Here is a 121,896-nt window from a genome sequence, read left to right on the forward strand (position 1 = left end):
TCCCTCAATTGCACAGGCCCCTTTGGACGGGCCTAGCAATGTGCTCACATTTTTGTAAGTCTTGAAAAATTAAGCTACTTCACCGCAAATGGTTCAGACCACTCTCCCTGCACCATTTCCACCAACACCCTCCTCCTCCTGTTGGAGAGCTACACTTGGTTTGGGTTCCTGGGTGGGGCGGATGTGATTGGGTCTCTTCTCTGTGCAGTCAGCTGTCACTAGCTTGTCCAGCGAGTCAACGGTGCAGGACCAGCGGTTTCAAGGACATGGGAAGTTACCCTACGGTGCCTGGCAATGGAAGCGCGTGCCAAATGGGAGAGAAGCAAGGTTTGAAATGCATGAAGCCAGGACTCAGCTGGTGAAAATTCTTACAGTTACCAGAGGTGTGAGATGTAAAAGGAGGGTTCAGCGCCTGGTCAGAACAGAGGTCTCTTCTGTTAGGGATATACTCTGGAACGCCGTGGACATGATTATAAACACATCACACATTTTTTTTCTGTTTTGATAAGAAATACATGAAATAGACTTGATCCAAAATCCTGTGTCCTCTCCAAGAACCAGTAGCAATACCTCAAATAGCCAAGTACACCCATGTGTGACGTCATGTGTTTTCTACATCCCAGTCAATTGGAATGCAAATTGGCATATTTGATGCATCGTATCCTAGTGAAGTTTGGCACGCGAAACTGTCCCAGAAGCAGCAACACAGCGCAGAAACCAGTGTCCCTGTGACAAGGCTCCCACACATTTTCATCAATAAGTCAACGTATGAAGTATAAGAACCTTTGATTATGACAATGGGGGGCCATACGACACAGAAGTGGAAGCCCATTTGAACTTTTATTCGTATGTGTTAATGTCAGATGAATTTTATATATTCTTTCCGAATTATTGATCACACCAAAATTCAGATATGATGAGAAAGAGGTAACCTAGTGGACGTGAAACACACAATGAAAGAAGATGAACAGAAAGTTTGAAACGTTAAAAACTGTCATTATGTCACAACAACTAAAATTTCTTATGGTCAAAATCATGAAGATAAAGAGAAGAATCATGACAGCCAAGATAAATAGATAATGAACCTTAATGCAGTAGAGATGAGGAAGATTATGAGAATCAGGACATTCCCAGATAGGAAATAAAAAAGCAGAAGGAAGATGGACTAGTAAAGAAAACATTTGCACGTTCGATTGAAGATCAGCAGCAGCTTTCTTTAGATGAATTTGTTGACTTCAACAAATACCGTAACCTTTCATTATGGTCTATTACAATGAGCAACCACACTTGTTAATTTGGCAATTATACTTCTTAATTTTCAAAAGCTCTTTTTTTACAACTAGTGTTTTGTTTGTTTGTTTGTTTTTGCTTTTTTTTTTGCGGTACGCGGGCCTCTCACTGTTGTGGCCTCTCCCGTTGCGGAGCACAGGCTCTGGACGCGCAGGCTCAGCGGCCATGGCTCACGGGCCCAGCCGCTCCGCGGCATGTGGGATCTTCCCGGACCGGGGCACGAACCCCTGTCCCCTGAATCGGCAGGCGGACTCTCAACCACTGCGCCACCAGGGAAGCCCTACACCTAGTGTTTTTAAAAATTTTTTTATTTTATTATTATTTTTTATACAGCAGGTTCTTACTAGTTACTTATTTTGTACATATTAGTGTATATATGTCAATCCCAATCTCCCAATTCATCCCACCATCACCCCTGCCCTGCTTTCCCCGCTTGGTGTCCATACATTTGTTCTCTACATCTGTGTCTCTATTCCTGCCTTGCAAACGGGTTCATCTATACCATTTTTCTAGATTCCACATATATGCATTAATATATGATATTTGTTTTTCTCTTTCTGACTTACTTCACTCTGTATGACAGACTCTAGGTCCATCCACGTCTCTACAAATGACCCAATTTCATTCCTTTTTATAGCTGAGTAATATTCCATTGTATGTATGTGCCACATCTCCTTTATCCATTCATCTGTTGATGGACACTTAGGATGTACCACATCTTCTTTATCCGTTTGTCTGATGGGCATTTAGGTTGCTTCCATGACCTGGCTATTGTAAATAGAGCTGCAATGAACATTGTGGTACATGACTCTTTTTGAATTATGGTTTTCTCAGGGAATATGCCCAGTAGTGGGATTGCTGGGTCATATGGTAGTTCTATTTTTAGTTTTTTAAGGAAGCTCCATACTGTTCTCCATAGTGGCTGTATCAATTTACATTCCCACCAACAGTGCAAGAGGGTTCCTTTTTCTCCGCACCCTCTCCAGCATTTTTTGTTTGTAGATTTTCTGATGATGCCCATTCTAACCGGTGTGAGGTGATACCTCACTGTAGTTTTGATTTGCATTTCTCTAATAATTGATGTTTTAGAGCTTTAGAGTGATGTTGAGCAGCTTTTTTTTTTTTTTTTTTTTTTTTGCGGTATGCGGGCCTCTCACTGTTGTGGCCTCTCCCGTTGCGGAGCACAGGCTCCGGATGCGCAGGCCCAGCGGCCATGGCTCACGGGCCCAGCCGCTCCGCGGCATATGGGATCCTCCCAGACCGGGGCACGAACCCGTATCCCCTGCATCGGCAGGTGGACTCTCAACCACTGCGCCACCAGGGAGGCCCTGTTGAGCAGCTTTTCATGTGCTTCTTGGCCATCTGTATGTCTTCTTTGGAGAAATGTCTATTTAGGTCTTCTGCCCTTTTTTTTTTTTTTTTTTTTTTTGCGGTACGCGGACCTCTCACTGTTGTGGCCTCTCCCGTTGCGGAGCACAGGCTCCGGACGCGCAGGCTCAGCGGCCATGGCTCACGGGCCCAGCCGCTCCGCGGCATGTGGGATCCTCCCAGACCGGGGCACAAACCCGTGTCCCCTGCATCGGCAGGCGGACTCTCAACCACTGCGCCACCAGGGAAGCCCTTCTGCCCATTTTTTGATTGGGTTTTTAAAAATATTGAGCTGCATGAACTGTTTATATATTTTGTAGATTAATCCTTTGTCTGTTGCTTTGTTTGCAAATATTTTCTCCCATTCTGAGGGTTGTCTTTTCGTTACACCTAGGTTTCTGACCTGAGCGATTGTGTGGGTGGTTGTGCTGCTGTTTATGGAGATGCAAAAGACCGGGGAAGAGTAAGTTTAGGGGTAAAGTCCAGAGTTCTGTACTGTTCGACATCTGGAAAAGGGACAGGTAGCACTACTGAATGACAGGCCTACCACTACTAGGTTGTCAACTAGCGCACTAGTTCTCTGTGGCTCTCATGATCTTTTATGCTCCTCCTGTCTTTTTTTTTTTCTTTTCCTTTTGGGTCACGCCACACGGGATCTTTAGTTCCCTGACCAGGGATCGAACAAGTACCCACTGCAGTGGAAGCATGGAGTCTTAACCACTGGACCACCAGGGAAGTCCGATGCTCCTCCTGTCTTAAAGCTACCTCTGGAAGGCATGGCCATGTGCAGCTCAGATCCCCCTTCAAGAAAGGACTAGCTGCCCAGTTGCAAGGAGTGTGCTTAGCTGACCAGCTCCAGCTTTTTCTCCTTCAGGGTCCATCTCAGCTTTCCAGCTGAGGTCATGCTCTCTTCAGGGCATCTCCCAGCCAATGACTGACCAGGGCTCTCTCTTTCCTGGGCACTCCCATGTCAATGACTGGGCCGGGGGCAGCACGAGGGCCTAGCCATTTCCCCTGGCGCAGGACTTCTTTACGAAGCAGTCTTTGCTCTGGAGCTCCCTGCTGGGCCAGCAGAGATTTTGCCAGGTCTGCACTTCTGCCCTGTTGTCTGATGGCTCCCTCCTCACATGTGTTATTCTTTTTTAAAAAAAATATTTTATTTATGTATTTATTTATTTGGTTGCGCCAGGTCTTAGTTGAGGCCAGCGGGCTCCTTAGTTGTGGCATGTGAACTCTGAGTTGCGGCATGCATGTGGGATTAGCCCCTGACCAGGGATTGAACCCCAGTGCCCTGCATTGGGAGCTGAGTCTTAACCACTGCACCACCAGGGAAGAACCCCTCACCGGTGTTATTCTTCAGTAAATCAGTACTCCTAACTCTGTCTTAGCATCTGCTTGTTGGAGAACCCAACCTGTAACACTATTTGAGACTAAAATACAGTCTCAGTTTTCAGCTCTGTGCCGTGTATTAGGAAGATCACGTGAAAGGTTAACTTGGAGTATGTATTAGTCAGATATTGACACAATAATGCTGTGTAACAAATAGCCACAGAAGCTTGGAAGTATAAACAACAAGCATTTATTTCTTGCCTACACATGTGAGAGTTAGCTAGGGCAGCTCTGTTTCACGTGTCTCATTCTGAGATCTGGGCTGAAATTATAACAGGGAAGCTCTTTTCATGGCAGAATACCAGAATGTAAGAGAACAATCCCAAATGCCCATGCACAAGCACATTTCATGCCTTTGCTCACATCACGTTCACTAGCGTTGACCAAAGCTAGGTCACGTGGCCAAATCCAAAATGAAGGGGTAAAGAAAAACTTGACCACCCCGAGGTCACGGCAGAGGGTTTGGATGTATACTCCTCCTCCTCCAGAAGACCAATAATCCACCTACTGCCAATGATAGTCATATCAAGTCAGTATAAGACTTGACATAACCATACATAGTCAGCTCATACTTCCAGGTTACACACACTTTCTGTAAGACTGTTAGTGTTCACTTGCAGGGTTTTCTTGGCTTTAAGGATAACTGAGGATTTCTGGGGGAGTCCTGAAGATTATTCAGATTAAAATGGCTTTCTGAATGTGCAAAGGCAAAATCTAATGCTTCTTTATTACCAATGTCATATAAAGATTGAGAATGCTTCTTGGTTCACTGAACTCTGATTAACATGCTTGGTGGAATATATACTGTGAATCTGTCTTGCTGTTAAGTAGCTCTTTCAGAAATATATATGTACAGGCAGACCTCAGAGATATTGTGGGTTTGGTTCCAGACCACTGCAATAAAGCAACTATTGAAATAAAGCTAGTCACACAATTTTTTTTATTTCCTAGTGCATATAAAAGTTATATTTACACTATCTTATACTCTATTAAGTGTCCAATAAATAGCATTATGTCTAAGAAATGTACATACCTAATTTAAAAATACTTTATTTCTAAAAAACGCTAACCATCATCTGAGCCTTTAAGGAGTCATGGTGTTGATCACAGGTCACCAAAACAAATAATAATGAAAAAGTTTGAAATATTGTGAGGATTAGCAAAATGTGACACAGAGACACAAAGTGAGCAAATGTTGTTGGAAAAATGGCATGGATAGACTTGCTGGATGCAGGGTTGCCACAAACCTTCGATTTGTAAAAAAAAATGCTGTATCTGTGAAGTACAATAAAGCAAAGCTCAATAAAATAAGGGTGTGTGTGTGTGTGTACTTAAACCACTTTACTGAGGTATGTTTGACGTAGAGAATGCTGTACTTATTGAACGGGTACAACTTGATGCTTGTTTCAGGATGTTGACGGTAGGCTTGATCTACTGTCAGTATGAAAATGTAGACCTCTAAGCTCTCATCTTCTGACGTTCCTGAATCTGATCTCCTGCACAGATCACAAACACCTATCTTGAATCCTGGATTTCCAACTTTATGGAATAGGGTTATTAGAATATAGCAGAAGTCTCAGAACTTGTTTCATAGTTCTTATTACAACCTAAAATTATTTTTAATTTTTCCAAAGTAATATATAGTTTAAAAATAAAATTGTGGGGATGTCCCTGGTGGCACAGTGGTTAAGAATCCGCCTGCCAATGCAGGGGACACAGGTTCGAGGGCTGGTCCGGGAAGATCCCACGTGCTGTGGAGCAACTAAGCCTGTGCGCCACAACTACTGAGCCTATGCTCTAGAGCCCGTGAGCCACAACTACTGAGCCCGCGTGCCACAACTACTGAAGCCCGTGTGCTCTAGAGCCCGTGAGCCACAACTACTGAGCCCACGCACCACAACTAGTGAAGCCTGTGCACCTAGAGCCCGTGCTCTGCAACAAGAGAAGCCACCATAATGAGAAGCCTGTGCACCACAACAAAGAGTAGCCCCTGCTCGCCGCAACTAGAGAGCGCCCTCGCATAGCAACGAAGACCCAATGCAGCCAAAAACAAATAAATAAATAAAAATAAATAAAATTGTGAACTTATTTACAAAACAGAAGCAGATTTATAGATATTGAAAACAAACTTATGGTTACCAAAGGGGAAACGTCGGGGGGAGGGATAAATCAGGAGCTTGGGATGAACACACGCACACTACTATATATAAGCTATATGACCAACGGGGAACTACTGCATAGCACAGAGAACTCTACCCAATATTCTGTGATAACCTATATGAGAAAAGACTCTAAAAAAGAATGAATATATGTATATGTATAACTGAATCACTTCGCTGTACACCTGAAACTAACACAACATTGTAAATCAACTATACTCCAATAACATTAAAATATTTTTTAAAATAAGGTAAAATTGTTCTAGAAAGCTCATAATGAAAAAGAGCAGCCCCCTGTTCTACCACTCCTCTTTCCTCTACCCTGCTACACACAGGCAACCACTTTCAACTCTTTTAGCAGTTTCCAAATAGTCCTATTGCAGCTATTTAAAAAATTACCAATAGATACTACTGACCTTCTGTTACGATAGATGAAGATTTACCTCTTTCACTACCAGTAACCCTTGCTTCTGCTTCCCCATCTTCTCATGATAGTTTATGATAAATTTTGGTTAAATCAATAATCAGTGTTTATATTTTTAAGGATATGTATAAATAGTTCAACGATGAGCCAAAAGGGTATCATTACATGCCTCCCTCCACCTCCCCCTTTTTTATTTGGCCACGCCATGCAGCATGCAGGATCTTGGTCCCCCACCAGGAATCGAACGTGTGCCCCCTGCACTGAGAGTGTGGAGCCTTAACTACCACCAGGGAAGTCCCCTCCCTCCCCTTTTTGATAACTTCTAGTTATTCTGCTAATGATTGCCTTGTATTTACATTTACACTGTTTTGGTTTTTTAAAAAAAATTTTTCCTAAATTCTCCAACAGATCCTTCAAATACCTATCAATATAATGTTTTCAAACCACTTAAATGCAGTGGGTCAACGATTAATTTCCTGGCATCCTCCTTCCCACAGCCTCGTATCCTTCTGCTCCAACCTAGCCCTGCCACACATTCTGGGAATTCCTTTCCCACTTTCCTGGGCTAGAATCCTTGCTTCCTAGATCACGTGTCTTCCTCTTTCTTGGTGTAGCCCCTAGTTTTGCAGAAGCACATTCTCCAGGGACGTGGCAAACACCAGTGAGGATGCTGGTGGGTGTGTCAGCTGGTGCAGCTGTTCTGGACGCCATCTGGAAGTGTCAATCAAAGGAAGAATATGTGAACCCTGTGACCCAGCAATCTTGCTCCCGAGCACTCCTCCAAGGGAAATGGTCACGTGGGCCCATAAGAGGATACACGTGAGGATGCTCACTGTAATGCTTTTGTGTATTTGTGCGTATGGAGTTTTCTGACTTCTGTAGATAATTTATACCCTATCACTTCACTGAATTCACTTAATAGCAGTTTTTTAGCTGATTCTCTTGGGTTTTCTAAGTATTTGATCATATTATCAACAAAGAGTAAAAGTTTTACTTCCTCTTTTCTCATTTTTTTTTTGTGTGTGTGCGGTACGTGGGCCTCTCACTGTTGTGGCCTCTCCCGTTGCAGAGCGCAGGTTCCGGACGCGCAGGCTCAGCGGCCGTGGCTCACAGGCCCAGCCGCTCCACGGCACATGGGATCTTCCTGGACCAGGGCACGAACCCGTGTCCCCTGCATCGGCAGGCGGACTCTCAACCACTGCACCACCAGGGAAGCCCCCTCTTTTCTAATTTTTATACATCTGATTTCTTCCTCTTGTCTGATTGCTTTTGTTAATACCTTTAGTACAATGGTAAATGGTAGTAGAGTCGATGGCCATTCTTATCTTGTCCTGACTTTAATATGTTTTATTTATTTTATTTTTATTAGACAATTGGATTTCTTTACTGTTTTTTTATTAAAGTAAACTTACATAAAGTGCTCAAATCCTAAGTGTAGAGCTTGATAAAGTTTTTCAAATGTACACACCCAAATAAAAACATAGAATTTCCAGCACCTCAGAAGGGTCCCTGTATCGTCTCTCAATCATTATCTCCCTCAAAGATAACCACTATTCTGATACCATTGATGAGTTTTGTCTGTTTTGTTTTAAATTTTATCTTATTTGTTTTGGTTGCACCGGCTCTTAGCTGCGGAAGGTAGGCTCCTTAGTTGCGGCTCACTGCCTCCTTTAGTTATGGCATGTGTGCTCCTTAGTTGTGGCACGTGTGCTTCTTCGTTATGGCATGCAAACTCTTAGTTGCAGCATGCACGTGGGATCCAGTTCCCTGACCAGGGATTGAACCCGCATCCCCTGCATTGGAAGGCGGATTCTTAACCACTGTGCCACCAGGGAAGTCCCAAGTTTGGTGTGTTTTTGAACTTCATATAAATGGAATTATATAGTATGTACTCTTATGCCGGGTACTTCCACTCAACATTATGTCTGTGGGATTCACCCATGTTGTGTGTGTAACAGTAGTTATTTTTTCATTTGTGCGTGGTATTCCACAGAAATATATGAATATACCACAACCCATTTAACCATTCTACTGCTGATAGACTTTGGGTTACTTCCAGTTTGGGCTATTATAAATAAAGCTACTTTAAAAATGTTTGTATACATTTTTTTGATGAACATAGTATGCATCTCAATTAGGTCTAAACCCAGGAGAGGAATTGCTAGGTCATAGGACATACGTGTTTTAGCTCATGTTTGCGCTTAGTTTAGTAGATGTTGCAGAACCATCTTCCAAAGTGCTTGTAACCAATTTACACTTCCAGGTGTTCCATTTCCTCACCAACAGTTGGTTTTTCAGTCCTTTTAAGTTTAGCCATTCTGTTGTGAGTGCAAGGGTATTACTGTGCCTTTATTTCGTATTTCCCTGATGAGTGATGACATTTAGCACCTTTTCATGATTATTGGCCATTGGAATATTATCTTTTGTGAAGTGTCTGTTCAAGTCTTTGGCTCATTTAAAAAATTGAGTTGGGGGCTTCCCTGGTGGCACAGTGGTTGAGAGTCCGCCTGCCAATGCAGGGGACACGGGTTCGTGCCCCGGTCCAGGAAGATCCCACATGCCGCAGAGCGGCTGGGCCCATGAGCCATGGCCACTGAGCCTGCGCGTCTGGAGCCTGTGCTTCGCAACGGGAGAGGCCACAACAGTGAGAGGCCCGCGTACTGAAAAAAAAAAAAAAGTATGTAAAAAATTGAGTTGTCTTTCTCTTGTTGATTTGCTCTGTAGATTTAAATTTTTCATAGATAATGTAAAATTATACTCCAAAAAGTTTAGATCAATTTACTTTCCTATCGAAATTTATGAAGATGCTAGTTTTGCCACACACTCTCCAATGTTGGATATTATCAAACTTTTTAATGTTTCCCAATATGGCAAGGGTCAAATGGTATTTCATTATTACTCTATTTTTAACTTTTTTAAATTGTGGAATGATTCATACATGCATATATACATACAAAAGTGTGTGTGTGTATGTTTAAAAGAATAAGAATAAAACCAATCAATACCACTGTACCCATCACTCAGGTTAAAAACCAGAATATTTTTGGATCTTAGAAGCTCCCTGTGTGCCTCTCCCTGAGGTAGCTACCACCTTGTCTTTTGTGTTATCATTTTGTATTAGTTGGGGGATGGAGAGGATAAAGTGCTGAAATAAAGATATTCAACATTGCATTAAGAAATAAAGAAGTTCTGGGGACTTCCCTGGTGGTGCAGTGGGTAAGACTCCGTGCTCCCAATGCAGGGGGCCCAGGTTCGATCCCTGGTTGGGGAACTAGATCCTCCATGCAGGCCGCAACTAAGAATCCGCAACTAAAAAAAAAAAAAAGAAAAAGAAAGATTCCACATGCCGCAATGAAGATTCCGCATCCCGCAACTAAGACCTGGCGCAGCCTAAATAAATAAATAAATAAATATTAAAAAAAAAAAGTTTTTCCCATGCCAGTCCGATGTGAACAGTTCAGGTTGGCGGGGCAGCTCTTGTTTTATGTGGTCATTCTGGGAACCTGATTCCTTACATCTTTGTTTTCCGCTGTCACTAGGGCATTTCACCATCTGTATCGTTGAAGCTGTCACTGGCACTTGTAGGTGCCAGCGGCAGGAATGGTAAAAAAGATGGGGGGGGGTGCCCAAAAGTCTTAGACCCAGACCCAGAAGCAGCAAGTCACTTCTACTAGGTCCCATAAGCAAGACCGTAGTCACATACTTAGCACCTCAGAAATGCAGTCCATCTGGACAGCCCTGTGCCCAATCACAACTCTGTTACCAGGGGAGAAGGGGAGAATACGTTTTGTGATTTTATCACCTTGGTGTATACCTTGCAACAATATCTTTCAGTAAATAAAACAAAGAGAAAACTAAATGACAAGAAGATACCTAGCTGTGTAAAGAAAGGACAGTGTTACCGTGATCCGATGGAAGGTTTCCAGGGAAATATAAACTAAAGAGAGGTTCTAGGTCATAGCCGGCTTCAGCTTCTGGAATTGTTTACAGGAGCCCCTTTTGGGTAAGATCAGTGGGCAATTATGCAGAAAAGAGTTCACAGAGCAGGCCTGAGACTGCTTTCCTTAGAAAGGTTGGCCCTTGCAACGTTGACCCTTGGCTGGCATCTGGCAACTTGGATTTCAGGAGGGTTTCCACCAGTCCCTAAGTGATAAGTGTGGTTCCTTGTGTGTAAACTATTTATGCAAACAATATGGCTTGTGTTGAACACCAGCTTTCCTTCTGGGACTCTGGAAGTCTGGTGTGTGCTAGGTGGAGGGTGACTCCAATCAAAAGTCTGGGTAGGGCTTCCCTGGTGGCACAGTGGTTGAGAGTCCGCCTGCCGATGCAGGGGACGCAGGTTCATGCCCCGGTCTGGGAAGATCCCACATGCCGCAGAGCGGCTGGGCCCGTGAGCCATGGCCGCTGGGCCCGCGCGTCCAGAGCCTGTGCACCGCAACAGGAGAAGTCACAACAGTGAGAGGGCTGCGTACCGCAAAAAAAAAAAAAAGTCTGGGTACTAAGTCTCTGATGAGCTGCCATGGTTGACAGGCTTCACGTGCACTGTCACAATCTGATGCTGGAGGAAGTAAGGTAGCCTGTGTGACTCCACTTGGAGAGGGCTCTCGGCTCATGCCTGGTTTCCTCTAGACTATGCCCGTTCCTTTTTTCTTTTGCTGATTCTGCTTTGTATCCTTTTGCTGTAATAAATCACAGCCTCGAGTACGACACTGTGCTGAGCCCTGTGAGTCCTCCTAGTGAATCCCCAAACACGGGGGTGGGTCTTGGGGAACCTGACGCAGCAGGGTTATGAAAGTGTGCTGGGAAACCCAAGTGTCACCGAGGTTGGAGAATTTGACTGGACTGTAGGGTGGGTCAGGTTCAGGATGTCTCTCGGGACTGATGTCAAGATGAATGGGATTTGCTGTATTTTTCTGCTTCTTAGTTCGTCTTGGCCAACCTCCAACTCTCAGGAGTAGTTCAGAGAAGAGTATTTCTACGGAGTGAAATGAATGCTCTCAGTTCATTCAGGTGGCAGGGGATGGGAGGGAGGGCGGGAATTTCATCAGTGCATGGTCCAGGCAGCTAAGTACAGATAAGAATCTGGGTCAAGATAACCAGAGCACTTTGTTCTCAGGCAAAGTGGGACTACAATGGCGGTGGGCATCTCGGAGGCTGCTCCCATCTGAACTGGCTGTCCTTTACATCTGATGCAGAACTATTCATCCTGGGATCTCTTTTCTCGTCTTCCTGGGGGCTTCCCATGTCTCTCCCCAAGAGTTAGGTCTCCTATTTCCTGTACTATTTGCCTTTCTATGGTTACTCTCTTCTTTTGGTGGACACATCCTCTCATTGCTTCCTGAGAGAGGACACAGGGAGGGTAAATCCCGTGTCCAAACATGTCTTTATTCTGCTCTCATACCTGATTGATGTTTGACATGGGTTTAGTTACAGGCTGGAAGAAGTATTTCCTCAGAATTTTGAAAGTATTTCTCCACTGTTCTCCTTCATTCAACACATTTATTTTCCCAAATATTTATTTATTTATCTAGGCTGCACCGGGTCTTAGTTGAGGCATGCAGGATCTTTTAGTTGTGGCATGCGGACTCTTAGTTGTGGCATGCATGCGCAATCTAGTTCCACGACCAGGGATGAACCCAGGCCCCCTGCCTCGGAGCGTAGAGTCTTAAGCACTGGACCACCACGGAAGTCCCAAAACATTTTTTTTTTAATTTATTTCTTTTATTTTTGGCTGCGTTGGGTCTTCATTTCAGGCTTCACTGCAGGCTTTCTCTAGTTGCAGCGAGCAGGGGCTACTCTTCATTGTGGTACGTGGGCTTCTCATCACGGTGGCTTCTCTTGTTGCGGAGCATGGGCTCTAGGCGCGTGGGCTTCAGTAGTTGTGGCACGAGCATTCAGTAGTTGTGGCTCGCGGGCTCTAGAGCGCAGGCTCAGTCGTTGTGGCGCAAGGGCTTAGTTGCCCCGAGACATATGAGATCTTAGTTCCCTGACCAAGCATCTAACCCTCATGCCCTGCATTGCAATGCAGATTCTTTACCACTGGACCGCCAGGGACGTCCCTTATTTTCTGAAGTTTCTTACAAAAAAAGGTCATCCTGGTCTTGATTCATGGATACAGTGCCTATTTACCTGAGAATACGAGCATTTGTTTTCAAATTTCATCTCTTTGCATGACCTGTTTTCTCCAACAATGCTCCTTTTTGTTCATTTGTTTTGATCTCTAAAACTCACGTTTAGAGGCTTTTCTCGGATGTACGGATAATCCTTGGTGGTCTGCTTATGATTAAGAGACGGAGATTAAAAAGCTGGTAGATCTGAGCACATGGTCTTTAGGACTTTCAGAGTTTGGGGTTCACTGCAGGATAATCGGCATGGGCCATTTCTTGGGGGAAGCTTTCATGCCTGTATCTCGGGAATTGCCAGATTCTCCAGAAAAGAATCTAAAATTTCTGTATTGAGAGTAAAGGCTTGGTTGTCAATATCCTGGGAGCCTAGTGGGCATATTCAGTAGTCACATGCTCACTTAATCCTCATATTCAAGACACTACTTGTGACCTTAATTTGGCTTAGAATCCCCTGTACAGAAACTCTTTGTTTTGCCTTTTCCAGAGAATAAACTTTCAGATTTCTGCTAGGATGGGGAATCTAGATTTACAAGGGTACATGTTGGATAAACTCCAAGAAGTGGGATTGCTGGATTGAAGAGTACATAAGTTTTAGTATTAGTCATTGCCAAATTATTCTCTATTGAGCTTGTACCAATTTACACCACGACCAGCAAGATATGAGAGTATCTGTTTCTTCAGACCTTGTAAACAGTGAACTTTTTCACTTTGAAAACAGATGGAAAATATTTTATTTTATTTTTTTTTGCGGTATGCGGGCCTCTCACTGTTGTGGCCTCTCCCGTTGTGGAGCACAGGCTCCGGACGCGCAGGCTCAGTGGCCATGGCTCACGGGTCCAGCCGCTCCGCGGCATGTGGGATCTTCCTGGACTGGTGCATGAACCTGTGTCCCCTGCATCGGCAGGTGGACTCTCAACCACTGCGGCACCAGGGAAGCCCTATCTATGCTATTTTAATTTACATTTTTCTTAAGTCTGAGATTGAGTATCTTTTCATGCTTGAGACATACTTCCATTTTGTTTCCTCTTAAATGTTTGATCATATCCTTTTGCCCACTGGATTGTTAGCCTTTCTTTGATTTCTAGGAGCTCTTTACTTTTTCCAGTTTCTTGTTTGTTGATTTTGCTTACAGTGGTTTATCAAAAGGAAAACTTTTTTTTTTAATAAAGCAAACACTTTTCTTTTCTCTGCAAAGGTGATTCAGAGAATTCATATAAAGGCAGGAGAGGGGCCGCTGACCAGGAAGTTTCCAGTGCAGCTTGCGTGACACAGCCATGGGATCAGGCACGCCTGCTGGGCCTTCTGCTTTCCCTGATGGGAGTGGCTGACTGGATGGGCAACCTCAGCCTCCACCGTGCCTGCCCTTCCCTAGGTGCCCAGTTAGCAGGGCTTTGGGCCTAGCCTGAGCTCTATCTATCACATCTGAGTTTGGGGGTGTTAGATACAGGGGGAGCAGAAGAAAACTGCCCGTGCTGAATCATGTCTTTCCTTGTTTTGTTTTTTTCGTTTATTTTGTTTTGGCGGGAAAGGTCCCTGCAAGTCCCCTTCCTGGGCTGGGAAGAGACCAAAATGCCATAATAGCAGTAGGGATGACAGCGTCCACCACAGATGACCTTTAAAGAACAGAGGTCTGAATTGGGCCGGTCCACTTATGAGATTTTTTTTCAATGAATACGTACTACAGTACTACACAATCCGTGGTTGGTTGAATCCAAGGATGCAGATCTGGTAATACAGAGGGACGACTGTAAAGTTATCCTGAAGTTTTGACTGTGCAGAGGGTCAGCAAACCCCTGAGTTGTTTAAGGGTCAACTGTATTGAGGGGAAAAAGCATTTTTTAATGTGGTCGAATTTCTTCTATGGCTTCCAAGTCTTGTGTCATATTGAGAAGGATCTTCTACTTCTGAGATTAAAAATGCCTCCCCTTGGGCTTCCCTGGTGGCGCAGTGGTTTAGAGTCCACCTGCCGATGCAGGGGACACAGGTTCGTGCCCCGGTCCGGGAGGATCCCACATGCCGTGGAGCGACTGGGCCCGTGAGCCATGGCTGCTGGGCCTGCGTGTCCGGAGCCTGTGCTCCGCAGCGGGAGAGGCCACAACAGTGAGAGGCCCGCATACCGCAAAAAAAAAAAAAAAAAAAAAAAGCCTTCCCTCATTGCTTCTATTATTTTTTCTATCTTTTGGCCACACCCCAAGGCATGTGGGATCTTAGTCACCCAACAAGGGATTGACCCTGCGCCCCCTGCATTGGAAGCACAGAGTCTTAATCCCTGGTCCTCCAGGGAAGTCCCTAGTTTTTCTTTTTTATATTTAATTTTTCATCCATTTGGACTTTTTTCTCCCAGATGGCTACCCAGTTGTCCTAATTCTCTTTATCAAACATTCGTCTTTTACTGACAGATTTTCAATATTTTTTTTAAAAACATACAAAATTTTTATGTGTATTTGTGTTTATTTCTGGAATTCTTGTTCTGCTCTGTTGATCATGTGCCTTGCTACATTATTTTATTATAGTTTTATCAAACTTTTAATATTTGATAAGGCTGATTCCCCATTTATTCTTCCTTTTAGAACTTTCATGGGTCTCCTTGTTTGGTTTTTTACTTTTTCCACTTGAACGGTGAAATCATCTTGTCTAGTTTCCAAATATAGTTTGGAATTTTGGAATCACATTAAATTTATAGATTAATTTAGGAAGAACGAATACCTTTATCATGTCGAGTCTTTCTGTTCAAGAACATTGTGTGCCTTTCCACTTGTTCAGTTGTTCTTTGGAGTCCTGTAGCGTTTTAAAGTTTCTACCATAAAGATCTTGCAGTTCTTATTAAGTATATTTCTAGGTGTTTTATCTTATTCATAACTATTGTAAATAAAGCCATTTATATCTCTGCTAACTGGTGTGGCTTGTGTACATGATGACTTCTGTACAGCAATTTTGTACCTAGCTACCTTACTGAAATCGCTTACTGTTTGTAATGGTTTCTCCATTCATTTTCTTGCATTTTCCAAACAAATATCATTTGTAAATAATGATAACTTTACCTTTTTCCCTAATTTGTGAGTTTTTCATATCTGAAATTCACTTGTTTTTAGATATCCTGATTACCTCTAGCATCTGTATTCGTCTCTTAGGGCTGCTGCAACAAAGTACGACAAACTGGGTGACTTAAACCATTTATTGTCTCACAGTTGTGGAAGCTAGAAGTTTCAAATCAAGGTAGAGGCAGGGTCATGCTCTCTCTGAAACTTGCAGGGGAGAATCCTTCCTGCCTCTTCCAACCTTCTGGGGTTTGCTGACAATCCTGGGGTTCCTTGAATTGCAGCTGCAGCACTTTGCTCACTGCCTGTCTCACGCGGTGTTCTCCCCTCCGTCAGTCTGTCTCTTCTTCTCATGAGGACAGCAGTCATTTTGGATCTGGGCCCACCCTAACAGTGTCATCTTAATTTAAGTACATTTGCAAAGGCTGTATTTCCAAGAAAGATCATATCCACAAGCACCGAGGGCTAGAACTTTAACATCTCTTTAGGGAGGACACGAGTCAACCCATAACAGCATCGAAATGTTTTCCTCTTTTTTTTTTTAAAATAAACGTATTTATCTTATTTATTTTTGGCTGCGTTGGGTTTCCTCTAGTTGCGGCGAGCGGGGCTTCTTCTAGTTGAGGTGAGTGGGGGCTACTCTTTGTTGCAGTGCGCCGGCTTCTCATTGTGGTGGTTTCTCTTGTTGCGGAGCATGGGCTCTAGGCATGCGGGCTTCAGTAATGGTGGCACGCGGGCTCAGTAATTGTGATGCAAGGGCTTAGTTACTCTGCAGCACGTGGGATCTTCCCGGACCAGGGCTCGAACCCGTGTCCCCTGAATCGGCAGGCGGATTCTTAACCACTGGGCCACCAGGGAAGTCCTACGTATTTGTTTTTTAACAGCTGCAATGTATGGCATTTACATATTTTATTTATCTAATTCCTTACTGATGGCTATTTAGGGAATTTCCAATTTTTCACTATTATGAACAATGCTTCAGTGAAAATCCTAATATAAACTTTGCACATTTGTGCAGGTAAATTCCTAAAATTGGAGTTGTTGAGTCAAATCACATAACTACAACAGATATTTTGATAGTGATTAACAAACTGTCCTCCAGATAATAGCAATCTACATTCCTACCAACGGGGACTATAAGTGCCTTCCTCTTAATACTTTTGCCAGCACAAAAATCTGTGGCAACACTATTATCAAGTTTTTATTGATAATTTATATTTTCCAATGTGACAGTAAAAAAATTTTTGGTTTTAATTTGCATTTCTTTCATTATTAGAAAAGTTGAGCATCTTGGAGCAGGGAAGTTCTTTCTAGGCATGACAGGAAACTCAGAAGTCATAAACAAAAAGTCTGATAAATGCAACTTTTGTGAATTTCCTACTTACGTCCTTTGCCTATTTTTTAAACTGTGTTATTTTTCCTTTCTCATTGACTTAAAGAAGCATTTTTATTTTTAGGGATATTATCCCCTTGCCATATGTTACAAATATTTTTCCCAAGTTTGTTATCTTTTTAAGTGGTGTTTTGCGTCATGCAAAATATAGAATAAAAATAGACTAAGACTTGTGAGTTTTGGGTTATCTTTAGACAAGACTTCCCTATTTCAAGATTACCAATATATTTATTGAAGTAGTTTCTTTTCGGACTCATGGTTAATTTTTATATTTAAATCTTTGATCCATCTGGAGCTTATTTTGGATTGAGGAAGGAATTAGGAATCCATATTTATTTCATTATAAATGGCTAGTTGGTTGTTCCAGTACCTTTTATTAAATTAACCCTGCCAACTCTATTATACCTCTTCTTTGTTGTTGTTGTTGCGTTGGGTCTGTGTTGGGTCTGTGTTGCTTCATGCGGGCTCTAGTTGCAGGAGTGGGGGCCACTCTTCATTGTGGTGCGCGGGCTTCTCATTGCAGTGGCTTCTCTTGTTGCAGAGCACGGGCTCTAGGTGTGTGGGCTTCAGGAGATGTGGCACATGGGCTCAGTAGTTGTAGCACGCAGGCTCAGTAGCTGTGGCTTGTGGGCTCTAGAGCACAGGCTCAGTATTTGTGGCGCACGGGCTTAGTTGCTCCGCAGCATGTGGGATCTTCCTGGACCAGGGCTCGAACCAGTGTTCCCTGCATTGGCAGGCAGATTCTTAACCACCGCGCCACCAGGGTAAGCCCCGAAACAGATTTTTAACTTAACAAATGCATCTTACTTCCTATCACAGGCCCCCAACCACTACTCTACAGAAGCCTATGGCTAGAAATCACTCAACTTTACTGGCTGCTTCTCAACAGCCCAGTAATGTTATTACTCCAGAGAGTAGCTGAGAAGTTCTTCTAATCACGTATAAGCAGCATGTTAATTTTTTCTTTACATACAGCATACCAACTCTTTTGTTTTCAATTCCCTTCTCTCTCTTTCCTGTTTAAGGTTCTCAGATAGAAAGTTAGAAATTGTTACTGAGGCTATTAAGCTTGAAGGTCCTTGCTCTAATCTCTAAAGAGATAAAAAAGTTCATTGGGCTGCTTGGACAGGCTGTCATTGAATCTGTAACTGGAGGAGGTTCACAATGAAAAACAAAGTTAGCACAAGTTCTAGCCATGAAAAGCGATGTCCTAATTTGGGTGCAGTTCTAAGAATACTCTAAGAAATAATTCAACTGGTTCTGTGTCTGTGAGTGACAGACAGAATGTCACAGCCTTGTGATGACTGATTCTCTCATTCTCTTCCTATATTTTTTCCTTCATTACTGTGGTTTGGAGCCCACATTTCTGTCTTATCTCTAGAGTCTAAGACAATTAAAACAGCACACATGGAATTGTATTTATATGAGGTGGGGGAGACAGCTGTGAGTCTTTTAAGGCTGGGAGTAGAGAGACTGGGTAATAGATAGAGGTGTTTCATTTTTAAGTGGAGAAAAAGAGCGCTTCTGTTGCCTAGTAGTATTCCTTGCTCAGCACATTTGCACTGCATGGAAGGAAGCAGTGGAGCAGCAGTGTGGGAACTTGCCTAGGAGACAGGGAACATCACTGCTGAAGCATGCTGTCCTGGAGCGCACAAGAGGGACTCGCTACCAGAGCATGGGGGAGAAATTTGTTTTGAAAAGAAGAGATGCCTCTTCCTTTGATTCTGGAAGAAAAGAGTAAGAATGGGTTCAGAGAGAGATAAAAATGCAGGTACAACTTGGAAATTGAGGGAGGTTCATGCCTCATGGCAGATTCCCAAACTTTCTTGTTTCTCAGAGCCCTTAGCGTCTCAGTAATTTCTTCACGTCACCCCTAGACCAAAAGAACACCTAACAGTTCTGTTTATTGTTTATTAGGTGAGTCCAAACAACCCAATACGTAAGTATTTATTCCTAATAATTTAGTGGCTGTTCGAAAAATAAACTGGGCCCTGTGTAGTTTGCTCTAGTTTTGATTTAATAGCACATACAACTCACTCATTTAAAGTGTATAGGGACTTCCCTGGTGGTGCAGTGGTTAAGAATCCACCTGCCAATGCAGGGGACACAGGTTCGAGCCCTGGTCCAGGCAGATCCCACATGTCGTGGAGCAACTAAGCCTGTGCACCACAACTACTGAGCCTGCGCTCTAGAGCCCGCGAGCCACAACTACTGAGCCCCTGTGCCACAACTACTGAAGCCCGCGTGCCTAGAGCCTGCGCTCCGCAATGAGAAGCCACTGCAATGAGAAGACTACACGCCACAGCAAAGAGTAGCCCCTGCTCGCTGCAACTAGAGAAAGCCCACGCACAGCAATGAAGATCCAACACAGCCAAAAATAAAATAAATAAAGTGTATAAATTCAGTGGTTTTGGGCTTCCCTGGTGGCACAGTGGTTGAGAGTCCGCCTGCCGATACAGGGGACACAGGTTTGTGCCCCGGTCCAGGAAGATCCCACATGACGCGGAGCGGCTGGGCCCATGAGCCATGGCTGCTGAGCCTGCGCGTCCGGAGCCTGTGCTCCGCGACGGGATAGGCCACAACAGTGAGAGGCCTGCGTACCGCAAAAAAAAAAAAAAAAAAAAAAAAACTCAGTGTTTTTTAGTATATTCAGAATTGTATGGGACTTCCCTGGTGGTGCAGTGGTTAAGAATCCACCTTCCGATGCAGGGGACACAGGTTCGATCTCTGGTCGGGGAACTAAGATCCCACATGCCCTGGGGCAACTAAGCCCATGCACCATAACTAATGAGCCCGTGTGCCACAACTAGAGAGCCCACGCGCTGCAATGAAGATCCCACGTGCAGCAACAAAGACCCGATGCAGCCAAATAAATAATTAAAAAAAAAAAAAGAATCGTGAAACGATTGCAATCAATGTTAGGACATTTCTGTCACTTTAAAAAGAAAGCCTGTACCCATTAACAGTCAGTTCTCCTTCCCCCTCACCCTTCCAGCTCTAGGCAACGACTAACCTATTTTCTGTCTCTATAGATTTGCCTGTTCCTGACATTTCATATAAATGGAATCACATGATATGCGGCCTTTCGTGTCAGCCTTCTTTCACTCAGCATGTTTTCAAGATTTATCCATGTCGTAGTCTGCACTGGTACTTCATTCCTTTTTATGGCTGAATAATATTCAACTGTGTGGCTAGACCACGTTTTGTTTATTCATTTATCAGTCAATGGAAATCTGGGTTGTTTCTACTTTTTGGCTATTATGACTAATGCTGCTATGAACATTCGTGTACAAGTTTTTGTGTGGACATATTTTTACTTCTCTTGGGTATAATATACCTAAGAGTGTAATTGCTAGGTCATTGGTAACTGTTTAAACTTTTGAGGAATACCAGACTATTTTCCAAAGTGGCTGCACTGTTTTACATTCCTACCAGCAGGATATGAGGGTTTGAATTTCTCCACATATTCATCACTTGGTATTACTGTCTTTTTGATTACAGCCATCCTAGTGGGTGTAAAGTGGGATCTTATTGTGGTTTTGATTTGTATTTCTCTGATGACAATGATGCTGAGCATCTTTTCATGTGCTTACTGGCCATTTGTATGTCTTCTTGGAGAAATGTCTATTCAAGTGCCTTGCCCGTTTAAAAGCTAGGTTGTTTTTCGAGTTGTAGGAGTTGTCTATACATTCTACATACAAGTATCTTATCAGATATATGATTTGCAAACATTTTCTCCCATTCTCTGGTTTGTGTTTTCTAGTTTTGAATTTTTTTAAAAAAACTTTGAATTAAAAAAAATGTTTGCTAGAGAACAGACTTGTGGTTGCCAAGGGGGAGGGGGGTGGGGGAGAGATGGAGTGGGAGGTTAGGGTTAGCAGACGTAAGATACTACATATAGAATGGATAAACAACAATGTCCTACTGTATAGCACAGGGAACTGTATTCAGTATCCTGTGATAAACCATAATGGAAAAGAATATGAAAAAGAATGCACAGATGTATAACTGAATCACTTTGCTGTACAGCAGAAATTAACACATTGTAAATCAACTATACTTCAAAAAATTTTTTTTAATTTAAAAATACATGTTTGCTTCATCTGAATTGCTATTCTTCCCCTTTTAGTAACGTATAGTTTAAAAATGAGCATATTGGGACTTCCCTGGTGGCACAGTGGTTAAGAATCCGCCTGCCAATGCAGGGGACATGGGTTTGAGCCCTGATCCGGGAAGATCCCACATGCCGCGGAACAACTAAGCCTATGTGCCACAACTACTGAGCCTGCGCTCTAGAGCCCTCAAGCCACAACTAGTGAGCCTGTGCTCCAGAGCCCACGAGCCACAACTACTGAGACCTCATGCCACAACTACTGAAGCCCTCGCACCTACAGCCCGTGTTCCGCAACAAGAGAAGCCACCGCAATGAGAAGCCCGTGCACCGCAACAAAGAGTAGCCCCTGCTCGCCGCAACTAGAGGATGCCCAGGCACAACAACGAAGACCCAACGCAGCCAAATTAATCAATCAATTAATTAATTAATTAATTTTTAAAAACAGAGTATATATATATATATTTTTTTTGCGGTATGTGGGCCTCTCACTGTTGTGGCCTCTCCCCCTGCGGAGCACAGGCTCCGGACGTGCAGGCTCAGCGGCCATGGCTCACGGGGCCAGCCGCTCCGCGGCATGTGGGATCCTCCCAGACCGGGGCACGAACCCGCGTCCCCCGCATTGGCAGGCGGACTCTCAACCACTGCGCCACCAGGGAAGCCCCAGAGTATATTTTTATTACTTTACTCCAAGAAGTTTCTGAGACCTGAATTCGAATTTTGTTTCTGCTAATAGCTAACTCTAGGGTAGTAACTTGGACAAGTCACTTCATCACTCTCTTTTCTCACGTGTGGACAGGAGATAAGGGTACCTCTTTCACCAGCTTGTGCATGAAGACCAGAGGCTGTGTGAGCTCTCGGCATAATGCCCATATAATAGGCGCTTCCCAAAGGAGCTGTATTGGAAAACCCTAAAAGAGCTCTTTAAAAAGCACTTTTGGGCTTCCCTGGTGGCACAGTGGTTGAGAGTCCGCCTGCCGGTGCAGGGGACACGGGTTCGTGCCCCGGTCCGGGAAGATCCCACATGCCGTGGAGCGGCTGGACCCGAGCCATGGCTGCTGAGCCTGCACGTCCAGAGCCTGTGCTCCACAACGGGAGAGGCCACAACAGTGAGAGGCCTGCGTACTGCAAAAAAAAAAAAAAAAAAAAAAAAAAGCACTTTTATTGCAAGACGTGTGAAATAATAAGTATTGTATCCACTTAATAATGATTATTTAAGAAAGAATAAGATGCTTTATACAAGACCAATTTGTACATATCATAACTGAACAATCCCAGTGGTGTGTCAGTTTAACCATTCTGCAAATCTGAAGCCAAAAGCTGGAGCGCTCTATTAAGGACACTATGTTATGCGATGTTTTCCACATTTGTTTTCAAGCCCCACAGCGGTGTTCTAAGGAAGTACCAAGTCATGGTGTACTAGTAGAATAAACTCATCCAACAAGATAAGTCTGGGAGATTGGTTACTGTACATAGTGAGTCAGTAAGGAAGACGAATGGGGTTCCTAAAGACACCCGTCTATGCCCGTTTCTCTTTATAAGGTCACTGTGGCAAACACCATTTCTCTTCAAGGTTAAAAAAAGATAAAAAGCTTTTCAGCATCTTACTGAATTAATCTCTGAATCAGAAAAACAGTAAGTTTGGTCTAAAGTGAATACTCCATATGTACTAAGCTGCAAAAAAAAGGTATTTTTTCATCAACAAATATTCCTCCTCTTCTCCTCCACCTCCTGGATTGTCCCACTGTTCCCACTCGCTCCCCTGGTGACCAGATCCAGGCTTTAGATACCATCAGCAAAGGACTGCCAAATACATGCCGGCGGGCCAGACTTCTCTCCAGACCTGATTATTCAACTGCCTCCCGGACATTTCCTGTAAATGCCTAATAGACACCCCACATCCAACATGCTCAAAACTGAACTCCTGGTCCTCCTTTCAGGACCTACTCTTCTCCAGCCTTTTCATCTCAGTTCATGGCACTTCCATCCTCCAGCTGCTTATGCGTATTGTAGAGTCATTCTTGACTCCATTTCTCCCACGAGGTCTGCTGAGAAATTCCATTGACTTTGGCTTTACCTTCAGAAAACAACTATGATTCTCTAGCCCTTTTTCTGGGGGCGGTGGGGGGGGGGGCTGCACTGCGTGGCTTGTGGGATTTTAGTTCCCCAACCACGGATCGAACCCGGCAGTGAAGCTCGGAGTCCTAACCACTGGACGGCCAGGGAATTCCTTCTTTAGATTTTCTTAACCTCAACTGCTACCACTCCCTGAGCAAGCCTCCATCGCCCTTGGCCTGGATGAACACCGCTAACCTCTGAAGTGGACTCCCTGTCCACTCTTGCCTCCTTTAGTCTACACTCAAGCCAGCAAACAAATGGATTCTTTTTTTTTTTTTTGGCTTCGTTGGGTCTTCGTTGCTGCACGTGGGCCTTCTCTAGTTGCGGCGAGTGGGGGCTACTCTTCGTTGCGGTGCGCGGGCTTCTCATTGCTGGGGCTTCTCTTGTGGAGCATGGGCTCTAGGTGCGCGGGCCTCAGTAGTTGTGGCACACGGGCTCAGTAGTTGTGGTGCACAGGCTTAGTTGCTCTGCGGCATGTGGGATCTTCCCAGACCAGGGCTCGAACCCGTATTCCCTGGATTGGCAGGCGGATTCTTAACCACTGCGCCACCAGGAAAGTCCACAAATGGATTCTTAAACCCTGCAATGGCTTCCCCGCTCACTCTGCTCCAGCCACACTGGCTGTCTCGCGATTCTTTAACATGCTATGCACACTCCTGCCTTGGAGGCCCTGGGGGGCTTTTTCCTCTGCTTGGTCAGCTCTTTCCCCAGATCTTCCCATGGCCCACTCTGTCACCTCTTTCAAGTCTTTGCTGAAACGTCACCTCTCAAGGAGACTTATCTTGGCCACCACATTTTAAACTGCGAGCTAGTCAGCACACTCCCAACCCCCCTTATCTCGTTCTACTTCTTTTTGCTAGCACAATCACGACATGATTTATTTATTCATGTTGATTGTTTATCTTCTGTCTTCTCCTTACAAGAATATAAACTCCATGAGTGAGGGATTTATGTTTTCTGATGTATCCCAAAGGCTACAACAGAGTGGCATATGTAGGCGCTCAAATACATATTCGAAGAGACAAAGAATTTTAACAAGGTCCCTCATATGTTGGAATGTGCATAACAATCTTGCTGAAAGGCAGCAGTGCATCCTAAAAGATAAACATCAATACAAGACTATTAGCATATGCTGATAAATACCAAAAGAAGATACCATTTTAGTATAGTACACAGGACAAATGAAAGCTCAGAGAAGTGCCAAAGAAGTTTAGAGTGGTAATTTTTAAATTTGGGGGGAAGGTGGTCACACCTCTTTGAAAATCTGATGAAAGCTATAGACTCCGATGATATAATGAACATGTACACAAAATTTTGAATGCTATTACAAGAGGTTCAAACACTCCCTGATGCCAGCTATGCTGAACGGAGAATCCTTGGTTTCAAGGATTGTTTTATCACCCAGGGCTTGGGAAAGGCTTGGTGAAGATGGGACTCAAACTAGCTCTTAAAGAATAGGCCATGAAGAGGAAACAAGAGGAAGGTCTTTTCAAACAAGAGAACGGGGTAAGCGTGACGGCAGAACAGTCTGACTGGAATGGAGGATTCATGCAAAACCTAAGGACAGGCTGAGAACTGCTTGGTGTATGACTTAAATAACATGGATATTCAAAGTCTTTGAGAGTGTTTGGGCAAAAGAATGTAATGTCTAAAGCATTGTTTTAAGAAAATTAATTTGGTAGTTGTTTATAGGACGAAAGTTGAGAGAAAAAAGTGAAATTAAGGAAATACTCATGAAGCTATAATGATTCAACTTTGAAGATGTGGAAAGGGAACTGATAAAGTTTAGAGGCGGATGAATTTGAGGCACGAATCCATGTAGAAATGCCTGGTCTGAAACTGAAAATCAGAAATAAACTTTAGGTCAGGCCCAGTTATATAAATTTGGTGTTATTTATTGAATCTATGAGTGTGGGGGGAAAAATGACAAGAGAAAAAGTATTTAGAGATTATTCAGAGGCTTTGGATGGGACAAAGTGAACAGCCTATTATTACTGTGATCTCAATAAAATGTTAAATTTATGTAGAAGAAAACTTTAAGAGAAGACTAAGATATACAGGTATTATGGGTAATTGAAAGTTGGTAGTTAATTTGAGGGCTGCTAATATAATTTTTATGTTTTAATTTTTCTTGCTGAGGTTTTTTTTTTCCCTCCAAAATGTATTATTACGCTTTTTTCTCCTTGGTAACTAGGGAACACAGCTGACTTATTTTTAGATGATTCAGGAGGTCACTACCCCTCAAGGAGAGTATACACATTTCCAATGTAAAATAACATGATTATAGGAAATTGGAATAAATCCATGGGACCGCAGAATACATCCTGGCCATTTTATTTGTTTTTGTTTTTTTTGTTGGTTTTTTTTTTGCGGTACGCGGGCCTCTCACTGTTGTGACCTCTCCCGTTGCGCAGCACAGGCTCCGGACGCGCAGGCTCAGTGGCCATGGCTCACGGGCCCAGCCGCTCTGTGGCATGTGGGATATTCCCGGACCGGGGCACGAACCCGCGTCCCCTGCATCGGCAGGCGAACTCTCAACCACTGTGCCACCAGGGAAGCCCAATCCTAGCCATTTTAAAAGGCTACTGATATCTTTTTGACCTTTAGCAGAAGACAGATAACATCAAAACAACTGTAACACAAAATTTTAGGTGTTTTAGGTATCTATTCTTTTTTAAAAACTTACTTATGGGGCTTCCCTGGTGGCGCAGTGGTTGAGAGTCCGCCTGCCGATGCAGGGGACACGGGTTCGTGCCCCGATCCCGGAAGATCCCACATGCCGCGGAGCGGCTGGGCCCGCGAGCCATGGCCGCGGAGCCTGTGTGTCCGGAGCCTGTGCTCCGCAACGGGAGAGGCCACAGCAGTGAGAGGCCCGCGTACAGCCAAAAAAAAAAAAAAAAAAAAAAAAAAAAAAAAACTTACTTATGTATTAATTTTGGCTGCGTTGGGTCTTCGTTGGTGCGCGCAGGCTTTCTCTAGTTGCGGGCAGGACTCCTCTTCGTTGCGGTGCGCGGTCTGGTTATTGCGGTGGTTTCCTTGTTGCGGAGCACAGGCTCTAGGCGCGCGGGCTCAATAGTTGTGGTGCACGGGCTTAACTGCTCTGTGGGATCTTCCACAGACCAGGGCTCTTCCACAGACTAGGGCTTAACTGCTCTGTGGGATCTTCCACAGACCAGGGCTTAACTGCATGTGGGATGTTCCACAGACCAGGGCTTAACTGCATGTAGGATCTTCCACAGACCAGGGCTCGAACCCGTATCCCCTGCATTGGCAGGCAGATTCTTAACAACTGCGCCACCAGGGAAGTCCATAGGTATCTATTCTTTAAGTAGGATTTACTCCAGTGCTTTTTTGCCAGCATGTACAAAGGATACAGGATGTTACTGTCAAATGCATTATTACATCATTGGCACAGTTTCCATTGTCATTACCTGCTTATGTATGTAAGATGTTTAGGATTCAGACTCCTCTTTAGAACCTACTGCCCTCTACCTCTTTTGTGGCCCTCCAGCTATGATTTGTACTTAGAGGGATAAATCATTCTTGGTGTAACAGATGTTGGCTCCCCACCACCCCCACCTGAAATTCTATCAGGATGTTTCTGTCACTTTAGAAACTTTCGTATTCTACTGCAACATGCCAAAAAACCCAGCTACAAAACGGTGATTGTTTAATCTGCAACATGTGTGCCGGCCTTACAATTTGTTTTTCTGCCTTACATTCTAGACCTAGTACAGTATATTCACACAACTATGCCTAGTGAACAATTCTGCAGATTCCATATGAGCCTTAAAAAAAAAAAATCAACAGCCTCAAACTTTACTAAGAACTCTTCATAAACTGTTGAGCAAGAGAAGTGAATCATGCTTAGATTCAGCCTCTGGTTCCCAAAGCCATTTCCCAACCTGACCCGACCCTCCCTTCTCTAAACACCTGGTGGAGACAAACTTAAATAGAAGCGCCAACACAACCTGCTTTCCTTAAAATTAGCCAATGCTCACTACAGATAGGTATTCAGATATTTGACTTGCAAACACAGATGCTGTGCATCTATACGCTCCTCTCCCCTCCACCCCACCTTAAAAAAAAACAAAACAAAACATGGTGAAGAGGAAAACTGAGGTCCTTCAGTACCTTCTCGGAAACTGACTCGGGGAGGTGCACAGAGGTTTCCTGACCCGGGCATCCAGACGACTGCGCGTGGTGGCCGAGGGGAGACCCCAGAACAGGGGGACCGGCCCTCTCCCGGACTCGGGGCTCCCCCGCACCCTCCTGCGGGTGGAACACTGGGGCTTGAGCGCTCGGTTCACGGCACCCCACGTGCTGACCCCGAATCTGCGGCGGCAGAGGCGGCTCTCTCCTCCGCTCCTCGGGGTCCCGGGACCTCTCAGGACAGGGCCCGAGGCAGCCGAGGAGGCCGCCGCGAGCTCCCTTCAGCGGCGCCGACCGCAGCCCCGCTGCGGCTTCCCCTTGCCGGCTCAGCCCGGCCGGGGCGGCGGAGTAGGCGGCACCACTAGGCCGCCCTCGGACCCCAGACAGCAACACCTGCGCCGCAGCGGGGTGGCCCGGCGGCCCCGCCCGCGGGAGGAGCCTGCGGATGCCCTGCGCGTGGAGCGCGCCAGGTGAGCACGCCTGCGCAGTCGGGCCGTAAACAAGCCCGCCCCTTCTCCTCGCCGGCCTCCGCTGGGCCGGCTCGCGGGTGGGAGGGGCCAAGAGGAAGGGGCGGGGGGGAGGGCGAGAGCCCGGGACGGCGCCTGCGCGGTGGGCGTGATCCGGGCACTTAGGGCAGGATGAACGCTGCTTTCCAAGATGGCGACGGAGGGAGGAGGGAAGGAGATGAACGAGATTAAGACCCAATTTACCACCCGGGAAGGTCTGTACAAGCTGCTGCCGCACTCGGAGTACAGCCGGCCCAACCGGGTGCCCTTCAACTCGCAAGGATCCAACCCTGTCCGCGTCTCCTTCGTAAACCTCAACGACCAGTCTGGCAACGGCGACCGCCTCTGCTTCAATGTGGGCCGGGAGCTCTACTTCTATATCTACAAGGGGGTCCGCAAGGTACCGACCCGGGCGTCACCGGGGCTCGCCAGCGGCGTGGGCAGAGGCCAGGAGCAGGGCGGTGACAGCGGGGGCCAGGGTGACCGATGGGCTGGCCGTCGCTCTTACTTTTGAGTGGGCCGGTAACTCCACTGGAGTGCTCCTGAGGAAGGGGGATTCGGGAGTGAGGAGGGTGGTGGCGGTGGTGTTTCGGGGCGGGGGGGCGATGGAACGGGACCGCGGGGTGCGGGGCTCCGGCTGGGAGGCCCCAGAAAGGGCCGGCTGCCGCCCCTGCGGGTCCGTCAGGCTCTGACACGGCCCGGGAGCGGGCCTGCGAGTCCCCGGAAGAGGTGGGGTGGCCGTCTGGTCTGCTGAGACCGCCTCGCCTCCCAGGAGGGTGGAGAGTCTCGCTCTGGGTTAGAGACCAGGGGCTCGGGGCGGCTTGGGAAGATCTGTAAGGCGGAACCGGGGCTGGGAAGCGGAGGACTTGAGACTAGGTCAGAAAGGACCTGCTCGGCACGAAGGGCTACTCCACCTGCTGCCACACTGACACTTCCTAGGAGCCTCTCCTTCTGGTGTTAACACTTTGTTTCCAAAAACATCCGAGGGAGGACGGCTGTCACTGCCTCCTCGAAGGGAACCTTCTCCTGAGAGAATGTTAAAGAGGGTCCTCCTGTCCCTTATAGGTATGGGAAGGGCTGAGTACTACTACAGTTAAGAGGTCCAAAAGATGTTTCCAGTGGACTGGGCTGGTTCATAGGGGTTGTGTGTGAGCGTGCCCAGATCAGTCTTGTCCAACAAGTCAGACTGTGTCCCAAACAGGGAGGGATATGCCTTCAAAGCTACTTCACAAGAACCATTATTCTTGGCGGGCGATTTAACAGGAATGCTGTCAAGCATGTAATCATCCTTTAAAAATATCTCTTTAAAAGAAGCAACTTATTAGAGCTGTTCTTTCATTGGCTACGTAACTTTGTTCTTATTGAGAACTGCTTACTTCTGAGATATGTGGTCTTTGAGTTGACTCTTGGAAGAGTGAGGAAATTAATGCCCTCCACAGTACCTGGGCGTGGGAGAAGGTGATAACAGATTAATTTATAAATAGTCGGTTAGTGTGAAAATAAATTGTGTATATTGAAGGGTGGACATTTTCCAGGATTTACTGTATCCAGAAGCAGTAGGTTTTTGCTTGGTTACACGAACTAGGGATGTGACAGTGGTATCTAAATGTAGATACAAACGTGTTACAAATGTAACAAGTTGTCTCATTTGTTCGAGGTGAGTCTTTTTGTTAGTGTTTATGATAAGTGTACTACTGTGTTTGAGGTATCTTGTTATAAATTACTGAAAGTAAATCGCTTGACTTTACTTTTTCGGAATTGGAAAAGTGTGAAGTAATTAGTAGTCTAGAAGCTGAAGTTTTAGTCCTGTCCCCAGCTTTGTCACTGACTTGTTCCGTGACCTTGGAAGAGTTGCTTAACTTCTATCTGCAGCTCTTTAGAAAGAGAATATTGCGGTGCACCCGTTGTGATTCATAGCATAATGACTGTAATGAACTTTAAAGACCCGAAACACTCAGTAGATGTAAAATATAGTTAAAATAGTCATTAAGAGCATCTGTCAAACAGGAGCTGCTATCTTGACATTGATACAAGGACTGAAAGGATCAGCTTTTTCTCTGGTAACAAGTTTAGAATTTTAAGTTATTAAATGGATTTACATACAAATTTTAAAGTGCATAAAAACTAAATATATTAACGATTACTAGTGTAGATGTTACCTTTTTAAACAAGTTTTCTTTTAAAGTATATTATTTCTGAAGCATTCTAGTGGCAAAGCTTATCTGGATCTGGTAGCTCTGGTTTGCATCATAAAAACATCTCTTGCCTGGAAGTATCATAATAGTGTCCTCTTTTAGTGGGATACTATTGAATGAAGGATAAACTAGGAGAGCTTTTCAAAGCTACAGCAAAAAATTATTTTAAACAAGACAAATCTTAAACATGTAGATTTGCCTTCAGCTGCATAATTTACTTGAGCACATTAACTTTTTTGTAAAGTTTCATTTTCATGTGGTAGTATCTTGTAGATATATTTGCATTATATGGTGGACATTTCAACTGTCTCCTAGCCACTGTAATTTTTTTAAAAATTCATTTTCCATGAATGAGTTTGCATTTATTTTTTGTTATTTCTGAATACAAGTGATTGTTTTTGTGACTTTTTTTCTGATTTTAAAACAGAGCAGATACTTTTCCTTAATCAAAAAACCAAATTTTACTTTTTGGGGTTATGAGTTATAAATCCATTTTTGACATTTAGTCGTTTTGACTCTTAAAAATTTTTTTTCTTTAGGGCATATAAAGTTTTACAACAATTAATCAGATTATTTAGAACATTCAGAAGGTTTAAATTGGATGAATACATTCAACTTAAATCTGCACGTGAAATGAGTGGAAACTAGGTCTTTTTATTATTTTATTAAAGTAGAGTTGATTTACAATATGATATTAGTTTCAGGTGTACAGCATGATGATTCAGTATTTTTACAGATTATACTCCATTAAATGTATAAGATAATGGCTATAATTCCCCATTTTATGCAATATATCCTTGTTGCTTATCTATCTTATACATAATAGTTTGTATCTCTTAATCCCAGATTTAGGAGGTAGTCTAAAATCTAAGCTAAGGAGTGTAATCTTCGTCCCTTTAAAACACAGGTCAGTTTCTAGAGCTAGAAGGCACCTTCAGTTTATGGAGTCTCACCCTTCAGAGAAAGCCAAGGCTAGAGAGCGTGTGCAAACCTGTGATGCAGTTTCTTTCTCATGGTAAAGAATTCATGGTAAAGCAGCACAACTGAATCTAAAGAACTGTCTTAGTGAGAAGAGACTGATCTAGCTTTTTGGTTACACAGATACCCGTATACTCCAAGCACTTCAGAATTTACCCCAGCGTTTTACCCTATGTTATTTCATTGAATCTTGCAATCCTGTGAGGTGGATGAAAGCATCTTCTTTTCTTTTTCTTTTTTTTTTTGAATTTTTGAATTTTATTTATTTTTTTATACAGCAGGTTCTTATTAGTTATCCATTTTATACATATTAGTGTATATATGTCAATCCCAATCTCCCAATTCATCACGCATCTTCTTTTCAAAACTGAAGTTCGGAGTAGGGTTTCTTGTGTGAGGACATCTAGTTTTGTGAATTTGTTTTGCTGAGCTAAAAATAATATGAACATTGATTTAGTACGGAGGGTGAACTCAGCATTTCAGCAAAGATTTGAGTGACTACCAAGGGGATGTGGGGTAACCAAAGATGAGTGAGACACTGCCCCTCCTCCCAAAGAACTTTCAGCTACTAGCTTTCAGATCTCTTTATAGCATACTTTGCTTTCCTCTTTTTAAAAAAGAGGTGGTTTTAGGATAAAGATGCCAAAGGTACTGGGCTTATTGTACCAACCCTTTCATCTTATAGAGATCTGTTTTTACATAAATGCAAATGGCCACTATTCAGATCTAAGCTTAAACATCACTTCCTCAGCATGTCCTTCTTTGAATTCGCAGGCTAGATCAGTTTTCCCTGTTACACGTTTTTATAGCATCCTGTACTTTGCCTTTCTAGCACTTTTCTCAATTTGTAATTCTCTGTCTCTTCTGTAAACAAAGCTCCCTTAGAACAGGATGTCTTTTCTGCTTTCTCTGTCTTCCTAGTGCCCAGCACAGCATCCAGCATAGAGTAGACCCCTACTGTTAATTTGTTGAGTGAATGACTGGATAAAGCATCTCTGTCCATCTATGTCTTACTTTAAAAAGATCTTTAGGAGCTAAAAATCTGTTCTATTTTGGGCCCAGAAGTAACAGGTATTTTTAGTAGCTCACATCCTTTTTTTTTTTTTTTTTTTTTTTGCGGTACGCGGGCCTCTCACTGTTGTGGCCTCTCCCTTTGCAGAGCACAGGCTCTGGATGCGCAGGCTCAGCAGCCATGGCTCACAGGCCCAGCCGCTCCGCAGCATGTGGGATCTTCCCGGACCGGGGCACGAACCCGTGTCCCCTGCATCGGCAGGCGGACTCTCAACCACTGCGCCACCAGGGAAGCCCTAGTAGCTCACATCTTTTAAAAGACATTTTTATTTAACTAAAAAAAAAAAAATTTTTTTTTTTTTGGCTGCGTTGCATGGCTTGTGGGATCTTAGTTCCACAACCAGGGGTTGAACCCAGGCCCCTGGCAGTGAAAGCACCAAGTCCTAACCACTGGACTGCCAGGGAATTCCCCAAAGACATTTAAAATTATTGGTAACAAATTTAGCTTCTTATAACTGGGAAATTATGTAGCAAGAGACAATGAAGTAGTGGAAGGTAGACAAATGGTGCGGATTACTTTTGATCTATTTATATCAAACCATGTTACCTACCAGATCCATGTACTGTCAAACAACTTTTCAAATTAGAAAAAATCGTTTTATTGAAGTATAGTTGATTTATAATGCATTAGTTTCTGGTGTACAGCAAAGTAATTCAGTTATACATATATATACACATATCCTTTTCATATTCTTTCCCATTATAGTTTATTACAGGATATTGAATACAGTTCCTTGTGCTATACAGGACCTTGTTGTTTATCTGTTGTATATATAGTAGTTTGTATCTGCTAATCCCAAACTCCTAATTTAACCCTCCATGACCCCACCTTCTTTTTTTTTGCGGTACGCGGGCCTCTCACTGTTGTGGCCTCTCCCGTTGCGGAGCACAGGCTCTGGACGCACAGGCTCAGCGGCCATGGCTCACGGGCCCAGCCGCTCCACGGCATGTGGGATCCTCCCGCACCAGGGCATGAACCCGTGTCCGCCGCATCGGCAGGCGGACTCTCAACCATTGCGCCACCAGGGAAGCCCACCCCACCTTTTTTTAATTGAATCAAGCAACTTTTTAAAGCTATACTCAGAATTACTTAACATTCAAATCAAAGAGCGTTTACTTTTTTCCCCCCATCTTAACATTCTAGGCCACAAATATACTGTCCAGAGATTGAAGCAATTCCTACAATAGATGAAAGGTAGAATTGGATGGTGTCCAAGGCCTTTTCAACTCTTAAAGTTGTATAATTCTGTGCTCAGTAATTTTTAAATGAAAATGCATCTTTGTACTGGGAGATGTCTTCATGTCTTGGATTCTTTGCCTACTTCTCTGAATGGGAATTGGGAAGAGTGAGGTGTGTTGTGAAAGCAAGTTGAACACATAGTGACTCTAGGTCTTTATGCTAGAAAAAGCTTGGGTACTCACCAGGCTGAGATGAAGCTGGGGCCAGAAGTTCAGTTAAGAGTAACAGCTAAAGGGCCTTCCCTGGTGGTCCAGTGGAAGCAGACTCCGCGCTTCCACTGCAGGGGGTGCAGGTTCAATCCCAGGTCCGGAAACTAAGATCCCACATGCCACAAAATGCGGCCAAGAAGTAAATAAATAAAAATTAAAAAAAAAATAGCAGCTAGAATATTTTTAGAGCTGGAGTTATCCAGGAGGGTAATGGGTTGGCTTGAGAGAGAATGAGCATTCCGTATAGGAAATATTCTGTCTCTTTATCAAAGACTGCAGGACTACCTGTTGGTGACTGAGGGATTCATGCTTTCTGTGGGAGGGTGAACTAGATGCCTTTTAAAGGTTTTTACCCACAGACTAGTTTTAGATACTGGATTGCTCCAGAGAGGATCATATTTGCACCCTTCTCCCCATTTGTTATTTTCACATCTCTCTGCTCTCCATTTATTATTTAGAAAAAGGCTTAGAAGTCTAGTTTTTTTTTTTTTTTTTTTTTTGTGGTACGCGGGCCTCTCACAGCTGTGGCCTCCTCTCCCGTTGCGGAGCACAGGCTCCGGATGCGCAGGCTCAGCGGCCATGGCTCATGGGCCCAGCTGCTCCGCGGCATGTGGGATCCTCCCAGACTGGGGCACGAACCCATGTCCCCTGCATTGGCAGGCGGACTCCCAACCACCGCGCCACCAGGGAAGCCCTAGAATTTTTTATATCAAATTTACTTTCAGAAATTTTGTACTTAATTTAGTAGGGCATATGTGGAATTGGATGGGAATCTGTTTTTTTTTTTTTTTTTTTTTTTCCCCCATTAAGGGCCACTTAATGCCTTCGGAAGTATTGATATAAAGATTTAGTTATTTGACTATAGCATCTTCTGTACTGAGGGAAAAGCATGTTAATTTATCCCTTAAAGCAGGCTTGAGAAACTTTCATATGATACCTTGGTTCTCTTGACCTTGAAGAGGAGGATGGTGATGAGATTTTGAGAGACTCCATGGGTGGATGTAAGCAATGGTAAGCTCCCAGAGTGTGTCATTGAGATCCATGAGCTAGTCATGAATTGTCATTTTTTCAGTAAATACTTGTGGGGCACACCTACCAGATACGAGGTACTAGATATGTTTTAGACGCTGGGTATAGACAAAGTCTTGCCATGAAGAGACTTGTCACCTATATTTATTAACATTGAGTTAATCATCTCGTGCCTTTATTTATTTATTGTGCTCTGGTAGAAAACTTGAGCAAGAATCAAAACATGGTTAGTGGATTTTGTCACTGACTAGTTTGGCTATATGCCTAAAGAACCTTATTTTAAAAATAAATGTAGGGCTTCCCTGGTGGTGCAGTGGTTAAGAATCCGCCTCCCAATGCAGGGGACACGGGTTCAAGCCCTGGTCCAGGAAGATCCCACATCCTGCGGAGCAACTAAGCCCTTGCGCCACAGCTACTGAGCCTGTGCTCTAGAGTCCGCGAGCCACAACTACTGAGCCTGCGTGCCACAACTACTGAAGCCCGCGTGCCTAGAGCCCGTGCTCCGCAACGAGAGAAGCCTGTGCACTGCAATGAAGAGTAGCCCCCACTCGCTGCAACTAGAGAAAGCCCGTGCACAGCAACGAAGACCCAGTGTGGCCAAAAATATATAAATTAAATATATAAATTAAAAAAAAATTTTTTAATAAAAATAAATGTAAAGATTTTTGTAGTCTGATATTTGATGTCTTAGAGAAGAGTTTTATTTGTGTTTCAGCTAGGTTAGTTTGTGCAGAAATAGAAATGTCCTATTTGTTTATTTAGGAATAGATATCAAAAATAGAAATAAATTGGCAGACATTCTCAGTTTTAATTTTCAGGACATTTAAAATTCAGAATATCAGTGACAAGTTATCCTCTGAACATTTGGCATCTATTTTTCATAATAGAGTGCAAGATGCGTCTTGCTTTGAAAAAAGTAATCCTCATTCATCAAGTGTTTATTGCTGAACTGTTATATACAAGTTACTACTGTCTGCTTTGGGTGATGTGACGGTAAATTAAGACACTCCCTGTCTGTAAGGAGCTTGTATTTTTGTCTTGATAATTGTAAGGTAAAGTAGGTGTGTGCTCAGCACATGGCATAAACAGTATAGGCATCAGGTGGAATTAAGGAGTAAAGGTGAAATGAAGAGGTATTTCTCTGCCTAGTGGAAGAATTTTGGGTTGGATTTCAACTAGATGATTTGTCCCAAAATGTTGTGTACAGATCACATTTTTGTAAATTTCAAAATGTGTAACCTTGTATTTCTTTTGTTTTTTTAAAATAGATTTATTTATTTATTCAGTTAGTTAGTTTTGGCTGCGTTGGGTCTTCAGTGCTGCCCATGGGCTTTCTCTAGTTGCAGCGAGCGGGGGCTGCTCTTTGGTGCGGTGCGTGGGCTTCTCATTGCGGTGGCCTCTCTTGTTGCAGAGCATGGGCTCTAGGCACACGGGCTTCAATAGTTGCAGTGTATGGGCTCAGTAGTTGTGGCTCGTGGGCTCTAGAGCGCAAGCTAAGTAGTTGTGGCACATGGGCTTAGTTGCTCCGCGGCATGTGGGATCTTCCCGGACCAGGGCTCGAACCCATGTTCCCTGCATTGGCAGGCAGATTCTTAACCACTGCGCCACCAGGGAAGTCCTATTTTATGTATAGTAGTGTGTATATGTCAGTCCCAATCTTCCAATTTATCCCTCCCCCCCACTCTTAGAGCATTTTTCTCAACTTCACAGCTTCTCTTCCAATTGGTAATTTGTAAACTGAATAATGTTTTGCATTGTCAATTCTATTTTGTAATATGGAATTTTTAAAAGTAGGGTATATTGTAGTAAAAACAGGCCAAATCAGTCTGTGCTACATTTTATCTTGTTTTGTAGCAGTAGGAAAATGTACTTGAAACTATAGAATTTATGAGAAAGAAGCAAGAACCATTCACGAGGAAGGAATTTTTAAGGTTTTTGTATTTTAAAGTAAGAATAGGAATATTTTAATGTATTTTCAAGTAACCAAATTGTAGGTTATCACTGTGACCTTAAGCTGTTTTTCTTTTGGTTGGTTCACAGCCAGCTCACTGTTGGGCTGTGTGTGTTTTTTGTTTTTCTGCTACAGCAAAACTGGTACAGGTGCTCATTCTCTACTTACTTTGATCTTCGTTTCAGAGGCTCTGTCATGTCTTAATGTTTCATTTAATAGATATTTGAGTGGTTTTATGTGGAAAGCAGTATACTAGACTATGGGAAATCAAAGAAGTATAAGACATTATCCCTGACCTTAAGAGGATCATCTTCTAACCAAGGAGACAAGATATCCACACACTTATTTATTCTATCAAGATTCGAGTGTCTGCTCTATATTGTTGCTGAGACAGAATCTCTGCCATCAAGGAGTTCACAGTCCAGTAGAATAATAAATGGCTTGTCCATCCACCTAACATTTATTGGACCTATAGGCCCAAAGACAAATAAGACAGTCCCTGGCCTAACGTGACTACAATCTAGTGGTAAGATGGATGAGTAAATAGTGGTGAGATGTACGGTGTCTGCTATTTTAGACAGTATTCACTTCTTAGGGCTTTTTTTTTTTTTTTTTTTTGCCACACCATGCAGCTTGTGGGATCTTAGTTCCCTGACCAGGGATTGAACCCGGGCCCTCCACAGTGAGAGCACCGAGTCCTAACCACTGGACCGCCGGGAATTCCCTAGGACTTCTTAATCTGATTAGAATTTAGGAGGTATGTCAACCTAGATGGAAAGAAATATTTTACATCCATTCAGTTATTTTTAACTGAACTTCTAACTGAATTTTAACATGTTCTTCAATTATGAATATAGGCAACAAATCACAGTAGTAACAGACCTGTGACTTTATCACCAGTGAAAGTCACAGATGTTTGCCTGTCACATTATGGTTGTTGCAGACATAGCAAGTATCATTCGTACTCATCACTGCTCTGAAATTACTGTAGGTAGTGGATCTGCTGCTAGATCCTGTTACTCAATGTGAAATAAACTTTAAAAAATCCTAAATTTGTTTAATGTACTACAACTGTATTTTAATATAATTGATCTCCTTTGTACTCTTTTGTACTTAAAAACATTGTTTTGAGAAGGAGTCCATGCACAGAGAGTTTCAGCACCCTGATTAGATGTCTTGGCTTACCTTCTTTAGTGTCGTGTGTGATTGAATGCGAGGAGGGTGACTGGTGTCTTCGGTCAGGTGAAACTTTCAGCTCCGTGGAGAGGTCTTTGTGGTGCTTCTGGGGGTGTAATGTTTTACAGAGCAGTTGAATACGTGGAATTCTGAGTTGGTTGTGCCATGTGCTTCCTTTCGTTTTCCTCCTCATCATTCCTTGCCCTTGCTGTGCAAAATAGAGGGAGAAATACAAGAACTGCTCTACCAGATTGACTCTGTGTTCCTTTTGGTTCAGATGATTGATTACATTGTAATGTTTGTCGCAAACGCAGTGGGAACTTAGGTTTTAACAAGGTGACCTTTGAACTCAATTCTTATGGGTGGGTGCACTGCAGGGGGAGAGGATTCTGAACCAGGGAACTAGACGCCCAAGGCCTAAGGATGTGGCATTGGATGGCTCCTCCTGAAAGTCGGGAGCTGCTCTGGGATGGTTGAAGCTTGTGCAAATCTTGGGAGGATAAGATTATCTTCCTTGGGGCTTCCCTGGTGGCGCAGTGGTTGGGAGTCCGCCTGCCGATGCAGGGGACGCAGGTTCGTGCCCCGGTCCGGGAGGATCCCACATGCCGCGGAGCGGCTGGGCCCGTGAGCCATGGCCGCTGAGCCTGCGCGTCCGGAGCCTGTGCTCCGCAACGGGAGAGGCCACAGCAGTGAGTGGCCCGTGTACCGCAAAAAAAAAAAAAAAAAAAAAAAAAAATGAAGGGACACAAGGGGACTTGGAGAGGTGTTAGGTATGTCTGTTACCTCAATCGTGGTTATGGTGTCATAGGTGCTCGCAGATGTCCAGGCTCATCACATCGTACACATTTAACATGTGCAGTTCTTTGTATATCATTATACCTTTATAAAGCTGTCAGAAATACATTTTTTGTGTTTTAATTACGTAAAACATTTATGTGGCTCTAACATCGGAACTATAAAACAAGGTGATATTCAGAGACCTCTGGTTTCCATTTCTGTCCGACCCCTCACTCAGTTCCCTTCCTCTCCCTGTAGAGTCATTTTATTTGTTTCTGACTCATCCTTCTCTTATTATAAGAATAAGATGATATTTGAGCAGAGATTTGAAGGAATTGAAGGAGCATACTGTGTATGGTATTTTGCATCTTGTTTTCTTCTGCTTAATGGTATATACTGAAGATCTTTCCATATTAGTAAATAGAGAGCTTCTTCACTCTTTCTTATAATTGCTTTACATTCCATGCTGTGGATGTACCATAATTTATTTAACCAGATGACTCTCGACTTAATATTTTTTAAATTACAAATAATGCTGCAGTAAATAACTTTGCGTGTATATTATTTTGCACAGCGGCAGGTATATCTGTAGTACGTATTTCCAGAGGAGATACTGCTGAGTCAAAGGGTAAATGTGTATATGTTTTCAGTAGATATCGTCAAACTGCCCTCCACAGGGAGGGGTTGTACTAATTTGTGTTGCATCACAGCCACAGCCTTACCAACAGTGTGTCACCAGACTTTTGCATTTGATCTGATAGGTGAGAAATGAGTGTAAGTTTGGTTTTTCCTTGTACCAAGTGAGGTTGCGCATCTTTCTATATATTAAGTGAAATGTGTTTCTTTTTCTATGAACTGTTTCGTATCCCTTACCCATTTTTCTGTTGGGTTTTTGGACATCTTGGGTGGTTTTTTTTGTTTTTAAGGAGCTCTTTATACATTAGGGAGATGAGTCCTTTGTGATAATGAATTAACAGATTTTTTTTCTTCTCAGTTTGTCCCCTGTCTTGTAACTTTGCTTAGGGGAGTGCATGTGTAAGTGTGTTTGTGCTTGCTTGTTTTTGCTATGAAGAAGTTTCATATTTTTATAGTTAAGTTTGTAAATTTGTAAATTTCCTTTTATAATTTTTTTATAATTTTGAGCTACAGTTTTATTATTTAGGTGTTAACCAGTTGCCCTTCTCCAAGGTTTAAATAAGAGGGAAAAGATTTACATTTAAAAATTTAGGCTTAACAAAGACTTTTCTGGAAGCAAGAGATGAACCTTAGAATGTGCTATACAGCAGCTGGTGGACAGTGATTCACTAGTGGTTTGGGGATTTAGCATACCTTGACTATATTATAATGTTAGGTGTGTTTTGGTTTGCAAGTAACAGGAAACCCAACTCAAACAAGTTTAAACTTTATAGGGGATGCGTTGACTTATGATATTGAAAATTCCGGAGGTAAGGTGGGCTTCAGATGTGGATTGATTGTGACACCAGCTCTGTTTTGCTGAGAGTCTCCGGGTTTTGCTTTCTACCGTGTATCAACCGGCCTTCGGTGGCAGAATAGTGGTGGGGTGCTAGGCTTCACGTTTCTGTGCCACATGGACCACACTGAGAGCCAGTACCCAGGATGAGAATGAACAGTTCTTTTAATCACTTTCTCAGAAGAATAAAGAAGATTGTTTCATAGAAGCCCCCAGCAAACCTCCTTTGACTCATTGCCCCAGACTGGATTACCAGCCCATTCTGTGGCCAAGGAAATTTGCAGTATTTGACCGGGAGTCTTGACTAACCCACACCTTTAGCATGGGGGTTGGATTATCTGATATCCTGATTGCTCTGGAGCTCATGCTGGAGCTGCAGTGTGGGTAGCTACCAGCCAGGAGAATAGATCTGTAGATCAATACTGGGTGGGCAACCAAGAGATGCAAACTACACTGAAGGTCTTACACTGCGTTAGGTATTGGGGACCCAGACATAGTAGACATAGCTCTTTCCTCAAGAGAAGAGCTCATGGTGAGATGAATCAGTAAAGCAAGGAATACAACACACTGCAGTTGCATACTGAGCACAGCTTGGGCTGTGTGGTGCTTCTGCGTGGTTTAGAAACCTCTCTTTCCCTTGCTCTTGCTGTTGGACTATTATGAATGTCCTCCCACCTTTTCACAGTGTTGGAATTTTTTGTTTGAATCTTTGTCTCCTCCACAAAACGGTGAATCTTGAGGGCAGAAATCTTATTCATCTTATATCCATTGCAGTGCCTGTACATAGTAGGCATATTGTGTTTGATTTTAAATGAATGAGTTGGTTGAACTTAGAGTCCCCTAAGGACTTACTGGAGTAAATTCAGTAATCTCTCAAGATCCCTGTCACAAGACAAACGTGGTTAGTGTTTGTTACTAAAGCTCACAGAGCTAGGCTTGCCAGCCCCTTTTCATTGGTTGAGAGGCTCTTAGAAATTAGTCACAGCCTCGAATCTTGTGCTGTTAGAGTCCTTCTGGGCTAACCCAGGAGGCAGCTTCGTCTGGTGTCTTGATTGCCTGGTGCTAGCTTTGTTCAGAAGCGACATCTTCCTTATCCTGGTGTCCTGGAAAAAAGTGCTCAAACTCTCCCTTCCAGTCCCTTCTTCCTTCCCACTTAATTCTAGGAATTGTACAACTCCTTACATTTTTTCCCCCTCTGGATTTTGGAGTAGGTGTGCATGTAGCTAGCAAGACTGAGGGCGATATTAGCTCAGCTAACTAAAAATTGGTGGGTGTTATGCTCAGGACTTTCCTTGGTGTGGCCGCAGTTTGCAGTCCCAGAGAGCTCGGGGGCGGGGGGTGCGGGCTGGGCTCCGCCAAGTCCTGACCACGACGCTGCACAGGGAGCAGCACTAGACTAGGCGTAGGTCCATTTGCTCCTGGCGTCCCTCTGGAGCCTCTGCCCTTAGACTCATGCCACCTCTCTCTTTCTTCCTCATGGCCGTGAGCCGACTTCCTAGCCGCCTCTGCTCATTGAGCACCTTGGTACCTGCCTCACAGCCTTTCTTTCCACTCCAGTCCCTGCCACCATCCTGGGTGGTTTCCCGACCACTGCATAACCCATCAAACACCTTGGCACCTCGATGTCTCGTCTTCCATGTCCACCCCCAGTGACCTCCTGTAGTCCACCTCTGGCGCTGTCTTCTCTAGTGACACTCTGGGTCTTGTCATCAGCTGAGATGGCTTCAGCTCCACAATTACTAATTCAGATGGAAACAGTTGTCCCCCCGCTCCAGTGCGTCCTTGGCTCCCACTGCTCTAATTTCTTCAGGATACAGGTCACTCAACGTCAGGCTGCCAGATCCATTGGACACCATGCAGCCCACAACTTCCTTGATCTCTCAGCAGCATTTGACACAGCTGATCATCTTCTCTTTGTTGAAACCCTCCTTGTCGTGACACTTTAGCCTTGACTTCCTTTCTCCCTCTCTGGTCCACGTGCCTCTGGCCACTCTCTACTTCACCTCTGTCCGTTCCTTCTGCTCTACCTAGTCTGTAACTGGATTTCCCTGTGGCTCAGTCCTATTCCCTTTTCTTACTCCCATTATATGGAGTACAGATACTCCTCTGTATCTGTATCTTTTGTACATAAAATTGTTTGTTTGTGCCTTTTCTCACTGCCCCAAAGGAAAAAGTATTTATTGCAACAAATTAATCCAGTGGGTATTCCCCTGAAAGCACGCATCCGTTTGTTAGGGCAATTAAAACTCACACTGCATGTGCTCCAGCAAAGCTCCGTCTCTATCACTGTCAGCTCTAGAGCTTCCTTCTTGATAGTGACTTTTGCCAGTTCCTTCTGCTCCTGTTGTCTTTTGCTTTCTGGACCATCTGTCAGCCATCATGTATGTGGCCATCTCTGGGTTGGAACTGTGGCCCCCTCTGCAGAGGGACGTGCTGTGGAGTCACTGGGACACTCATGTTTCTGCCATTCTTAGGCAGCTACTGGCCTCACTCACCAGCTTGAGCTTCACCCCTCATTCATATTTTAATTTTTTCTTGAACAGACTTGTAAGAGTTTGTCAATTAAAATTTTGTTTCACAGAATCAGCTGTTTGTTTTCTGTTTTGTAATATATGTTACCTTTACTTCCTTTGTTTTCTTTAGATGTACTCTATTCTTTTTCTAGCTTTCTGAATTGAAAACAGAGGTTATTAGACTTCCTTACTTTTTTTTTTTTTTTTTTTTTTTTTGCGGTATGCCGGCCTCTCACTGTTTTGGCCTCTCCCGTTGCGGAGCACAGGCTCCGGACGGACGCACAGGCTCAGTGGCCATGGCTCACGGGCCCAGCCGCTCCGCGGCATGTGGGATCTTCCCGGACCGGGGCACGAACCCGTGTCCCCTGCATCGGCAGGCAGACTCTCAACCCCTGCGCCACCAGGGAAGCCCGACTTTCTTGCTTTTTAATGTGCTGAAGGCTGTAGAAATCCCTCTTACGTATTGCCTTAACAGTCACCCATATGTTTACACATGTGGTAATATCATTGTCATTAAGGTCTAAATATTTTGTAATTTCCATTTTTTTTCCTCTTTAACCCTGAATTTCTAAACAAGCATTTTTTTTTGGTTTCTATTCATGGTGTTTAGTTTTTTTTTTTTTTTTTTTTTAATTTATTTATTTTATTTAGTTTTACTTTTGGCTGTGTTGGGTCTTTGTTGCTGCACGTGGGCTTTCTCTAGTTGCAGCGAGCAGGGGCTACTCTTCATTGCGGTGCATGGGCTTCTCATTGTGGTGGCTTCTCTTGTTGTGGAGCACGGGCTCTAGAGTGCAGGCTTCAGTAGTTGTGGCACGTGGGCTCAGCAGTTGTGGCTTGCAGGCTCTAGAGCGCAGGCTCAGTAGTTGTGGCGCACGGGCTTAGTTGCTCCGTGGCATGTGGGATCTTCCCTGACCAGGGCTCGAACCCATGTCCCCTGCATTGGCAGGTGGATTCTTAACCACTGCGCCACCAGGGAAGCCCCGGTGTTTAGTTTTGTTATTAACTTATTCACATGGTGTGGTCATAGAATATGTTTTATTGATACCAGTTGCTTGAAACGTAATGATCTTTTTCCTTGTAACCTAATTAAAATGTTCCATGTGTTTTTTAATTTTTTTTTTTTTTTTTTTTTTTTTTTGCTGTACGCGGGCCTCTCACTGTTGTGGCCTCTCCTGTTGCGGAGCACAGGCTCCAGACGCGCAGGCCCAGCGGCCATGGCTCACGGGCCCAGCCGCTCCGTGGCATGTGGGATCTTCCCAGACCCGGGCACGAACCCGTGTCCCCTGCATCTGCAGGCAGACTCTCAACCACGGCGCCACCAGGGAAGCCCTTAACAATTTTTAAAATTATTTATTTATTTTTTGAGCCACACTTTCATTCATTTATTTATTTTAATTAATTAATTAATTTTTGGCCACATTGGGTCTTTGTTGCTGAGTGCGGGCTCTCTCTAGGTGTTGCAAGCAGGGGCTACTCCTCACTGAGTGCGCGGGCTTCTCATTGAGGTGGCTTCTCTTGTTGTGGAGCATGGGCTCTAGGCGTGAGGGCTTCAGTAGTTGTGGCACGCAGGCTCAGTAGTTGTGGCACGCAGGCTTAGTAGTTGTGGTGCATGGGCTTAGTTGCTCCGTGGCATGTGGGATCTTCCTGGGCCAGGGCTTGAACCGGTGTTCCCTGCATTGGCAGGTGGATTCTTATCCAGTGCACCACCAGGGAAGTCCTGTTTATTTATTTTTTGGCCACGTGGCATGTGGGATCTTAGTTCCCCGGCCAGGAATCAAATCTGTGCTCCCTGCATTGGAAGAGCACAATCTTAACCACTGGACAGCCAGGGAAGTCCCTGTTCCATGTTATTATTTTTTAAATTATTTATTTATTTATTTGGCTGCGCCAGGTCTTTAGTTGCGGCACGGGAGATCTTCATTGTGGCTCGTGGGATCTTTTTTTAAAAAAATTTTTTTAAATTAATTAATTTATTTATTATTTTTATTTTTAGTTGCATTGGGTCTTCGCTGCTGCGCGTGGACTTCCTCTACTTGCGTTGAGCGGGGGCTGCTGTTTGTTGTGGTGCGCAGGGTTCTCATTGCAGTGCCTTCTCTTGTTGAGGAGCACAGGCTCTAGGCACACGGGCTTCAGTAGTTGTGGCGCATGGGCTCAGTAGTTGTGGCTCTTGGGCTCCAGAGTCCAGGCTCAGTAGTTGTGGCACACGGGCTTAGTTGGTCCATGGCATGTGGAATCTTCCCGGACCAGGGCTCGAACCCATGTCCGCTGCATTGGCAGGCGGGTTCTTAACCACTGCATCACCAGGGAAGCCCTTGTGGGATCTTTATATGCAGCATGCAGGCTCTTAGTTGCGGCATGTGGGATCTAGTTCCCCGACCAGAGATTGAACCTGGGCCCCCCGCATTGGGAGCGCTGAGTCTTAACCGCTAGACCACCAGGGGAGTCCCTCCATGTTTTTTGTTTGTTTGTTTGTTTGTTTTTTGCAGTACGCGGGCCTCTCACTGCTGTGGCCTCTCCCGTTGCAGAGCACAGGCTCTGGACACGCAGGCTCAGCGGCCATGGCTCACGGGCCCAGCCGCTCCGCGGCATGTGGGATCTTCCCGGACCGGGGCACGAACCTGTGTCCCCTGCATCGGCAGGCGGACTCTCAACCACTGCGCCACTAGGGAAGCCCTCTCCTTGTATTTTTAAAAGAATATATATCCCCTGTTTGTTAGCCTCAGGGTGACATATCTCTGTATGCGTGTTTGATAAAGTTTTTAATGCTGTTCACACTGTCCATATCTTTACAATTTTTATGACTGCCTTATTTATCAATTTCTGATAGGTGTGTTAAATATCTCACTGTGATATTCTGTTTTCAGAATTGGAAATTCTGTTTCCAAAATTCTGTGTTGAGGATTGGAAAATCAGTTTATTTTTTGTTAGTATTTGCATGGAATGTCTTCCTGTCCCTTATTTCATCTTTTTTATGTAGATTTGTTTTTGCTGTTTTGGTCCTTTTGAATGTTTCCTATTTCACCGTTATCCGTGACACTTTCTTCTTCTCTACCTCTCTTCCTCCCCCACCTACTTTCACCCTGTCAGGAATTGCTGTGGATTTTATCTCTAGAGTAGATCTTGAATACATCTGCTGCCTTCACTCATCTCACCTGGGCACCATGCAGCCTTCTGGCTGGTCTTTTTGCTCTTGCTCCCCTCTCATTTATTCTCTATACAGTAGCCCGAGTGATCTTTAAAAATGTGAATCTGATTGTCGCTCCCAGGCTTAAAATCTTCCAGTGTTAAAATCTGTTCAGTGGTTCATGTTGCTTTAGCATGAAGAACAAAATTATTAACATGGCCTCCTAGGCCCTGCGGGAGCTGGCTCTTGCTTACCGTATCACCCTTTTTTCCCTCTACTGTATCTTTCTGACTCACTGGCTTCCTTTTAATTCTTCTGACAAGCCTTACCCTTCTTGCCACAGATTCTTCTTATATACTGTTTCCTTTGCATGGAAAGTACTTCCACTCCCTGCCTCTTCACCTGTTTAATTTCTGTTCCTTCAAATCTTAACTCGTATGTTGTTTTCTTCCAAGCCTCTTACCCTGACCCCTGACTAGGCCAGGTCTTCTGTTATCCTCTACCAGGTGGTCTTTCTAGCACATGGCACAATAATTTTTTAAAAAACTGAACGTGAAATTTAATGTCCCTCTTCTCCCCACCACATAAACTAGGTTGCAAACTCAGGAGGGCTGATTTTACTGATTCATTCCTGAAACCCCTGTGTCTAGCTCAGTGCCTTCGATGCATAATAGGCACTATATAAATATTTGAATGAATGGATAAACGTATAAGTGACTGTCGTTTATTGACAGTGGGTAGATTATGGTAAGTATAGTATCTTGTAGGTAGTTGGCATTTGGTTAAATACTCTGACCTTTCTCATCATGTTTTGTGAGATATATTTAAAGAATAGCAAACTGTACCCCATTTCTCTTTAACTTATTCCTGTCTTCCCCACTTGGTGCATGCGTGCATCTTACCTTAGCACTGGCAATGGGTAGAGGCATGAGAGAATACTGAGAATTCTGCTCAGTTTAAAAGGTTTTCTTAGAAGGAGACTCTGCTGATCATTCAAATTACTAATAAGCTTGCCCTGTAGGAATTTTTTCTTCATTGGCAGCAGTAAAAAGGAGAGATTTTTTTCCTCCTTAAAGTTAAAAGTAAGGTATGTTTATGGATTTGGAAAATTCAAGGAAGAAAAAAACCCTGTATGCCACAGCTATTAATATCTTGGTGTTTTTCCTCCCAATCCTTTTTTGGTGCTCAGTTATATAATTCAGGTCTCTACTACCTAATACTGTGCCTGGCACAGTGTAAATGCTCATTAAGTATTTAGAGAATGGACCCAGGTGTATGTTCTATTTGGTATGTGGATAAGCATTGCTTTTCGTTGATGGTATTTATAACCCCTTTTAGAGTCGCTGAGCTTTGTATGAAGGTGTGACTTTTTTTTTTTTTTAATGAACCTGTTAGATCATTGTAAAAAGTTGCTTGGGCTAAATACTTCGGAGTCACCTTTGACTTCTTTCTTTTTCTTAGTCTACTTGCAACCGTTCAGTAAAGCTTGTTGGCTCTGCCTTAAATTATATCCAGAACCTGATCACTTCCCACCTCCACCCACTACCTTGCTAGTTTGAGGAAGCACCGTCTCTCACTTGGATTGTTACAGTGAGCTCCATGGGCTCCCTGCGTCTACCCTTGCCTCTTACGGTCTCTTCTCCTGATGGCAGCCAGAGGGATCTTTTATTTTATTTTTATTTTTTTTTTGGTACGTGGGCCTCTCACTGTTGTGGCCTCTCCCGTTGCGGAGCACAGGCTCTGGATGCGCAGGCTCAGCAGCCATGGCTCACGGGCCCAGCCGCTCCGCGGCATGTGGGATCTCCCCGGACCAGGGCACAAACCCGCGTCCCATGCATCGGCATGCGGACCCTCAACCACTGCACCACCAGGGAAGCCCCAGAGGGATCTTTTAAACAATATAGGTCACAACACATTTCTCCACTGTTTAAAAATTTCTAGGGACTTCCCTGGTGGCGCAGTGGTTAAGACTCCACATTCCCAATTCAGGGGACACGGGTTCAATCCCTGGCCAGGGAACTAGATCCCACATGCATGCCACAACTAAGAGTTTGCATGCCACAACTAAGGAGCCCACGTGCCGCAACTAAAGGAGTCTGCCTGCTGCAACTAAGACCCGGTGCAACCAAATAAATAAATAAATAAATATTTTAAAAAATTTCTAATGCTTTTCCATATCACTTAGAATAAGACCTAAATTCCTTATTATAATCTGGTACCTTCCCCCCCCCCCGCAATGAGATTTTCTGCCACACTCTTTCTCACTCCCTCCGTTCTCCTCCTTGAAGGGGAGTACGTCCCACCCTCAGAGCCATTATGCGTGCTGTTGCATGCATTATGCATTCCTTCTGACAAGAATCCTTTCCCTGGGTAGCCAACAGGGCTGGCTCCCTCGCTGCTTCATATTTCTGCTGAAGTGTGTCCCTGTCAAAGAAGCATTCCGATACCTCTACCCAGAAAGGCTCTATAATCACCCTTCCACCTCAGTCCCACAACTCCCTTTACCTGACTGAATTTTCTTCATAGCCCTTTCCCCTCTGATGCTCATTTGATTATTTGTTTACTGGCTGCATCCCTCCTAAGTCCACGAGAGGAGGGTTTATCTGTCTTCCCTGCTGGGATGCAGTGCCTACAACAGTGCTTGGCACACACAGAACTCAATAAGTATTGAGTGGGTAGTAAAAGGAACTTATTATCTCAGGTAACATAGTGAGAAAATCTTCATTTAGAACATAGGTATTATCACCCCAAAGTTCATAGCAGCACTATTCACAATAACCCAGACCTGGAAGCAACCTAAATGTCCGTTGACAGATGAATGGGTAAAGAAGATGTGGTACATATATACAATGGAATAGTCCTCAGCCATAAAAAAGAATGAAATAATGCCATTTACAGCAACATGGATGGACCTAGAGATTATCATACTAAGTGAAGTAAGTCAGAAAGAGAAAGACAAGTATCATATTATGATATCACTTATATGTGGAATCTAAAAAATGATACAAATGAACTTATATACAAACCAGAAACAGACTCACAGACTTAGAAAACAAAGTTATGCTTACAGGGGGTGGGGGGTGGATAAATTAGGAGTTGGGGTTAACATATACACACTACTATATATAAAATAGGTAATCAACAAGGACCTACTGTATAGCACAGGGAACTCTATTCAGTATTCTGTAATAACCTAAATGGACAAAGAATCTGAAAAAGAGTAGATATATGTATATACACATAAACGGAGTCTCTTTGCTGTACACCTGAAACTAACACAACATTGGAAATCAACTATACTCCACTATAAAGTAAAAATTTTAAAAAGAACATAGGTATTCTGACTTCTCATAGGCATATTGTATTTTTTAAATAAGTAATACATGCATGTGGTTCAAAGTTCAAATGGCATGCAATGAAACATCTCTCATACCCTGTCCCCTAGCCACCCTGTAACCAGGGTTATGTTCATGTGTATATTTCCAGAGACAGCTATGGTTCTACACATAAAATCACAGATATATTCCTCCCTCCTTTAAAAAAAAATGTAAGTTTTAGCATCTGTACTGTTTTATACCTTATTTCTGTTTTGTTTTATAAAATATATTTTAGAGATTATTCTTTGTCAGTGTGTAAAGAGCTCTTTATTTTGTGAATAGCTGCACAATATCCCATTGTATGACTGTACGATAGTTCCTTCTTTGATGAACACTGAAGTTGTTTCCAGTCTTTAGCTGTTACGGACTATGCTGCAGTAAATAACCTTGTACATATCATCACTTTGCCCTGTTGCTAGTATATCTGAGGAATAAATTCCTGTGAGTGGAATTGCTGCGTCAAAGGAATGTGCATTTGTACTTTCGATAGACACAGATTATCTTACACAGGTTGTACCAATTTATACTTCTGGCACAGTGTGCTATTATTTGATCTTTGCCAGTTTGATAAATGAAAAGTGATACAAGCATCATTTCATATATTTAAGAGCCATTTGTATTTTCTGTGAATTGTCAATATCCCGTGCACATTTTTCTACTAGGATTTTGGTCTTTCTTTCTTTCTTTTTTTTCTTTTTTTTTTTTTTTTACTTGTAGGAGCTCTCCTTTATGTAAATTAGCCCTTAATTTGTGATCTGAGTTGCAGACATTTGGTTCCATTTGTCATTTGTTTTCTGATTTTGCTCGTGGTGGTTTTTCCTACGTAGAAATTTTATTTTTTAGAGGAAAATGTATTAGTCTTTTCCCTTTTGGCTATGGGTTTGGGGTCATACTTATTAGCCCTTCTAATTTTATTTTTTTAAATCCTCATGGTTTCTTCTTGTACTTCTGAAGTTTCATTAGTTACATTTGACATCTCTTTGATACTGCTGAGATTTATTCTGGAATAAGATGTGAGATGGAGTTTCAACCCCCCCCTTATTATTATTTTTTTTACAACAATCAGCATTTTTTTATTTCTTATTTCTTATGTGGAAAATAATCTGTCAGCAGTTTTCTGCTGAACTCTGAGTAGATCATGATGTCCTATGTATTTTGTCATTATAAGTTGTAGTTATCTTTTTTTTTTTTTTTGTGGCACTGCGTGGCTTGCAGGATCTTAGTTCCCCAACCAGGGATTGAACCTGGGCCACAGCAGTGAAAGCACCAAGTCCTAAGCAGTGGACCACCAGGGAATTCCCAAGTTGTAGTTATCTTTATCTTACCAATGTTGACTTAAAAATAATGATTGAAGTATTGTCTGTTGGTGAGCATTGTTTTGAGATAAATTTTGTAGGATTTTCAATTGGTAAATTAAGATTAGTTGGACATACATACACTACCAAATGTAAAACAGATAGCTAGTGGGAAGCAGCCGCATAGCACAGGGAGATCAGCTCGGTGCTTTGTGTCCACCTAGAGGGTGGGATGGAGATGCAAGAGGGAGGAGATACGGGAATATATGTATATGTATAGCTGATTCACTTTGTTATGCAGCAGAAACTAACACACGATTGTAAAGCAATTATACTCCAATAAAGATGTTAAAAAAAAGATTAGTAATAATAGGTATAATGATAGCTAATTAATATTATGTACTACACTAAAGGAACATGTTTAGTAAATGATATAAAACTAAAGAAATAAGAGATTTTACCCTCTCATTTGAGTGAATCGTGTTTGAGGTCTCTTAGCTTCCTTGATTAATGCATGGCTGTGCCACGTTAATAAATAGGGTTTACTGGGGCTTGATTCTCGTGTCTAGTAGGCTCCCTTTATGGGCGATCATCTCGCAAGCTGAAGGCTCTGAAGGTCCTGGCTGTAAGTGATGGAGGATGCTTTGGGATCACCTGCATAGACTCAATGGTGGTCCTTCACTACCTATTTCTATGCCACCTTGCCTGGCCTTACCTATTGTTGCATCTCTGCTTGAAGTTGCCATTTTCACCATGTGGTTAACTTTTTCAAGGTTTGTAATGGCTCACTTTACTAAACTATCAAAAATCCAAGCTGAGCCTAGTAAGAAATTTAGCCTACCAATGGCCTCTTCAAAATCTTTCTGACAGTTCTCGTAATGAGGTACTTAACTGGCCAAGCTGACACCTTGTTGCCCCTGTACACTTGTGTTGTCTTTCTGTCTTGGTCTTTTCTCAAGTGCCATCCCACACCTTTTTGCTCCCACACCTTTTTGCTCAACTATACCATTGCCTAAATATTTGACTTGTCACATTTTCAAAAACAGAAGGGTTCCTCTTCTCTGTTCCCTTAAAGCAGAGGTTCTCTTACAGGTGGTCCTCAACTAGCAGCATCATCATCTCCTCAGAACTTGTGGAAATGCAGATCTCTGCCCTCTCCCTTGACCAACTGAATCAGAAACTCTAGGGGTGGGGCCCAGCACTCTGTTTAACTAGCAGGTGATTCTGATGTGCTAGTTTTGTTTTTTAAAAAAATAATTAATTAATTTGGCTGCGTTGAGTCTTAGTTGCAGCATGCGGAAACTTTGTTGTGGCGCGCGGCTTCTCTCTAGTTGAGGTGCGCAGGCTCAGTAGTTGTGGTGTGTGGGCTTAGTTGCCCCAGGGCATGTGGGATCTTAGTTCCCCGACCTGGGATTGAACCTGCGTCCCCTGCATTGGAAGGTAGATTCTTAACCACTGGACCACCAAGGAAGTCCCTGATGCACTAAAGTTTGAGAACCACTGCCTTATGGGATCTAATTCAGGGCTCTCCTCATAGCTTTAACACTCAGTTAAAGATTATTGGCCATTTAATTTGTGGATTATATTAATAGCCATTGATTAATTTGTTTATCACTCTGGTTATCATTTATTGAACACCTACTCGGTGCTGGGCACTAAACTAGGTGCTTTCACATACATTGTCTCATCCTCACAAACACTTTGCAAAATAGGGAGTGGCGTTTCCCACTTTATATATAGATGAGAAAGGGGAGGCTCTGAGGAATGAAGTAACTTGCCAAGGCGGCTGGCTACACAGCTGGTAAGTGGCAGCGTGAGATTTCAGTGGGTCTGTCAGACTCCTAAGCCTGTGTCCTTTCTGGCACATCACACTGCCTTTCATATAAAACCTTGTTCCCAGAGAGTACATGTGAGTCTGTGGCTGTCATGTGGTCATATAACAAATGGTTGTAATGCACATGATTCTGGACTTCTCCCCTCACATTCTTTTTTTTATATATATAAATTTATTTATTTTATTTATTTATTTTTGGCTGCATTGGGTCTTCGTTGCTATGTGGGCTCTCTCTAGTTGTGGTGAGCAGGGGCTACTCTTCGTTGCGGTGCGCAGGCTCCTCATTGCGGTGGCTTCTCTTGTTGCGGAGCACGGGCTCTAGGTGCGCAGGCTTCAGTAGTTGTGACACAGGTTCTAGATCGCAGGCTCAATAGTTGCGGCGCGTGGGCTTAGTTGCTCCGCAGCATGTGGGATCCTCCCGGACCGGGGCCCGAACCCGTGTCCCCTGCATTGGCAGGCGGACTCCCAACCACTGCACCACCAGGGAAGCCCTCCCCTCACATTCTTAACCCGATCTACTAAGCAACAACCTTCTAGCTTTTTTTATTTTTAATAGAAACACAGACTGTTTTATTTCCTTTTCTTAATATTCATTTACTTAACAGTATATCAGAGAATTGGGAGGTAAAAGAGACTTTGAGATCATAGTCCAGCCTCTATATTTTCACACATCTAGTCATTACATTATATGTGCTACTCAGTATTTTTGTCTCAGAAATCAACTTGTATTTTCATTGAGGTATAAATTGGTATACGACACAACTCTGGCCTGTGCACTTGTATTATTTTTGCAACTTAAAAAAATATGTTACATTGAATTTAGAAAAATTTTAATTGGTTGGGAAAAGTAATTTTGCTGGCTTTGCTTTAGTCCAGCTGTGTTACGAAAGTGAAGTGAACACGTGTTAGCAGATTGAGCACCGCTTTGACCCAGGGGACAGCTGCCGTCTCTGGTGAGGGGAGAGGCCTTGTTATTTAGGCTCTGTTTGCTCCTCTCAGCTCTTGGACCTTCGCTCCCTCACTTCCAAACCCCCACCCCTCCAAACACATTTTTGGACAGGCAATTAAGTAGAAAAGTACATTTATTTTAAAAATTCCTACAAGGAATTAAGTGCTTATTTCCAAGCTTACTCACTGTACTTCTTGGTTTGAATGCATTTATCAAATGTGAATTGATATTATTTACTTAATAATGATAATAGCTAATACTTAGGTAGCTTTTTTTTTTTTTTTTTTTTTTTTTTTTGCGGTAGGCGGGCCTCTCACTGCTGTGGCCTCTCCCCCTGCGGAGCACAGGCTCCGGACGCGCAGGCCCAGCGGCCATGGCTCACGGGCCCAGCCGCTCCGCGGCATGTGGGATCCTCCCAGATCGGGGCACGAACCCGTGTCCCCTGCATCGGCAGGCGGACTCTCAACCACTGCGCCACCAGGGAAGCCCTAGGTAGCTTTTTGAGTGAGCACTATTCCAGTCGCTTTACATATTTTAACTCCCTAATCCTCAAACATTGTATATAGTAGGAACTATTGTATTATCCCCATTTCCCCATTTTGTGGAAACAGTAGTGTGGAAAGCTAAATAACTTGTCCAAGCTCACAGCGCTAGGAATGGCCAAACCCAAATCAAACCCAGGCGTCCTAGCTCCACAGTCTGTCCTCCTAATCGCTCCTCAAAGTGTAATGTAGGTTTTCAGCCAGAGCTTTCTCTGTAACATGTCACTTTACATTTTTGAAATGGTACCCTATTCAGTGTTTTTGTTTTCCTGCGTTAGGGCCTGTGTGGAGGATGGGATTGATGTGTGAGCTTCCATAGAGAAATAATTTAGGCCCTTCAGAAATGTCAAATAGGGCTTCTCTGGTGGCGCAGTGATTGGGAGTCCGCCTGCCGATGCAGGGGACACGGGTTCGTGCCCCGGTCCGGGAGGATCCCACGTGCCGCGGAGCAGCTGGGCCTGTGAGCCATGGCCGCTGAGCCTGCGTGTCCGGAGCCTGTGCGCCGCAACGGGAGAGGCCACGACAGTGAGAGGCCCGCGTACTGCAAAAAAAAAAAAAAAAAAAGTCAAATAATTGAGGTGTTTGCTAGGGACACAGGCAGAGAAGACCTGTGATGAAGGCAGGTCGCCTTCTGGAATGGGACACACCAGGCTTGAGAACAGTCCCACAGTGCCTTTCTCAGCCTCGTCCTGCACCAGGACGGGCCCTGGCTGGCTCTCTGTGCTTTGCCATGCTCTCCCTCCTTTGAGGTCTTGAGTGTGCCGTGGTTTTTCGCCGCCCAACGAGCATGTATGTGCTTGAGGTCTGAGAATTTTGTGAGAACAGCACAAGTACTCAGACTTGCTGTAGACAACAAGAAAATTTGGGGATGTCGTGTTACTGTGTGTCTCTTCTAATTTAGAGACAAATCTAGCGACAGTACTCTCCATGGAGGAGAGATGAGATCTTTCCATACCACCCTGAAGACTGCCTTTTAGTTTATGGCCACTTATAAACTTATAAATGCTGCTTATGGGACTGGCTGGTATTTGGAGCCTCAGCCTTTGTCATAACCATGGGTACCACCAAGCTGAGCTCCTGGCCTGCATTTCTTAGCTTTCAGTGTCTGTGCAGCCTAGCTTAAAGTTGCTGCCTATTTCTGCCATCCTTCTTGTATTTGCATACAAAATTTGGGTACATCCCTGCCGGCCAGAATTTTATTAGTGGGCATTTGGCTTGGCTGCAGAGGGAAGATTTTCTGGAAGACAGTCAGGGGCTTTGGAAAGAGCTGTGGGAGTGGGTATTGGCCTTAGTTGCTCAGGACAGCAGCTCCAGAGCTTTGACTTATCAAGAGGCGAGCAGCTCCCTTTCTCCCTCCTCCCTTCTCAGCCTGGAGAAGGCTCGCAGCAGTTGGAACTTGGTGCCAACTAAATGAGCATCATTTGGTTTATGCTAAGCTTAATGAGTTTTGCAAAGTCTTGTGTATTTCTTCACTCTATGTTATAAATAATATAATTTCAGGTTCTGACAGCTAGTTGTTACGTCTGATGTAGAAGCAAGAAGACCACAGGTGAAAGGAAAGGAGATGGAAATGAGAGCTTTGGGTTAGGCTACTCTAGTGCTTTTCCTGAGTTTACTGGGTATAGAGCTCCATGTTCAGCTGTGGTATGAATTGATTTTGTGATTTTAGACAATCTACTTCCTAGGTCTTAAGTTGTAACATCTTGAGAGCAAATGTGACTTTTTTAAAGCTCCTCTCCAGCTCTGTCTGTCTTCTGATTCCGTGAATGTGAGACTCAGGTTACCTATGCTCACATAAGACCATTGTCTATAGAGATATGTTACAGAATTATTCATGCTGGGAAATGAGTTGCTTCTTCAGTCCACTTCTTTGTGAATAGCTTCATATTTAACTTTTTAAGCTAGTAGTTGCAATTTTTAAATTATGTATGTTTTATTATGTGAGTTGTTGAATGATGAGTGATTAGAGTGAAGCAGGTGTGCGATTGTCGCCAAGTGCTACCTTTTGGATTATGGTTGATTTCAGGCTTCAGTTTGAAACTGCTTATTCAGCTGGTTGCCCTGCTAACCTACATTTAAAATGCAGTACTGTCCCCATGGAGACTACAAATACAATACTGTCCCTCTTGAGCCTAATATTTTTATTTCAAGCCTCCAGATTTTAAATGTTAAAATATTGCCGAATACCAAGGGAGAAATTGTACTGTGTAACCCTTTTATCTATTTCTTCTGGATTGAGGATAATTTAGGGCCTAGAATCTCTAGAAAAACATGGGATTGATGATAAATTCGCAGTTCAATTCTTGTGAGAAAGATGGGGATTCAATTTTAGACCTACATTAGAGGCAAAATTGGGAAGTAAACTTGCAACAGATTGAATTTCCCAAAGAGGACTCTGGGAAAAGTTATCTGTGTTCGCCACTGTAGCAAATTAGGAGCACACAGTGAATGCTTCTCACACTGTAGTACTATTTGAAGAGTGACACAATAGAACCAGCCACGGCCTCCTTATCTGTCCCCTGAATGGTTGGCTTCTTTACAGAATTTTCCTGTCCTGTCTCATCTCATCGAGTGACATCACTGGTGCCACAGAAACATTAATAACAGACACCAACAGCCGTAATTGGTGTGAAACTTATGATTTGGTCAGTTCAAAATATATCATCACCTCTTGGTGATATATCATCCCTGCTCATACATTTACTTCGTGTAACCGTAGGCTTCCTTTTATGGTGAATTTTACTGTTTGTTCACAAGGCATGTATTTTCCTGTGACTCTCTGCTAGGCCATGACATGCTTTTAAACTACCAGAATAATTTTCAAATAGTTTCAGTTGGTTTTTTGGCTTGTGTTTTCTTCTTTTTCTATTTAAAAAATTACACAAGTAATATATAATTATTGAGGAAAAGTTAGAAATTAAGATAGGCAAAAAATTGTCATCTAAGTACTACCCCCCCTTTAATAACCACTTTTAATACTTTACTGAATATCTTTTCAGATTGTTCTCTTTGCAAACATATACATCTCAAACTGAATGACACTTTTTTAATTACGGAAAATTTACAACTTACACAGAAGTAGAGAGAATGTCTCCCAGCTTTGCCAGTTGTCTACACAAGGCTAGTCTCATTTCATCTATTATCTCACCCTTACTGCATTATTTTAAAGCAAACCCCAAACATCATCTGTTTTCTTCTGTACTTTTTCTACAGTACATAGACTGGAGAAATAAAACCATATTTTCACGTGTAAAAAATTTACACGTGATCAAAGTCTGTTCTTTGACAGATTCATAAATCTGTCAAACCTCAGTTTCTATTTCCCAAGAACAAGATTTTCTCTTACATAACCCCGGTACTGTACATTTATCAGAATCTAAATATAACTGATCTAATCTGCAGTTCACATTAAAATTTCACTAGTTACCCCCATGCTGTCCTTTAAGAGCCATTTTCCCCTAGTTTGGGAGCCAGTCCAGGTTCACAGACTACAGGTAGTTGCAGGCTCTTTAGTCTCATTCAGTGCTCGGTAGTTTATTCTTTGTTTTCACGACCTTGACGTCTTGAAGAGTTCAGACCAGTTATTTTGTAGAATCTCTCAGTTTAGATTTGTCTGATATTCTTGTGATTAGATTCATAATCTACAGTTGGGGGGGGCACCACAGAACCACTGTTGTGTCTTTCTTGAAGCAGCAGGTCAGGAGACACAGGATGCTGCTTTGTTCTGGTCACAGTGGTGATGTGAACATTGACTAAGGTTGTGTTTGCTAAATTAATCCATGGTCAAGTTCCACTTTTCTCTTTGTAATTGATATGTAATTTGTGAAGGGATACTTTGGGACTACATAAATACCCTTTTTCTCCTCAGACCCTTATCCACTAGTTTTAGCATCCATTGATGATTTTTGGCTGAATTGGTTTATTACTGTATTACTGTGATGGTTATAAAATGGTGATTTTTCAAACCCCATTATTTTTTCCTTCTACATTTATTAGGTGTTAGTCTACTGTAGGGAAAGCTTTTTTTCCTCCCCATTTATTGATTGATTGATTGATTGATTGATTGATTGATTGATTGCGGTACGCGGGCCTCTCACTGTTGTGGCCTCTCCCGTTGCGGAGCACAGGCTCCGGACGTGCAGGCTCAGCAGCCATGGCTCACAGGCCTAGCCGCTCCTTAGCATGTTGGATCTTCCCAGACCGGGGCACGAACCCGTGTCCCCTGCATTGGCAGGCGGACTCTCACCCACTGTGCCACCAGGGAAGCCCCTTCTCCCCATCTATTGATATTAGTGTGAACTCAGATTCTTATTTTATTCCATGAAAGTTCTGTAGTATTGTTTTTATGTGTAAATTGTCCCATCATTGACCAATGATAGTTCCTCTGCTTTGCCCCCTGAGTCTTTTTTTTTGGCCACACTGTGCGGCATGTGGGATCTTCCCCGACCAGGGATTGAACTCGCGCCCCCTGCAGTAGAAGCACAGAGTCTTAACCACTGCACCACCAGGGAAGTCCAGCCCCTGAATCTTTTGGACACAACTTCAGTAGTCTTTGATAGCTTTCTTGCTCAGCGGTACAGAAAGATGTTCCAGATTCATCTTGTGCACTTCCTGCCCCATACCTGGTATCAAGTGTATGGGAGCCTTGGTGACTTTGACAAATAGCATTCGTGACAGTCTGGGCACTAGGATTTCCTGTTGCCATTTGGTCATTGCTTCTATACATTTAATACATCTTATGTGGAAAATCTGAATTCCTAATGACATTCACATAATTAATTTTTTGTTTTATTCTACAAGACATTGAGAATGACAATATACTGGGACTTCCCTGATGGTGCAGTGGTTAAGACTCTGTGCTCCCAGTGCAGCGGGCACGGGTTCAATCCCTGGGCAGGGAACTGAGATCCCGCATGCCGCACGGCACAGCCAAAAAAAAAGAGTAACAATGTACTGTTATTGCTAACAATATGACTACAGTATGAATACAATTTTAAGATTTCTTTATAATTCTTTTAATTTTTTGAATCCTATTTTTTTATTGTTGCATTTTTCACTTAATATACCATATAACATCCTTCTTTGCTGGTAAGTAAATGTCTTCATTTTAAATGGCTGCATGATATATTTACCCATTTCATTTTTCAGACACATAAGATGTTAATAATGCTTTGTTAGAAACAAACCTGAGTTGACTGTCTTTGTATGTGTGTTTGATCATTAAAAGTATTAATTAATTAATTTATTTATTTTGTGGTACACGGGCCTCTCACTGCTGTGGCCTCTCCCGTTGCGGAGCACAGGCTCCAGACGTGCAGGCTCAGCGGCCATGGCTCACGGGCCCAGCCGCTCCACGGCATGTGGGATCCTCCCGGACTGGGGCACGAACCCGCGTCCCCTGCATCAGCAGGCAGACTCAACCAGTGCGCCACCAGGGAAGCCCAAAATTATTTTTTAATTTAAGGATAGCATCCAAACAAATGTGTATAAATGTAAAGTTCTATTAGTTTTTCGCAAAGCAGAACCAACCCCAGATTAAGAAACAGCATTCCTAGCCACCTGGAGCCTCCCTGTGGCCCCTTCCCACACTCCTGAAGGGGTGGCCACCGCCCTCACTTCAGCATCACATGAGCTTTCCTTATTTTTGAACTTTATATAAATAGAATTATTTAGTATATGCTATGCTTCTTTTATAGCTGGCTTCTTTCACTCAAGATTATTTTTTGAGGTTTGTCCATGTTTTTTCTCAGTGCATGTCTTCCATGGGTAGTATTCCATGTATAGCCTGCTATTCACCTAGCCTTCTGTGGATGGGCATTTGTGTTGGGCCAGCTCTGGGCTATTACAGATAGATTACACACTTGGAAAATATTTTCTAAGGACAGATTCCTAGCAGTTGAATTTGTGTTTAAAGGAAAGGAGGCTTTTCCTCCGTGCTGCCAAATTGCTCTGCATGAAGGCTGGCCAGTTTACACTCCCATCACAGTCAGGTGAGGCCTGCCCCTCCACGTTCGTGTATGTGCTAATCTTACTGGTCCACGTTTTGAAACTGGCTGCTATTGGGTTACTACTGCTGTACCAGTGCATGGTACATTTCAGGGACCCAAAAAGGCGTTTCTAATCTGGTAGGGGAGAAACATCAGAAACGTCCGAGTGGCTGTCATTGAGGTAGCCTGTAAGACAGTTATGTCCCCCCAGAATTTGACTTAGCTGGGGAGGTAAGACATGACAAAATGACAAACAGCACAGGTGCCAAGTGAACGGTAGTTCCAGTGATACTGTAAAGCTTTAGATGAAGGGAAGAGCAAAGCTTTTCTCCACAGGATGTTTAGAAGTCGGGCAACTCTCTGTAACTGTCATTGAATTGAGTCTGCTTTCTTCACCTGAGGCCTGGCGGGATCAGAGAATAACTATTTGAATGACAGAGGCCAAATCCGGTGTCTTGGCCGTTGATTTTAGTGGCTGATCTCCTTTCATTGTAAGATAAGTTTAATGTCTTCTCTGGCTCTCTTGCTTCCTATTTGAAAACCCAGCAATGTACTGGCTCCAAAGTACTGTCATTTGGTGTAAAATTACTGGGACACATCAGTGCCATTGTTTGAAATTTCATATGGTACAGATTCAGTAGTTCATTGTTCCACCTGAAGTCGGGTGACTGAAAAGGTAGCAACTTGATGTGATTGAAAGCACAGTTCTAAGGTCTGTGCAACCTTGGGCAGATCACCACCCCTCCCTGGGCCTCAGTTTCAATGTAGGATAAGGAAATGAGTGTCAGAAGATTGCAGGGCCTCTACACAATTGGAGAGATAGGGCATTTCTCACTTCGAATGGGATCTCCTCTGCAGACCGCTGCTTGTGTTGCTCAACACCTTGATTGAGAACATTGAAAACTCATCTGTGTGCCGTGCCAAACATAATAAGCTCATGGGCATATAAATGCCAGGAAGGCAGTGGGATAGCAGCTAAGCAGCATACAGGAACTGCTCACTGCCTTGGAGGGGTCTTTACTTTACCAGTGTTGTCACAGCTCTTTCAGAAGGTCACAGCATTTCTCCCCACCCCCACCCCTTTTTGGGGGAAACTTTAAAAATACCTATTTTCTAAGAATTTGAAATGAGTATCTTTTGCAGAAATGAAAGCCTCTTACCTTTTCTTCCACTTGAGATGTTGGTATTCCCTTGGGAATAGGCATGCATATGTCTGCATATTTAACAGAAGGGTTTAATAAAAATAGGTCATTTGAATATGTCAGCATTTTAATGGGGTGAGATCTGGTGTTAGAATGTGTGCAAATTGACTTTATCTAATGTTTATTCATAGCTTTTCTTTAATGAAGAAATCAGTATTTCAGTAGCCTAAATGAAGCACCAGGACAACCATCTGTAGCATTTCGCATTGTGATAAGAGCCTTAGCCTGAATGTGGAGTGCAACATAAGAAAACAGAGACAGCGAAGATGTTGCAGTTTAGTAGCTTATCAAGTTCATTTTTGAAAACTCACTCCAGGGGAAGAAGAGCAGAGTTTGCGTAGCTAACAGTGTTTACGTGACAGACTGCCTTGGGGAAAAACGGCAGGTGAGAACAACAGAAGTTTATTGGTTCAGCAGACACTTGACTGACAGTGCTGGGCCAGGGGAGAAGAAGACGCTTCACATAATCTCAGCCCTGCCTCCTCTGGGTGGCGGCTCCGACCCCGCCCAAAGCAGAGTTCCAACGAAGGAGCCTTCTCTGGCTCCTGTGAGAAGTATTTCTTTGGTGAACAGTATGCAATTCCACAGATCATTGCTGTGAAGATTTCACTGAACACATTTTATGCATTTTGTGACTATGCATCTCTTCCCATTTTGGAATGACCTAAAGGTGGTGCCCCTCGCATTTTACGTCTTGTTATTTGCCTGTATTCTGATGGTGGATGGCATTGTTCGTCCCTTCTCTCTCCTTCCATGGACTTCCCTGCCCCACTTCTCATGGCCTCGCTGCTGCTGTCGTGCAGAGGAGAGGAGCCCTGGAATGTGAGCGCTGGGTGCTCATTGCGGGGTCAGGACGGGCAGAAGACTGCTGGCAGACGACCTGACAGTTGTTCTCAGTACAGGGAGTGGGGCTGGTGTGCCAGTGCAAGTGTGGGCGTGTCTGACAATGAAGGAGGAACAGAGACCAAGGAAGGGAAGGTACTGTCTCGTTTTGGAAAATTATACTGGAAGGAAAACATGCTCTAAACTTGGCTTCTGCTGTTTTTCTCCAGGAAATTTAGGGCAGAAAGAAATATCCATGTTTTTCCTTAATTTAGATTTCTTTGAAAGTATTAACGAATGATGAGCATTTTCAAAGCCTCTCTGATAAGCAGCAAGTCCTTATGTATTCAAAAGGAGAAATATGAGTTTTCACTAACTTTTCTAAAGTGCCTTTTAAGTGTCAGGTATTCTGCTTGGGATTATCTTCATTTTAAGAAAACAGCCCTGCAAAGCAAATGCGTTGAGAAGGTGGGTCTGGAATCTGGGCCAAACTGAGCAAGGCTGGAATATTTGATTGCCTCTTCAGCAAGCATAGGAGCATGGAGTCACACAGTCACAGAATTTTAGACTACGTGCTACCTCTGATGTTACCTTGTCAACTTCCTGTCATAGCAACGCGGTGCAGGAGAAGGAGCATAGAAGGCCTAACCTCCACCACTGGCTGCTGCTTGACAGCTGACTCTGTTTCTCTGTTTATAAAGTGGGAGGGGCCATAGTTCTTGTATGCACAGGTTCGTCATGATGGTCAGAAGAGTTGAGGCTTGAGGGTGCGCCCTCTTGAGGCTGCTCTGTAAACCGTCCAGGGACTTTCCGGGATTTGCTTAGGGAGGTAGTTTTCTTTCATAGATGGGCGCCCAAGAAGGCATTAGTTGTTAGTTAGGCTTTTGGTCAGCAGAAGGATTATATATTTGCTTATATATATATGTCTGGCTCTGAGTTTCTTCTGGTTCCCGTCACTTTACTTTTCTTTCCCGTTTTCGGAATTGTTTCATTTTTGCGGCAGATACTTAACAACGTCTTCTGTGTGTCAGGCGCTTTATTAGGCATTGGAGGTAGAGTGGCGAGTAAGACAGACATGCTTCTGGCCTTTTTGAAACGCTGGGACGGTACAGTTGAGTGACCTTTTTTTTCCCTACTGGGATAAGTTATCCCAAACCTGACTTCCTAATACCCCTGATATCTCTTTTTTTAATGTGTTAGACTCTAAATACCATTAATGCCAATTATGCAGATATTTTGAATGTAACTATTGAAGAAACTATGAGAAAGATGAGTTGTGGGGCTATTTCACAAGATTAGCCTGGTTTTGTGTCTACTTCAAGGGCAGGTGGCTTGGACTGTGGAATCAGCATCTGTGCAGTGCCTTACAACTGACTGTTACCTGAGTGTTAAACTGCTCACCTGGGCAGTGAAGATGTTTGAAAATCACTGTTTGGTATTTTTGTCATTAGAGCCCCAGGTTATTTTCCACTGTGCTGAAGAAGGTTTAATAAATAGTAATAAATAGTACATTGATCTTTGTTCACAAAGCAAATATAACAGCTCAGAGTGGTCTGAGTCTCATTTCATTCACTCCTGTGACCGGGAGGCGTTTCCCCAGGATGACCAGCTAGGTGTGGTCCAGCCCCAGACTGTAGACAGATCCCTCGCAGGCTTTAGAAACCCCAAGCCTGACTAGGTTAAAAGTCTCCCCCAGGAAAAACTGTGGAACAGTCTTTATAATGTGGTTTATTTTGGATCCCAGGTCCTGAGATAGGACTCCAATTGTTCCTCGTCTTTCCGACTCGGTGATCTTCTGGGGCACTGGGAAGTAATCCCCTGTCCACTTTTGGCTCCTATTTTGGTTGTCTGAGATGTGGTCAAAAGGAACGAACGATAGTAGAAAGCACTACAGCAGTTCTCTTTTGATTTTCAAATGGCATAATGGAGACCTTTGATGCCCCTGGAGCTGCCCCTGCTATTTTGGGTTAATCCATTCAGGCAGTCAGTGACTGAGCAGCCTCCTGACTTTTTTGTTGTTTTTGAAAGGACTTTCACAATATATGGAGTACAGTTCCCATATTACCGCTAGTAGATGTGGCACATGGGGATAGGCACTCAGTGGAGGCCCAGTGAAAGCCTGCCTCCCGAGGTGAGATCAGGAGGAAATGACACTGGCGCTGCGGTGAGCAGCATTTGTGTGATGGAGGGGGGAGGGGAAGGGAGTGCTGTAAGTGAAAGGAGAAACGTAAAGAAAGGCAGGAAGGTGCAAAGAGCGCAGGCAGCTGTGCACACGTGCTGCCCTTGCGGGTGGTGTGTGTGAAGGGGCAGGGGATGGCGAGGCCTGCAGGAGGAAGGCCTGTGGATGCCAGCCAAGCAGTTTAGCCGAGGAGGTTCGGAGTGGGAGAGTGACCTAAGTCTTCATGAGGATTAATCTGGCAGGTGTGGGGGAAGAATGGGAGGTGGGTAGACATGGGTGGAAGGAGCCTGGTGCTAAACCCGTAAGCTGCCCCTAGGCTAGCAGGGGGCCCGGAGGAGAACAGGCTGCTAGAAGGGCTCTGAGCTGGCATGGGGGGTGCCAGGCGGGGGACCCAACCGAGGCGACAGGCTTAAAGCTCGGGAGAGGGGCTTAGGAGGGAAGAGAGTGATTTCTGGTGTAGACAGGGTGAGCTTCTTGTCTGGGTGGGCATTTGGCAGCTTTTAGATAGGCCAGTAAAAGGAGTCTCTTCTGGCAAGTTCTGTGAGACGGGTTCTCTCTGAGGTGATTCTCTGAAGGGGAGAGAGAATGTGACATTTAGGGAAAATAAAGCCCACCTTTAGTACCTGCATGCCTCCCACATACCATCATGTGGCATACATTTTTCAGTAGAGGTCTTTCTGAGATTATTTTCCATATCACATCAAATGCTTCTGGGCACTCAAGAGTATCAAGTAGCAGGTTCCCATGACAAGGGCTCGGCCCGGGCCCACCCTGTGCCTTCTCTGAGCTCCTGGAATGGCTGTGAAAGGGCGCCCGTGGGAGCCCATTCCCTACTGGTTCAGTCCCTCCTCCATGTTCCTGTCGGCTCCCCAGCATTCCCTGGGACCGGCCAGGGACCTGGGGTGGAGGTGGGAGCTGCAACAGCTTGGTTTCTTTTGCAGACCTTTGTGATAAATGTTCGTTAGTTCCATGCTAAACCCACCCAGCTGACTTCATGTCTTGACAGTATTCGTCATGAAGAGAATTCCAGGGATTTTAAGGATCAAAAGTTCAAGGAAAAAAGAAACATGACATTTTAAAGCTTGTACTTATTGACTGAGGATTTGGGTTTAACCAGCTCTGTTTCTGCAGTAGGAATTTTTAAACCATCATTTAAATTTTTTCTGTTGAGAATGAGACACTGACGAATTAATTGTAATCGTAACTCCTTATGCAGAAACTAATGAGCATAATGATGAAATTTAATTGAAAAATTTGGAACAATCACAGTTTCATTTGTGAAACAGATATTGAGCATTTATGACAAACTGGATACTCTGCTGGGGCTGAATAACCAGATGTTCTCACCAGTTCTTAAAATTCTTGTCAATTCTTAAAATTGGTAAGACTTTTAAATAAATTGGTTCTGCTATAAATTCACATTTAAGAATTTAGATAATTGGCAATAATTAGGATGCAAAGCACTAAAAAAACACCGAAGTATCTGTAGCCTGTCTATGCAGGATTTACCAGAAAGCTGAAAAACAGAAGTAATTTTGTGAAATAATACAATAGTAACTGTTTAATAAAGAAGTTCTGCTTTTTAAGGAAGTTTTTGTTGTAATTTTAGTTGTAATTCTAATTGATGATAACAGACATAAAACAATACTGTGATCACGTAAGTGATTAAATACTAAATTTTGTGGAACGAACTAAGTACTTGAGAACTGTGATCAAGGAGCCAGCTCAGGAAACGGTAGTTGGGAAAATGCTTGCTGGAGGTGACGGGACTTGAACTGATGGGTAATACTCCTGGGAACAGGGGCAGAGGAGACTATCCCAACCAAGGGGGCGACTTAATGAAGCCAGGAAGAGGGGAAGTCTGCCTGCACCAGACTCAGCACACCTGGTGGGGGGCGGGGACGGGTGGGACATGGCCCTCGACCCCTTAATTCCTTCCCCGGTTCCTCAGCCGTAAAACATGGGTGGTATTAGTGCTGACTCTGAGGGGCGGACTGTGAGATTAAACGAGATGATAAGTGTGAACATCCTGGTGCATAGAAAGTGTTCAACGGACAGAAGTTGCTGTTGCTGTTAGGGGAGATGGATGGGGCCCAACCACGAAGCGCAGGACTGCTTGGGAGTTGTCGTATTCTGATGTGATGGAAATTAGGAAGCCACTGAGACATTTGCCCCCAGGTAGGATGTGACAGGGATAAATTAATAATGGTAGCTACCGTTTGAGTGCTGATGTGTGCTCTGTGCTTTATATCCATTACCTGCGGGCATTTCCACGACCCTGCAGTGGAGCTAGTGGACCTTGTTCTCTGTGGATCTGGGAGAGGTGACAAGCACCTTGCCCGAGGCCACCTAGCTACCAAGAGGGAAGGCGAGGTTTGAACCCAGGCCTGGCTGGTTCCAAAGTCTGGGCTCTTTCTCCTTCTACCAGACTGCCTTGACCTGGGAAGCCATCTGTCAGGGGCTGACGACCCCACGGGAAAGGAGTGGCTGGCTCAGGTCGTTGTTACTGCTACTGAAAGGGAGGTGGGTTCAGGATTCCCAGTGGCACACCCCCACCCCACCTCCTAGGAAAATAGGAGGAGGAGGAAGAAAGAAGACAGCGGCACAGCAATGGAAAAAGAGACAGAACTCGGTAATTGGCTGTAAGAGGGAAGAGGACGAGAGGAGCTGGAGGTGACGGTGCTGTTGGAAACGAAGGCAGGCACTGGTGGACCCACCTTTCCCTGCACCTGGGGTCGGGCTCCAAAAAGCCCAGGCACCGCTGGGGGAGTCCCCAGGCTTCTCGGAAGAATAACTTCCTGTGGGTACACCCCTCGCAGTCACTACAGGGCTCACAGTAGGTCTTGCTGGGTGTAAGTGGCATGTTGCTTGGCTAACGTTCTGCTCTTCTAGTGCCATCGGGGTCATTGGAGGTTTGCGGGGGAAGGAGTGACCTTAGGTAAGAGATATTTTTGTGTTCCTTGGGCCTCGGTCTACTTTTATGCCTTCTAGGACAGTGCTTCTCCCACCAGTACTGAAAGACCAATTCTTAAAATTTCCAGTCCATCTGGGCTGATACTTTTGTAAAATAAAAGAAGGATTACTAGAAAACCCGAAAAAGACATGCAGAATGCAAACTTGAATTTTTTATTTTTGGATTCAACAGGTATAAAATCACTCTGTCACATTGCCGTAAAAGTTTCTAAATGCTTATTCTCAATCTGTGTACTTAATTTGTGTGTGTGTGTGTGTGTGTGTACTTAATTTTGACTGCAGGCTAGCAGACTGTTCATGGTCTGGTACACCGTGAGAGCAATGATCTAGAGAGAAACTTTGTTAAGCAAAATTAGTAACAGGACGTTTTTGGAATAGATACATGATTCGAGAGTAAAAATTGTCTTTCAGTTGGCATTTGAAATACTTTAGACGTGTGTTCCTGTGTGATCCAGTGACATCTGTGACAAATGACGTCTTTTCAGTAACGTTCCATATTAGGGGGCAGGAATGTGAAAGAAATATACCAAGAACTGAGGCTAACATTGTTATTGTAAGGGATCCATACGTTTAAAACTAGTAGCAAATACTTGGAAAAACTGGTGCTTTAAACTTTCTCTGTGGTTCTGAGAATCATTGCATTTCTTTTGCTCATTTAAGTTATACTTGTTCTCTCTGTTAATGTTTGGCTTGCCTTTGAATTGATTTTTATATTTTGGTGCATAATTTTATGTATATGGCTTCATGGGGTAGTTTCATTTTTTAGTATATATTTATTTATTTTTTGGCTGCGTTGGGTCTTCGTTGCTGCGCGCGGTCTTTCTCTAGTTGCGGCGAGCGGGGGCTGCTCTTGGTTGCAGTGCGCGGGCTTCTCATAGTGGTGGCTTCTCTTGTTGTGGAGCACGGGCCCTAGGCACATGGGCTTCGGTAGTTGTGGCACACAGGCTCAGTAGTTGTGGCTCACGGGCTTAGTGGCTCCGCCGCATGTGGGATCTTCCTGGACCAGGGTTCGAACCCATGTCCCCTGCATTGGCAGGTGGATTCTTAACCACTGCACCACCAAGGAAGTCCACGGGGTAGTTGCTTAAGCAAACTAAAAAAAAAAAAAATTCTCGAGTTAACATATGCCGATACAGAGATCATATAATAATTTAGTTGTTCATACTTCAAATTTGATTTTTGACTCTATCTTATATTTTGAGCATTTTTACTTTCAGTGCTGTTTCCTTGCACTGAGATCATTTGCTGTGTTGTTCCCTTAGCCTAGACTTCTCTTTCCCTGCCCTTAGGGCCCAGCCCAGGAGCTGCTTCCCTCCAGGCAAACTGTCAGCAGTGAAGGGGCCCCTGTCTCTGGCATCCTACTTCTGCTGAGCACCCGCTTCCTTGCCCACTGTCCCTTTTCTCCTTGCTCCAAAGTCAGGACTTCCTTTTGTTTTGCATCATACTATATATTACACTTTTCAAGGCTCTTTCGTGTATATGTTCTCTTATTTCATCCTCCAGACAGTACCATGAGGTTGGTAGAACGGATTCTCTTCCCCATTTTAACTGAGGTGAGGCAGGGAGAGTGTCCACATGGCATGAATCTTCATTCCTTTGCCAGGGCTCCCAGGGTCACTTGTGCCACTCAGGTCCAGACTGCCAAATGCTCAGGTTTTGAGCCTGTCATTTTGAGGTCCTCTTTTTTTACACTGTATTTGTTATCTGAAAAATCTAGAATTCTCAGTGCAGTGTCACAGGCCTCTTTGGAAGAAAAAAATCTTCAGAACCTAACCCTGGGGATGGTCCATAGAGAACCAGAGCTGTGAACCCCGGAACTGCACACAGGGCCAAAGTGGGTGTTTTAAAGGATGTGTTCAGTTGTCTCCACCTGTGATTTTCAAATGACAGTGGGAGGGGTTGGGTTTCCTTTATTTCAACAATAACAGCCCAGCATTTTGGATTGCACAGAAGGTTTCTCATGAAGAGAAGATCCTGCTTTAAAAGGGGTGAGGCACTTTGAAAAATCACATTTAGCCCAAGTCAGGAGTCAGAATTTGGAGTGTGTGCGGTGTGTTTCCTCCCCATCCCCTTTATGGTAAAACCGACCTGGGTTCCAAATCCAGCCCTTCCCCTTACTAGGTAGGTGTGGTGACCTTGGCTGAGTTATTTAACTTCCCTAAACTTGTTTTCTCATCTGTAAAATGGGGAAAACACTATCTATTTTGAAGGATCATTGTAAGGATTAAGGATGATGCATGTACCAGACTTGGAGTGTGGGCTCGACGAGTGAAAGTTACTTGGAAGCTGATGCAGAAGAGTGTGGCCCGGTACAGGAGTCGCTGCCTGTGTATAACTGGCCATCGTAGTGGTTCTCAGCCTGAGTAGGTGTCAGAATCACCTGGAAGACTGTTTCAACTGCCGCTTGCTGGGTCCACTCTGCCTGCCCCCGGGGTTTGAGTCATTCGGTGTGGTGTGGGCCCTGAGGACTTGCATCCCTTGAGTTTCCAGGTGATGCTACCGCTGGTCTGGGGACCACGCTTTGAGAATGACTGGGCTGCAGGTGAACTCACCGATGAGCATTTAGGTGCTGTAGCTGTATTCGAAGGCCGAGCTTTTTATGTGGTTAAAGTTAACTTTGTTAGAAAGTGCTTGGAATGCATTTCGCAAATACTGGATTTGGTATCTCAAGGATTTTTCCTCCTGCAGTCCAGGAGTCTTTGTTAAATATACTTGAAGAAGAATAAGTTGACAAGTTATAAACATATTATGGATAGTCAAACAATACCAGATTGGCTGAGGTATGTGAAAGTGCTTTTATAAAATGCTAAAAACTGCAAAAATATTTAATACTTTTTATTTTTAAGATTGAACATCATAATGGAGTATAAAATAGTGTAACTTAGATTTCTCATCTCAATGTGCTGTTTACCGTGTGTATTTTTCTCTTTCTCCTCCAGGCTGCTGACTTGAGTAAACCAATAGATAAAAGGATATACAAAGGAACACAGCCTACTTGTCATGACTTCAACCACCTAACAGCCACAGCAGAAAGTGTCTCTCTCCTAGTGGGCTTTTCCGCAGGCCAAGTCCAGCTTATAGACCCAATCAAAAAAGAAACTAGCAAACTATTTAATGAGGAAGTAAGTAGCACCCTGTCTTAGCTTTTAAGAATCCCTTTAAGAATGTATACGTTCTTACCGAGGGTAGTGGGCCTTACTTTACACTGTGAGTGAAGCCCATTTTCCATTCTCAGATGTCCTCCCTAGTATATTACCCAAGTTTAAATGTGGTGCGTTAACTTGTTGACTTTTACCTGTTCTTCCTTGGGCTGACTGTTCTGTGCATTTTTTATGGAGATGCTCAGGTGTCTATAGCAGGGGCTTTAAACATGTTTTTATAATGGAGATAGAGATGAGACTTGTAGCTTGATATTTATAATTTAAATAAGAAAATAAAGAATTTATTCACATCACCAAAAAATTTCATGCAGGTCAAAGAACTTGATAATATTTCCTTAGGTTGCTTAAATGGTAGCTAAACTTGGGTGTGTATGTTTGGCAGGCGTTTGACTTAGACTTTGTCCTCTTGCCCTTGTAACTGTTTGCTATTGAATCACCTTGACACGGTTGGAAATCCTGGAACTTACAATTGGATCCTATGACATAGCTTTTGCCAGTGTTGTAGCCTGTGCTGGGGTTTCTAGCGTCTTCAGTTTCATTCTGGCAGGAGCCTGAGATATCTGAGCTGTCCCTTCAGGAACGTGTCAGCCGTTAAACATAGTAGATGTAAGTTGCCAAATAGGTTATATTTTTATAAGCGATTGGAGTGGCTTTTCAGCCCCAAGTACTGCCATTACATATCTGACGTACTTCCTCCTCTGGGTCGGTATGACTTTCCTAGTAAATGGAAAAGATGAAGCAGTCTTGCTGAGTTAGAAGCCCTGGGTTGCAGTCTACTTGTGACCTCCACCCTGGTGTGACAAGGGCCAGGTCACACGGATTCCTCTCAGGAAGGGCAAGTGGTTTTGATTGTTGCATGGTTTTAAAGTCATTAACTTGGAACAGAAGTGCATTATAAATTCTGATTTTTAAGAAATAATTTTGTTTGGGGAAGAACACTCCACAACTTGCAGTTAAAGTTCGGGCTCTTCTGCGGTCCCCGTGGTACATGCCGTCCATGCATAGCCAGCATCCAGCCACGGTGCTCCTGGTTGGCATTGCCAGTGGATTTGGTGCAATCTTTTGAACCATGCCATCTCTTCTTCTAGTTTCATCTGGGTTGACTGGACAAACAAAACTTGCCGTCTGGATTGACAAAAGTATTTAAACCCATTTTCTGTTAAAAAAAAAAAAAATCTTAAGCAGAAAATTATTCTATTTACCTAAACATTTTATTAACATCATTTGATGGAGTGACTTCTAAGTAGCTGGATGATCTTTGTGGGGGGTGGTGGTGGGAGAGTGAGGGCACAAAACTAGACTTCTCTGCATTCTTAATAGAAACTGTGAATTTGGCGTCATTGTGGGGTTTTATTTGTGTTTAGGTAGGGGACGTGTTTTTGAGGGGGAAGGGATTGGAGCCATGTAAAGGGCTGTTGGTAAACAAGGTCGGGAGGCTGCTCGGCTGAGGATGGCACAGAATGCCACTTAGAGAACAAGAAGGGTTTGTGTGTCATCACTGGGAGAGGGTGGAGCAGAGACCACAGGGCCCTGAGAGCACTCGGACGCATCAGCTAGACCCATTCCTTACTCAGGACAGCTAGACTCGGACGCATCAGCTAGACCCGTCCCGTACTCAGGACGGCTGGACTCGGATGCATCAGCTAGACCCGTCCCGTACTCAGGACGGCTGGACTCGGACGCATCCGCTAGACCCGTCCCGTACTCAGGACGGCTGGACTCGGACGCATCCGCTAGACCCGTCCCTTACTCAGGACGGCTGGACTCGGATGCATCCGCTAGACCCGTCCCTTACTCAGGATGGCTGGACTCGGACGCATCCGCTCGACCCGTCCCGTACTCAGGACACAGCTAGACTCGGACGCATCCACTCGACCCGTCCCTTACTCAGGACACAGCTAGACTCGGACGCATCCGCTGGACCCGACCCTTACTCAGGACACAGCTAGACTCGGACGCATCAGCTGGACCCGTCCCTTACTCAGGACACAGCTAGACTCGGACGCATCAGCTGGAACCATCCCTTACTCAGGACACAGCTAGACTCGGACGCGTCAGCTGGACCCGTCCCTTACTCAGGACACAGCTAGACTCGGACGCATCAGCTGGACCCCGTCCCTTACTCAGGACACAGCTAGACTCGGACGCATCAGCTGGACCCCGTCCCTTACTCAGGACGCAGCCGAGTCACAGGCTGGAAAGCAGCTCCTCACTTTTAATGAGTGAAGCATGAGTTACCTCCTACTCTTTTTACATTTTATTTGAAAAATGGCTGTTCAGAGTGCTAGGATTGTGTGTGGTTTAATGCCAACTTGGCATTTACAGCTTGAGGCAGAAATGGATTGCCCTTCACAGTAAGGACATTCTTTGGCTTGTATGGGTAACAGTCTCATCAGATTTTGGTCAGGATGTCTAAGAGAAAGGGTCATCAGGGGTTTGTTTCTCAGAGAGTGCCAGGGATGGTGGTCGAAGCTGTCGTCAGGCTGTGCTTAGCATTGGTTTGGGACGTGGAGGTTTCAAAGTGTTTTGTCTGTTTCCTCGGCTTGGGAGGGTGGGTTGCTCTCTCCATTGTGCACAGATGAGGAAAGAGTCAAAGAGAAGGTAAGTGAATTGTCCACATCAGGTAGCAATTTGATGATAGTGCTGGATCCGGAAATTAATTCCACGAGCTCTTATTGGTCATAGATTGTAAGCCCCACCATGTGTGGTTGCTAGATGGGCTCTTGTCTCCCCAGGAGCTCACAGTTCAGTGAGATGGACTGAAAGGGCATTGGAACGTGTGTTATCCCAGTGTTATGAACAAAGTACCAAGGGATAATGTATTAATTGCATTCCTCAGTATGTATCAAATATCATAAAATAAAAACAAAAGTTAAGTTCAGTGGGGACAGTTAGAGAAAACTTCCAGAAGGTGACATTTGACCTGGGTTTCAAAGATGCATAGGAGTTGGAGGAGGATGAGAAAGGCCTTAAAAGCTGGAGAAAACAGCTTAGCATGTGGAGGCCAAGGGTGGCCAAACCACAGCATGTGGGCCTTGGAGTGGCAGAAGTTAAAGCCGGACAGATGAGCTGGAACCAGACTGTAAAAGCCCTTTGATACCATGCTGGGAAATTCGGATCTGACACTGGAGGCTGTGGGGGACCTTTGGGCTTTTATTTAATCAAGGGAGTGACAGGATCAAATGTGTTTTTTTAGAACTCTTGTCAGCACTTGTGGAAGGTGGATTGGAATGAAGAAAGAGAGAATGAAGGTAGCAAGACCAGTGAGGAGGCTCTAGTAACTGTCCAGGTGAGAGCTGAGGACTTGAACTAGAGTTGTGGCCATTTTCTCATCCATTCGACAGACCTTGATAGCCTACCGTGTGCCCGGCACCGGGTCTGCAGCGGCAGATAACAGCCGCCCTGTGTTCCCCCTCCAGAGAGGGGGGAGAGAAGTGTGAACAGCACCACACACACATACACACAATTACAGCAAATGGTGGTGACTTGTGATGTCAGAGGAGATAGAGGGCCTGAAGGAGAGACAGACATGGAGGCCTGCTTTACGGGGACGTGGGGAGCGTCGGTCTCTCGGAGGAAGTGAAGTGCTTTGAGCCTCGCCTCACCTGAGGAGGCCCCCAGGTAAGGAGCTAGAGATAGAGCGCCCCTGCAGAGGGAGAGCCGGTGAAGGCCCCTGGAGGCACGAGCTGGGGGCCAAGAGACCTGAGAGAGGACGGTGGACCTGGGAGGGCGTTGTGAAGTGAGAGGGCATGAGTTTGGAGGCCCTGCCACTCAGGGCCTGACCCGGGTTTGCTTCTTCGAGCTGTGGGATCTCACAGAAGGGAGCAGGAGGTGGTCAGATTGATGTTTTTGAAAATAAGCCTGGCTGCTTCTTGGAGACGCAGTTGGAGAGACGAGGGAACAAATCTTGAGAGTCTGGCTCACTTACTGCACTGGGTAAGGTGGGGAAGGAGCAGGTGCTGGGAGCAGAGGTAAAGATCAGAGCTCCGTTCTGTACTTGTGACGCTTGAGAGGCCAGTAGGTGGTTGGATAGATACATGGATATGGAGCACAAAACTAGAGGTGAATTCTGGGAGCTGTCAGCATATAAATAGTAATCGTGTCCCTGAGATTAGATGGCAGGTCTGTGGAGAAGGCACAGTAGAGCAAAGACGCGTCTGGGGCTGAGCCGTTTATACTCCGAGATTCTGGTCATCTGCTCATGGCCTGCAAAGGGGCACTTAACGGCAGTCAGTGTATTACCGTGAAATTTACAGACTCGCAGCCCAGTGGCTAAGAACGTGGACCCTTGAACCCGGATGCCTGGAGCTCAGACACCCTTCTGCCACTTACTGCCTGCAGGCTGTGGGTCTTCACTTCATCTCTTCTCCTCAGCCGGAAAGTGGATAAGAGCGGTCCCCACCTGGAGGTGTGGTGAGGATGAGATGTGAGCAGAGGGCCTGGAGAGCAAGCCCTGGGGAGGAAGTTCCAGGTGGAGGGGAGACTCCGAGGGTTTCTTTCACTAGAGGTTGGAGGAGAGGCTTCTTGGGAGGTGAGGTGCCAGCAGTTTTGAAGGAGAAGCACAAATGATTTTCCAGGACAAGAAGGTAACAGCAGGGCAACCCAGACAGAGAAGCAACACGAGTAAGGCAGATGATGGGGACCGTTTATCATGACTGTTTGGTGTCTGTCTGTCTTACTCACCAGAGAGCTCCTCAGCCTCCCATCACACACATGCACGTGTGCATGTGCACACTCCAGTACTGCTTATTCTAACCTTTGCTCCTTTCTGGAGGTGTCTGGTGCATGAAAGTGTAGTAAATGGATGGATGGATAGGTGGGTAGGTGAATGGAAAAGAAATTATAAGTTCCAGAAATCCACACGAGACCAAAGATAGGTGAAAATTTCTATCGGGGAATAGAGTGTATCTTAAAAGGTGATTTTCCCCCCATTGATTAAAAAACTTAAAATACTTGTTTATAGAAAAAACTGGGACGTAGAGAAGTACAAAGAAGATGGGAAAACATCACCTAGAAATCCCATTGCTCACTGTTAGCTTTACTGTCTTTGCAATTTTTTATGTTTTTAATGAGGCAGAACTGTCAGATTCACACCTTCCATTAGAGCTGCTGGCAACCTTCACCTCCCGGTCTGGCCCTCAGTCCATCCAGTTCATGTCAGATAGCAGAGGCGAGCCCTGCTCCCCGGGCCGTCCCAGTCATACCGAGACCCTGGCCGCTGCACCAGTTCAGCCCCCGAGGAAGGCTGGTCCTTTCTAGTCTCCCTTGGGGAATGATAGCCTAGATCCCCCGACACACTGCTTTCTCTCAAGCCTTAGAGTAGACTTTAGGTTTCTGTGTGTAGTGTTCTGTGTGTTTTATGCCCTTGACGGTATCTAACGGCACATCCGATGAACTCCCAGACCGTGGAGCCGACCTTCACGGTAAGGGTCACCAGGGAAGGGGAGGTGCCCTGGGCAGCACCCGGAAAGGGTGCGGAGTCCCCTTGTCCTCACTAACGGTTACGATGTACTGGGGAGAAAGTCATGAAGGGGCAGTTTCTGTGTGGTAATGAACTCAGCCTTGTTTGCCTTTGTAAAAATTCTGATTATATCTGGGTTGTATCCATAGAACAGTAACTTCAAAGGATTTTTAAGGATGTTTGGTTATTGGGTGGATGTAAAATCCAAGAAGAACTTGTCCTTTCGGCTTCTTCATCCCCGGCATGTAATGGGCCCTCCTGTTCTTGACTTTCTCCTTGCTCACAGGTTGCGAGGCCGGGGCAGCCTGCTGGGTAGGCTGTAGGCTCCTCCTGGACGCCCGGCCCTGCTGCTCCCTGCGGCTGTGTCTGCTCTTCGGTCCCAGGCTGCAGGCTCCCAGCGCCCCCGGGGTGGGGGAGAGGAGGCCCAGCTTTGCAGTATCCTGTCTAGTCCTCTAAGGAGAGAGTGGTTCTAGGCATTCTGTTTGTTTTGTGTTTGTTGTTGCCCTTTTTAATCAAAGGAAGGAAATGAGCACTGAACGGTCTCCTCCTTAAAGTTTTGAGATTGATAAAAATGACATCTGATCCTCTTTCACAGGGCTTTGAAATACCCTTTCCTAATACTTCCTGAGGGAAGAAGCAGCTGTCTTTAAATGCCTTTACAGAATCAAAGCCCTTAGTCACCGTTTTTGCTTGTGGCTACGTTATGGCTTTTCCAGCAGCTGCTGTGGTTTTGGAATTGTTTGTTTTTAGTACTTCTGTTATCAATTAATATCTGCATTGTAAAATGCATACCCAGCAAACCCCCAAGAATTTTTTCCTGCTTATCATGTTGATAGCAGTGAAAAAAAGAAAATTAAAAAGTATGTGCTTTGGAAAGCTTCATTTCAGCAGTGGTGCTTTAGTGTGGTTACAGATTGATTTTTATTCTTGCTTCCTCTAAACTAGTTTAGTATCGTTAGAAAATCTTGTCCGTGAACGCCATTGAGGACGGTGGTTTTGGTGTTCGTTGGACTTTGGATTGGTGTTAGAAATGAGGCAGTGTCTTCTGCGTTCAGAATATGGGGAATGTGGGAGCCGTGGGTGATCACCAGGGAGAGAAGTGGGTGTGGGAGCCCGCTTCCTGGGTAGGTGGCTTGACGTACAGACCTGGCATAGTAATGCCCAGATTTTGGTTCTGGTTTTTATGGAAGTGATTTTAAAAGTAGGCCTTTGAGCGCCGTGGCACTTCCCTCTTTAATGGAAAGCTCAGTGGTCATGCCCGAGGACCTGAGCGCCTGTCCTTCCCTGAGACCTGCCCCACTCTCCTCTCCTTACCCTTCCTGCCGGGGCGGCCTCACCTCAGCCTCGGAGCAGGGGGCTTTCTTCTCCCGGACCCCCACCCAGCTCCCTCTCCGCCTCCCCTCCTGGCCTGTAGCACAGAGCTGCCCCCGGAGACCCTGTGATGGGACGGAGGGACACGTGATGCAGGGAGCAGAGCCCCTGGCCTGTGGGACGGTCACTCGGCGTCGGTTCCTTCCTCTCCTCGTGGGACTTCCGGCTGGTTTTCTCGACTCTCCTTCTGCTTTCCTGACTTCTGTCCTGCTCGCTCTAAGTAGTCTCTTTCCAAAGCTGCACACTCTCCTCCTCTTCCTTGTACACCTTCTGCCTTGGAGAGCTCAGGATGTCGCAGATCCGGCTCTTACTGTTCACAGCCCATTTCCTCGTCTTCCACCGTCATTTCCATCAGCTGCCTACTTGATGAGGACACTTGAACTTCTCCCCAGCACAGTCACCCCTCCTCTCTTACCTGTCACCCCCCTTCCCAGTCACTCAAGCTCAAAACCTAGGAGTCTGTTCACACGCCTCCTTCACCCCAACCCCACCTCCTACTCCATCCAGCCTAGCCCACTGTTAAACAGTCCATCCTGCCACACCACCGCTGGTCAAGTTTAAGACCTTTTTGTCCACGGACAATTGTCATAGCTTCCTAACCGGTCTCTCTTCACCTTCACCATTCTGTACCTACTGACGGGAGACTTCACTTCATTCTGTCACTTCCCTTTTCAGAAATCTTCCGTGCCCCTACTGTCTGCATCAGTACAGCCAGTAGAAATATAGTGTGAGCCACAAATTCAATTTAAAATGTCTAATAGCCACATTACATCAATTTAAAAATAGGTGATGTTAAGATACTTTATCTTGGGACTTCCCTGGTGGCGCAGTGGTTAAGAATCCGCCTGCCAGTGCAGGGGATACGGGTTCAATCCCTGGTCCAGGAAGATCCCACGTGCCGTGGAGTAACTAAGCCCGTGCGTCACAACTACTGAGCCCTCATGCCACAACTCCTGAAGCCCGTGCGCCGCAACTACTGAGCCCACGTTCTGTAACTGCTGAAGCCGCGTGCCCAGAGCCGATGCTCCGCAGCAAGAGAAGCCACCACAATGAGAAGCCCGCGCACCACAACAAAGAGTAGCCCCCGCTTGCCGCAACTAGAGAAAGCCCACGCGCGGTAACGAGGACCCAACGCAGCCAAAAACAAAAATGTATTACTTTATCTAATACATCCAAACATTATTTCAATGTGTAATCAATATACAATTGTGAATGAGATACTTTCCATAATTTCTCAAGTCTTCAGGATCTAGTGTGTAATTTACACTCACAGCATGTCTCACTTTGGACCAGTCACTTTCAAGTGCTCGGGGCTGTGGGATTGGTCAGCACAGGGATTCAAGGTCACAGCCCAGACCCCTTAGCCTGGGACTCCATGTCCTTGAGTCCCAGCTCACGATTCCAGACCTAATTTCCTGCCCCTGCTCGGGTGCTCCAGCCAAAACGGTTACCGTGCACGTCCACAGGCCCACGTGCACTGTGCTGAGCCTTGCTCTGGCTGCCCGCCCCCCAGCACAGGCCCCACCTGGACTCAGGAGCTCCTCAGGGGACCTGGGGTTCTGCCAAGGGTGTTGTTTCAACATTCTCAAACGCATGCTCATCCAGATCAAGGCCCCACTGACACTGGAGAATTCAAGCCCAGCAGGGAAATCCTGTTAGTTAGCTCTGAGAACTGACGAAGATTCCTTACTGTTTTTTTTTTTTGCAGTACGCGGGCCTCTCACTGTTGTGGCCTCTCCTGTTGCGGAGCACAGGCTCTGGACACGCAGGCTCAGCGGCCATGGCTCACGGGCCCAGCCGCTCCGCGGCACGTGGGATCCTCCCGGACCGGGGCACGAACCCGTGTCCCCTGCATCGGCAGGCGGACTCTCAACCACTGCGCCACCAGGGAAGCCCTCCTTACTTTTTTTATTAGACATTTTCTGGAACAAAAATATACCCTTATGGTGCAGAAAGTGGGCTGCATTCTTTATATTTATTGAATAAGATGTTCTAGGTATTTGTTTTTTAATTTCTGTTCTCTTAACTTTTTTGCTAAACCCAAACCAAGTGATAGCCCAGGGCAGTTTACTTCAGTGACTCCGAGCTAGGCCTGAAGTTGTGCCTCCCACTGCCCGGGGTCTGCGGGAGGGGCGCCCTGGTTTATTGACGTTTGTCGGTGGCACAGAAGGCGCCAGCCCCACTTTGGGGCTGACGGGCCTGTGCCGGGTGTCATCTTGCCCGGTCCGTCCCCCTTGCCCCAGCGCCTTCTGTGTCTCTAGGATGAAGAGCGCTGGGTTTGCTCCCCCATCAGCGCCCCCGCCCTTGTCCCCTCTGTGAGGACGCTCTGCCCTGCATCCTCCCAGGCCGCTTCTTGTGCTGCCCCTTTACCTCTTGGCTCAGCGCGCCCTCACCCCAGAGATAGAGGCCCTTCCAGGCCTTCCTACGTGAGACTGCAGTCACTCTGATGCTCCTGCCCGTTGTCTTCTTTCCCTGCTTGGTTTTTGCTCACAGTGCAACGCTCCTTACCGTTAGATCCTGTCCGTTTCACTACCTTTTCATCCCACTTGAACATCAGTTCCACTCAAGAAGGGCTGTCTGTCTGTTGCTGCTGTCAGTGCCTGGCACGTAGTGTACATTCAGTAGAGGATGGACGGAGGAGTGAATGAAACGAGTGAGTGGTGACCGGGAGGGACACAGGCGAGTGTGCGGACCTCTCTGACCCTGCTTCTTGGTGGGTCACACGGCAATAACACCTGCCTTCCTGTGGGGAAATGAGCGCTCATACGTACCCTGCTGGTGGGAATATAAATTGTTACATCCTGTATGGGAGGTAATTTGGCGATACCTATAAAAAATTATAAACGTATGTACCTCCTGACCCAGCTATTCCAGTGGGAATTTATCCTGCAAGTATATTTATACATGTGAAAATTGCCATATGTGCAGGTTATTCCTTGCTATACAAATGTCCTTCAGTGGGGGACTTTTCAAATAAACCACAGTATATCCATATCATTGAGTACTCTGCAGCTGTAGAAAAGAATGAGGAAGCTGTCTTCATACCAGTACAGAGAGACGCACATGTGTGACTGCATGAGAAAGCAGAGGCGCAGACTGAAAAAAAGGAGTGTGGATAAACTTGTATCTATGTTTGCCTTGTCCACACAGGAAGACACTCGCAGAGATAAACAAGAAGCTGATGACAGTAATTCTGGGGGCAAGGGATCTGGGATGGAGGAAAGGGGTGTGAGTGAGGCTTTCTACTGGATACTTTTATTAATATATATGAATTATGACTGTATGACCTATTGAAAAAATAAAAGCTTACGTTGCGGGGTTATTTTGAGGATGAAACAGTGTGTGTGCAGAGCCACTGCTCAGTGCCTGGCCGCAGAGTAGATGCTCAGGTTGGAAGTGAGCACGGCTGTCCTGATATGCCTGCCACGTACCCCAAGACGAAGTGGGTGCCCCAGCAGGGGCACAGAAGGTGGGCTCAGGTTTTTGTCCGTAAGTTACATCCACGTGTCTACTTACAGCAGTCTCAATGCACCTTTTTAACGTGGAGTAAAGTCTTTAAATGTGTCTCGTCACCGCAGTAACATGTATTTTAATAATGGTGCTATGATTATTTATCTCCATTCCTCACAGTTGCAGGGAAATACTGTTTTTACTTGACAGTATTCCAGTTTTGAGTTCTAATGGAATTATTTTTGTTGTGCCTTTTTAAGCCCAAAATAATTTTTTTCTCCTAACCATAGTGCTAGAAGTTTTTATGTCCATCCTTAAAATTTTCCACACATGATAGAGTAACGGTGGAGAGCTGTTGGGAAAATTGAGATTAGATTTGGTTATGGTGAAATGTGAGGTGCAGGAGTTGAAAGCCACACACAGTGCCAGGGCATGGCCAGCAGCCTGGCTCCTCAGCCTGAGGTCGCTTCTGTAGCCGCCCAACGAGGCCACCGATGGGGGTGAACCGGCACCACCCTTGGACACTAGGCCAGCAGACCAGTCCCGGTTAAGGGATCAGGAGTGCTGGGGCAGCCTGAGCCCGGTGGGCACAGCAAGGTCTGCTGGGTGGGGGTGGGCTCCCCCAGGACCAAAGCCCTGACCTGGCCTCGTTAGGTGCTTCTGACCTCTGTGGAAGAAATGGTGAAGGTCTCGTGGAAACCCTGACAGAGCAGCGCTGGGCTTCCAGGTTGTTGGCGTTAGCATAGGTCAGCTGCCTTATACAGGAAGGTCACCGGGCAGGAGAGGAAAGGGGCAGGGGGTGACAGTGCGGCTGTGACACTGCAGAGCGACAGCAGTGACCCCTGCTGCTCAGTAACCCTCGCCCGGCCCGCTAGCCCCGGGCCCTCGTGCTGGGCAGGGTCAGGCCTCCCCCTCCTCCCTGGCTGGGACCATTGTTGGCCACCTCCCTTCCAGGGCCTAATGTTCTGCAGCAGTTTGCATGGTTCATTAGTCTCTTTGAAGAAACCACGTGTTGTCATTTTCTGTGACTCTCTGTAAAGACGCAGTACACACAGCAGACACACAGCGCAGGGCCGACTAGGCAGGAGGCCCTGTGTCTGGTGGGCTTCCCGTCCCTGTGGCCCGTGGCCCTCTGAGGCTCGAGTCGGGGAACCCCAAGCACATGAGAGGAGTGGGAGCGTGTAGCTCACCCGAAGCCCGCCGGGCTCCCGAGGCACCCGGTTACCGGGCTGGCAGTGGGAAGCGTCTGGCGGCAGGACTGGCTGAGAACTCGGGGGTCGTGGGAACTCCCAGCTGGTTTCTGGTGCTGTGATTTGGGGACCAGGCAGCCTCGTGGAAGCCACTGTGCCAGTGAGGCCCACGAAAGGTCTGCAAGCAGGGAAGCGTACTCGGGGGGTGGTCATCCCTTTGTGGGGGTTCTCCTTGGGCCTTTTGTTCTTTTGGTTTTAAAGGCAAGACTCCCGACCTGTGCCTGTTAAAGAAACAGTTGGTCAGTGGATCACAGATGAACGTGGGGTAGAGTGGCAGTGACTAGGCACATACTCCTGAGTGTTAGTCATCTGTTTATTTTTTTAAACACCACCTTGTTCCAAAGAAGATGGAGGAATGGCTTCTGAAGATACACACGTGGCAGCGACTGTGAGTGAGGAAGTTGCAGCGAGTCAGGGCCGAGGCAGAGCCCAGGGCGGGCTGCGTTGCTGTCCTGGGTGCTGCTGGCTGCACGTGGACTACCCACCCCCCAGCAGCCGGAAGAGGCGGGGGTAGTCAGCACGGGGCACGCGGGGCCAAGGCAGTGCAGAGAGCCGCTGGGGGCCCAGGGCTCCCGGCCGCGGGGACTGCGAGACTTTCCCGGGGGCCTCGTGGTGAGGACCCTGCACAGGTGCAGGAGGCCCAGGCCCAGCCGCTCCTGGCGTGAGACGTGCGGAGTGCCCGGGGCTGTCCCTCTCCCCAGTGTGTCCCGGCGCCTGGTATAGTATCTGTCGGGCACATACTAGGCTCGCAACAGTGTTTGCTGAATGACTGACTTGGTGAAACCCAGTGGCCTGACACCCAGGTGCAGTTCTAGAAGGTAATTCCACAAGGGGCCAGAATGCCTTCACTGGCCTGACCGCGGGATAGGACGTGGAGTGCCCGGATGGACGCATCCCTTCTCACCGAGAAGCAGACAAGCTTTCTTGCTGGAAAAGTAGACCTTTAAAAGTTCTCCATTGTGATAACTTGTTCTCCTTTGTCTTCACAGAGACTAATAGACAAGTCACGAGTAACCTGTGTCAAATGGGTTCCTGGTTCGGAAAGCCTTTTCCTAGTAGCCCATTCAAGTGGGAACATGTACTTGTATAATGTGGAGCACGCTTGTGGCACCACAGCCCCCCACTACCAGCTTCTGAAGCAGGGAGAGAGCTTTGCCGTGCACACTTGCAAGAGCAAATCCACGAGGAACCCTCTCCTCAAGTGGACGGTGGGCGAGGGGGCCCTCAACGAGTTTGCTTTCTCCCCAGATGGCAAGTTCTTGGCGTGCGTGAGCCAGGACGGCTTCCTGCGGGTGTTCAACTTTGACTCGGTGGAGCTGCACGGCACCATGAAAAGCTACTTTGGAGGCTTGCTGTGCGTGTGCTGGAGCCCGGACGGCAAGTACGTCGTGACGGGCGGGGAGGACGACCTCGTGACCGTCTGGTCCTTCGGAGACGGCCGCGTGATCGCGCGGGGCCACGGGCACAAGTCCTGGGTCAGCGTGGTGGCGTTTGATCCCTACACCACCAGTGTGGAAGAGAGCGACCCTATGGAGCTCAGTGGCAGTGACGAGGACTTCCAGGACCTTCTGCACTTCGGGCGAGACCGAGCAAACAGCACCCAGTCCCGGCTGTCCAAGCGGAACTCGACCGAGAGCCGCCCCGTCAGTGTCACGTACCGGTTTGGCTCCGTGGGCCAGGACACGCAGCTCTGCTTATGGGACCTCACGGAAGACATCCTTTTCCCCCACCAGCCCCTCTCCAGAGCAAGGACGCACACGAATGTCATGAACGCCACGAGTCCTCCTGCCGGAAGCACTGGCAACAGCGTCACGACCCCCGGCAACCCGGCGCCCCCTCCCCTGCCGCGGTCCAACAGCCTCCCGCATTCCGCCGTCTCCGGCACCGGCAGCAAGGGCAGCGTCGCGGACGGCGCCATCGCTTCCGGGGTCAGCAAGTTCGCGACGCTCTCGCTACACGACCGGAAGGACAGGCACCATGAGAAAGATCACAAACGAAACCACAGCATGGGACACATCTCTAGCAAGAGCAGCGACAAACTGAACCTCGTTACTAAAACCAAAACGGACCCAGCTAAAACCTTGGGCACGCCCCTGTGTCCTCGGATGGAAGACGTCCCCTTGTTAGAGCCGCTCATCTGTAAAAAGATAGCACATGAGAGGCTGACTGTATTAATTTTTCTTGAAGACTGTATAGTCACTGCTTGTCAGGAGGGATTTATTTGCACGTGGGGAAGGCCTGGTAAAGTGGTCAGTTTTAACCCTTAATGCTGCACCGGATCCAGAACTTGAATAGGTAGTGATTTTTTTCTTGCGGGAGGGGCGGGGTGTACAATGAATGTGAATGACACTTCTTATTCTTAATGTAAATCTAAATGCATCAGAGCCATAATTTTGGATACTGCATGCCATGTAATTCTGAATCATTTGATAATTCACCTTAGAACGTTTAAAAAATATAATCAAACTAATTGCCAGCCAAGTCAGTCACCCTCCTGGGAGTATATAGAGTCCCAAGGTTAGCATTCCTCTATTAGACTATTTCGATTTTAGGAAAATCATGACAGTGTGGGGAAACAATGACTTTAAAATGCTAAAATTAAAATGTCTGCTTTAACTGGAATATTTTTGCTTAACTACTCAATTAGAATATTGTACACCTGATCAGAGTGTGTGTTCAATACGAACGGCCGTTAATTGTCCTTTATAGTCCAACTTTTTATCTTCATCATACAATGTTTAGGAACCTATGAAATTTAACTTTAGGAACAAAGCGTTCAGCAGGGTTGATTGCTATTGTTTTTACATTGTTCTGGCAATCCACAGAAAGAGAAGAGCCTTAATTTTTAAAACCCATTTTAGTCATTTTATGACAATTAAAATTGTTTAATAAACATCTTTTTTCAAAGAAGCGGTCTGTAGCACTTTGATCGGGACTCTGTGCACCACGTGCACAACCCACGTTTCTCAGAGCCGGACGGTCGCCCACGTTTCTCAGAGCCGGACGGTCGCCGCAGCTGCGGGCCGAGGGCGCCAGCATGTTGCCAGAAGTGCCTCTTGCCACACAAGCCGAGATCGTTCATGGTGGACGCGATTTGCTTATGTTTTTTCCAACAAGGGGAAGGATCTTTCCTTTTCTTTTCCTTTTTATTTAGTTTACTTATTTATTTTTTTGGTGGGTTTTGTTTTTTGGTCAAAAAGGCACATGACCGTAGGCCCTAGGCAGACTCCTCAGCTTTGTTTGTGAAGACTGATAGGCCCCCAAGGTTCAGAGCACTTGAAATTTTTCCCTCGTTTGGGTTTTGTGTTCCCACCAGAGGGGAGGGGCAGGGGCAGGTTGCTCCTCTCTCCTTGGAGGGCAGTCGTGGTCCCGGATCTTCCGGATCATTCTCGGGATGCCCTCGGCCTCTGTCTCAGGGACCCCACCCCCTGCCCCAGCGCCTGCCCCGGGGGCCTGTGGCTGCTGGGGGCAGGGCTGGCTCTCCCTCTGCCCAGGCGGCTGCTTCCACGTCCAGGGGAGGCTGCTGTGCTCGACTCTTAATTCCTTCAGAGCCTTATCAGCTGTCGGGGGGAGTTGCTTTTCAAATTCTAGTTTTCACAGTGGATGAGAGGGCTCTTTGACCCATATGTTTCGTGTCAAGATGATAATGAGCTCATTTGTCAGCTTGCTTTGGTCACTTAGGTTTGTTTTTCTGTTGTGCACGCCTTTGTAATTAAATGTAGAGATACTGATCATTTATACTGGTTTGAGTAGCGAACGCGATTCAGCGAAGTGCCGACCTGGAGGCTTCAGTTTCTCGGCGGTGCGAGACTCTGGTTGATGGAGCAGCTCAGTGCTCTTAAAGCTGGCCCCCGGGAAGGCCAGGCCGGCTCCCCACTCCGCGCGCGTCAGGGCCGAGCCATTCACTCTGTGTCCCCCGCGCTCCCTAGGGTGGTGGTTTCTGCGACCTTGACGGCGGTGGGGGGGGCAGCGTTCTTCCACGTGAGAGCCTCGGTGGCCTTCCCCGTCATGCATCACGGTCCATGGGGATGTTAATGTCCTGTCTGCCTTTAAGATATGGTCCTTTGTTCCTGAATGTTCACTGATCTGGGGTAGCAGGGACAGCCATGCTTGTGGACTGTTTCAGCTCTGGAGGCTGGGAAATCGGGCTGTCAGGTGGAGAGCAGGAACCAGCACTCCACGCGCAACTTTATGTACCTGCATAGCTTTAGAAGTTCAGTTTCAAATGCTTCTGAGGCATTGAGTATGCAGTTTCAAAATTCAGGACTTTGTATTTGGCCCAAGTGGCTGAATCCCAGGTAAGTAGCCTTTACGGGGTGGGGGGGTGGCGGGCAGGGGAGCGTGTCGCGCACGACCTTCCAGTTCTGAGCGCTGTGCTCCTTCCGCGCGGGCAGGAAAGCCACGGGTGGGGCCCGTGTAGCTGATGCTTGTGCGACGGGGGCTCTTTCTGGTTCCTTCTGTCCTTCAGCGTCCGCTGGGGCAGCTTACGCAGGGGGCGGTCTGTGGATGGGGGCGGGGGTGGGAGAGGCAAGGGGAGGGTGTTACTGGTTCCTTAAAAAATAAGCGCCACAACGCGTTCATAGCAGCCGGGCTCCATCTCCTCCACCCCGCCCCCAGGTTAAACCACTGTGGTCCCTGCAGTTTGGGGTTTGGGGCTTGGTCACAGTCTCGGTCTTCCAGCTGCTGCTGGTGAGTGTGTGAGTGTATCCTTGATGTCTGGCTGGGGCCCCCTGGCTGGGTGTCAGGTGCCGGGGAGGGGCCGCTCGGCCCGGCCCGGCTCGGCCCGGGCTGGTTCTGGACACGGTGGCGACGCTGCTTCCACCCACTGTGCCCCTCTGATGCCTCCGCCTTTCTGTGACAGCCAGCAGCGCCCTTCTCCTGCAGTCAGGAGGGCAGAGCGCCAGGTGCTCTCCAAGACCAGGACTAAAGTTGCCGGCAGCTTGAGGAGACGGGGGCACAGGGGAGGGAGGGGGCGGGCGGGCTTCTCCCCTCCTCCCTCGCGTTTGTTTCGGGGCTGCCAGGGCTCCTGCAGACCCGGGTCGGGTGGGGGGTTGCTTCGAGGGGTTCCAGTCGCAGGTATATAAGGCACCAGGTATATAAGGCACCGTGGCCACTAAGGGAAATCTGGGGCGTGTTTTTTTGTAGTTTTCTCCCCAAATTTTGAGCTTCCTCATTGAAACTTTTCAGTTGTTCAGCTTAAACATTATCCTGAGCAAGAATATCTTTTCTAACCTAACCTCTGGAATAAAACAGCTTTTGGCCAGAAGAGGTTATTCCTATTCGCTCAGCACTATTTTTCCACCATGCACTGAGACGCATCGATGAAAAGCAGAGAAATAAATGCTCAGGGTAGCACGTGAGCCGAGTTGCTCCCCCGCAGCAAGAGGTGTCTCTGACCGCCTGCGGCGACAGGACCCCTCGGAGGGCCCTAGCCAGGCTGTGGGGTCTTCTCTGCCTGCCCTGCCCTGGCTCGCCCCTTAAAGCTTCTGGGAATTCCAGAGCTGGGTTTGTGTTGTGACCTGGGCGATGCAGAGGCTTCTGAACCCACCGGCCGCCCCAGCCCCAGCCCTTCTCTGTTTCTCCTCCGCTGGGAGAGCTGGGGTGGGAAGCCTTTGGAAAACCTGGCCTCCTTTTATTTTATTTTATTTTATTTTATTTTTTATTTTTATTGGGGTTTTTTTGCCTTCTTTTAAAGGCAAATGTGGAAGAGGGAGTAGGCAGGCTCTTTAAAAATAACCAGTAGCTTTGGGTTCTCAATTGATTTAAATAGTGGTAAAGAATCTTAATTTTGGTTTTTGTGCTGACTGGACCTTCTGACATTTTTGAAGGGTTCTCCTGTGAGCCGTTGACTTGGGACTAAGGATAAATGCCTTAACGAAAGAAAAAGAGAGGAGTGGAAAGACGGGGATAAGCTATGACAGCGATTATTGTCTCAGACATCCAGAAACGATGAGGGACAAAAGGCCCTGAAGCTTTCTCAGTTTTTACGGGCGTGTAACACGCGTGCCCCCAGTATTCTGTTCCACCGCTGGGCTCCACAGCCAAGTGCAGGCTGGCAGGTGGCCCGGCAGCCCTTTCTCCCCGATTCCTCCCCTTCCTGTGGTACATCCTGAATTTTTAAGAAATTGTCAAGTACTGAACTTGCGCTGAAGTTGGTGAAGCAGCTTTATCGATGTCCGCACCAGTGTACAAGGTTCTCGTTACCTCCTGCTTGGGAGGGAGAGCTCTGATTTCCTGATTGAGGAAGCTCAGAGTGTGAGGGGGGAGCCAAAGGGCCGGGGAGCACCGCAGAAGGAATCCTTTGAAAACCCAAAGGCCACGTTTGTGGACCTGTCTGTCCGAGAAGGAACTAGAGGCAGAGGTCGACCGTGGGTTTCCCAGGAAAAACACACGGTGCGCCGCGTCCCATTCTCTGCGGGAGGGCTTGGCCCAGGGTGACCGGCCGCGGCCACCGCGCGCAGGGGAACGAGGGGCCACGGTTGGCCTCCTGTGCGGGTCGTCCGCTGTGCCGGGCGTGTCCACTCCTGAGGCTTCCTTCCTCCGCATTCGCGTGTAGGCCTGATAAGTGACCCAGAGGAGATGTCCGCCTCGGGCACCACGGCAGGGAACAATTGGCAAAGGCTCCCTCCTTGTCCAGAGCACACCTGTCGCGCTGGGCTGCTTGGGACTGTCACCTGTTCAGGTAGTCAGGGGGCTCAGCCCCACCACCCCAGTGCTGGCCAGTGAGAGGGGCGGTCTGGGAGGGTGGAGTCCAGGGCTCCCCTTGCAAGGCACTTGTATCCAGCTGTTCCCTTTGAAACTCAGAGCCAAGTTCAAACCTGTATGTAAAAGCCCCTCTGGGAGAGGGAAGCTGTTCCACTGGTACTGACTTCTTATTCATTGCTGCATCTGTTACGTGGACTTTGTGTCACGGTCACATCGCTGTTGCTCGAGTTAAATATGTAAAAGAAAACTTTTCTGCATTTTTGATTTCTGTATACCTAAGTTTATTAAAGGTTACTGTGTTAGGTGACACTGTATAAAATTGTATGAATATTTACCCTTAGTGAAAATCAAAACTCATATGTATTTCCTTTTTTATATTCTCCCCTAATTTCTTGAAAACTTGAATTTCATAAAGAGCCTTCCTAACATGAAATGTTGGTAAATTAAATTCTTAACTGTTGCAATAATTAATGAAGCTTTAATATCAGTATTGTTACTTTATAATTTTAAGAAAATCGTGTTTCTGTTTCACTGCCTTGGTTTTTAGCTGTTCCCTTGTCACTGTCACAGCTAGAGACTTACTACATACTTGATATTCTCAAGAACTTTGGGGTTGTCCTCTGTATAATGACATTAAATAAACGTGTGAATGAATTGTAAATGTAGATAAATTTTCAGTAGTCACTTTCACATCTGAGCTTTAAAAAAATCTCAGTGAACCAAAAAAGAAAAGCTTCTAAATGCTGTAAAATCAAGGGCCTTGTTAATGTTTATAGAACAAAGAGCCCCAGGAATTGCTACCTCTTATTACTGATTCTGAGTTTTTCCGAATTAGAAGCTTTCTAAGTGAGATGTTTGTTCTGAGCACGGGAGGTGTTCATTGTTTTCTGTGACCTTCCTCTGAGCCAAGTCCCATGTGGGGAAGGACCGTGGGTTGGCTTTGCGGCCGAGCTGGTGCGAGTTCTGTGCGGCGCGCGCGCTGAGTTCCCAGGTGGCGGGCAGGCGACGCTGTAGCAGCTTTTCTCCTGGGGAGGGTTTGTCATTTTCCGTTTGCCGGAGGCGTTGTCATCGCCGTGGAGGTGGTCCTGTCTCGCGCCCGGGCCCCGAGGCTCCGGTGCAGAACGAGCCCCGTGAGCGGGGCAGTGGGAGCCGGTCCTCCCGGGGTGGGAAGCAGGAGCGATGAGCACTGTCCTGCTCTGGACCGCCCCTCGCTCTCGGCAGCGCAGGCGCCTCCGGCCCCGAAAGAACCTTCCCAGCAAGAGTTCCAGGCCTGGGCCCGCACGCTCCGCCCGGGGCTCGTGGGGGCAGCGGCGAGCTGCCCGGGACAGAGGCCTCGTCAGGCCCCGGGGCTCCCACTCAGCCGCCGCGTCCCTCCTGTTTCGTGAGACGCCTGGGCCTGGAGCTCGGGGCTGGCAAAGCCTCTGGAAGCGCCTCCTGGCCACCTGTCCTTCTCGGTGGACTCCAGAATCTTCCTGGCCGCGCTGTCCTCCTGAGCCGCCCGTGCTGCAGGGTGTGTGGGCTCTTGCCTTGGACTCGAAGCTGCCAGAGCAGAAGAGACGGTCCGATACTCCGCCCTCAGAGGGACCTACTTGGACTTTACCACCTCAGAAGCTGCATGTTCTCTCCTTCGCGCTCGAGGGGGTTTTAAGCCCTGAATGCCAGTGGGTTGACAGGAGTCTAAGAAGACGCACACGTGCACAGCAGTTTGATCGTTTAAAGATAACTAGTTTGTACACCTTGAAAACATAATCCATTCTCCCACGTGTGGCTGCCTTTTGAAACAGTCGATTCTGGACCAGCAGATCTCTTGAAAGGGACAGGACATCTAGGGGTGCCCAGCCCCGCCCCCTCTAGCGTCGGTAGCCTCTAAACCAGCCTTCACATGGATGCCCCATGACGGGACTCCAGCTAGAAGACACTCGAGGTCCCGGCCTGCAGAGAGGATGTCAGAGCCACAGCGGATCACCCGGGCAGGAGGGCCTGCAGGCCATGGGCGAGGCTCTCTTCCCCAGCACGGTTCTCGCAGGAACCCTTGACTGGTTGTACCCTAAGAAAGCCTATTCGCGGATGTCTGAAAACACCATGATCACTTTCCCTAGGTGACTTTTCCCAGGTTGAGTGGCCTCTTTGGGGAAATGTGTCACCGCCAGTGTGGCCAGTCACCGGGCAGGTCAGGGCTGGCAAAGGGGCAGCTGTCCAGTGGAGCCAAGGTCCCAGGCCACGGTGAACAGTGGGTCTGGGGCAGGGAGGGGTCCAGATGCTCCGAGAATGGCTCAGCGGACGCGCCGGTGGAGTGGGCCCCTCCCAGCCCGCACCCACTTCCTAAACTTGGCTCACTGAGTCCGGGCCTCACGTGCCTTGGAATGAAATGGGAGCTCCTCTGTCCAGCTTTTCTGTGGTTCTTTTATGCAGCGGCCTGGGCAGTGTGAGTGGCAGGAGTCTTGTGGATGAAATGAGGAGAATGTATCCATGGCTAGCAGCGGCCCTGAGGAGGTTAGCCTGGTGACGGTTCTCATGGTTTGTGCACCATCTCTAAAAGGGCCTCACTTCGCAAATACTTACCTCTTAGTCTCCGAGTGAAGTGAGAGAATTCGGGGGAGCTCCTGGAAGGTTGCCTGGAACCGGAGCCTCAAGGGTTAAGTGCTCTGTGGCAGGTGCAGGGCCACCCCTCCAGGTGAGGCTGACCCGGTGACCTGTCTGGCCCTCGGCCCTGAGCTCCCCCCATAGCACTTCTCTGCCATCTCGAGAGGCTACTAGTCTGCAGCAAGACCTGTCCCGGGGCCCGTGTGCACGTCACTTTCGTCTCGGGTGAGGAGGGTGATTCTGAGGGTCGACTGACCAGGCTTTGAACAGCGCCGGATGCCCAGCCCATGACCACTCCCTCGAGGGTCTGCAGTCTCACACGTTTACCGACGAGTCCATGGTAGCCGGGGTCGGATGGGGAGGCCTGCCGTGGGCCCAGCGGGACTTCAGGACGAGGCCGTTCTCTGACGAGGGCCTCTGAGACCCTCACGGTCTTTTCTTGCTGTCAGGGTCTCTGATCTCGGCAGCACCCACGAACAAAGACATGTTCCTTTGTTGTAAATTGTTTTTTAGCCAAAAGATTACTTTTTCTATATATACGTTCTTATGAAACAAGGTTTAATTCTGTTAGCTTAGTATTATAAATTATAGTCAAACCCAAACTAAGAGCTGGGGTATTTTATCAATTTTCACGTGAAATCTCTAGCAGGAATAAAATGGCAACTCTGGTGAGAACAGAACAACCTATTAAATATTAGATTCAAGAGCTGCCACTATTTCTGTAATAGGCTTCCTTCCTGGGGGCGGGGTAATAGGACATTAAGCAGGTTATTGGCTGGAGAAATCTTTTGCTTGAATGATAAATGTAAAGCCCTCGTTTGCCAGCTGTCCGGCGTCAGGTGGAGAGACCAGCAGCTACCATGCTGCCCGGACAGCTGGAAGCCAGCAGGGTCTCTGAGGCCAGGCGCTTGATCCTCCCTGAGAAAGCCATCAGGAAGGATGCAGTCAGAGGGCAGGCCGCCCTCACGAGCAGCCACAACGGGGCAGAGGGCGGTGGGCCCTCCTCGCTGAAAAACCTGCCCCGAACTGTGCCCTTAGGTTAACACGTCCAGCCAGGCTTCCCCCTAAGAGTGTTCTGGAGCCTTCGATGGAGGCCTGCAAGTGTGTCTTCCATCTTTCTCATCATCACCCAGCAACTTCTAAAGCACAGGCTTACAGAAATAAGGTTACTTTTCACATTTTCTTTTGAATAGTGGTGTTTCCCCCGATGCCTCCACGGTGTGCCTGTCCCGCAGAACAATTCCATCTCTGGGAAGAGGACAGGGGTCAGGCCTCCCCCCGTGACAGGCTCCTGGCCTGCGTGCCGGGCACCGAGCAGATCCTGAGGCCTTGCTCTGCTCAGTCCCGGGCCGCCCTCTCCTTGCCGGTGGCTGACCCGCGAAGGTCAGAGTCCCCTTGCTTCAGACACCTTAGACCGGATGAGGTCACCTGTGGTGTGCCAGGCTTCTTCCCTCCAGACTGTCCGTGATGGACAGGGATCCGGACCTGGCGGCCTTGCTGCAGCTCAGTTCAGACGCGGGGGGGAGCGTTTCTCCTCACCTGGGCAAAGGTTCCCTTCATCACCGAGGCGGTAAACCAGCCGTCCTCCCCTCTGTGGACTGGGCCGGGATGGGCACAGTGTCCAAAAGAGCTCCTCTCTCCCGTCGGGCCAGCCAGAGCTTTACCTCCTCTGTCAGGCTCCATCCACACCGTCTTGAGGGGTTTGAGTGAGAAGCTGCCCATCGCCGTGGAGATCAGACAGGGCTGTGTGCCTTTCCAGCAGTAACTCCGAGGTCAAGGAAAAGCGCTCCTGTAGATTCTGAGCAGGGGCGAGTTGCTAAGTTCCTTTCGCCCCTGCTTCCTGATCTTGCCTAGATGAACGGATTTCGGGTTTAAGGTGACAAACTGGAGATAAAGTGACTTGGAGCGGGACCGCGTGCTTCCCGGCTTCCCTCCAGCAAGGCATGGGCGAAGCTGAGATCGTCACCCTTCATCTGTGTCAGCCCAAGGCCAGGTGTGAAAACGCAGCCATGTTTGCTTAAAGGCGTGTCCTGTGTGCAGCATTTTGGGGGACAGCTTAAGGATGTTTGTGTTCACAGAACTGAAAATTTGTAGCTGCAGTGTTGCAATATTGTAACCTTAAAATTATTCTTAATAAATGAATGCCAAACTGTGCTGGAACTACGTGCATCCCAGCAAATGCAGGGAAATGTAAGTGCTCTTTGCTGTACAAGAGGTAAAACCCTTTCAGGGTTACCTAAGGTCACGCCTGTATTGCAAGAAACCCGTGACAGCCTCCTGCCTCTCCGTAGGAGCCAGCCCGAAGGGACAGGCACCACCCCTTACTGGTGCAGCGAGTCCCCAGGTCCACCGCAGCCAAGTGGCAGCCTTTGTCCTCAGCCTCCCCACCCACATGACTGGATCCTGCTTTCTCTACCTGCTGGGCCCTGTGGGCTGGCGCTAATGCCAGAGGGGCACCACCATCACACCACCCATCAGAGAGAGCAAAGAAAACGCCTCTTCAAAAATGCCACTAGACTCTGTCCTTGGCGGCCACCCCGGCCCTCGGGGGACTGGGCGTGCAGCTCTCTGGCCTCACTGGGCGAGCTGGCCTCAGAGCCGAGGGGACCCCTCTGTGGCCCGGAGCTGCAGCCCTTGGGGAGGCCAGTGAACAGCCCCCCTGGGAGGTGCCCCTGGCCTTTGGGTAGCGATGCTCCAAAGAACCCTGGCCCTGAGAGACCACTCTCTCCCCCAGGCCAGCCCTGCCCAAAGTGTGACACCCAAGGGCAGGGGGAGGGCAGGCTCAGGATTCTGATGAGTTAGGAATTAAGTAGATGGACACGGAGGGGCTGTTAAAACCCTGGCTTCCAAAGCAACAGAAAGCTAATTGTGCTCCTGTGAAACTGCTGGAAAGGATGAGTGACCATGACTTCCTTCGCAGCCCCGTGTTTTGCTGGATTAATGTAAACGGCTTTGTTTGCAGGGTTTAATGTCAGCCCCAAGCCAGGCCAGTTCTCCAGGTGGGACTGTGGTGTAGCGAGCCCGCTCCTGCTCGGAGGTTCTCACCCCGGACTGGGTCTTGAGGCAGCAACGACGGAGCCCGGGGCCACACGTGAGCCGCGTGGAGGGCAGCGCGGAAGAGGAACGCGGGGCTCGGCGTCGCTCGGCGAATATACCCAAAGCAGCTGTTTCCATTTTTACATCGTTCTCTTGCGGCTGCAGTACAAAATAAGCCATGAGGTTTTCTTGCTTTTTTTTTTTACTCTAAAACTCAATGTAATAAAAACGTTATATATAGTTATGTAATATATACATATATACATGGTGTGAAATGTGTCTTGGACAAGAAATCCCCTTAAATCCAACTGTTAAAAAGAGTACTTCACTCTGCTTTTGCTGATTTTCTTTTTAACACCTTAGGTGTCAGAAGACAACCTGGAAGGCACTCATCAAGAAAGTTGTTACTTTCTGGCTTAAATATGTAATTCAGGAAGACGGATGCTGCGTGCACAGGTTTTTAAAAATTGTTTGCACTTGAAATAGTTGAATGCTGTTAAAAAATACCTTTGAGTATAGGTGTAATGGGCCTCCAAGGTGTGGCGTGAAGGTGCCCTTTTTAATCTGTTAACATTTAACACTCTTGTTCCAATGCAATCGGCTCTGTATTGTATGTATAAATAATGTCATTCTGCAATTGGGGAAATGGTCGCTTCAGTAGTACTTTTCATCTTCTAAGAGTGATATTTCTTTTTTTTTTTTTTTTTTTTTTTTGGCGGTACGCAGGCCTCTCACTGCTGTGGCCTCTCCTGTTGCGGAGCACAGGCTCTGGACGCACAGGCTCAGTGGCCATGGCTCATGGGCCCAGCCGCTCCGTGGCATGTGGGATCCTCCCAGACCGGGGCACGAACCCGTGTCCCCTGCATCGGCAGGCGGACTCTCAACCACTGCGCCACCAGGGAAGCCCTAAGAGTGATATTTCTAATTCACAAAAAAATTATTAAAACTTTCTTGAATGTACCATTTGTTTATCTTCTGTTAAATTGGCTCCACTTTCACTGTATTGTTTTTGTTGACTTAAACGTGTACACCGTGTCCCTTGCAGCCCTGACGTGAGGCAGGCTCTTCAAGGCCGGGGCTCGTCCGGAGAGCCCGGCGGTCCTCTGGCCCCTTCGTGCTGTCTCCCCATCTTCGGCCTTTGTGGGCAGCTGCCCATGCGTGCGGACTGCGGTCTCAGGGAACAGTTTTCTCCTTACAGCTTCAAGTCCACGAGTCCACCTTCTGTTGTTGGAAGATCACACACGACTCTGTACGGTGAGTGTGAAAGTGCTTTGTTAAGGATGCAGAGAAAAAAAGGCTGATGACAATTACATGGGATTTTTATTTGGCTGAAGCCAGCTGGTGAGCAGCTTGGTCATGCCCACGCCTACTTGTAGACGCTACAGGGGACCAGAATCATTACAGTGTAGCTGCCAAGTACAGGAACTTTTCTCAATTGAAAAAAAATCATACACCGTTGAACCCTTTGAAGGCCTTTTTATGTGGTCAGACTCTAAACCACGAAGTGCCTAAAACACATTTCTCTAAGTGATCCCATTAAACTGGGGGCGTGTCTAAGTGATTTTAGGCTAGAAAAGATGTGTCCACGCTCCATTTCCATCATTTCTGTGAACGTAGCAACAGGATAATGTTACTGTTGCAGAAAAATTCTCATCAGCCTGGGTCTTGGCTTCCTTCTCAGAGGAGAGGAGGAGGGTCAGGGAGCCAGTTCTTCACCGGCGCCGGGCCGGAAGGGCTGCACCACGGGGAGCCGCCGTCACAGGGCAGGGGAGCCTTCGCGAAAGGTGGAAACCACCGCATCCCAGGACACCCTCTCGCTGTAAGTGATTTATATGTTGGACACATTCAGAATGCGCTTCCTATGAAAACATCAGCACATTTTAGATAGTTTGGTATTTGTCATCTTAGTCAAAGCACTGGTCTCTAAGTACCGTCCGTCACACTGAAGACCTACGAGGAAGCCACGCGTATTTCTGGAGATCAGAAAAGGCCGCCTTGGAACTCGCGTCCAGAATCCCGAGCCTTGCGGTCCTCCTGGGTCGACTCCTTTTCCTGTGAATTTCCTGCATGTTTGTAGGAAGTGACGGGTGGGTACCTGGTGGCCCCCGGACAACAGCAGTGTGAAAAGTCCAAGGACCCAGGGTGCCGCCCAGCTCTCAGCGCCCCGAGGCTGGCGGTCAGGTCAGCCCTGCTAGCTCCGCCCACCGCCCTCCATCCGACTCTGCGGTGCAGTTTGCGAGATGCATCCGTGCTGGGAACGCATCTCTCTTTTTTCGGCTGGTCCCTGGCCAAGTGGTCCAAGATGGCTTCCAAAATCGGCCGGCCTCCTACCCACCCCCGCCCGCCCCGCGGCCGCAGGCCCAGGGCAGAGGGTCCCCAGGCCGGCCCCCACCCCTCCTCTCGGGAGCCACGGAGGGTCGGCTCGGCGCACCCCGTACGCTGCGTCAGCTCTTACTGCTCGCCTGGAGCGCCCTCATCCCTCGGCAGCGTCGCCCCCGCTCTGTCTTCTCGGGAGCAGGTTTACATCGACAGCCGGCAGGGCCGGGCTCCTTGGACTGGGGTGTCCGCCCGCGGCCTCTGCCCCCAACCTCAGCCCCAGCCGCGTCTCAAACGTGGACGAGGGCGTCGGTTGGGGCGGTGATGAGGGAGCTCCCTTGCTCGGGTCCGTGGAGACGGGCCCTGCAGTGGCCCTGGGGAGGCTGAGATGGCCCAGCCGCCCGGCCTCGCAACTGGTCAGGTTTGGGGTGCACGGCAACCCACCAGCGCTCCGGCAGCAGGGCCCGGCGGCTTCCTGTGTCCCCAGAGCCCGGCCAGCGCCTGCCCGTCGCCAGGCCCACGGGCCACAGAGACCTGGTGGACGCAGGGGCCCCCGGGAAAGCGGACCCGCCCCTGAAGCCGAGGCGGAGCCCCACGGGTCCCAGGGCACCACGCCCACAGGGAGGAGGGTTCCTTCGTAAAAAGGTACAGCGCCGCAGAACTTTAGAGAGGCCCTTCGCGTTTATATACTTAAAGGGGGTGACGATTTCCCTGAATTGTCCTTGCACCTGCCCTCACTCGGAGCCGAGCTCAGAGCGCGGGCCGTCCCTGGCCTCTCCCGAGTCCGCCGAGCCCGCAGCGCCCCCGGGACGCGGCGCCCCCAGCCCTCTGCCCGCCCCGCCGCCACTTCCACCCCGGGGCGTCCCCGAAGCCCCCCAGGTCTCCCCACGTGCACCAGCTCTGCCCGCCCTGGGCCCGCACGTGCCTGCGCCCATGGCTCCCCCTCCCCCGGGCACCGGGAAATGCTGGCCACGGCCTGCCCGCCCACCGCCCACCCCGGCCACGTCCACCTCCCCCAGCCCCTTGCCCTGCCCCTTCCAGCGCCCTGCCCCCTCCCCTCCCTCCCCCACGGGAAACAGGTTTCTTTTTGTGCCCGCTTATTGCTGGCACCCCAGAAACGAAGCTGGAAACACCCGCAGGCCATCGGGCAGCAGCGGCCTCTACTCACGGAGGAAGCTGGGCCTTGGGAGCTGGACCGGCGGCCTGCCCGCGGCCCGCACCCGGGGGCTCCGAGGGCTGAGCGCCAGCCTGTGTCATTGCTCAGTGGACGGTCAAGTGAAACAGTGAAGCTGCACTGAAGTCTCCCCAACAAAATGAATGCCCCTGATACACTCACAAAAGTCAAAATAAAGGAATGGATAATCAGGACACATGTTTAACTCAAAATATATTAAGATGCAACACTGTAATGATAGCTTATCGTTTAATAAAAATCAAGGGTCTCCAATGGTGTAATCTGGAAGCCAAACGTGCTGGGACACTACTGGTGGTGGATGGACTAAGGGAGGCACCCTGTGCAGAGCCCTCGGTGAAACCAGGCCTAAATAACCCATAACAAAGTATAATTTGTTTTGATTCATATAAAAAATTACAAAATATTCCCTGCCCCAAATTCTTATGTTACGGAAATGAACCGAAACCCTAGAATGAGGTGATTTCACAAAGGTATGAGACTGGAACATACGGTACGGCTGCCTTTAGGATGCAAGCAGCCTCGGGACGGCGGGCTCCAGGCCCAGGAACTGGTGCTGGTCTGGGGGCAGCTCACCCGGGACGCTCGCTGGGGCCCGGCCGGGTGAGAGCCGCCCCGAGCAGGGGAGCCGCAGCGCCACTCAGTAGCCTCCACCTCTCCGCTCTACCGTGGGCAGGCGGTACTGCTTCAGGTTAGGCTGGATGTCCTTCTGTGTGTCTGTCTGTTAAAGAAAGTGACAGACACTCAGCAGAGGCCGGGATGGGCGTGAGCGCGGCGCCAGGGGAACCAGTGGGACGCCTACCTTCTGGTTTGGGCCAACACACTTCAGGGGTCTCAGCACCGGGAACTTCCGGGTCGCTCCGGGGGCAAACACTGACTGCAGCGCTGGGCTGGAGTACGAGGGCTGCTTGGTCACTCCTGACAGCTTGAGTTTGGGCAGTGCCATCACGTAGGCTGGTCCGTGTCTCCTGGGATGGTCCTCCTCTTGCTTTAGGGGCTGTTTCTAGAACCAAAGCAAAGGTCAGATGAACACACGATGCTCTCCCCTTTGTGGGAATTAGGAAAAGCAGAAAGGGCTCTTTTGTACTACTTTTGCCTCATACAATTTCTTGACCGTGAGGTGTGACAGTATGGTGACTGGACAACACGCACCACGTCCCAGCCCCCCCAGAAGTGCAGTGGCCGCTCCCTGGGCCAGGGCCAGGGCGGACAGCGGGGGAGGCCACGCTGACGCACGTGCAGCTCCAAGGGCCGAGGCCACGGTGACGCTTCCCGCTCAGATTCCCTGAGGTTGGCCAAAGCGGCCTGCAGCCTGCTTCTGTGTGGCCAGTGCGCTAAGAGTGGGTTTCACATCTTCTCATAGTTGGAGACAATTTCACGGCATGTGATTATGAGACTCCAGTTTCAGGGTCCACAGTTTTACTGAAACCCAGCCCCACCATTCGTTTACGTATGGTCCGCGGCGCCACCAGCCAGAAGAGTGGGCAGTCGCGCCAGACGTTAAGGCTGGCACAGCCTGAACCCTCACTCTGGGGCCCTGGCAGACAGCGTGTGCCTCGGCTCTGGCGCGGGGGCGCCCACGGCGGGTGCCAGCAGGAGAAACACTAACAGCTGACCAAGAGGGAGAGGAGGCCCGGCAGGGAGAGCAGTTAGGGGCAAAGTGAGGGAGGCTCAGCCGGGGGGCGGGGGTGGACTTCGTCCCCGGTTGGCGGCCTGCGCAGCTGAAGGGGAGCTGCCGTCATCCGCCCTTGGAGGGAAGGCACGGGGAGAGAGCCAGGTCTCGGGGAGAGACAGGAGACCGGGTTTGATCAAGTCTGCCTTTGGACATTCAGCTGGAGCCGTCAAGCAGGTGTCTGGACACGGGGGTCGGGATTTCTGGAAAGCAGCCCGGCTGCAGGTATACCTGCATCCTCAGCTTCCAGCACAGAGTGACACTCAACAGATGCTGGGCTGAGTGAGAAACGATGGAAGGCCACGGCTACCATGAAGCTCGGTGCCAGCCCACAGCTGTAAAACTGGGGGAGCCGAGCAAAGGGGGGCCCCGCGGCACGTGAGAGAAAGGGGAAGCTATCGCGGGATGCAGCTGTGCTTTCTACACCAGGAAGCGTGCGAGGCCACCCCTGTGCCAGGCGCAGTGCTCCTCTGGGGCCTGCTGCTCTTGCAGGGGCTCAGCGGCCGAGCGGGGGCGGTCACCTGGGCCAGTGTTGGCTTCCCAGTGCCCCGGCTAGGGTCCTCTGCAGGCACAACGTGCTTGGGCACCGGCCTGGCCCTGCGGCTGGGAGGATCCCAGCCCGCCACGCTGTGGACTTTAGCTGGTGGCGCAGAAAGGCCGGGGGCACAGAGGTGCCACCTGGCGCGGCAGCAGGTTGCTCACAGGCACCCTTTCCAGGCAGATGTGGCACCTCCCCAGGTGGCATCTGCGTCAGAGAGACATGGGCCCCTGAGGGCGTCCGGTCCCAGCTCGGACGGCCTGATCGCTCAGTACCTGCTTGCTGCCCTCCTGAGCCGGCTGCCGGTTGTTACTGAGTAGTTCCCGTGCCACCAGACGCTCGGGGCAGAGAGCGGAGGCCTTCCTCCTGGGCCTGGCCGGAGCCTGCTTCTCAGCTGCCCTACAGGACGGAAGGGGCAAGGGGTGCCTCTGCTGAGAACCCGGCCGCCACAGGGCTTGTCGGCCTCCTCTGTCCCCAGTGTGGGCTCGTGCCTGTCGCCCCTCCTCTCATCCAAGGAGCCTTTCTTTTCCTTTCCTGTCTCAGCCTGACAGCCTCTGGGCTCCGGAGCCGTGGGCCCACCCCTGCCCAGTGACTCGAGGTTCGGGTCAGACGTCACCCCCACGTCACACATGCACAAGGGGACAGAGGGGTGGAGTCCGAAGCCCTCAGGGCAGGTACTTCCAATGGCAGGTGTCGCCCAACGCACGCGCCCTGGAACCTCACGGCGAGCGAGCTCAGCCCGCTCCCCCTGCCGTGTGCCACGTGACCCTCCGGGGCTTAACACCACAGCCTTGGCATCAACCGCAAAGCAGCCCCAGACCCTCCGTCCACCCTGCCGTGACGCCACTAATGGCCTCCTTTTGGGGGAAGATAGCAGAAAGGAGCGAGGTGCGGGTTCCCAGAGGGACCGGCACTGTTCCCGGGAACCAGCCACCCATCCGCGTGCCCCACGGGAACCCGGCAGGGCGCCTACCTCTGTTCTCGGAAGTAGGGGTGCCGCAGGGCCTGGTGGGCAGTGATTCTCTCATCGGGATCATAGGCCACCATTGCGTGCAGGAGGGAGAGGCATTGCGGGGACAAACTGGCTGTCAGTAAAGGTATTCCTGATCCCTTTTTAAAAGTAAAATCAAAACTCATAGCTCTCAACCTGTATTAAAAGCCCAATGATAGTAAACGATCATGCCGTCATTTAGAGCACGTGGCCAGTCCAGCATCACGACCCTACGGGGACCTGCACTGAAGGTAACGGCTTACAATCTAAAAAGGGCAGGGGGCAGGGGGGCATAAAGCCATAGAATACAAGATCCTCGTGGAAACTGTGGACTTTGGGTGAGAATGACATGTCAGCACAGGTTTGATGACAGCAGACGTGCCACCGCGGGGCCGGTGCTGGTGGCCGGGAGGCTGTGCACTGCGTGGGGCCAGGCGGTAGATGGGGACCTTTGTACCTTCCGCTCAGCTCTTCTGTGAACCTAACACCGCTCTAAAAAAATTAAGTCTGTTTTTTTAAAAAGGGTGGGAGGTCGTGAAATCTGTTACGCTGTAAGTGTAAGAAAACTTTTTCTTGAGAAGACTCATACCACATTCCCACCAGAAAAGAATGAAATAAAGTCTTAAAAAAGAAAAAGAATCCAGCATGGCTGTCATCTCCTTACCCCCCTCGGGTTCTGGGAGCTGCTGGGTGCTGCCCACGCCCCCGAGTCCCCCCCGAGGGGTCAGCGTGGCCAAGCTGCCGGGTGGCGGCTCCACAGGGTCTGTGCATGCAGCCTGTGCTGGGGAGCCTTTCCCACCCAAAGACCTCTGTGGCCTGAGTGAACATTCCCCGGACAAAACCCGAGTGCCGGGCTCGTGGGAGTGTGAAGAGGCCCCTGGGGGCCACAGAGGCAGGGCGGTCCGCGGTGGTGGGGCGGCCTGGGGGCTGCACTTACCCTTTGAACTTGGTGAGGGTCTTCCCAGCAGGCGTGCCAATGACATCGTGGATCCTCGAGATCTGGTCCAGCTCGTTGGCTCCGGGGCAGAGGGGCTGCAGGCTGGGCGGGCGCGGCCAGGGCTGTGGTCAGGGCAGCAGCCTCCCAGCAGAGGGACCTCCAGCCCCCCCCGCCCATGCTTGGGCCTTCCTCCTCCTACTGTCCCTACGGGTTGGTGTCTTTCTAAGGGACAGGGCCACACTCCCGTATCTGTACAGCAGGTGCCTCTGCCGGCTGAGAGATGAAAGCCCCCAGAGCCTCCTTACAGCCCGGGGAGTTTTGTTGACAAAAATTCAGGCTGGGTCAGGTCGGGCTGTGTAGACAAATGAGGTTCAAGGAGGGTTTTGGTTTTGGAGCATCACGGATTTGGGAATTGTGGGTAAAAGATGTTAGACCCATACACATTACAGGCCACAGAGAAGAGCTTAAAAACATAGCTCTGGGCTTCCCTGGTGGCACAGTGGTTGAGAGTCCGCCTGCCGATGCAGGGGACACGGGTTTGTGCCCCGGTCCGGGAAGATCCCACATGCCGCGGAGCGGCTGGGCCCGTGAGCCATGGCCGCTGAGCCTGCGCGTCCGGAGCCTGTGCTCCACAACGGGAGAGGCCACAACAGTGAGAGGCCCACGTACCACAAAAACAAAAAAACAAAAAAACAAACAAAAAAATAACGTAGCTCTGACGGTAAGATGACTTCTATTCAGGGAAAACGGCAGGAGCTCAGGCCGCAGGGGAGCCGGACAGCTCCGAGGTGGGGCAGGCCGGGCACAGAGTGCAGTCAGCGAGGCTCAGCGTGGGCTGCCCAGCGCCCTGGGTGGATGCGGCCGGCACCAGCGCCTCTGACATCCCTCCAAACTGACTCAGGGATTTCAGCACCAGAGAAAAGGTCATTCGTTCGTGCTTTAGTATCAGTGAAATCACCACTCTCCTTTCCACAAATAACAGTCACTTATCAGTACGAATGATCTAGAATCAGAAGGCATGTCCCGAAGGGCCCGAACGTCTGTTTTTATCAAGAGGTCAGTTGAGCAGGAGGGACTGGACGACCCGGGTCCTGCCTGCGCTGGGCTGTACCATCCTGACGTGCGTCACCCCGAGGTTAAATCCACCCACCCGTCCTGCGTGACCCACTACGAGCAGGTGCCGCCCCTCCCCCTCCCGGGGCTTCTTCCACCTGGTGCCCCCGCCGCCGGTGGACAGGACAGGCCCTCCTCCCTTCCCGGGCCTCTGCCCTGGCCCTGCTGCGCCCAGCGGTAAAGCCCAAAGGCTGGGGGAGGGGAGGACGGTTAGGGCTGGGGCTTCTTGGACTCCATGCAGCTCGCCCTCACGCCCGGGGCCAGAGCACCCCACCCGAGCAACTGCACTCTGAGGGTAGACCGAGGGGCACCGCTCGCACCCCGCCCCCATGGCAGGCCCCGCGAGGTGGCGGTAAGCACGCCTCGACTCCGTTCCTTCATTTGGCTTCATCAGTCCTATCGCTGATGAGGCCAGATGGAGAGGCCCACCGACCCAGGGCCCGGGCGGGCCAGCGGGAAACAAGTAGCTGATCGTGTTCTTTCTGCCATACCCAGAAAGCAAGGAAAAGCGTTTGACACATTTCCTGTCGAGTTCAAAAACCACCACCATACCAGAAGGTCTGTAAACTCTGCACCGTAGAGGGAGGGACTGGCACGAAGCCACGGGACGGCCGAGCCCCGCGTAGACCGGCCCCAGGACCCTGACACAGCCCCCCTAGCCCAGCAGCAGCTGCGACTCTGGAGCCACCTGGCCATCTCGTAGAGCACGCAGCCCGTGCTCCACAGGTCCATCTTGTAGGTGTAGAAGCCATCAGTGAGGAGACACTCTGGGGCCCGGTACCAGCGGGTGGAGATGTATTCCGTGTACGGCTGCTTAGAATAGATACTCCGGCAGGAACCAAAGTCCCCTAATTTCAGGACATCCTGCTGCAAGGGGGTAGAGAAGCAGGGACAAATAACATCTCATCAAGCAGCGGTTGTAATACAAACCATTTCAAATATTTATGCACCAACGGGAAAATTCCTAGTACCTAAACTAGCTTGTAGAACATAAAGTACTGGCTTTATAAGCCCCTGAAATTGCCTCTAGCAGGTGAGGAAGCGGTATTTCTCTTCAGTGGAACACATTTACAAATATTCTGGCTATGTTTAACAGACATTTCAAAATGTTTACAGGTTTTGGAAATTTTTAAGTCGCAGAGTAAGTCTACAAATGAACTATACACCCTGGTCACATGCCCTGTTATGCCTCAAACTCCCCACCGCGTCCAGTGCTTCTGGCAGCTTGGTTCCCATTCGGGGGAGGCTGGGGGCCTGGCCTACACCACATGGGATCCTTGAAGGAAGTCAGACAGCCCAGGGAAACAGGTTTCAAGGCGTTTCTTCCATCTTCTCTACTTCTCACATTCAAGTAATAAAATTCATGCTGTCAATACATTTGAAGCCTCTGGCACCTACAGCTAGAGCAAACATTAAACAGCAGTGCTCTCGGCCAGATTATCAAGAAACCTGCCCTGACAGCCTTTTACCTCTGTTCCCATTCCCCAGTACGTTCAACAAAAATGACAAGGCATATAAAAAGGCAAGAAAAAAGTCTGAAGAGAGAAAGCGACGCATCAAAGCAGACTCAGATATGGCGCAGGTTTTAGAGTTTTAGAATTCCCAGACAGGAAATTTAAAATAACTATGATTAATTTGTTAAGGGCTCTAATGGAAAAAGAAGAAAGCATGCAAGTTCAGATGGGAAACGTAAGCAGAGAAATGGAAACCCTAAGAAAACATCAAAAGGAAACACTAGAAATAAAAAACACTGTAACAGGGACTTGCCCGCTGGCACAGCGGTTAAGAATCCACCTGCCAATGCAGGGGACACGGGTTCAAGCCCTGGTCCAGGAAAATCCCACATGCCGTGGAGCAACTAAGCCCGTGCACCACAACTACTGAGCCCGCGAGCCACAACTACTGAGCCCACGTGTGCCTACAGCCCGGCCTCCGCAACAAGAGAAGCCACCGCAATGAGAAGCCCACGCACCACAACGGAGAGCAACCCCCACTCGCCACAACTGGAAAAAGCCGGCATGCAGCAACAAAGACTCAACGCAGCCAAAAATTTAAAAAATTAAAAACAAACAAAAAACACTGTAACAAAAATTTTAAAAGACTTTGATAGACTTAACACAGCCAAGGAAAGAATCAGTGAGCTTGAAGATATGCCAATAGAAACTTCCCAAACTGAAATGCAAAGCAATAGAGGAACGTCAAAAACAAAACGGAACATCCAAGAACTGTGGGACAATTTCAGAAGGCGTGGCACACACACTACAATGTGGATGAACCTCAAAATAACGATGCTGAATGAAAGCCAGACCAAAAAAGAGTATATGCTATGTAATTCCATTTATAGCACGTTCTAGCTCGTCTTTGCCTGGGGACAAAGGACAGGGGGCAAGGATTACCAAAGGGCAAGAGGAGGCTTTTGGGGGCTTTGGATTTGTTTGTGAAGTTGATTGGGATGATGGATTCATGGGTGTACACATATGTCCAAACTGAGCAAATTGTACACTTTACACAGGCATAGTTTAAGGGCTTTCGAGTGAGACATATCAGAGCTCAAATCCTGCCTCTTACACTTTTATATTTAGAGTGTTTAGAATGATAATTTAAATGGAGTTTATTTTTGTATATAGTATAAGAAGGGTGCCTTTTTCCAGATGTACAGTTATGTTGACGGCATTTATTAAAGTAACCATTTTTTTCCAAACTGGAAGGAAAAAAACAAACATGTTACAACAAACATGGTATCCACTGGGATTGAACACATATCCAGTGAACAGTTTTTATATTCTACTTTCTTCTGATATCAATTTTTCATATAAAAGTTCTTACCTTTATTAATATATTTTCTGGTTTTACACCTCTGTGAAATATTCCATTTCTGCATTCAGTATAAAAGGAAGGACAGAATTAATTGTACCTCATTCATTCGAATTCTTTTATACTATATTCTTAATGAACGGTAATACGTTTTGTTAATTTGAAAGCTGCCAAGTCTCCAAGTGCCTACCTGTGCGTGTGATCAAGGGATTTACACACCTGCTACATACAGTGCAGAATTTTGTTTGCTGGTAATGGGTGTCTTCTCCCTGTGCGATCGAGGAAAAGGCCAAATATGGTTACCAACGATCCATATCCCCTTTTGCGAAACAAACGATGGAATCCATTTTTATTTAGCAATGTGTGAAAATCTGACTTCCTCAGTGAAAAATAACCTGGAGGAGTTCTAGGAAATATGGAGTCTATCTACAAAATATGCCATTTAAAATTCTACATACTGGCATGATGTCATTTAAAATCACAGAGCGCCAGGCCTTCTGACTGCAGTCAGAACAGTGCTGAGCGGATCACCGCAAGGGCAGCTCGGTATGGTGGTCCTAACACAGCCTCGGGTGGGCCTCCAGGGCATCCGCCTTCACGCTGATGATGAGCTCAAATCCAGGGTTTTCCTCGGCTTCCTGGCTACGTGGAGATCTCCGTCTTTAAGGGGACGGATCACGTTTTCTTAACCCAGGAAGACCAACGGCCGCTCTCACTTGCACAGCCACACGTTCTTCTCTCACAGAAGGAAGCAGTCACCGGGCGCCGGCTGACAGCGCCCTGCGGCAGCCTGCAGTCGACACCTTCTCCCCTCCTGCAGCTCTCAGGACGCTCCAAGACTCTTAATACTACGCTCCAGCGTCAGAGCTGCCCTTGCTCTCGAAGGTGTCACATTTTACTTGATTTTAATACAGAGGTATGTGTTTTTAAGTCATTAGGTTTTTTGTTTTTTGTTTTTTGTTTTGCGGTACGCGGGCCTCTCACTGCTGTGGCCTCTCCCATTGCGGAGCACAGGCTCCGGACACGCAGGCTCAGGGGCCATGGCTCACGGGCCCAGCCGCTCCCTGGCATGTGGGATCCTCCCGGACCGGGGCACGAACCCGTGTCCCCTGCATCGGCAGGCGGACTCTCAACCACTGCGCCACCAGGGAAGCCTGGTCATTAGGTTTTAAATCTGCAAAATATCCACTCTCACCTAACAACTCAGAAAGCCACTTTCCCCTCCGTGAGCACATATCCCACTAGACATTTTTCATCCTAAGTTTGCAACTTCTGTCGAAAAATTAATGTATTCTTTTCCTCACATAACAAGACTGTTTATGTTAATAATAGAAAGTAATTTAAATTACAAAGTGTCTAAGTGCAATGAATTTTTTTCCATGGCATACTATAATCTTTTTATTCTGTTCACATAATTTATCATCAGTTTTCCAGAATTTAAATTGAAAGAATTAAAACTAAGACTTTGTCAGCTTCCCCCAACTTGAGGAATTTTATCAACCTATTATCTATATAAAGGTGAAAAGAAAGTAAAATTTCTATTCTCTGTCACACGCGCGAGGCTGGACGAACCTTCGTGAGGTTCGGCCCTCATCGGGCAGGGGGTCTCGCTGCCCACTGACTAGCCCAGCTCTCCAAACCCCCCTCGGCAGACTCCCTCCCAGCACAGGGCTCTCAGGACCCAGGAGCACTTGAGTCCCCTGGGGGCTTGTGAAGATACAGAATGCTCCCCATCCTCACCCCCGGCATTCCTGGTTCTGTAGGTCTGCGGCGGGGCCCCAGAAGCTGCCTTTCCAGCAAGTTCTCAGAATGGGCCGCCAGGCCTGGTCCCTCACCTTGGGAACTGCACCCCATCATATCCTGCTTGTTTATCGAAGGCTCCAGCCACATTCACTTGGGGGCGTTTCTGCACGCGCCCCCCAAGCTCTCCTGCTGCATGTTGTACTCTTGCTGCTCTGTTCCTAGAAGCACCCTTCCCATCCACGTCCACACGTCCACATCTTATAGCATAAAACTGCCATTACAGTCATCTGAACTTGAACACAGAAAAGGTGGACACTTTTAGGAAAAGTCTAATCCATCCAATCTTCATAAGCACCTAGGGAGCTTTTAAAAAGTAGATTCCAAGGCCCAACTTAGACCCAGTGAATCACAAATCCAGGCAGGTGGGCCAGGAATCTGCATTTTCGGCTGCCTTCAGTCCCCAGGGGCGGAGGACTCTTTGGACGCCTGCCCTTCCTTTCCTCCTGGGCCTCCGCTGCTCCACCCATTCACAGCCGTGGGGCAAGGCCACGACTCCCTCCCCTGGCCTCCGTGAGTGCCTGCCTGCACACGGGGGCTCCAGGTGCACAGAGGTGCCCTCATGAGCCATGTGGGCCGCTGGTCTGAACCATCGGAGTCCACACCCTTGACAAGGAGGGGACTGACCGCTGACTTTCGCACTATTTTCCCAAAACAGGACCCTAACTCGCCAGGCCCAGGACTGCATGTGGTTCCCACCAGATTCTTGCTCACAAACATCTTGAAACAAATACATACAGTACAGTTAATAAACCACTCTGAAGTTCCTTGTATGGCCCTTTACTGAATGCCAGCAGACTGCAAACAGTATTTCTCTCTTTTGGCTCTCCCGACCAAATGAATTTTCCCAAGTTAATTTTTACCCAATATTCTCATTAAGAAGGTACTAAAAATTGTCATATACAATACCAGCAATGTAAAAAATCTGAAGTGAACACAGTGATTAACTATGGCATTGGCTGTCCGTCCTAACAGAAGGAAAAGGGTCTCCAGTGTAGCCAGCACTGTAATAGAATATCCAGCACACTGCCTTCTCACAAGAGACCCTGTACCCAGGCCTGCACCTGGCTTTCCTGGTCAGGCTTGGGGTGCATTCTGGGTCCACCATGGCACAGCCAAATGCCCACAGTCTACACTTGGGCCCAGAGGCTATGCCCTGCGGCACCATGTGAGCACATGTTTGCCATCGGTGTTTTCCAAAGGAGAGCCTTGCCTGATGGCACACTGTTCCGAGAGAAGTTACAGGGTAGCAGGCGGGGTGTCAGACTCAGCACGGAGCTGGAGCCATCATCCGCACCCCTCTCTCAACAAGACAGAATTCCACGAGGGGTCCTCCCAGTTCTGCTCTTTGAAGCTGGCTCGTCTCAGGCAAGTGCTCTAAGTTCTTGGAAGTTCAATTGCCTCACCTCTATAACGGAGTTGAGCTCACAGAAATGGGAAGAGCAAATGCAGGAACACAGAGCAAGCACACTATAAACTGTAAAGTCATAATGATGATGGTGGTAATGCCAGCAGTTGACCTTGCCTGAAGGCTACGCAAGCCAGCACTGCTCCACACACCTCACACGTATTATTACTCCTCACAACAACCCTAAGAGTCAGACACTAGGATTATCCCCATTTTATAGACAAGGACTAAGGCTCAAAGAGCCTAACCAGGACCGACCGTCATGAAATGCACACGGCACTGGGCATGCTCTACCCAGTGTGTTGATGTGGGACATCCAAGCTGCGTCAACACAGCCAAACTGGAACAGCCCTTCCCAGAAGCACCAGCATTAAAAGTAACAGGATGGGCTTCCCTGGTGGTGAGCGGTTAAGAATCTGCCTGCCAAGGCAGGGGACACGGGTTTGAGCCCTGGTCCGGGAAGATCCCACATGCCGCGGAGCGACTAAGCCCATGAGCCACAACTACTGAGCCTGCGCGTTGCAACTACTGAAGCCTGCACGCCTAGAGCCCGTGCTCCGCAACAAAAGAAGCCACCGCCATGAGAAGCCCGTGCACTGCAACGAAAAGTAGCCCCACTCACCGCAACTAGAGAAAGCCCGCGTGCAGCAATGAAGACCCAATGCAGCCAAAAATAAATAAATAAAATAAATCTACTAAAAAGAAAGAGAGAAAGGAAATGAATGAGCACTCTGCAATGCAGGGGACTTCATAAGACTACAAACAGAAGGAGGCTCCCTCTCAGAGGGTCACCTGAGCAGGGAGTCCTGCCTCATCCTGAAGCCTAGAGTAGAATGTTGAGCAGCAGCAGAGCCAGGAAAGATGCGAGAAGGGGACAGGCTTGAGGGAGGGCTGAGCCGCCGCCGCCCACTGCGCCCTCCTCATGTCGCCCAGCCGGCCTGAACGCCTCGTGGCTTTGCTCGTGTGCAGCTGAGTTCTGAGCAGACAAGACTGCCAGAAAAACACCTCCCATGAGTACTGTGCGTTTACAGCCCAGTACCGTATATTTAGATGAAACTACTGCACAAATGATTTTGAGAACTAAAACAAATATATGGGAACTACGAGCTCTAAAAGATCTTAGATTAGCTTTGAAATTATTCTACGTACCTCGTATTAGTTCATAAATATTCATGTCCATAAGTTCACATATTAGTGCAAGAGAACCAGATTTTCTGTCACTGAAGAAGAAAGCACGTTTTTAAAATGTTTTTTCTTTCTTGTATTAATCAGAAAAAATAATCAAATATTTAATTCATTTGTAAACACTTCTGATAAACACAAAGCACTCCTACATCAGACAAAGACCAAAGTGTAATGATTGAAACAGCAGAAGTTTTGATTTTTAATCAACATTTTAATTTAAAATTAAAAATAATTTTAAATACTAGTAAAACTCTACTTCAGGCAAAAATTCTAAAAGCCCCCCTCCCCACAAGTTTTAAAGAGAAGTGTCTTGAAAATAGAAAAGTTAACTATCAGCAGAAAGAAGAAATGAGGTTTGAGGAGCTGCAGAAGCAAAACAAAGAAAGTAGGATTTGATTCATGCTCTGTGGCTGCAAATTTAGTTTTAATTTACCTAAATTACTTCCATGCGATGGGGATACATCACAGTGCAGGGAGCAAAACCAAAACTCCAGCCGAGGCAAAAAGGAGGAAGATGAGTCCCACCACACCCCTGCAGTGTCACCCCCGGACCCTGCTCCAGGAGCCTCTGGTGGGGCTGGAAGGGGTCCCCGCTGTCACTCAGGACTGCCAGGAGGCCCATGTGCAACCGTGCACCGAAGTACTTTGCAAAGCACACATAAAGCACCCTCAGCACAGGGAGCGCTGTGACCGTCACACGCAGACTGCGGTCCCTGGACCTGGCCCCAGCCAATGGCTCAGAGCACGCGGGCCAGGACGCCACACAGCCATGACAAGACGTTGCATTTTGAGTTTAGAACTGTTCAGCCTCCTGATTACAATCTCCTGCACTTTAACGGTCAGAGGCTGCGGTTTCTCGGCTGGTTGTACAGGCCGGGCTTCCTGCTGAGGGGCGCCTTCTCAGAGCTCCAGGCCAGGACCCCAGCCCCAGCCCCAGCCCCTGGCAGACAAGCCCCTCCAGACAAGCTGTGCTCTGCCTTCTTGATCGACAGGTAAACCTTACGGAAGCTACTCTATAATTAGAAGAGAAATTAAAAATCCCCTGAAATTATGTCAATTGTAGTAAGAAAGGCTGCATGAGACCACACAGAGATGGCAAGTGGCAGCAATCCCTGAAAGAGGACAACAGGGGCTTTCCCAGTAGGTCACAACTCACACTCGGATGCCCAGGGCCACCACCGTCTACACAGAAGCCCAACTGCTACAGGAGAGGAACCGTTTGAATGCTGTTTGCTTTTATGAGGTGGAGTCACTGAAATGAAGGCCTTTCTACGTTAGGACTCAGATAAAGACACTGGTCCAAATAAGTAAGTGACTTAAGATAAAACAAAAATTATTATTCTCTGAGCTACAAAGCAAATATTTAAAATGCCTACCATGGTTTTCTTTCTTAAAAAGAGATTTAATAATTATCATCACATTTAGATAATGTTTAAAGCCCCAAAGATACTTACAAAACCACTTCGTGCAGCGTAAGAATGTTTGGGTGTGGATTCAGGTGCCTCAGTGCTGTATCTCTCGTAGATTGCTCACTTGCTCAATACTATGGTGTAGGTAAAAATAAATAACTAACTTATAATTCAGGTCAACTTTAAAATCAGGGTTATCAAATCATTATTTATTATCTACAATCACAACAGAAAAACTCACAAATATTTCAAGCAAGTTAATCAGATTTTATTTCTCCCATTAGCAGCTGATCTTAAGTATATCTTGTTTCTACATTATCTTATAAAAATCAAGGTTCTTATAGCTTTGGACATATATTCAAACTTTTCCCATCTAAGTTCCTGAAAGAATACCTTGGTAGTTTCTCTTACAATTAATAAATATAGAAACAGATACTAAAATTTCCTATTAATCAGTTTATAGGAACTAACTGAGCAATGTAAATGCCATCTGAAAATAAACGTTTCACATTCAGACCCAGTCTTTTTTTTTGAGATAAATATTTTAATTCAATATTTTTTAAATTATTTTTTAACATCTTTATTGGAGTATAATTGCTTTACAATGTTGTGTTAGTTTCTGCTGTATAACAAAGTGAATCAGCTATACATACACATATATCCCCATATCTCCTCCCTCTTGCCTCTCCCTCCCAGCAACTGACAAAGCAATCATTTGTCAGTTGCTTTGTTTGCAAATATTTTCTCCCATTCTGAGGGTTGTCTTTTCGCCTTGTTTACGGTTTCCTGTGCAAAAAGCTGTGCAAAAGCTTTTAAGTTTCATTAGGTCCCATTTGTTTATTTTTGTTTTTATTTCCATTTCTCTAGGAGGTGGCAGACCCAGTCTTCTTTCTTATCTTTAATGAAGGCTGTACATTTTTTGTCAATGTCATTCACCTGGGGAGAGGTGTTCTCTTGGCAGGTGTGTCTTACTGCGGGCTTTTCTTTATGAAGACTGCTCTGCCTGCCACCATGTTCACATCCCAAATTACAATACAAGTAATAGAGGCTGATGGCCTAAGGCTGGCTGTCACCACCCTCCAGACTGACTCTTACAAGAGACCCCCTTCCCCACAGCTGGGCCCATGGGGTCACACCCAGTCGAATGACTCCATCAACCAGAGACTTAGTTCCCTGACCAGGGATCGAACCCGGGCCCACAGCAATGAAAGCGCCGAGTCCTAACCACTGGACCTCTGGGGAATTCTTAGAAAGTAAGTTTTTCTAACCAATCGAATCTGTAGGAAGAAAGTCCTCAAGGTAAAGGGGGAAAAGAAGTGGTTTTATTCCTATTAGATAAAATAGATTTCACAATAAGGATTGTTACCAGGTATGATTTCATGATGATATAAAGGGTCAGTACATCAGGAAGACATGACAATTATCAATGTGTATTTCTAAATAACAGAGGTTCAATGTACATGATGTAAAAACTGACAGAACTAAAATAAGACAGTTGGAGATTTCAACGCTCCCCTCTACCATAACTGGCAGAGTAATCATTCAAAACCTCAGTAAAGATACAGAAGATCCTAACAGCATTATTAACCACCTTGACCTAACTGACATTTATATAACAGTATATTCAACACCTACAGATAAAATATGTTTTTCAAGTATATATGGAACACTCACTCAGAGGAACAAGATGCTGGACCAAAAGATAAATCTCAATAAATTTCAAAATGCTGAAGACTTATGGAACATGTTCTCTGACCACAATGGAATTAAATTAGAAATCACTAACAGTAAGCAATCTAGAAAATTCCTAAATATTTGCAAATTACATAACACACTTGTAAATAACCCATGGGTAAAGAAGAAATCACAAGGGAAATTAGAAAACATTTCCAAGCAAGGAATAAAGAAAGCACTTTTCAAAATGTATAGGAGGCAGGTAAAACAACGCTTAGAAGAATACTTATGGCTTTAAATGCTTATGTTAGAAAGGAAGAAATGGTTAAAATCAATGGTCTAAGTTTTTGCCTTAAGAAGGTAGAATAAGGGGGCTTCCCTGGTGGCACAGTGGTTGGGAGTCTGCCTGCCGATGCAGGGGACACGGGTTCGTGCCCCAGTCCGGGAAGATCCCACATGCCGCGGAGCGGCTGGGCCCGTGAGCCATGGCCACTGAGCCTGCGCGTCCGGAGCCTGTGATCTGCAACAGGAGAGGCCACAGCAGTGAGAGGCCCGCGTACCGCAAAAAAAAAAAAAAGAAGGTAGAATAAGAAGAGCAAATTAAATCCAAAGTAGGTTGAAGAAAAGCAATAATAGGGCTTCCCTGGCAGTGCAGTGGTTGGGAATCTGCCTGCCAATGCAGGGGACACGGGTTGGAGCCCTGGTCCAGGAAGATCCCACGTGCCGCAAAGCAACCTGTGCACCACAACTACTGAGTCTGCGCTCTAGAGCCCGCAAGCCACAGCTACTGGAGCCCACATGCCACAACTACCGAAGCCCATGCGCCTAGAGCCCGTGCTGCACGACAAGAGAAGCCACGGCAATGAGAAGCCCGCCCACCGCAACGATGAGTAGCCCCCGCTCGCCGCAACTAGAGAAAGCCTGCACATAGCAATGAAGACCCAACGCAGCCAAAAAATAAAGAAAGAAAAAAAGAAATTTATTAAAAAAAAAACAAACAAGAAAAACAACTTGGTCATGTTGCGGACCTTACACAAGTAACTAACTTCATTATCTCCAAACTAAGACTTTGAGCCACTGAGGAAAATGGTCCTCAGGAGCTGAAAGCACGCCTCCTGACAGTACTAATGAACTGGTTTATTATACCTTACCTGGACTTCATACGAGCAAAGATTACTGCAAAAGCCATCAATTTCTGGGAGGAGGTGGGGTTAGAGGCTCCAAAACCAAGCTCCGCCGGCCTATGTGACTCAGCATGCTTTTCCCGTTACTGACTCTCGTTTCTCACATCACCCACACAGCGGCACAAGGTGACTGTGAGGGTTCAGTTAGGCAACGATTAGCAGAGCAGAAATGGATTTTTAAAGGAACCTAAAATTATTCTTCAAGTGAATACGATTAAACTGTTTTATAATGATGATAGATACTCTGGAACTCTAAAAGCTAGAGATATTATTTTCACAGTTGAAAAATAAAACCAAAGAACAGCATAAAACTTGCGGATCAAGGATCAGTGACACTGGACCATCCAATAAATTATTAGCAATAATATTCCTAGAAGTGACACCAAAAGCAGTTGTCTTTCTTCTAGAAACTATAAAGTCATTTCTTCCTGTAAATCAGAAATAATAGGGGGCTTCCCTGGTGGCTCAGTGGTTGGGAGTCCGCCTGCCGATGCAGGGGACATGGGTTCGTGCCCCGGTCCGGGAGGATCCCACATGCCGCGGAGCGGCTGGGCCCATGAGCCATGGCCGCTGAGCCTGCACGTCTGGAGCCTGTGCTCCACAACGGGAGAGGCCACAGCAGTGAGAGGTCCGCGTACCGCAAAAAAAAAGAAATAATAGCAATACCCTTTTCAACGTTAGAAGCTATGTGCAATATGACTCATTCCAGATCCTCTAGGGTCATTTTCTGTTTGTTTTCATTTTTTTTATATAAGTTTATTTATTTATTTATTTATTTATGGCTGTGTTGGGTCTTCATTGCTGCGTGCGGGCTTTCTCTAGTTGCGGCGAGTGGGGCTACTCTTTGTTGCGGTTCGCGGGCTTGTCATTGTGGTGGCTTCTCTTGTTGCGGAGCACGGGCTCTAGGCGCGCAGGCTCAGTAGTTGTGGTTCACGGGCTCAAGAGTGCAGGCTCAGTAGTTGTGGCGTGCGGGCTCAGTAGTTGTGGCGCACGGGCTTAGTTGCTCCGCGGCATGTGGGATCTTCCCAGACCAGGACTCGAGCCCGTGTCCCCTGAATTAGCAGGCAGATTCTTAACCACTGTGCCACCAGGGAAGTCCTCTTTTGATTTGTTTTTTCCTTTAATTTTGAAATTTTAGACTAACAGAAGAGTTGCAACGTAGTAAAGGAAGTCCCCTTCACCTGGCTTCCCCTAATGTTAACATCTTACATAACATTTATCAAAACTAAAAATTAACATTGGTACAAATCTATTAACTACACTAGACACTTTATTTGGATTTCCCCGTTTCTTCCACTAATGTCTTTTTCTCTTTAGGATCCAGGAGACCACACTGCAATTAAGATGTCATGTCCCCTCAGTCACCTCCACTCTGTGACAGCTCCACAGTCTGTCTTTGTTTTTTGTTATCTTCACAGTTTTGAGGAGTACTGGGCAGGTATTTTGTAGAATGTCCCTCAATTTGGTCTCTTCTGATGTATACTCATAATTCAACCGAGATTATGGATCTTTGGAAAGAACACCATGGAGGTGACATGCTCTTCTAATGCCACTTTATCAGAAGGTACATGATATCAATATGTCTTATTACTGATGATGTTAATCTTAATCATTTAGTTAAGCTGGTATCTACCAGTCTCTCACTGTAAAGTTACTATCTTTCCCTTTCTATTTTCTATTCTTTATCAGCAAGTCAGCAAGTCCAGCCCACAGTCAAACGGAAGGAAATTAAGCCCCACCTCCTGGAGGAAGGAGTATCAAACAATTTGTGGATATAAGTTAAAACCACCACAGTAATTAATAAATATTTGGGAGGAGATCACTCGAGGCTGTGCAGAAATTCTTTTCTATTTATTTATTTAAACTTTTTTTGGCCACACCACAGGGCATGCAGGTTCTCAGCTCCCTGACCAGGGAGCTAACCCGTGGCCCGTGCAGTGGAAGCTCGGAGTCTTAACCACCGGACCACCAGGGAAGTCCCAGAAATTCTGTTCTCTTTAAAGTTTCACCTTACTAATTTTAGCATTCATCAGTTTATCTTGCCTGCAGAAATTATTACTATGTATTCTAATGATGATTTTCCATTTCCCTCATTCCTCTGTATTTATGAATTAGAATTCTTCTATAAGGAAGAATTTTCCCCTCGTCCCAATTTGTTTATTCGGCCATTTATTTACATCAGTATGCACTCATGGTTATTTGAATGAAGAGGGAGAGAGAGAGGTGCACACATGGGTTGGTATACATACACACTAGCTCTGTCTGCTCAGAGGACCCAGACATGCTGACATTCCAGGAGCAATGAGCATACCTGGTGCCAAGGTCTGATTTTCTAAATACCTTTCTCCGATAAAAGGGACCAAAACTCCTTTGAGAAATGGAAGATTCTAGGGGCAGGGAAAATACAAGATGAGCTTAGAGAATCTGGTAGTACCAAAAAGTAAAGAAGTGTTAAAAAAAAAAAAAAAGAAAATGATGGGTGATACCAAAGGAACATAGGAGCCAACTTGAAAGTGCTCCCCACGGCCACAGCGGGCTCAATTTTAGCTGGAACAATTATCAAATAATGATAGCACTGGATTATAATCGCCTATAGTTTTGGACATATGCATCAAAAGCAAATGAGAACTCACAAGAGAAAACCCAAAATCCAGTTCTCCGTGGGTTTAGATTACGCAGGCTAGCAGACACCTATCAGAACTAAGCTGGAGACTCTGTCACTGATTCTGGACATCAAAGGGCCACAGACCACCACCAACTCAAAGTGCATTTCCTTTTAAGTAAAGGAAATATGTGACAATGGCTGACAATAACTCCCCCCCACACACACACACAAACTTTGAAAAAAAAAGTAAAGTATCACGATTCAGTGGTATTTTATTTTAAAATATCTTTACTTATTATAGGATTTTAAAAGAAAAATGTGTTCTAATCAACCACTTTTAAAGTTAAGACAATGAACTGTTTCTGAAATATGACAAACAATCACACGTCCTGTAATGCAAGCCACCATCTACTGAGTGTCTATCACGCACCCCGCGTCGCCAGCTCCTGTCTCCTCACTGCCTTGGTCAGTCCTCCAGTGCCTCACGACAGGAAGCCAAGGCTCGGGAGGACGAGGCACTTCCAGCATCGGGGACCTGATGGATCCCGGACATGCTTCACTGCTAGGAAACCACGTCCCTCAGGTAACTCCACATTCTCCCCAGGGACTGAGGTTACCTGAAGGTACTTTTCCAGATAAACGGAGTGTTTCCGCCTCCCCAGGGGATTGCCCTCAAAGCATTCTAATTTTCTTCCATGGGAACATTTCTAAAATGTTACAGATCTCTCTACCTTCCCGAAGGCACATCGGTGACCCAGTGTGACCTCTCCTTGAGGGCTGGCTCAACAGAGCAAATTCGACTGTGCATCGTTCTGACACAGCAACAATCCCGGGAGCACCTAAAGTCTGCAGGTTGTTTGTCCGGTCCACTTTTGTATTTATCTCTTCACTAAAATAGCACCTGGCAAGTCCTGCTGTCTGCAAGTACATCTACCCCTGAGCCCGACAGCAGGAGGGACAGGGATCCGGGCCTCTCCGACGGCACAGATGCGTCACACCTGCCGCTCAAAGCCCCGTCTCGGTTCTGCTGGGTTTGTGGCGCATTTCTCCAAGGCGGCTGATTCAGGCAGAGTCTGCTCTTTGCATACGGGATCATCAGAACGCGGTGCATCAAATTCTTTACCACGAGTAGTTTAAAGGTAAAGATGGGGCTTCCCTGGTGGCGCACTGGTTGAGAGTCCGCCTGCCGATGCAGGGGACACGGGTTTGAGCCCTGGTCTGGGAAGATCCCACATGCCGCGGAGCGGCTGGGCCCATGAGCCATGGCCGCTGGGCATACGCATCCGGAGCCTGTGCTCTGCAATGGGAGAGGCCACAACAGGGAGAGGCCCAGGTACCACAAAAAAAAGAACCTTTTTCTTTTGAAAAAGGTAAAGATGGAATGTGGGGGGCAGGGGAGGATAAAGAAATGCAAAGAATTCAGAATACACAGAGGAAGTCCTGATAGAAGAGAGGAAAAGCAGAAGCCCCAGTGACTTCAGAGTCTTGGCAGTGGTAGGTAAACACCATATGCTTTGGCCTGGCTCTGCCCACCTAGTGACCTAGAGTGACAACTCTCTAGTAACTTCCCATCACTAACCACCTTTCCTCACGTGATTATGCCTACCCTCTGGGGATGTCACGAGGACGACATTACTGTTCTCCGTACTCCCTGACACGGTTAACTGGCCTGTACTCCTTCCTGATCTGAAAAACTACCTTTCATACTAAGAGTCTGAAATCAAGGTCTATACCCCCAAACACTTCGGAAGGCTCTACATCAATGTAGGGCAATTACTGTGGTTTTTTAAAACTTTGCTTTAGATATTTAGAGGCTTCAATTCCTTTGAGATTAAAAAAAAAAAAAATTGAAACCAGAGTTTCAAACCCTTTTATTGAAAAGTTTAACAGTTGCAGTAAAGCCATCATTTACTTCATTATTCTGACAGAGTTTCCTAAACACATCTGGTCTTTGACTCCTTAGTGTGACACAGGTTAAGAAGCTGCATGCTCAGGCACTTTAGGAGGCTGCTCTGTGGGAGAGGCCACAGCAGTCTCAAAGGGGCTAATCTAGAACCGGAGAGTTGCCCTCTCCACAAACTGCGACTGACCACTCCCAGGGAATACATTTCTCTAATCCTATCTGAAACTTATTTTTCAATATATTCAAGAGTAACTGATTTACAACTAATTAAATCACAAGGACCTCTAATATTTTTTTTTTAAAGCTTATTTTTTTTATTTTTTATTTTATTTTATTTTTGCGGTATGCGGGTCTCCCACTGCTGCGGCCTCTCCCGTTGCGGAGCACAGGCTCCGGACGTGCAGGCTCAGCGGCCATGGCCCACGGGCCCAGCCGCTCCGCGGCACGTGGGATCTTCCCGGACCGGGGCACGAACCCGCGTCCCCTGCACCGGCAGGCGGACTCCCAACCACCGCGCCACCAGGGAAGCCCTCTAATATTTTTTTTTTTTAACTTTTTTTTTTTTTTTTTGACCGCATGGCATGTGGGATCCTACTTCCCCGATCAGGGATCGAACCCGCACCCCCTGCACTGGAAGCGCAGAGTCCTAACCACTGGGCTACCAGGGAAGTCCCCGGACCTCCAATATCTTAAATCTAAGGTTTCAATTATAAAAATCCAACCTACACACAACTCTTAGGAACATAAAGACTGTTTAAAGGGAGGCATACTTCTACCACTTAAATTCTTTGTGACCATCAATCACTGATATTGTAGTAAACTTGGACATGAACAAACTCCAGTACGATAATATAAAATTAGCCTATAATCCTCACTGCCCAAAGAACTCTGATATGACATGTTATCACATGAATACAATTTTCCCATTAAGTTGCTCTCATCGATTTAAACCTGTGTCTGCAGATGTAGAGAACAAACGTATGGACACCAAGGGGAGAAAGTGGCAGGGGTAGTGGTGGTGGGGGGGGTATGAACTGGGAGATTGGGATTGACACGTATACACTATTATGTATAAAATGGATAACTAATAAGAACATGCTGTATAAAAAAATAAATAAAATTCTAAAATTCAAAAAAAACGAAAACCAAAACCTGTGTCTGTATTTAGTCTCAAATAGGTCTCACGTTGCCTACCTTTCAAAGTGCTGTTTCATTTGTTTACATGCATAATAGTTTCCATCTCTCAGGTTCTGCATCTTCACAACTTCAGAAAACGTTCCCTCTCCTATTTTGCCAATTGCTTTATAGTTTATAAATGAAAACAATTATAAAAATAAAAGTTTACTTATGCATCTGTTTTGTACTCACTTCCAGATAGCAGACGTCTTTATCTGTAAAATAATCCAACGGCAATGTATTGAGGATACTTCGCCTATGTTTTCTAAGGTTCAGTGTTCCCCTCATTTCAAGAGAAACTGGGTTGTATGTTGGCAACATGCAGTCTCTGCTCTCCCTCGTGCAGCGGGGAACCACATGACCTGAATCCTGAGCAGTGAGGAAAGGCTCAGCTCCCCTACGAGACGCTCGCAGACCAAGCATCCACTGAGCCCAGGGAAAGTGGCGGGAGGAGTCAGAATGACAGTGCGTTGAACACTACTGACCGCCTGGGCAAGAGATCAAAGGACAAAAGGGAGCTCAGGAGAGAACAGCTACTTTCCAAGCAGAAATGGAAGCAATGAGAGAAGCCCAGAAAGCAAAAGTCTCTTTGGGTTGGAAGAGCTTCCGCAGCCCAAATAATAGGAGGATAAAACCAAAAAAATCTTGACAGAAAGCAGCTGTGAGACTTGACAGACAAACAACCTAGTCAGCCAAGGTTGCACCAACGTCACGGGAAGGCAGCCACTCCCCACCCAACCCAGGCTCTTGCCTCAGAGAGGAAGGAGGCTCCTGCATATTGAGACAGAGAAGCAAAGCAGCAAGGCCCCAAAGAAATAAGACAGGCTTGAGAAGAATGTTTAGAAAAGAACCTTGAGTGTGGAACTGACCAGAAGCAAACAGATCAGAAACCTATTAAACAAACTTGGACCAAAAGGAGCACATCACCTTTGGGTCCCAAACCGACATCAACACAGAGCAGGCTTTTAAAACTGTCCCCGCTCCAAAGGAGGGCCTCCGCTTCAACACCTCTTTTAGACAACACCTCTTTTAGACAGAGCACATTTTTAACACCTTGTGTGAATTCTGATTTGAACAAACCAACAGAAAAAAGGCACAACTTTTTTTAGAATAATGTTTTTTAGAAATGATATGTTTAAAGATTTTAAAAGTCCTTATCTGTTAGCAAGAAGTACTAAACTGTTTGGGGATGAAATGATACTATGTTTAGATTTGCTTTAAAAGCCTATACATTCCCATTCACTTCTGCCGGAAGTATAAACTGGTATAGTCATTTTGGAGGGCAATTTGACAATATCTATTAAATATTTTAGATGTGTATATCCTTTGACCCAGCAATTCCAATTCTACAACTTATCCCGCAAAACATACTTGCTCAAGTATATGTGAGATGAGAACGTTAGCGTAACATTACTTAATAGGGAAAAACTAATGCCCCCAAACAGAAAACTGTATAAATTAAATACAGTTTCTCTATATAATGGGATGTATTGAATATATTTGAAAGAATGACACAGATACACAGATCCTTAAAACTAATGTCCTTAAAGGCAATACACATACACACACACACACCACAGTTTGTGGCTGCTCTGAGGGATAAGGTTGCAGGTATTCCACTATCTAAGTCAGGTATATTCCATAAGGAAAGTACTATTTTATTTAAAAAACAACAATAAAAAATAAAGACTCCAGGAGAAAAAAGTGATGGGGGTAAAAATGACAAAATGTTGATCACTGTTGAAACTAGGTAACAGATACACAAGAGCATTCACTCTACTAATTTCTCTACTTCTGGCATGCTTAAAAGTTCCATGATGAAAAGTTAAAATGAAAGGGCAAAACCTCCTCCAGGATCCTCCCTGTCCATGCCCCGTCGTGACTAGCCAGAATAGAAATGACCTCCAGGAGACCCTAGGAGCCATGACATAAAGATGGTGGAAAAGCCACCAGGAGAGACTCTCAACCGGGAATACCCACGTAGGACATTCACAC

At 46.8% G+C, this 121,896-nt stretch overlaps 2 protein-coding genes across 12 annotated transcripts; one reads left to right on the plus strand and one right to left on the minus strand.

Annotated features, from left to right (window-relative positions):
• The first annotated feature begins 28,200 nt into the window (after positions 1 to 28,200).
• WDR20 (WD repeat domain 20) lies at positions 28,201 to 85,952 on the plus strand. Of its 11 annotated transcripts, none has more exons than XM_082620212.1 (4): positions 28,201 to 28,473; positions 69,907 to 70,089; positions 73,325 to 73,417; positions 82,650 to 85,952. In XM_082620212.1, the coding sequence occupies exons 1-4, from the start codon at positions 28,225 to 28,227 to the stop codon at positions 83,925 to 83,927; spliced, it is 1,803 nt and encodes a 600-aa protein (XP_082476338.1). In that variant the 5' UTR covers positions 28,201 to 28,224; the 3' UTR covers positions 83,928 to 85,952. The 11 variants fall into 11 exon arrangements, with proteins under 11 accessions (XP_082476338.1, XP_082476346.1, XP_082476342.1 ...); XM_082620220.1 differs by having other exon boundaries at positions 82,909 to 83,058; XM_082620215.1 differs by lacking the exon at positions 28,201 to 28,473 and adding an exon at positions 61,954 to 61,971.
• Positions 85,953 to 97,706: 11,754 nt separating this feature from the next.
• MOK (MOK protein kinase) lies at positions 97,707 to 120,171 on the minus strand. The gene is given in 12 exon segments (XM_082618986.1): positions 97,707 to 98,213; positions 98,295 to 98,495; positions 99,978 to 100,101; positions 100,676 to 100,849; positions 101,631 to 101,732; positions 103,432 to 103,610; positions 105,570 to 105,618; positions 105,748 to 105,779; positions 105,783 to 105,826; positions 109,915 to 109,985; positions 111,405 to 111,493; positions 119,920 to 120,171. Coding segments are annotated over 10 exon segments (1,017 nt in total). The 5' UTR covers positions 109,946 to 109,985; positions 111,405 to 111,493; positions 119,920 to 120,171; the 3' UTR covers positions 97,707 to 98,132.
• Between the last annotated feature and the right edge of the window lie 1,725 nt (positions 120,172 to 121,896).

The sequence above is a fragment of the Mesoplodon mirus genome (genome assembly GCF_964341445.2).
Source record: "Mesoplodon mirus genome assembly, chromosome: 4".
NCBI classification, from domain to species: domain Eukaryota; kingdom Metazoa; phylum Chordata; class Mammalia; order Artiodactyla; family Ziphiidae; genus Mesoplodon; species Mesoplodon mirus.

Coding starts and splice junctions, on each gene's coding strand:
- WDR20 (XM_082620212.1), top strand. CDS start 28,225: ATGGCGACGGAGGGAGGAGGGAAGGAGATGAACGAGATTAAGACCCAA. Junction 28,474..69,906: donor TCTACAAGGGGGTCCGCAAG/GTACCGACCCGG, acceptor TTTCTCCTCCAG/GCTGCTGACTTGAGTAAACC. Junction 73,418..82,649: donor AGGCTCTAGTAACTGTCCAG/GTGAGAGCTGAG, acceptor TTGTCTTCACAG/AGACTAATAGACAAGTCACG.